The sequence below is a fragment of the Choristoneura fumiferana genome, chromosome 18 (assembly GCF_025370935.1).
Source record: "Choristoneura fumiferana chromosome 18, NRCan_CFum_1, whole genome shotgun sequence".
Taxonomy (NCBI): Eukaryota; Metazoa; Arthropoda; class Insecta; order Lepidoptera; family Tortricidae; genus Choristoneura; species Choristoneura fumiferana.
In genome coordinates, this window is record NC_133489.1 from 5,565,848 (window position 1) to 5,710,026 (window position 144,179).

The 144,179-nt window shown below is 36.8% G+C and overlaps 4 protein-coding genes across 6 annotated transcripts in view; 1 reads left to right on the plus strand and 3 right to left on the minus strand.

Annotated features, from left to right (window-relative positions):
- The window catches only part of LOC141437778 (uncharacterized), a 166,531-nt gene extending 165,744 nt beyond the window's left edge, over positions 1–787 (minus strand). For both annotated transcript variants that reach the window (XM_074101286.1, XM_074101285.1), the window contains exon 1: positions 1–787. This exon is cut by the window's left edge and continues 2,161 nt beyond it. In XM_074101286.1, coding sequence (XP_073957387.1) covers positions 1–553 — 553 coding nt within the window. In that variant the 5' untranslated portion in view covers positions 554–787.
- Positions 788–4,774: 3,987 nt separating this feature from the next.
- On the plus strand, positions 4,775–21,486 carry LOC141437779 (major facilitator superfamily domain-containing protein 6). Its single transcript, XM_074101287.1, has 13 exons — positions 4,775–5,198; positions 5,305–5,468; positions 7,085–7,278; positions 8,751–8,862; positions 10,920–11,119; positions 11,219–11,472; positions 11,547–11,801; positions 12,637–12,781; positions 13,943–14,094; positions 16,196–16,375; positions 17,294–17,436; positions 17,946–18,161; positions 20,326–21,486. Exons 1-13 carry the CDS (start codon positions 4,916–4,918, stop codon positions 20,557–20,559), a joined length of 2,532 nt encoding a protein of 843 aa, XP_073957388.1. The 5' UTR covers positions 4,775–4,915; the 3' UTR covers positions 20,560–21,486.
- Positions 21,487–21,520: 34 nt separating this feature from the next.
- Positions 21,521–48,355, minus strand: LOC141437781 (uncharacterized). Its single transcript, XM_074101290.1, has 8 exons — positions 48,135–48,355; positions 46,344–46,501; positions 45,039–45,223; positions 43,835–44,073; positions 27,727–27,855; positions 26,657–26,787; positions 24,491–24,675; positions 21,521–22,280 (listed from the first exon to the last, which is right to left on the minus strand). The coding sequence occupies exons 1-8, from the start codon at positions 48,213–48,215 to the stop codon at positions 22,141–22,143; spliced, it is 1,248 nt and encodes a 415-aa protein (XP_073957391.1). The 5' UTR covers positions 48,216–48,355; the 3' UTR covers positions 21,521–22,140.
- A 9,182-nt stretch (positions 48,356–57,537) lies between these two features.
- On the minus strand, positions 57,538–93,255 carry ken (zinc finger and BTB domain-containing ken and barbie protein). Of its 2 annotated transcripts, none has more exons than XM_074101031.1 (5): positions 92,964–93,255; positions 64,815–64,997; positions 62,587–62,707; positions 61,604–62,065; positions 57,538–61,396 (listed from the first exon to the last, which is right to left on the minus strand). In XM_074101031.1, exons 2-5 carry the CDS (start codon positions 64,988–64,990, stop codon positions 60,476–60,478), a joined length of 1,680 nt encoding a protein of 559 aa, XP_073957132.1. In that variant the 5' UTR covers positions 64,991–64,997; positions 92,964–93,255; the 3' UTR covers positions 57,538–60,475. The 2 variants fall into 2 exon arrangements, with proteins under 2 accessions (XP_073957132.1, XP_073957131.1); XM_074101030.1 differs by lacking the exon at positions 92,964–93,255 and adding an exon at positions 88,359–88,719.
- Positions 93,256–144,179: the final 50,924 nt, after the last annotated feature.

Genomic DNA, 144,179 nt, shown 5'->3' on the forward strand with positions numbered 1-144,179 from the left:
TCATACCTTCCTGGGGTTTGGCATTCCCTATTAGATTGATGATGCTACCGGAGCCTGCGTTGGTAACGCTGACGTGCATGTCATTGGTTTCAGTGCTATTGCTATTTGGCACGGCTCCTGTCTGGAGGGCGGAGTCCTGGCCGACGATGGCCAGCCCGTACTGCGAGCTGGTCGGGATGACGGGCGCACAGCCTAGCGACGTGCTGGAGGCGTTGTAGAACACGTCGTCTTTAGAGAAGGTGTCTTCGGAGTAGCTGGGCGTCTCATTCTCTATGTCGGTCACCCGCGAGATGTCGTCGGTGTGAGATTCGTCTAGATCGTCGGCGGAGTCCTCGCCCGCGTCAGTGCTCACCCGAGACCCAACTGTTACACTGGTGATCTGAAACGAAGATATTTTCCTTGGGTTATGGGCGGCTTGGAGACTCGTCGGGTGAGTCACTCCCTTCTCCGACTCGTTCAGTCGAAGAGATTCACTCGTAGTGCGATGGACGACGTTGTTATACTTGTTTTTTTCACTACTTTTATGTGACTTTTGAATCAGATTGTCAGCCATTATGCCGTCCGAATCGAATGACTATCTAAAGAAAATTTCACTGTTTATTGGCTTCAGAGACATTTGACAGACTTTTCGAACATATACATGTAATATAAAACCATTGTACACTCACAATTTCACAAACACAGTAATTTTACTATTTAAAGTTCTTAAAATTCATTGGTAAACACACACAGTTGCGAACATCTTTCAGACGGCAGCAACATGGCGGCCATTTATGCGCAATGCATTATGGTTGACAATTTGCAGTAGACTATAGACATTCTAGACCTTCTTTCAATGTTACTATCTATGGTCGCTAGGTGTCGTTGTATTAGAATAAATTGGGTCAAAATAAATTGTTAACCATAGTAAAGCAACTTAAATAATTATCGGTTTTAATAATACAGAACGATATTTATTTAATATATACAAAAAATTACTTCGAAATGACGAAATTCGGATACAAGTTCAAAGTACATCGAATGGTGGTATACCCGAGTAATAATTTGGGCTTTTCGGATCATATTTCATAATCACATTATTTATTTATATTATTAATTAATCATATAATAAATATAATTATAATCTCACGTTTTCAGTATGCGCCATCGTGTTGCTGAATCATGGTTGTTTTGCAAAAGTAACGATAACTTTCTTTTATTGCATAGGACTTGTAAAATTAATTAATACTAGACAAATACCATTTACTTTCCGCTCGGTTAATTGATATTGCATATTGGTTGCTGGTGCATTTAGCCATGAGAATCTTCTTAAACAAATTATAAATAAACGAGTGACGAGTGATATAACTCTTATGTTTTGATTCACAATCCTAGCTAGCTACTGCACGTAGTTCAGCCACTCCTCAACAGATGACACTTTTGCTATGCCGACATTCTGATCTTGATAGTTAACGAAATGTGTTACAGATGGCGCTAAATATAGCACTGCACTGACACTGCTAAAACTCAGATTATTTTTTTGTTTCAAATAACTAAAAACAAACGGTCATCGTTCATCCACCATTACCTCTCATATTTCGTTTTCTAGAATTTTTTTACCGTACAACGGCAAAAACTACTAGACACTGGCAAAATTGTCCTTCGATGGACAGAGCCATATTTTTTTAAAGAAACAACAACTAAAAACAATGCCAAAATGAGATTTTTGACACTTTTACTGGACAATTACAATAATAGGCTCCCGTTGAAAAGTACATAAAGTACAATTCAATAGAATCTGTCAATTTTCTACATATTTAAGACACCCTATTGTGGGCACACTTGATTATATATGTCCCTGTTGTTGCAATTATCATCTAAAAGGAATCAAAAAAGAATAATAGTCACATCACAAAGCCTTAGGCAACCCGGTGTTTATATTAGTAGGCTGGAAGCGTCTACAGGATTGTCAGATTCTATTGAATTGGAGTTTAGGTATTTCCGTGACAAGAAAAAAAAACCGGGCAAGTGCGAGTCAGACTCGCGCACCGAGGGTTCCGTACACATTTACGTTATTTATCTCGCTGTTTCCGAGTGATTTAATACATCCAGTGTATGCAGAGCCCTACTCTTAAGCAAAACGTACACAGTGTGGGGTCTGATTATATTAGTCGTGGATATTTCTAGTCTAGTTGGTTGTGTTATAATAGCTACCTTCATACCAAATTTCAAGATCCTGAGTTCACGGGAAGTACCCTGTAGCTTTTGATTCCCTTGCGAGTTTCGAAAATTTGCGGAAATTTGCAGCATAAGTAAATGGCTGCATCCTTTGATTGCGTTGGCTTAGAAGTTTGATTTTTTCACAGCTCCAAGGGACAGTAGACCTCAGTATTTGATATAAATTTCAGCTTGATACCTCCACGCGTTCCCGAGAAAAAGGGTCTTGAAAGACAGACAGACAGACAGACAGACGGACAAAAAGTGATTCTATAAGGGTTCCGTTTTTTCCTTTTGAATCTTTAGTTCCAGTTGCTGCCGTTTCTGTTAAGATAGCGCTATGTTACTACTCGGGTGACACTATTTACCGGACTTTTTTTTTATGGAAATACCGACATGATATTTTGTGAAACGCCCCATAGAAACTCTTGACAGTTTGACACCAGTTTTTATTTGGTTTGTATGGGCGTGTACACGAAACAGTGGGTCGGTATTTCCATGTCGGCATTAAGTATCCGTGCCGGTAAATAGTGTCACCCTTACTAAACTAGCTAAAGGATTAGGTAGGGTAGTGAAATATTACTGCAATTTTCTGCCGTCAGAGTGCAGTACTAGCACAAACCGTAAACAGTTTTTTTTTAATATCTAGGTATGTCCGCAGGATCACATAATAGATAATACCTACATAGTACAGCAGGATGCCATAATATCATTTATTTAATTTAAATTTTTTTTTTTTTTAACTAATAAATATGCCATGATTTATATAGGACTATAGGATACATGCTAATAATAATAATAATACTCTTTGATCTGCGCTAGTGTCGCCCCCTGCGCAGCTTCGCGTAATATTCCCTATTATCTATTATATTAAAAGGCATTTTATTATGTTATGTGACTCAACTCAATCTAATGTATTATCTATTCTGTGCTAATGTAAGATGGTTTAATGCAAAAATTTAGTTATATCTGCATATTGCATATTGCTAAATAAAATACAAATCGATTTAAAAACAAATCAACTGAATGAGGGCTATCGCGTATGAATTCGCCAATAGAGGCGCTAGTGTAGCGTGTGGTCTCCGAAATGTCAAATCTCATAGTTTTTGGGTAAGCTACGCGGGTTTGTTTATAATGAGAATAATATTGTGAATATTTTGAAATATCTGAAATTAATTATGGCAAATATGCGTTCCGGGGCAATGAATGTCTGTGTTTTGAGACAGTTTTGTCTTTCGGAAACCTTTGTCCTCCCTTTTTTTCCGAACAAAACGGGGACTATGCAACACTGTGGCATGCTCGATATTTTTATGGTACGGTTTTAAGGTGTATTAAATATGAATCTAAACTTTGTTTTCACTCCCGTAATAACAGACTTTGAAAGCCATACTAAAAACCTCACGCAACAGTGCGCCATCTAGTGAGACAAAAAACGATAGCCCTCATTGAGAACCTTCATCCTTTTTAAGTCGGTTAAAAAATACAGCTCGAATAAACCTTTATTTTTAAAAGTTACCTAGTTAATAAAATAAATAAGAGGAGGGGGCCGATTTTTAAAATCTCATCACTTGAAAATACCGATTAAAAGTTTTAAACTTAAATTAAAGTAAGTACATGACTTCTCATATCCACCAATTAAAATAAAAAGGGGAATTTTCAAAAACTTGGGGGTGACTGGATAAATTTCTCATTTCAATATTAAATTCAAGCGAACTAAAAAAGGGAATATACAAATTACAGCTCGTAGACAAGATAACGAGTAATATATCAAAGTTCATCAAAACTTGATTTCACTAATATTTCACATGCGAAAGCTTGTAACAAACAGAAGTTGGTTTGTTTGTTATCTTTTCACTTTTAAACTACTGAACTTTGAAATTTGAAATTGGGTATAGGTACATACGGATAGTTTGAATGCCAAGTAAGGACGTAGGATAGTTTTATCCCGGAAAATTGCATAGTTCCCGCGGGATAGCGATAAACGAATTCTACCAGGCGGAGTCGCAGGCAACAGGTAGTATTGAATATTTGACGCATAGTACAAAATTCCACATGGTTTATTATATTATACATATCACTACATTATCACACGATGTATGGTATCGTGAATTTTTGAATACTTATTTGGTACCCCTGCAATTTTTTTTTGTTTAATAATATAATCGCTTGAGCCCTACTTAGTTTATTTCAACTTTATCCCTGAAATTGGATATTCAAATTGTAACTTTTGGGTACTGAATACCTGCAATTATCTGCGACATAATTCATGATGTGCGAAGTCAGGAAGTCCTTAATCCATAGTAGTCTTAACTATACCTATCCACAGTCCCTTTTACAGCGAGAAGATATGCTAGAAGTGGGAACTAAGTAGGTAGGATTAGTATGAAAAATAAATTAATAGTTTAACTCACGTTGGGCGTTTCGTACAGAATCCGCAAGCCGTGCCACCTCGGGGTTTAATGACGCAGCGCCCCGGCTCGTCCATTACCTACAAGGTCTCTTCGCCAGCCGATTTAACATCCCCACCAGTCCACTCCTCGAACGGAGGTAATTTGTAAATTGTAAATTGTACCGCCGTGATCCGCTCAGTCCGACGGGACCCTGGCTTGCTGGCATATCCTTAAGTAAATAATCGGAGCGCAGCTTCTGCCGCCGACGAGTTAGTCGATAAGATACTACACAAACACATGCTCGCTCCGCTGTGCGGCCGTGCGTAGCTATGGCGAAGTCTTTAGAGGATCTCTCTAAAAAGAACAGCGAAGAAAGCATGGACGACGAGAGCGAAGCCCCCACCGGCCGCATCCAGCGCCTCATGGCCTGGCTTCGCATTAATCCGAACCTCATAATGTTGAAAGTGACTCTTTTTGTGATGTACGGGGCCACAGCCTCGCTGCTCCCTTACCTGACGATACACATGCAGAGTATAGGACTCACTGTGCCTGAGATATCGTTTGTGTATTTAGCCTTGCCGTTTACTACTTTCTTAAGTCCACCGATAACTGGTAAGTGTCAAGCCTGAAGTCATAAACAAATAATTAGAAAAATTAATTAACCAAAAGGATTCGTAGTGCCTTAACACTTTTTTAACGTGGGACGTTATGCTTGTAGGATTTCTGGTGGACCGTTTTGGAGAGTACAAGCCAGTGGTTATTACGGCGTTGATACTTAACGCAGCATTCCACCATTCATTGCTTCTGATCCCGCATCAGGAAACACCAGGAGTGATGCCTTCAGCTTACGTGATGCGGCATCCAGACACGAGGAGTGTTGAGGTAATAAAACATCCATAGGTGTACCTAACTTTTTAAACAAGTTAGTATCTAAAAGTGATAATATTATATTGCCAGTAGGTGTAGCTAAATAAATTAGTAAACTAGGTGTCGTTAGTTCCACATCTGCCACTACTGCTGGTCCTAAAAATAGAGACAGAGGAACTTAGTTAAGTACTAACGTTTCGTCACAGTCTTTAGGTGAATTGGTCCTTGTCTCATATATTACGGTAAAGAGCTATACTAATGTCACACTTGGAAGAATTTGAGCAAATCGCTGGCATCCGGCTGCAGGACGAATTAACCGCTAACAAAGTCTTACAAAGGCAGGATCGGGTTATATTCTGCAGTCTTGCTATATATTACTGGTTTCTAGGTATAATTATTGTAACCTTTATTTTTCCTCATACTTACTGTTTTGATTTATATTTCTCTTAAAAATACATATATTATCATTTCATATACATTACCACATTACAAGCATTCGTATTATGTATTTGGTACCTACTACAATTTGGTATAATTATGTAGATAAGTACTTAATTATGAATACTCATATTATCGAAGCTTACTTTCAAGTTTATTTTGTTTCGTTTGAAAGCATTTTTTATATCTGGATCAAACTAATAAGACTATAAGATTAATAACATTGCGACTACTATATTAGTTATGCGTACTTTGTCCGTTCAAATTGATCTCATTTCATGAAATAATCGTGTCTCCAAAATAATTTGTAAAACACTTTTTGTATAAAGTATATTCACTTTACGAACTACATGTCGGCTTCGCTACTCAGAACGGACGCAGGACTAACCCATTACCTACTCAAGAACATTTAAAGGGGCACTACCTTTATTATTCTAGACAAGCACTCACGTGCTCGGTGCTCATGATAATTTATTGCCGAATTACGATGCCCCTTCACCTGATTTGACTCGTGACAAGTAATGTCTGAATCAATTTAAATTTTGGATAAACCGTTGCATAGACTAGGCGTGTTAACTCAATGCTATTAATCAGAACTTTACCAAAGAGGCAATTAATGGAATAAAGACTGTGGAAATGAGAGTTAAAGCAAAGTGTTGACTTTGAAATACTGTAGAGTAGCATAAACTAGTTAGTGCCGTGCTCGGTTTTAGAATAGGGCCCTATTCTAATCTCTTCCTGTGTGTGTCGTAAGATGCGACTAAGGAATCTAATATGGGAGTGGACAGCAGCGCTCTCTATAGCCAACTACGAACTGTGGTGTGGAAGGCAAGGGGTAGCCAATTGCAGTATTTGCCCAAGAAAGTCGTCAGGAAGGTTCACTGCTGATAATCAATCGACGACCACCACCACATCGTCAAGAGTGTAGCGACAGAAGAAGAAGAATATTAATAGAGATCAAATTTTGCAATAGTGTTTTTGGTTACAGTCAAGGACTTTAATTCATGAGCCACCATGGAATCATTTCACAGTAAACGTCATACTGATATCGCATTAAATTAAGAAGGAAAATCGGAATGACTTTTCCTTTGAAAAGGTTCTATATATTTTTTCTTAGTTCACACGAGATTATAGTGGCAAAATACCTCGAATAGGTACCTAAAGGCGAGTTAGATATTGAATCTGTCTTTCAGATTTGGTGGAGCCCCTGCCCCAGCAGAGAGTGCCCTGATGAGGACGAACAGGTTGACTTTGTCCTTGACCGCTGCATAGACCACTGCATGCTGTCAAGGCCGGCCGGGAGCCCTGTGGACCCTTCTGACGATGAAGACGACTTGGACTTTCATATCAGTCAGAAAATTAAACCACCACATTTGTCTAATACCAGGTATTATTAAAGGCCGGCCAAGTGCGATGCGGACTCGCGCACTAAGGGTTCCCATACGACACTTATAAAAAACACGTTTTTTGTATGGGAGCCCCCTTAAATATTTATTTTACTTTAATTTAATTATTTGTTTTGAAAGTGAATATACTTAAATATTCTATGAATATTTCAAGCGCCTAACTGTTGCCGTTATTAATATCGAGCAAAAAACGGCAAAAAAATCACGTTTCTTGTATGGGAATATTTATTTTAAATATTTATTATATTCTGTTTTTGGTATTTATTGTTATAGCGGCAACAAAAATACATAAGTAATCTGTGTAAATTTCAATTGTCTAGCTATCACGGTTCATGAGATACAGCCTGGTGACAGACCGGAGTGGTCTTAGTAATTCTAGGGTCCCGTTTTTACCCTTCGGGTACGGAACCGTCAAAAAGATAAGGCATTTATTCTGCTAATGTTATACATGCTGGAGTTTGTGTGTATACTGATATGCGTGCTTGCGTGTGTGTGTATGTTACGCCTTCCAGCAAAAACGGCTGCACGGAGTTAGATGAAAGGTATGTAGATGACTGGATGTCTGGAATAACATATAGGCGAATACCTTAGCTTAGTTTAGTTTTAGTTTATTTATCCATTCAATATCTTAGTTAACTTAGATTTTTATCATTGTCATAGTTAAGAATTAGGTACAAAAAAAAACCAAGTCATCACCCTAGTCTAAGTAAATATTTACGTTCGTCAATGAACGGTTTTTATGACTGTAGCCTACTGGGAAGTATTTCGAGCAAACAGAGATAAAACAGGTTTAAGAGAAGTTTCCCTGCCGGCCGCGCGGCCGCGTTCGGTATTCGTTTAGGATATTGCTGTCTTTATCGCTCGTGACATAAGCGCTCGCAGCCGTCCCCCAATGCTCCCCCATGTCTTCCACAACGACGTCCGTAATTTACGAGTATATCGAGATAGCTGTATCCAAGATTTAGGCGGTTGAATTTTGGGTTTCGTTGTACGAAAAGTATAGCACAGAAATCAATGATATTTTACAATCAAGATATTCATTATATTTTCTATGCCTGTGTTTTTTTCGAATTTTGTAAAAATGCTTTATTAGTCTGCAATTCTCGTGCAAAGTTGACATCTTTTTTTGTCGACTTTTGAGCTCCTGTAATTCTGATATTACACATTTATATGAAAATCTGAAAAACAACAGACATAGATAATGACGTCTAGTCCATACTTACGAAATTTCATCTATTTCTGTTGCCTAGTTTTCAAATGAGACCGGGACTACGTTTGTATGGAGAATGGAACGAAGAGACTTCTATTAACTACACAGTCGTATGAAAATTGAAATCAATAAAACCTTGCCTAGTAGACTCACTAGTGCTTATAAACCTATTTTAAGTAGCATTCGAAACCAAGCGTAGTTATTAAAAACTGTATTATATTATAAGTTAAATTTTCTTTCCAGCTTCTTCAACATGACTAATGATGAGGAATATAATGATGCGGCGTTTTTCCTCATTGAAGTTCATGATGACTTAGGAGAACCTAAGGAGCAGCTCGGAATAGAAATGGAAAGGGTAATAACTTTTTTCTTCTTCTTTTTGTTGAGGCTTTGAACACTCCAGGTGATCATGTCAGCCTCATGGGTGCTCGCTGATTTTCCCTACGCAAGGGACATATTGAAAAAGTGGTAAATGCAAATGGCTTTGTCAGATGCTGGCTCTGAGAGCCAACAATTGACCTGGCCATTGTGCATGGGGCTCAAACCCCCAAGAACCCTTCTCCTCAAGTCTGAGTCTCAACAACAAATAGGAAAGTCTTCTACTTTCTGGCAAATCTCACACAGAGGTGATGGTTTAAGTCTCATCATGTGTAAGAATTTAGTTGGGATGTGTCCACAACGTACCCTGAAAGCACTAACACTACTACTAACACTTTTCTTGTAAGGTTGGTAGAGTTAAACCAAGGTGCCCATAAGGGACTAGCTTGGATGGTTCTGTACCAGATCCCTACACCCCTGGATACACACTGCTCACCAAAATGGTATTCCCACTTCTGTAAACTTTTTCTTATGATTTTGGGAATAAGTTCACTGGAAAAAGGAACAGTGTCTGTTACAGAGCCATCCATTACAGCGGCTTTGGCAAGCTTATCCACTGCTTCATTTCCTGCCAACCCTACATGAGAAGGAATCCACTGTATTTTAACAGACTTGCCTCTAGAGATCATCTCATGAATCATCTTGAGCGCTTCATAGGCAATAGGCATTCCTCTCTGTCCGGACATGCATCGACTAAGATGCTGTAGTGCGCTCCTTGAGCCAGATAATACTACAACAAGGGAATTATTACCTAAGTTATTAGCATAATTCAAAGCCTCTTTGATGGCTACAAGTTCAGCTCTCATCATGTAGCTTCCATATGAGTGAGATATTATTTAAACATAGCTGCTCTAGTTCCCTGAACACACTTTGAACCATCTGTGTATATTTTATATGCTTGGTTATATCGCACACATAGCATGTTCAGAGTACTAGGTTTTCTTAATGACTGGCTCTGCAGGCTTAGGGACAACAATGTCGTCTAATTTATCAATTATGCATGCCCTGGCGTCAACATATGATATCCAAGTGCTCAGAGAGTAGGTACATTTCCAGTTTGTCACTGCGATACACAGTCAAATCCTTCCACTCATTATAAATGCTTGCTAATAGAGGGAAATTTCCATCGTCTGAAAAAAAGCTCTGTATCGCAGCCACAACGGAGCTGTTTATTAATTTCATATAATAAAATACAATATATCCATAGGATTAAAACTATTAAGTACTAAATTAAAACAACTAAAACTAAAACTTTACTTAATTAAAAAAGAGAGGTGGGCCTCTTGGCATGGTGCCCATCACGCAGGCAGCATTCCCGCGTTGAACTGCGATTGAGATTCTTTGCGCGAGAAAGCTGCCGGCGCGGGGGTTGCCTGTTGCCTCCCTTAACCTATTGCTGAGCTCCCTGTGTAGCTCCAGCGCACCCTTACCCCAAGGACCTAGAGTCTCGACGCCGAAAGCAAAGAAATGATATTGGGCGCCGAGACAGCTATATTTTGTGACCTTGAGGCGTTCCCGGGCGTCTGCCGCCGCCCCCGCACATTTGGTAGTTGCTGGTAGGTAGGACGCCGCCAGGGTATCTGTACAGGTAGCGTCCCACACCAGCGCACGGCCAGTCTTCCAGGGTATCAACGTCATTCCGTCAGGGCGCTTGCCATCGCTCCGTACAATCTGGGGCTCCAGAGCAACGGGAACGTTGGCACTAACGAGCGCCCTTCTGAGAATATCGTTGAAAGCGGCGTGGCGGGACAGGCGGCCGGCGCCCGAGTAGCAGGAGAGGCCATGGTGGACGAGACGGTCCACTGGAGTCCCACAAGAAACACAATTGTGATTTGCGCAGATCCCAACTCCCAGCCGGAGACCAACAGCTATGCGTAGAGTGTCTGGGTCGATAAAAGTTCCAGTGTTCCACGGAGCTGTTTGTTCTTGAAATCACTTTTAACAAAAATCTACAACCCAACCAGGATAATAATCAAGAATAATCTGTGAATTTGAAATATTTTTAACTACATTAAAAACATAAATCTGTTTTAGGATGAAAACGATACGGTCACAGATTTCGTAACAAGATTCGGTGAAAAGCTTTTGATAGACCAAGGAGTGAACATAACAGCGTTAGATAAAGAGGATCTAAGGTGTGGAGGGCTTGTAATGTTTCATAATATGACCAAGTTGTCGCTACAAAGACTTGAGTTAATATCCAAGGACTGCATGGTACAGAAGTGCGATTTCAGGTAAGTAACTTGTTTTCTATTTATGAAGTAAATTACTTATCTAAGATACACAAAGCTATCAAGGGATTAATAACTTTGTTTATCATCGGAATATTACAGAAAAGGTGGTCCCGATATTTGCCCTCCAGATTACAAAGAAAGTGACGACAAAACGTTCTACATCTATTTTTTTATGAGATTCATGGGAACTATCATGTTGTCCGCTGGCGTTACCATCATGGATCCCATAGCTTTAACCATGATACAGAAATACGGTGGAGATTTCGGGCGTGAGAGATTGTTTTCAAGTATTGGGATGGCTATATTTTCTCCTATAACTGGCATGTTGATAGATATGAGGAGCAAACAAGTTGGTAAGTAACGGCATCTCGTAATTGTTATCTTGTGTTAACAGTTTATTGCATTTACATCCGTTTGTTGATTGCAGGTTACACAGACTATTCTGCTGCATTTTATACATATGACGTCTTACTCCTTATATCGGCTATAACCGTTGCAGTGATGCCTCTTGGAGCTAAACTACCGGCGGATAACCTACTTCATGATTTGGTCAACATCATTAAGATGCCTCACATTATTATTTTCATATTTTTCTTATTTGCGCTGGGCAACTTCTGGGGTTTTATCGAGTCTTATCTCTTCCTGTATCTGAAAGAATTAGGGGCACCAAATTTCCTTCTAGGTAAGTCGTTCTTATTTTTAAGTGTTTCTGTTTTTCAAAAACAGAATATTATATACCGGGTGGGCCCTGTAACAGGAGCAAAAAATTAAAACACAGGTTTTGCTTCTCAAATAGAGCTACTTTAGTTCTGTAACTTTCAAAAATTAAGTAATTTTGTCATTATGTTTATTCCAAACAAATTAAATGGTATTTTCAATGTATGGCACTTAATAGCCTAAATGACATCGCCTGTCACAATACATACTGTATACTGTATACAATAATACTGTTTCGCAATACATTGCGTGTCTAATTAAACTTTAAACTATTATAAAAATCATAATACAAGTTATTTTCAAATGTTGTAGAACTAAATTAGCTCAAGATTAAGAATAGAAAATGTGGTTTAATTTTTTGCTCCTGTTACAGATGCAATAACTCCTACGTCATTGTACGTTATTTCATAATTTACATTTTGATGCCACTACAGAATGTTAAATATTTCTGGACAAAGTATTTAAATTTCTAAGTCTCATAAACAAAACTTCAACTGATTATAGATAAAAAAAGAAGCTATGATTATGGATACACTCACTTAATTGACTTTCAATAAATGATGTGAACGACGTGATTGTAACGACGAATTTACTGGATTTTCCCCTAGCGACCAAAATTGTACTCATAAAACAAACACATCAAACCGCGTGAAGTGACCAAAATATAAATGCTTTACAATAAGATTATCTTCACGCACTTATTCAAAGCACTTCGTGATCCGATATGTCTACTCCGCTTCTATTGAAACTTTATAGGTACGAGAATGTCAAGTCAGATAACAAGTGCGTAACCTTTCCAGGAATAACCGTGACCGTGGGTACTCTAAGCAGCATCCCGTTCCTGTACGGAGCGGACGCCATCACCGCCCGCATTGGCCACGTGAACGTCATCATCGTCGCCTTCTTCTCCCACGCGGCCAGGCTCGTCGGGTATTCCTTCATTGAGTGAGTTGTCTCTACTGATAAGTAATAACGGGTGTGGTACATTGGCACAAGCATTAACCCACTGCTTCACTTGCATGATAGAGGTACATTAGATCTGGCCATGAATTAAAATTCCGAGATTTTGCTGCATTTGACTGGCTAAAAAGTCAGCGTTGGAAAGCAAAGAAAAAAAACATAATTTTTCACTCCAATATAGGTGAATAAGAAAAAGTGTAGGTACCTATTTATTGTTGTGTTCAGTCCCAGCTTATGCGGCGAAGACTACACTGTAAGTAGAACAAAATTTGAATATGAAAATCCAAATTTCATCCGAATTCAGCTTTAGCGTGAACTTCAGCCGCACACAAGCTTTCGCATGATGATGATTGTATAATAATGTTAACGAAGACGATGATGATGATGTCGACTACGGTGACTGCCTCTGCGTCCTTATGTGGTTCCAGTCTTTTGCATTAGCTCTATTTACAGAGTGAATGCGTCCACCGGTAATGTCAAGTTTATGAGCGCAATGACAGAACGTGGGCGGACTTCGCTTGCGTATAAGTACATTCATACAATGGAAGATGGTAGGTATATGCCGACTTAAGCGCTCGGTTATTTTATGCGATAAACGGTGCGTTAAGCGCAATGCGTTTGACGCACATCAATTTGCATCAGATAATCTAATTACCAAACATTGTCTTACGCGGTGAGCGCAGCGGCAAGCGTATGTATTATCTTAGTTCTCTGAGTAGTCTGTGTGTTATCTGATACGAAATTGATGTGCATCAAACGCATTGCGTTTAACGCAGCGTTTATCGCATAAAACAGCCGCGCGCTTTGTGCACAACACCGGCTTTAGCCCTTGATCAAGGTAGAGCGAGATTGTTTACACCGCTTCGCGCTTCCCAAAAGGCACCATAATAAATAATAATAATAATAATAAATATCATGAGACACTTGACACCAATTGACCTAGTCCCAAACTAAGCAAAGCTTGTACTATGGATATAAATACGTACTTAAATATATATTAAACATCCAAGACCCGAGAACAAAATATTCATATTATTCATACAAATATCTGTCACTGAAGGGAATCGAACCCGGCACCTTAAGCTTTGTAGTCAGGTTATTTAACCACTTGGCCATCCTCAACTGTTATTTATGTATTTTCTACAGAAACTCATGGTGGTGCTTCCCGTTTGAAGCCATGGAGTCCCTGTCGGTTCATTTGATGTGGGTGGCAGCTGCTACATACTGCGCTATGCTGGCGCCGAAGAATCTATTAGCCACCCTAATCGGAGTGCTCGGGATGGCCCACTTTAGCTTGGGTAAGTTCCTTTATGATGCTTGACTAATCTGGAAATGTGATGAGCAATGTGTTGCAAATTCTTTGCAACAGTGCCACAGAACTCATCGACCGACGATGGGTTTCCGTTTCAGACATCACGTGGCTTCTCATTTATGTGTGTGTGTCTGTTTAATTGTTATTTTATTTGTTATCGTAAGTACCTTGCTTCAGGCATAATTTTAAGTGCTGAATTGTTAGTTTTATTTACTCTTTACTATTTGGGACCCGACGCCGCGACACGCTTGCACACGCCCTCCAACGCGTGTCAGTACTAATCAGTCCCAGAAACATGTGTCGGACGACGTGGCGTGGCGTCGCGTTTTATTGGTGTGTTCCCGCCTTTACAATGGTTTCGCCGGAAGACCAGCGCTGACTCCATCCGAGGAGTCTGCATTTATGCTGAGGCGGGACCATTTCTGGCACATATAATTAGTTATTGTAACTTACCCTTTTTTATTTTTCATTTTTTTTGTTATTTTTGTATGTCGATTTTTTATTTCATTTCTTTAGTTACTAAGCCTTCTCTTTGTTTTGAAGAATAAAGATTGTATCTATCTAGGCAAAAATAATTTCATATCTCGTCTGGCAGTCTACACTCTAGTATATGGTTGTAATTAAATGAATAAATAAATAAATATTATGGTCGTAATTTTGTGAGCGGGTTCAATAATTATAGTGTGTTTTTTTCGATAATATTTTTAAAATGGCGGAGCCATGGGGGTTGAAACCACTCCACAAGGTCGGCTGATGACCTCGCGAGAGTTGCAGGCAATCAGTGGATGCAAGCGGGGAGTTGACGTTCATTGCGGCGTTAAGGGGCAGCCTTTGCTAAACAGTGGAAAACGTCGTGCTAAAGATGATGAAGATGATTATATTCTACATTCAATGTCGCCTCGTTTTTGGCGGTTACCACTGTCAGTGACCAAGGCCACAGCCAACGGTCTCTCACCTGGGAACCTTTCCATCCCAGCCTATATACGTCCCACTGCTGGGCACAGGCCTCCTCTCATAACAAGAGGGCTGGGAACCTTTAAAAACAGTTAAATAGAAAAAAGTCTTGTTGTTAAAAAAAAAAGTGACAAGTTATATCTATAATAGTCATTCAGTACACTGACTCTGCCTATGTTAATGTAACAGTACCTATTAGACATCTTGTGGTACAAAAACTCGTGTACCTATTGATGCTTCGTATCTTATCGATTAATCTCATGATTTACAATATCTTAAGTGAGACAAATGAATTGTGTAAATTTAATCGCTCTACCAACGTCGAAATCTAAAATACACATCTGATTACGATTCTGGCGGTAGTTTTAGTAACGTTGACGTCATGCGAAAACATTGGGTTGTAAATTTTGAAAATCCACCTAAGCTCTTTGTTATTATAACAAAGGCCTCTTTTCAAAGAATTACGCGAACATCGAACAATATTAAAATCTGGTCTAAAGTGATCACTGAATCCAGGCTTGCTAAATCAAACGGTAGGTACCATCAGCATCAGCAGTTGATAATCGTTTGCACGTCACAAAACAATAATGCCAATAGACGTACTGTCAACTTGAAAGTTCGACTTTAGCGACATATTCATTCGATAGAAACTTGTTTGGCCGATGGTACATTAACTTTGTCGATTATATATCGAAAATCAGGTACCTGTCAAAATACTTTTAATGGTGATCATGGATCGCAAAGATTAGATTCATGAAGGGTTTTTCGATACGCCGTACTTAGGCCAAGGTCTCAACATTGTTAGCAGTAAATGCGTTATTTAAAAAATCGGTCTATTTTTGTTCAAGTTACCAGTTGCACTTCAATTAATTTCAGCATTATGGTACCATGCTCTCATTTCTATCATTTCACAAACAAACGTTCAGTTTCCAACTTTTTTAAAATGCACCGTTTGTCTTACGATACACATCATTGCCAAACATTTGTTTGTCAAATGGCTGAACAGTTAGCTGATTTTGTAGCTGAGAAGACAAACGTTAGCCTTCCCTTTAGCTTACATATAAGAATCGAGAGGAATCGTTATATGAATATACTCGTAAGGAACGTTTTTCTCATTTTTGAACTTTTCTCAGGCAGAGGCAGCGGCAGTTTCGGCGGCGGTCTCCTCATCGCCTCGCTTGGTACCAGGGAAGCTTTCCGCTACATGGGTCTGATAGCTTTCCTTGGCGGCATCGTCTATGGGCTGCTTCACTACTTCTGGCTTAGAAAGATCAAAGTGACGGCTCTGGGAAGACCTTGCGAACAAGATAATGGTGAGTTCGTGTTAGTGGCATCGAAGAACCTTTTAATTGCACAAAAGGTTTCGTGGCTTGAAAATATCCATAGTACAATAACTAATACGCTAACGCTAATCCACAGTGCAAACTTTGCTTAGTTTGGGACTAGATCAATTGGTGTCAAGTGTCCCATTATATTTATTTTTTTATTTTAAAAGCGATGATTAAGAATTTGGTTAATACCTACTTGTGATATATTTTCTTGGTAGTTCTCTGAGATTTGTTCCAATGGTTTCTCTACAAGTGTTATGTTTGAGATATTTATTAATTTCCAGAATTACGAGTACACCACAGCCAATGGTTTGCTTGTATAATGTCTACATAATGAAAATTTGCGAATAACAGTATCTTGCATTACCTAGAGATATTTTTGTCTCGGGATATTGACCGCAATTACCTTTGATGAGTTCCCCATATTATATTTCGACCGACGCAATTCTTTGAATGGTATGAGTACGGCCGCCATCATATAGATACGTCGGAGCATCATTTCATTATACATGACCGCATTGTAAATCGCTTAAGAACGTGTTTCAGAGCTCCAATGTTTATGGTGGTGGCTATGTACGGTCAAAAGCATAAATATATGTACTTACGTTACCAAGACATCAAAAATATGTTTTAAACTTTATGCTACTAAACATAAGGCCGATACATATTTTGACGCTATGGCTTTATATAAACAAAAATAAATAAAAACAACCAATAAATATATATTTTTGCATTCGACTGTACCAAAGTTACGAGTAATCGCGGAAAATGTCCTGTAGGAAATTTATCTAATGTGATAAGTGATAACGGTGAACCATCCGTTCTATGTTGACAACATTTTTAAACAAATACGTACAATTTTTAAAATTTTATATACTAATAGTACACAATTGCCTTCATTAGAAAGTGGCGAAGGCGATAAGCTGAACGGGGAGCCATTACGAAAAGACGCAGAGACAATGATATCGTTGGAGAGACTGCACATGATCACGAGATTCAACCCGTTGGGGTCACTGCACTCGCTACCTAGAGGATCCAGAGCCAGGGTAAGGAAAGAATGAAGGCAAAGAATAAGAAAATAACAGGCACTGAAGGAAATAAACAATGTTATGGATAATGATTCAATAGTATAATACTAGAATGCTCAGAAATTTTATGTAGGTACGAGTACATTACAAAAAGATGAGAAATAATCCATTGGATGGATTTCAAAGTAGTTTTTGACATATTTGTAAAATTTGTAAAATGCTCGAGAATGCTTTCCTTTAGTTAAGTTTAGTTTTCATCCTTTAGTTTTTCATCATCTCCGGATCACTATAGGTACTGATGACCACAAAACTGTCATTTTTGGGACATTTTTTTAAACTATCTGAATCGATTGTGCTCTTGATTCTGAGTAAGAAAAACAATATTTTTCCAAAAAAGAAAATAGAAAGAAAAGGTATCTTCACTTTTTTGTGAAAATGGCCATATATTGCACAGGTCCGATGTAGATTAGGAATTTCACATACATCGTGAAACTAATACCTACTAAATTTCCTTTTATCTCCTTCAGCTATCTCAAGGTGATATCAACGAGCTGTACCGAAGCCGCAGCGGCAGCAACAGTCAACGCCGCTGCAGCAACATTGAGATCTCGCCGAAAACTCCTCAAGGATCCGGCTCGAAGGCCCACCTGCTTAGATCTACGCTGGAAATCAGTCATCAACACGGCAAGGGTCATATATCCAACCCTATGCTGTCGAATAGACCGCCCCCTTTGGTATACAAGGTAGGTTGAACAACTACTTGCACTCGTAAGAAAAGAGCATCAACTTCCATTGCTTGAAGAATAATGTAGGTTATTTTATTAGTTCGTTTACTACTTCTTGAAACAGTGACTTAAAATTTGATATTGAGATAGGTAGGTAGGAAGGTACTGAAGGTAAATACTTATAAGAGCTCAGCACAACCAACAAAAAAAATCTGAAAAACTTATTTTTTGTGTCTGTATGTCTGTCTATGTTAGTAGGTAACCATCTAATATGACTTCAGACTATGTACATTTTGCTTAGAAGAGGGGTTTCACTTACACTGGACGTCATAGATACCTACTTATTTGAACAGAACCCTCAGTGCACGAGTTCGACTCGCATGTGCCCGGTTTTTATCGGTTATTATTTATTATAGACAAGGCTTAAAGCGTTAAAAAACTAAGCAGCAACTTAGGCTTAGAGTATTAAAAAACTTAGCAGCAACTCTGGGCAAGGAGCACCATACGAAATAATGCGTTTTCATTATTTATCATCTGCTTTGTTGTTGATCATAAAATCCTTATCGTTCGTTTGAATTGTTATTTGTAATGCATAAAATATTTTCAATCCGTAAATGAAACAAACGAAACGTGATGTTGTATTTGTACAACAAAAACTAATATAAATACAACCTTGCTTTTGAATACTGTGAGTATTTGCTTTCTATCTTAAGATGTGACGCATTGATGCAAATTTATATCACTGATACCAAAGCCGTTTAATCTATAAGTACAGTCTGGAATATTATTTTACGAAGACCAGAAGATGACTGAAATCTCCGGGCTTGTTACGGACGTGCCTAACGATTTTGTGCCATCAAGTTTCTCCGAAACCAAATTTTTTTCTCACAATATTTTCTTATGGTTTTATAGAGCACGCACAGTAGGTTAGGTTAAGTTTGTTTTAGGAAACTTCCAAAAATAATACTTGGGAAATGAAACATTTACGAGAAATATTTTGCCCAAATGGCAGAGAACCAGATTTTATTCATCTGTTTTTTCTAGGTATTTTATAAGAGTTCCGTATTCGAAGGGTAACAAACGGACAAATCCTTTCAAATTTGGCTTTTTTTAGTTTCCTTTCTAATTAAGCTTTAATCCATATTTTTTCTTCTTAATTTCATTTCAGCTCTAGCTAGTCATATTCTAAAAATAAATGTTAGGTTTATAAAACATGATTACCTAATCTTCTTTGATATTTTCACTCAGTCTTCAGGTTTAATTATTACTTTTACATGTCTAACTTATCTAAATATTATATGCATCATCATTGATACAATTCCTTTAAATAGTCACCTGTACCTGTTTAAGTATTTACCAGTATTTATTATTATTATTTCTCTTTTTAGTCTCTTATCAACTAAGTATTATTAACCGAAAGGTTTATTTACTTTATTTGTCTTACTGAGGTCCTAGGCCGGACTAGCATCTGAAAGACGAATAAGCTCAGTAAGTCTTGAAATAATATGTTTGTTAGCAGGTACATACGAATGCAAATATTGTCCTACCTATTATAATTTTTGCTGTAACTTTTAGAAACTCAAATCATACCAGCAGGGCTACTATGAAACTCGAAACTCGAAGTTCGTATCGTACCGTCCCTCTCGCTCTCGTATTAAATAGTATAAGTGTCAGAGCGATCACGATTTCGTATTAGCCCTGCAGGGCTGGCTAGGTTTTATTATTCGTCAAGTACGAGTGATACCAGAAGAGCGCCCAAATGATTATTGCCAATCTAAATTATAATCTTCTTGATTTTCATAAAGTAAATTACGAATATTTTGACTAAGTTCAACTGAAAATCCTATAAGTTTTTGACATGTTTTTTAGAAAATGACAAATATTTTCATACATTTCTTTAGCCAATTTTTATGTTCAACGTTACTTTATGATGATTCCATTGTTACCGGTCGTAAGGCCGACATCATATGTTTTGTAAACTATTTTCTTTGTTTTTTGTCAATGTAACAATGACTTAACATCATTATTTCATTTGGAGTTGCTTTACCCACTACCTACTCGTAGACGAAATATTTAGTATTTTCTGATATAAAATAATAATGTGATAAAAATAAAAATTCATGCTATCAAAAGGATGGATAGAACCGAAACATATTGTGTCAACTGGTTTTTTATTTTTCAGTTTGCAAACAGCGCTCCAAAACTGACCCAGCGAATCAACATCTCCCAGCCTATCCTCAGTGAATTTGACACGAGGCGTCGCGACTCCATTCCTGAAGAGGCCGAAGAAGACAAACTCATGAGCCACAAAGCAGTGAAGACCAGAAGTGACCATCTGCCACCGCCACCGAGCTATGATGAAGTCATCCATGAACAGAGAAAAAGTTGGCACTCGGATGACAGCACGCCAACTTAGAAATTAGACATATCTTTGAATCTATGCTAATAAGGAAAACCACTTATTAGCACAGATGCAAAGATTATTGACTTAAGAAGTCATAAAGGAAGTTTTTATGATAATAAAGTGTTTTATAAGCTCGAGTTTGAAAAGTGTGGGTTTCGGGCAAAATAATTTGCGTGCACCGTTCGAGGTTTTTGCTAAGGCATGCTTGTAAGTTTTGTAATATGGTATTTAGTAGTATTTAGGTACTCTCGAAGTCGTACTGTCTAATGCAAAGGTGCTCGCGGTCGCATTCGTCGCCTCTTTCTACTCTCATTGTAATCCGCTTGACTGAAAGAAATGGTGAATGCGATAGTGATTCTGATTGCGTTAGACAATACGGTCTCAGGTAGGTAATATGGACATAGACTGTTCATGTTTACGGAAACGTTTTCTAAGTATTAGCTAGTCATCTTCAGTTAAATACCACTAATCATCCTCACAGCCAAAACGAATAATTTCAGTTCCATTCATACAAAGCGGCTAAGAAAATATTACGATGATATGCGTAAGTTCTTAAATGCAATTCAAATTTGATATTTTAGTATACAGAATGAAATTTTGAATATGATACAAAATTACTGTTTCAAGCTCAGTTGATGCAGTTGAACATTAAGTATGTTTATACTTTGTTGGAATTAAATCACGAACTATAACTCTAACTAAATCATTAACTAAATGTATGGAAACCACCAATTTAATCTGATGATGATGCTGATGTATTAAATGAGTTAATCCATTATATTATATTGTCCGTCCAGCATGAACTGAACTGGAAACACTAATTTTGTATCACGTTTATGATCTTGTATATTTTATACTATAAAATAGGCAACGTTTTGTAAAAGGCTTTAATTTATTTTAAGATGTAGATAGAAAGTGCTAATATACTATGATTTCGTTTATATGATTTTTATTAGAACCATTTAAACAAGTGTTTAACTATTCTTATTTAGTTTCTTTTTATTCTTAGTCTTGTACACAATCGTGTCCAATTTCATAAGCTTGCAATATTTTTATAGGCGGGATAAAGTCTTTACCTAAATTTTACTTTATGTAAGTCATACAAATGATCATGAAATCAGACACGATAGCAGTAAAAATCATCACAAATACATAGTAGGTATAAATATAAACACCTAAACTTAATACTAGTAAATGCATTCTGATGAAAGATTAAGTACAAAATGATAAGTGGATAACTTTTAAGTTTTTACACAAATTATAATACTATATCGTTATTTGTAAATAAAGTATCTACCACGGTGGTAATCTTAATAATACAATCCAGTATCAACTTGATTGAAGACTGAAATATTATCATGTCTTATATCTGTCGTAAATATGCTCTTTTGCTTTGCTGGTTTGAGTTTGGTTTGATGGTAAAAGAACCGTAGGTGCTTTTGATCCATAAGGCGGCGAGATTTCCGATGTCATCGAGATGCATCTCGATTGCAAGATACCATGATTATTAATTACACTGTTATCCCATGATTTTAAACCTGTTTTCAGTTTTTGTTGTTTTGTTTTGTCTTTTGTTTGTGTCATGTTGTTTCTTTATTCGTGGTCAGGACAACTCTTCTGATCGGTTCTCATAAGGTAGGCGCGACTGATGTTGTTCTTATCCAGAACAGCGTAGGCCTTCTCTAAGACTGGCAGGTCTGGATTTCTTGCTCTGGTCAAGATCCAAGCATTTCCTGAAATTATAAAAAAAAAGATTATTTATCTAATTTGTATCTATAAAAATCTCCTGCGCACCAACCAATTATTGATGTTTTTTATTTATTTGATTCCTATGAGAATAGGACGTACCTAAAGTATTTTTCATCCTCCTACACCTACTCCTTATTTTGTATGTATACGGTAGAACAATGTTGCCGGGTCAACTAGTAATTTGATAAAAAAAGGTTTTAAAGGTCCTGTTTTAAGCAATTTTTTTTTATATAAATATCATGGGACACTTCACACCAATTGACCTAGTCCCAAACTAAGCAAAGCTTGTACTATGGATACTAGGCAACGGATAAACATACTTATATGTATAGATAAATACATACTTCAATACATATTGAACATCAAAGACCCGAGAACAAACATTCGTATTATTTATACAAATATCTGCCCCGGCCGGGAATCGAACCCGGAACCTCAAGCTTCGTGTCAGGTGTGGTGAGGTTCTCTAACCACTTGGCCATCCGGTCGTCAAATTGTATGTAGCTTAACATACTTATATTACCTATTATTCGAACTTCATCACTCTCTGTTTATTATTTGTTTTATTTTATTCGACTGGATGGCAAACGAGCAAGTGGGTCTCCTGATGGTAAGAGATCACCACCGCCCATAAACATTTCATCTCATCTCTGTTAAGTGCATGTTAAATACTTGTTATTTTATTTGCCAGATCATCATCATCATCTCAGCCGTAGGACGTCCACTGTTAGACATACGCCTCCCCATAGACCTCCAGTTGCTGCTCGCAGTCCAGATACAGTATGACAAAGATCTTAATGAACGTGGCAAAAAACTGAACTAAGGCGGCGTTTCCACCAGAGATGTGCGAGGATGTGTTGCGAGGAATGTGTTTTTCGTGAACCAATAGAAACGCTTTATTACCTTTCCTCGCACGGCACCGCTCTAGTGGAAACAGCGTTGCCTAGTAATCCATAGGTAGTACAAGATTTCCTTAGTTCGGGACAAATTGGTGTCAATTGGTGTCAGGTGTCCCATGATATTTATTATTCATCATCATCATCATATCAGGATGTGGCAAATACGAATGAATCTATCTATCAGTACCCATAACACAAGCTTTGCTATTAGGGACTAGGTCAATTGGTGTGAATTGTCCAGCCATAGGATGTCCACTTTTGCACAGAGGCCTCCCCCATAGACCTCGGTTGGAAGCGGCTTGCATCCACCGTGAACCCGCGACTTTAACCAGGTCATCGGTCCATCTCGTTGGTGGACGTCCTACGCTGCACTTGCCGATCCGCGGTCTCCACTCGAGAAGCTTTCGGCCCCAACGACCATCTGTTCTCCGTACTATATGGCCTGCCCATTGCCACTATTAATATTTATTAGTATTTAGTATTAATCGAGCAAAATAAATTAAGACATCATCACTACACTACGGTCACATATTTGAATATCGAAAATTAAAATACCTACGGTTAAAATGTCGATGTTCAAAATGTCGAAAATTAAAATATCGATTGTATCACAATATCGAATGTTGTTATACCTATGGTCAAAATGTCTAAGATTGAAATGTCGATTGATTAAAATATCGAATGAGTAAAAATATCGATAGCCAATATATCTAAGTTGTAAATGTCGACATATTTAAACGTCAAAAATTAAAATATCGTACGTACAAATCTACTTTATTTATTGCTCCTTTCTCTTAATAGCATTTATTTTACATAATATAGTTATTTTTAGCGTTGTTGTGGTCACAGTTCTAACCTAACCGAACCAAATATTTTTGGTAATTCATGTTCAATAGGTTAGGTTAGGTTAGTATTACGTCAAGGCGCAAAGCGCCTCATCTGAGCGGAGCTCCGTCGACCCTGTCACGTGATAGTTCATACATAGTTCATTCATACTCTGTACTTCGATATTTTGGACTTCGATATTTATATCTTTCGATGTCACTTCTGTAGATAAATATATTTTCGATATATTGGACGTAGGTTATCAAACCATTCGACAATATAAACTTTCGTTATTTTAATTTTCGATATTTTGATACAGTCGATTTTTTTATTTTCGATATTTTGAACATCGACATTTTAACTTTCGATATTCAAATATGTTACCCTTTACTACTGGTCTATAGCCCAAGCTCTCAAGCTCCCAAGCTCGCAAGCAAGTGCCCAGCAGTGGTGCATACATTTGTACTTACGTGTATGAAACACCCCAAAATCATTACAACCCCAGACGACTGCGTAGTTATCGTAGTCAGTATCGATCACCCAATAGGGGGCAGAGAAGTGGAAGGGCAGCGACGGGAACTGAACAGCCAACTTGCCCTCATCAGAGCGACTAACTTGATGAGCTTCCCCTTGGATCTCTGACATGATCCCGGTCCTGAAAGTACGTTCATTATAGGTAAGATTGAGTAATCTGGAACAATGTAGTGGCTGAATTAATTTATGAAACAAATGAAGTCGGTCATTAGGACATTATTTAGATTCAATTAGGTAATAGATATATCACAATTGGCTAATCTTTAACGCGAAGAATGGGTTCGTTGCAGTTTTTTATGACAAATTATCTCAGCTCTTGTCGTTGGGGTCATCAAATTTCGTCACACATTTAGAAGTCTGGCGATTTGTAACACACGATCAAAATAATTGCAATTTTTAAAGTAATAGGTGCGATCAAAAATGCTGCATTGCATAACTTATGAATGACCCTTTGCCGCAAAAGACTACCTACCTATTCGGAGATAGTATATCCCAAATTCATTCAAAATATTCTCTGCGCGCAACCGTATTCACCATTTCTTTCTGAGATTAATGATTGTTACTTTGTTTTACCTAAATTTGAAGTCAATATTTATATTTATATATAATACCTTTAAACGAGCAATTTTTGAATATAATTAGAATCTCGGAAACGGGTCCAACGATTTCGATGAAATTCGGTATGTACCTATATAGGGGTTTTCAGGGATGACAAAGCTCGGTCGCCCAGGTACTACTTTCATACATGATTTATTGAATCAGGGGTTACTTTGCCGTGATCCATATCAATGAACTAAAACAATTACGTGCTCACCCGCGACCTTACGATAGCTAAGTTTATCAAACAAAACAAAACAACAAAAGCAAGGATTAACGAAGTAATCGTTTTAGTTCTTTCATAAATGACTAATCCTCGCAGATCATCGCAATTCACAATCACGAAAACTGCGTTGGTAAAAGTTTTATAAGTACTTACTTTTTCCGGTGTTTCTAGTTAGAGGGATGTAATTAACACATGCAAGTGTGACGCAAACCTTTATTTTGACTCAGTATTTAAATACCGATTTGTCACAGATCTTATTATTACCAGATCTAGTCTATCTATATACAGTAGCGGTGAGAGAGAAGTTGAGGTAGACAGAGGTACACGAAGACGTCTTCAGAGGGTGGAAGGGGTAGACAGAAGGGCCAGTAGGACGCAGAACCGGATGGGGGTGCTGTAATATATACAAAGCTGTGTACATGAAGAGGAAATAAAAGATGGTTGATTTTTCGAGCCTATGGAAGATTATCTTTCTTTTTTACATGAAATATTTATTTACACACAATATATAAAATAAACAACAAATACGTTATTATAAAAAGCGAGAAAAATATAACTAAAACTAACTTATTCGAAGTCTAAAAACCTATATTTACAAATATCACCCTGATCGCTACTATTGGGCAGGTTGCCAATAAGGCTGGCTGCGTTTCCTCGGTGTATGGCAGTGCCAGTACGTTGGATGAGGAAAGAGCTAGCCCTATGGTAACCTGTGGAATTGACAAGCTTCAAAATTTAGTCTTCCATGTTAAAGGGTCCCCACGGCCCAAGAGATTCAACAGCAAAGATTAGATTTCTTGCAGTCGAGTAGATCCCAAATGGCCAAGCTATTTGCAATCGGCTCGTTGCGTTTTGATTCTTTTGACGTTCACTCTTGTGACGGTAATGCGTCTATGGGTCAATCAACTTTTTTACCCACACTAATCTGTCCGCGACATTTTTCAAACAATTGCAGATTTTTATAAGTAAACATGTTTTTCTGTAATTTAATAGATGGTGTACATGAATACATGCCATCCTACGTAAGTTCAACCTATCAAACCGTGTAATATCTTGTTGGAAGTACGATTGTTTGGTAACGCCAGAGACAATTTTGGTAACGCAGGAGACGCCCAAAGTATGGATAAAATAGTTGATTGGCCCACATAAGTGGTAGAGTAACAAACGAGGACGGTTAATTTTGACATTGACTAATGCATACATATATTGTAATCATAAATAATAAGAATGTATATGAATATAATTATGTTATATTTATAAGCTTATGACGAAGACTTACAGGCTGCTTAGCTGTTTGTTGACGACTCCTATGACGCCGTTGTCCTTCTCGCTGTAGTCGGCGGTAACACATTTCCCTCCCAGCTGGAATACCGCGAAGTACTTCTCCGCTTCGTACCACTTGCCTAAGTACTGGAAAGCATTTAAACAATTTATTGAATCAGGCATTATTTGGCGGTTCATATTGCGGATGAGCTCTTGTTGAGTTCGAAATGCGTCAGTGTAGTGTGGTAGTGGTGATAGTTGGGTTTGTGTGATTTGTAGTGTGTATTTGGTACCACAGACAGTAAAAACATATTCACCGTAGTACCATCAATGGTATGTACTATCTCTATCTGACCACGGTAGAGAAGGGAGTCATTCAATGTGAAGTGGAGCTGCATGAACACAGATATGTGGCATAGCCATGCATAAGGTCGCCGGTGAGCAAAGTAATTGTTCAGTTAAAGAACAGGATATTTTTTGATATTGATAAGTAAATAGTATTACATTTTTATATTGTTTGAGAAACAGAATTATAGAAGTTAATATCTTAGGCCTCTCGCACGTTCCCTTGGGTTACGAATGACAATTCCATTGATACATTTTGACGTTGACCCTGGGTTAGTTCTAAACTCGTTCGAGGTATATTGATCAGTGTGAAGCCAATTTTAATAATACGAACACGTGAGTCGTGATTTATGACAGTTTTGATAGATGGCGCCACACGCCATTATTGGCGCAAGCAAGCGATCAATCTCACCGGTTGGTAAGGTAGGGTCAGCGTAGTGCAATTCGTAGCACGTTCAGTACGAATAGACAAGAGATGCTGGTTCATGTATCTTCCGGCGCATTTGAATTTTTTTTGGTTTGTATATTTCCTTAACTTTAATTGCGAGAGAACTATATGCAGCACATAAAGCACATAATTTCTCAGCAATAATGACCAGAGGCCGTATTGTCTAACGCGCTGACGTTCGCGATCGCATTCACCATCTCTTTCTACCCTCGTCTTATGCCGTGAGACAGGAAGAAGTGGCGAATACGATTGTGATTCCAAGTGTGTTACAATAAGGCTTGAGGATAATTTACTCGGTTTGGGTTGAAGTCAGCCATAACTCCAACGTCAGGACATGTGCCCAGGAAAGGCACCTGTGCCTCACACATCCGCAGCATCACGAGTCCGCACAGGAACACTGCTATTTGTCTGATCACTGACATCTGCAACAAGGTTTGAGAGATTGAATTGTGTGTGACATATTTAACTTCGATGGTACTGCAATGCCGCGTAACCTACAAATTAATGGCACTTTTTTTCAGGAGAGCGTTGAAACTAAAATATCTTTGTGTTTACCCATGTTTATGTTATGGTTACGTGGAATTGCAGTAGGTATCATCGACGAAAGCGAGTCCTAAATAGTAAGGACAGTCAAGGTCATAAATATAGAGACGTTAGAAGAGAAAAATACCTATTATACACATATTCGATATACATATAATTGACATGATTGTCACATAATAGTTACAAATATATGTACCTAACGTTACCAAGAAGTCAAAAATACCTACACCTTTATGCCACAAACCATAAGGTCGATGTGTATACATATAATTGACGCTATGATTGTGAGCAAAAATAGTTACATGTAATGCAAGGTAAGGTCTGTTACAAAGTAGATAAGTATTATAAAGGAGAGAGGATGGCGTCCTTCGATATCTTGTCAGTTCACATAATCCTGTGAATGAATAAGCAGCTTTACATTACATTTATTTTGTCAGAATTCAATTTTGCTTTACATTGCTTGCGCCAGACTGCGTGTTCATGTAGGGATTTGATATCGATTAAAAATATGTCGATATAATAAATTATAACACCATGAAAAAAGTAAACAGTCTTGTAAAAGGTGAGGAATAACCAATAACCAACATGAATGACAAATTCGCTTTGAGTCCTTATAAATATTTTAAGAATGCCCCGTAGACCACCGTGGACGTTGAGAAATCGTAGCAGTTTAAAGTGGATATTTTCATCTAGACGACAATCATTAATAGCGACAAATATGGGAAAAATATTGATTATATATTATGAAAACTATTTAAAAATAAAAATATAAATACACGTTTTAATTTGTTTATTTTTTTATTTAAAATGAGGAGAAAATAAGTAATATTTATTTACTTATGTCGAATAACATTTAGATGTTGGCAGTAACATCGATATATTTTTTTATCGATAAAAATTTTGCTACATCACTTTCTCATAGATGCCCCGCGTGATCCCATGTATGTTCATGTTTCATGTATCTGTGGCAAGGGCTATAAAATTTACTAACTATACTTGTCGTGGCCGCTCATATACCTTCTTTTATTCGTTATTTGCCCGCGACTTAGTCCCACAGAAATAAATAATTTAACCTTTTATTCTTATCCTCTGAAACTACTGCGCTAGCGTCATTCAATGTCATGTTTTTTTATTAAGCTAAAATAACATCTTTAACATTTGTGCTCAAAAAGTCATTTATTTAATTAAACAAAAGCATTATTGTAAAGGTACTATTGAAGTACTTATACTAAACTATCCTAAAAATAACTTAACTATGTAAGTATATATTATATCGTCACTACTTTAAAAAACTCGTATCTCAAAGCAGATAATTTTACTAAGTGGACCTTATGAACATTACGTCAAGGTTCAATTTTGTTGACATATTGATTTTAGATACGAGATTTTTTTGAAAGTAGTGACGATATACCATTCCCCAAGTCTTGTCCCTGCGGAAGAGTGCCCATAAGGCTGGCTGCATTACCGCGCTAGATCATGATCTCAATACTATTTTTCGATCTCAGCCCTATTTTTTTTTTATTGGACCAAAAAGTTTGTGAGCGTCCGAACTCCACAGACCCAAAGTTTCAACAGCAAGAGAGCCGCAAATAAGGACGGCGCGAAAAAAGTGGCATCCCAAATAAGTGGCCGACCCATTTGCCAGGGAATAAGGGTTAATCCGTCGGGTCTCTTTCCATCATCGCGGGAAAGCCCTGGAGGTTCCAGAATACATGGAACGTTTATGCTGGAAAGAGCTCGGCGGATTAAATCATTAAGGCGTGGCGAGACAGACGACCGGCACTCCTTCTGCATGATAGTCCGTGATGGCCCAGACGATCGACAGTTGCTCCGCAAAGACAGACATGGGGTACTAAAATATCTGCTGCTAAAAGGAGGCCGACAGCCAAATCTAAATGAATTACTGTCAAAAAAAAACATTTTGTGTCTTCAGCGGTTTTGATTTTCCATACAATTGATTCTCATTATAACCTAACCAACAAAAAGTTAGAAAACCAACTTTATCACTTCAAAGTTCAATATCTCAAAAACGGCTGTACCGATTTTGCTAAAAAATGTCTAAGACCCATCGCTAGAAAACCTGCTATCAAATAAAAAAACCGCATTCGAATCGGTCCACCCGTTTAAGAGCTATGGTGCATACACAGATACACATAGCGGTCAAACTTATAACACCCCTCTTTTTGCGTCGGGGGTTAAAAAGAAAAAAAAAAAAAATCCGTTCTAGGCGTTTCAATCAGAGATGTGTTGTTAATGAACCAATAGGAACGCTTCCTGAATCTGTTGTTGAATTTGTAGAAATGGGAATAAACCACTAGCCACTAATCAAGGTAGGTAATTTAATTTAAATCATCTTATAGCACAAATGAATGAATCTGCCACTTTACCACCTTTTTGTGTAAAGCCTCGTGTTTATAAAATTATATTTTTGCCACACCTCACGTAACAAATGACTAATATCCTTGTCATTGTATCATTTGTTTAGGAAATGACTTGGCAGTTAACTGATATTATGGTCAGCTAAACCACACCCGTGGTTAATACTCATAATATTGTTATGACATGACAATGTTTTTGTTATGTAATAAGGTGACCATAACTACGACCACTGAAATTTGGTTACCGCACATGGCATTTAATACCGTATTAACTCAAAATGCTTCTGTATTACATGATGAGTTCTATGTAGAGGTTAGATTAAAAAAAAAACATTCGGTATTGAATGTCATGTGTGACATAGTTTTTGGTTCATATAAGTAAGATCTTAAAACATCTTTTTTGAGAGCGTATAGATAAATCACTTAATTTGAAGTCGGCGCCTCAGTCAGTACAAGCTAGCACAAATCGTCATAGAAGCCAATGGTAAGATAATATGTAGATAAAGTAAGACGACTATTGGTAATGTGATGGTAATAAATTTAGTTACAATGCAAATAAATTTAGTTATATGAAATGAAGCAATGATTTTAGCGTCCCCTAGCGGAGAGGATAAATACCTACCATAACACCTATCTAAAACCACCGCCGATAAACTGCAAACCCATTACAGGAAACCACATTTAAATCGGTCAAACCATTCTGGAGATAAATAGAAAAAAAAATAGAAATAGAAACGTTTATTCGCTAATTCGCAAATGAAATAGAAACATTGCGCACAAACAAACAACCCTAATATGTATCTCCGTTCCGTCGTTGGTAAAAAATTTGCGCATTAATAAGAGGAGCAGAAATAGGCCTAAAAGAAGGTGGCGGGACGATTTGGAGCGTTTCCAGCCGGACTGGCAACATTTTTCCGAAGCCAGAGACGAGTGGAAGGAGAAAGGGGAGGCCTTTGCCCAGCAGTGGGACACTATGTAGGCTATTTAAAAAAAATAAGAGGAGAAGCAACAATTGTTTAGATAGGATACAATACAACACAAAGCTCCTGTTGCAGTCCCTAACGCTATACAATACCTACTATTTTGCTTTGATCCCCACATATTTAAACCAAGCATTTGGGTCTAGTAAAGTTCGCTACTTAAAACTCAAAACATACTTATTCTGTCTAATATTTTAATTTTCTGTGTAGGTACTGACATTCCTCACAATTTGAACATTTATTCTAGAAGGAAACACACTCGATACCATTTATTTATAGGTATCATTCTTCTTATTACCTCCTGCGTGATTCATATAGATTTCTTCAGTCACGAGCATGGCCCTATATTCTAATTTACCAAGCCAATGACCCCACAATTTCACAGCGGCCGCCACAGAAATGCTAATGATGTTATTGTCAGTTCATTGGCAAAAAGGGAACGCAGCCTTTTGTATTCCGTACTGGAGAAAGGAACGTTCAAACAAAAGAAGTAAGTTGAAGTAAGCTGTTGTTGTCTATGTCTATGTCTAAGAGCATTTGTCTTATGGCGGCGTGACATGCACTGCGTTAAACAAGTGACTATCACAAAGGTAAGGCGAAGCATAAATAGACGAGCTGTGAATGGCGTAACAGATCAAAGAACGGGAGTTGAAGTCAATGAGATCTAGAAAATAAGTCACGACCATAGGGGTGCAATAGAATATTTTTTTTGACAGTTCAGAAAGAACTAGAAGTGGGTGAAATCTGACACACAGGACTTGATTACACACACAGACACCGGGATTATAAAAGCTTGTGTAACGGTACGCTATTTCACGATGGTGAATACGTCCTTTTAGTGTTATGTCTAAGTACCTACTTTTAATTCAATACTTATTGAGTTTTTAAGTTTTTAGGTATGCAGTTTATAGTTAAGTTTTATTTACGGATATTATTTCTTAATATGTCTAGGTACCTAAGCATGCTTAGTTTAGATTAATATTTTTTTATCTTTTAAGATTGGTTAAAAAATTGGTATTTTAATTGGTTAATGGTCTGAAATAAATCATTTTTACGTATTTTTGCGTCATCTAAAATTTTAAAAGAGTTTTTCCACCAACTACAAATTTTCTGTATTTCGATGTCAACGAAATAAACATCACTGGTTTCGACATTAGCTTACTATTTTATACTATACAGTTCAAATGCGTTTACAAATAACGGAAATGCACTTATTTTAAACTGCCATAAGTAGCCTACGAGTGGGTTAAAAGTATCCTTCCCATGTAGGTTAGGTCCGGCTGCTGTTACTCTTACGGTATCGGCTAACGGTGTGCTCCACTCGAGGGAGGCCAGGCCACGAGGGACAGCGGAGAGCGAAAAGGTATACCTTAAGGAGTGCGAAACGGTATACCTTAAAGCAGAGAGAAAAGGTATACCTTACGAGAGGAAAAAGGTATGGAGATAAGGTTTCTTTTATAGAAAAACTCTCTAATCAAAGACACTTTTCGTTTTTAAGTTGCTTTTCCCCTAAAACTATACCCGTGCAAAGCTGGGTAGCCTCACTAACATAAGTGTCATAATAAAACCTTTCGTGAAAAATTATCTAACTGATAGTGAAAACCGTAGTTTAAAAGTTATAAGCGTATAGACAGCGGTAAGTGACTTTATTAACCCTCGACGCAAAAAGAGTGTTATAAATTTAACTCTAATGTCTGTCTTTCTATATGTCTGTGGCATCGTAGGTGCTCCAAATTAGATGGACCGGTTTCAATGCGTCTTTTTTGGTGAAAACGAGTTTCCTTGTGCTAGTTAGCAATGGCGTTTTTAACCCCCGACCCAAAAAGAGGGGTGTTATAAGTTTAACCGCTATATGTAACTGTGTGTCTGTCTGTGTGCCTGTATGTTGCTCTTAAACGGGTGAACCGATTTGAATGGGTTTTTATTTATTTGAAAGCAGGTTTTCTAGCGATGGTTTTTAGAGATGTTTTTACCCGTTCGGTTCAGCCGTTTTTGGGATATTAAACTTTGAAGTGAAAATTTCGAGGTGTCAACTTTCCTCAGTTATTATTATTCAATAGGATTTTGACAAACATAATGCCTTACATTTAATTCATCGTTATGATTGTGTTAAATAAATAAATAAAGTAAATATCATGCGACACTTGACACCAATGGGACTAGTCTCAAACTAAGCAAGGCTTGTACCTACTATGCACACTAGGCAACGGATAAACATACTTATAAAGATAAAAACATATTTAAATACATATTACGTCCAAGTCCCGAGAGAAAATATTCGTATTATTCATACAAATATCTGCCCCGGCCGGGAATCGAACCCGGGACCTCAAGCTTCGTAGTCAGGTTCTCTAACCACTTGGCCACCCGGTGGTGTTGCTGTGAATGTATTAAAAATACACCAATGCCGAATCCCACAAGCCTGTTGCCGAATCCCAAATGCATGATAATATTTTATCCGCTGCCACTTCTTACTTGTACTGCATTCTATGCAGCATTCACCTACTTCCTGCATTTGACATTGGTCGTGCAAACTGCAGCTGCATTTACATTGCTGTGTTAAAATAATGACCTTATTAGGAAAAAATTACAAGTAAAGCAACACTTGTACAGTATTTAGAAGTACATTGTTAACTGAGTTTTATTTATTTCTAGATTAGAATTTAAATTTGATTTAAAGAAAAGGAGGAGGTTATCAATTCGGTTGTTTTTTTATGTTGGTGGACTTAGAACTCTGTCATTAACCGATTTCCAATCTTGCTGACTCCTGCTGAGACCGAATATATCGTTCTATTTTTTTTTAATTGTCGCTAAATAATTTGTAATTGTTTCTGTTGCCTAATAAATATTTAAGGGGGCTCCCATACAACACATGTGTTTTTTTTTGCCGTTTTTTATTCGATATTAATAACGGCAACAGCTAGACGTATATGCTAGGTGACAAACGAGCAGGCGGGTCACCTGATGGAAAGCAATCACCGCCGCCTATTGGACATTCATATAACATTAAGCTGTGGTAGCAATTGCAATTAAGGACTTGTACGTGGTCGGATTATCTTAGCAAAACACTAATTTTATCTAACCACTTTTATAAGTTTTTAAGTTTTTATTTATATTCACCGTAAGGCTGGATTTCTCCGATCAAAAAAAACAGAAGATAATCGCTATCTTTTATTGTTACTTTCAGAACACACGATCAAGAATTAAGCAGATAAATGGAACAATCGATCCAAACCTTTTTACAAGCTTTTTTATAGCTTGCACTGCATGTTTATTTATTTATTTATTTGTTTGGGGTCTTGGAAGCTAAATTTGTCCCACTTCCAGTTGTCCGATTGACTTGAAATTTGGCATACCAATCCTAATCCTAATCCTGGTGACAATACAATAATTTGGTAGTGGCATTCTCGTAGTCTGGCCAGGATCGTCTCCGCAGAACGGAACTCCTCAACGGTTAATGGCATTTACTCGGAATTTGGTTCGGAAATAAATAATAAATAAATAAATATCATGGGACATTTTGACACCAATTGACCTAGTCCCAAACTAAGCAAAGCTTGTACTATGGATACTAGGCAACGGATAAACATACTTAAATAGATAAATACATACTTAAATACATATTAAACATCCAAGACCCGTGACAAACATTCGTGTTATTCACACAAATATCTGCCCCGGCCGGGATTCGAACCCAGGACCTCAAACTTCGTAGTCAGGTTCTCTAACCACTTAGCCATCCGGTCGTCTGTAAATGTAGTTTAGATGACAATACAATACAGTCAACAAAAAGTACAGTCAGCAAAAAACCTTGTATTAAAAATGTAATTTTTCACAAAAACTTATTTAGAGATGAACTTTCCGCTTAACCAAGCGGGACCAAGGTAACATAATGTTGATCTTGGACATTTATTTAGGCAACTACAAAATTTGCACTTCATTCATCTCATTATTTACCATATTTAAACCAGTTCCTGAGGCCTAATTTTGTCATTCTCTGAATAACTTAATTTGTTAAGTTTTCCTTATTACAAGATTTTATTTAAGTACTTTCGGAATGCCTTGTGATTGTGTTCATATCGGAAGAAACAAAACCAGAACAGTTGTCGTATTTTATGTTCTCTCTAAACTGTGACGTGTTTTATTCGCGCAAGCGTTATTTCAAGGTCTATTTAAATTAACTTATAATAGTCGGTTCGGTACCTATATAAAATTTTGCTTCCTGTATTTTATTTTGGCACCGCTTACTTCTTATTTCAAGTTGCGAGATTTATTAGCATTAAAAAAAAAACTATTATAATAAATTATAATGATTTGAAAAAACAAGTTTTATCATTTATGCCGCGGAATATTCTGCATTTGTTCATGTTGTTTATTGTGATAAAAAAAAAAAATTATCAGACTTTTAAGTTTTGCGAGATCAATTTAAATTTTTTAAGCTTGCTTTTTCGTAACCTCATGCCTTTATATTCAATACAAACATCTGTTATATTTGATCTTAGTTGCTAATTTATTTAGTAGTTATCAATTAATATTTAGCTAGTTAGTCTATAACTATTTCAAAATAAGCACTTACCTTGAAATCCTCTATATTTCTAAAACTATTAAATTGAAAATGTAAAATCACTTATGTAGTTATCTACAACTTAAACAAGGAAGTGACCACTCGGACGCTCGTCCTTCTCACCAACCTAGTAAAGACTGCGCGCGCAAGATACTAGTAAACACTAACGCTGCGCTGGCGCACCCGGCTTTCATGGTTTGAATGTCAATGCCGTTTCTCATTGTCTGATTTCGTTCAACGTGATGATGATCGATGGAGATTGTTTTTGAGAAGAAATCTATCCAATTCACAATTGTCTTCCTATCAAGGTAACCTTGATTTATGAATTATGGGGTGTGGGCTAGATCTTCAGCTTTCTCTTTAGTAGGTATCCACGGTTGATTTCATTTTATCGATTATCCAGTGAATTCGATGGCTATACAGGTTGTCTTCAATATTTTCTGGATATTCCTGCAGATTATCGGTTTAATTTAATCGAAGACGTCTATGAACGTTTATCATTTGAATTTTTGATTCAAATTACAATCACGCCTTTGACGCGGTACACTATGAATACCTATCAATGCTATATTCAGTAAATCTCTATTATGTTCATTTTTCTCGGCCATTACATTTCTAGCTTTAGTCAAGACTTAGTCGTGGTTATTTACTGTCTTCTTTCTTTGTCTTATTCTTTCAAGTCTTTGGAGCTGTTTCACCATCCATTGATTAGGTGTTAACAGACGGTTAAAAGTGATGCCGTCTCCGTCTATTCGAACAAAACAAATAACGGCATCACATTTAACCGTCAGTTAACACTAATCAATGGATGGTGAAACAGCCCCTTAAAGTTGACTACTGATTATTAGTTTATATTATACATTGGGCCTTTTTTAACCTCCGACGCAAAAAGAGGGGTGTTATAAGTTTGACCGGTAAGTGTGTCTGTGTGTCTGTCTGTGGCATCCAGTAATGTTTTTTTATATAAGCGTAGTCTTAGTCGGGGGACCATAGGTACTTTAAAAATACAACATATGTACTTTAGTTTCCTGTTTCCTTATGCTAAATTAACTTAGTATTTAGTCCCCGCAGATGAAGTCGCAGGCGACAGCTAGGTAGTGCATAATTATTTTTTACTTTTTAGATGGCTTTTTTGGCGGCGTTTTTTTTGCATAGGTGATTTGAAGGTAAACTCTTACTTAATGTCAGTAAATTATAAAATCTTTACATTGACATGTTTTACTATTTTATTTTGTTTACCATTGAAAGTGCTAACTTCAATAAAGAGTTTAGGTGCACCAAAATCTTGTTTGTAAATGTCATTTACACCGAATGGCCAAGTGGTTAGAGAACCTGACTACGAAGCTTGTGGCCTTGGGTTCGTTTCCCGGCCGGGGCAGATTATTTATGTGAATAATACGAATGTTTGTTTTCGGGCCTTGGACGTTTAATATGTATTTAAATACAGATTATAGGTTTAGGTTGATTTTATTTTGTTTAGTTTAATTTTTAGTGGGCTTAATGTAATACAAATCTCTATTTTAAATTATTGATCTAGTTATTAAGTAGGTATGTTTTGTAAAGATAAAATATTATAGTTATAAACATTTATTAAAATTTAATTCCTCGCAATCGAAATGTTTAAATACATATTTATCTATATAAGTATGTTTATCTGTTGCCTAGTATCCATATTACAGTCGAGTTCATAAACTTGTCAGCAAAAATTTGATCGACTGTACAAGCTTTGCTTAGTTTTTTGGGACTAGGTCAATTGATGTCAGTCAAGTTTAGTGTCTCATGATGTGTCCCATGATATTGAATTCCCATACAGCTTTAGAATTGTTTTGGATATTTATTTTTTTCCTCATGTTGGTGTAGCCTCTACCTAGTGGCAGATAAATGTGCTTATTGACTTGGTTTCATCAGTAGTCATGCGTTACGTGAAGGTCAGGCAACAGTCATGCTTGACGTGAATTAGGAAGTGACAATGATCGTGAATCATGTTTCGAATGGTATCATTTATGGACACTACGTTATGGATTTTCAGCGTGTTTAATATAAGAGTAAGTATATGAATATGATGTTTACATAAATAACCGTCCTTTGGACAGTCGGGTAAAAAAGGAATTGTCTCATTATCAAAATTCTTCTGTGGAAGCAATGCTTTGATTTGATTAGATATAAATGGCTTTGTTACATTCTTGTGGAAGAATAAGAATTATACTAATCTCTACGAAGTGGTAGAGCTAAAAAAATGTTTTTTTTCTTACTTTTTTCGAAAAGCACTGTTGTTTTGTGCCTGGCTAGATGGAAAACAATAATAGAAAAGAGCGCCATCTACGCTTGACTTTGTGAATGTTCTATACTAAAACGTGTCGCGCAGTTGTTACAAGGTTGGTCTTATCTGATACTTCAATAATAATCTGGCAGAGGGCGCTATCGCAGGCGAGTTGAAATAATTAAGTTTGTTAATCTTTTATTTTTAATTGCTTGAATTACTGAATAAACACATAGGCGTGCGTATAAAAAAAATAAAATTATGACTATAGCATCATTGAAAAAAAAAAGTTTCTAGTGTTTTGATTCTACAACCAACAAAATTCATATGTATGTAAAATTCGCTAATTCCTTCGACTGGGAGCGTGGCGTCTCCTGTAATCCGGCTTCTCGGAGGTCGGGGCCAGAGGATGGTTTGAGGTCGGGAGTTCTGGTGCTGAGTGGCCCATGTTGACTGGACGTCCACACTAAGCCTGGTATTAATATGGACCTCCCGGAGGAGTCTGGGAGGTGCAGGTTAACTAAGGAGGGGCGAACCGGGCCAGGGGGGAAACCCAGCAGCCAAAAGTCCCCGTATCGGGCAGTAGTGGGATAGCGGCCGGGAGTGGGTGCTCAGTAACAGCCTGACCAATACAACCAGACCTGTTCCTTTTGCTACAAATTTCCTTTTTCCATTGATTATGGGCATTCTTATTTTCATTCCAGTAAGGTCGATATTTATAACCATCACTCGTTCCACGGAGAATCCCAGTGTGTGCAAGTACTAGATGTCCAACAAGAGCACTTAATTTTTCTATGTTAAGGTTCATATTAGTTTAATTATACGAATAATATCCATTCCTTTCTGACACGTAGCGATTCAGTAAGTGAGTGAGTGAGTGAGAGAGATCGTGGATGTGTGACCTCACAATCCTCATATCTATGTCACGTTTAGCTTTGCTTAAATAGCAAATCAAACCCTGCATAACAGTTTTTAAGGTCTATTTCACTTTGGCTTATAAGTAGGATTGTATTTTATTGTTACTTTAACATTTTGCTATCATGTGGGTGTAACTTTAACGTAGACGTTTTAAGGTTGATTTTGGTTTACGTGTAGCAAGCCTATGACTGGACGGCGGGTGTATGCTAATTTTGTAACGTGCATCCGGTAAACGTGGATTTACTTGCCCGAATTTCACTAGCCAGCCATACCAACGTTAGCCATAAAATATATAGAACCGTGCTGTTTTCAGGATTTTTTTAAATGTCTTCATATGGAATGCAGTAGCACAGTAGGTTAGGTTAGGTTACTTTAATATCAACTCTGAAGAAATTATTATTTTAGAAATAAATTACTTTATGGCAAATGAAAATTCTAGAAAACGATACATTTGGGCATATGAAATTCGGGCAAACGATAGAGTACTACAACTACCGTTCAGCCATCATTTCATTAGGTACCGCTCATATTTCAGTTTTTTATTTTTTATTTAATTGTACAACGGCAAAATCCACGCGATATTGGAAATATTTTCCTCCGACAGACAAAGCCAAATGTAAAAAATGTGCTACGCTACCAAAGCTTTTATTTTCTACTTCTAACTTTTTCTTGCTACAAGGTTCTATGGCAACTTTGGCAACCGACACGATGGTCATGATGAGCAAACGTTAAGAAGAAGATTTCAATTCTCGTCTCACCTCGCCGATGGAAAATCACCCAGAAAGAATTTGAACCCTAAATGCCTTAGTCCAGATTGGAAATATTATGTCTTTTAGTTCGCTCCAGTGTTGGCTCCGATTTCACGAAAAAGTGCAATCCCCTTATATCTCGGAGAGTTGTGAAGATATGGTATTCAAAAATAATACCTCTCCTTGCAGTCGGGTAAAAAGGCTCTAAAGACGCGTATTCACGAGTATCTTCTTTTGCAGCTTTGATACTTAAAACCCACTTTTTGCCCGCGGCTTCGCTCGCGTTAAATTCGTGGTAACTATGTGGGATAGATATGACTCTTTAGATCGATTTAAAAAAAAACTTTACTAATAGAAAGTACAGTTCTTGACTAACATTGGCTACCTACTTTTCCTCCGGAGAATTCAAAATTTCCTCCAGAGAGCAATTTTTCACTAATAGAAAGTACAGTTCTTGACTAACATTGGCTACCTACTTTTCCTCCGGAGAATTCAAAATTTCCTCCAGAGAGCAATTTTTCACTAATAGAAAGCTACACAGTTTTTGATTAACATAATAATCTACTTTTATCCCGAGAAATTGTAAAGTTCCCGCGGGACATGAATTACTGTCCGTTGATCTATTTTAACATTGTTAATTGTCAATAAAAGACATTGTAATTGTCTTTCCTTAGTGCACCCCCATAATACTTTAGGTACATGTATGCCAAATTTCAAGTAGGTATCTAGCACCAGTAGTTTAGGCTACGCGTTGTCTGTCAGTCAGTCAGTCATGGTGCGGTTTAGGTTAGGTTAGTTATCTATAAATAAATTATTATGTTACGGAATGAGTTGATAGGTTTGACGTAGGTATTTAATGTTTATTTTCGTTTTTTAGAGGAGGAGTTCCGTCATGAGCAGTTAAGACTTTGGCTGCATCATCAGGTGGTGTCTACATATTATATAATCGCATCGTCATTGAAACTGAACAAAGTTTTTTAGTTTGTGCCATTAACTTTTGAGGAGTTCCCTTCTACGGAGACGATCCTGGCCAGAATGAGCAGGATGTCACTGCATCCTAATAGTTCTCTATACTTAAAGTATTTTTTGTCATTATTTATAAATGTACTTTAAAAATAAATAATTAAATTAAAATAAAATAAATATTTAAGGCGGGCTCCCATACAACAAACGTGGTTTTTTTGCCGTTTCATGCTAATGTCTAATGTTGTATAGGTACGGAAACCTTCGTACGAGAGTCCGACTCGCACTTGGCCGTTTTTTTTTTACTTTGCCCGTGCGAAACCGGGGCGGGTCGCTAGTATTATATATAATTAAGCATAGTCGAGCAGTGCCCTTAGTGTAAGTTTTCGGTTACAAAATACGTCTCGATCGCGTTCGCGTTAAAATCTCAATTTGTACTCGTATGCAAACACAAATAGCGCCTCTAGCGGAACGTTTGCGATGTTCGTGTTTCCATACAAATTACCCTTACCCTTACCCGTACCCTTAGGTACAGGTGGTCTGAAATTTTTCATATCTTGCAGCAAATGGGTCGCTGCCGATCGAGACTCGAGTGACGTTGACGGCGACGGCGATGTGGCTAAGGCTAAGTAGGTACCATTTCTCGAGTTGAATAAGGATTTGTCGTGTAACAATTTTCTTGTACTTTGAAGACTGAACATTATTATATTCTGCTGTATAATGCTACTAAAATATGTACTCGTATACTTATGCGCCACGGTGAAAATTAGGGACTGTTTCACCATCCATTGATTAGTGTTAACTGGCGGTTAGGTGTGATGCCGTCTCTATTTGTTTTGTTCGAATATACGGAGACGGCATCACATTTAATTTTACCGCCAGTTAACACTAATCAATGGATGGTGAAACAGCCCCTTATTCAAACTTCGATACGCGTGTGGATATTTTGCAATTTGTTTGTTCACAGGCGTTATGTCGAGGATACTTGTGCATTCAACATTGTAGTTTTATTTTGTAACTTTTTCCTTATCCCGACTTTCTCGTCGCTCAGTGACAGTATTTTTTCGAATTCCGTAAATTAATTTCCAATCGAGCACATTAGAGTTATAAGAGTCGTGTGAGGCACGAAATCTGTGATTATTTTTTAACATTTGTTTCTTAGATTAGATAAATCTTAATCGTGATAAAAAAACTCAAAATAATTGTAGCAAATTCAGAAACATAACTGGGTGGGGGTGGGTATATATTTTGTACAGTGTTAAAATTGGCTCTTTGTAAATAACAATAAAATATAGTAGTCATGATTACTTCCTGAAATATATTAGTTATGATATGTATGAGTGAGATTGGCGAAAGTTAAAACTTTATAAATTCAGAAATATATGTTAGAGCGTTCTTTAATATATCATTACAATTTCCATAGTTTCATCACAGAATAGATAATAGTATAAGTTGTTTCATCTCCATCTTATTAATGGGAATATACGGTGTAAGGAACCCTTGGTGTACGAGTCCGGCTTGATCTTGACCTTTTTTATATAAATAAACAGGGGATTTAAATCTTCAATTTGTGGAAGGTGTACACAAATAAAACATAAGGGATTTAATTAAATTTTTATTTATCGTTTCAAAAATCATTGCGATTACGACACTTTTAATGACTATCTTGTTAACTAACTGATTTACAGTTAATGATCAAACCATGATCTAAGGCCAAAGTCCCTGTACTCGAAAAAACATCGCCGAAAAAAAAACTTCGCTATAGAGCATTAGAAAATCATTTTTTAAAAAGTTCTAATGTCTATGATGCCTGAGTTTAAGACTGGCCAGTCAGAATTACACTCTCCGTGGTTTATGACTTATTTGGTACATACTGTAGCCCATTATTCTGTTACTAAAGCCTCTCACAAATCTATCACTACGCTTGGAACTACTCTTAATATCAAGAGTGACTTATAGAGACGGCTTCTCTTCCTTCTCTTTCTCTGCTTCGGGCAGCTCTATTTTCATATCCTTGATCGGTTCTCCAAGTTTCTCCATCTTATCCTTTTCTGCGGACTCGGTCATGATCAGTTCAGGGACTTGCATTGGTTTCTTTTCTTCAGCCATCGCCTCAGGAACAGCTACTTTCTCCTGTGGCATGCCCGATTTCAAAACGGGGTCGATCTTTTTCTGCGTGAAGTAAGCATAAATTTTAACATTAACCTTGCCCAATGAACCGTAGTTCTATGATATAAAACATAGAGCAGATTTTAAAATCTCGGATCTTGACATAGTGGAAATATCAAAAATGTTGGTCAAATGTGGTGGTCATATGAGTGGACGTTACGGGTACTCATTTATAAATTAGTATATATAAATATATTTTGACCAAAAAGTTTGGTTAGTAAGTTATTAATACATGCTAAACCTATAACTTCTCAAATATAGTCAATTATATAGTTATATAAAATCTAATCATGAAACTTAACGTTAGCTTAGATAAGTTTAATATGGTATTAGCAAGATTTAATAAGATACTAACTGTTGCCCGCGACTCAGTTCGCGTAATATTCGTTTACCGCTATCCCGCGGTAACTATGCAATATTCCGGGATAAAAACTATCGTCCTTCCCCGAGACTTAAAACTATCTGTATACCGAATTGCATCTAAATCGGTTCAGCGGTTTAGACGTGATTGAGTAACAAACATTCAAACCTCCAAACATCCAAATATCTTCACAAACTTTCACATTTATAATGCTGTAAAATACTAGTGACCTAGTCATAGAGCTAAAACAATGAACTGTTCATCATATTTGTTCACAAATTCATCATCAACAAGGAATATTTTCCTTGAGTAAGGTCCATAATGGTGTTTTTGAGCGGCGACCTCACTCAAATAGAAGAGTCGGCAGACCCCCCAGGAGATGATATCACCCACCTAATCTGGGGGGAGGATTTACTGTAAATCCAGCTGAATAGAAAATAAAAATATTGGAGAGGCGGCCCAGCGGCGGGCGCAGATACGTTTAAGAAGAAGAAGTCCTCATAAAACTTCCTTTACCTCAACAGCATGCTCCACTTTCTCGACCACGACATCAGGAACAGCGTTCTTAGCGACTACGTCGATATCGGCAGACTTGGCGATGGGGTCCGCGGCAGGCGTGGGCAGGACATTGCAGTCAGCCTGGTTAGTCTTCACGAAGAAGGCTCGGGAAATCTTGAAGCGGTCGAGGACGCCGTATGCGGCTTGCATGATTTGCATGTTGGCTAGACGGTCGCGGGTAAGGACCCATGCATTCTCTGTTGAGAAAAAGGTTTAGATGATAAGCATGATACAAAAATATATATATCACACGCAACCGAAATCAAATAAACTCGAAAGCACATCAACTGGAAATTAATATTTCTGGAAGGTTTAAATATATAGCTGTAAATATCTTTTCCGGTTTTTTTCAATGTAGGTTTTCTAGGTTTATCTCACAAAAATATGAAATAATTGAAATGAAACGTTTATTCGGGACACAGACAATTAATAGGTATATAAAAAAAAACAAAATACGTACCTACTGAACAAAAAATTATAAATATCTGTGTGTGCCCAAAATTGCCCGGCCTCAGCATAAAATTATTCTTCCGGCGAGATGTTGATGGGCGGTGGTGATCTCTTACCATCAGGAGACCCACTTGCTTGTTTGCCACCCAGTCGAATAAAAAAAATAATCAAAATCCAATTTTTCCGTCTAGGGTAGGCGTTTTCAACCTTGTGGTTTTAACGGTACACTTTTCGTTCATAAAAGTTTCACGGCACACCAGTGAAAAATAGCCAAGTGCGAGTCGGGCTGGCGCGTAGAGGGTTCCACCCGCTGCGCCATTCCTTCGGCTCCGTTACCATAACAACGCGAATCGCACACGCCACTCGTTAGTTGTTTTCGTGCTGTTTTCTCATTAAAATAGCTATCATGATTTCAATACAGCATACACTTCGCGGCAATCGCGGCACACCGGTTGAAAACGTCTACTCTGGGGGTTACCCCAAGGTTCGGAACCACAGTCGTCAAACCCCATAAACAGCTTCTGTACTTCCTCTTGACCCCAAACTAAGTAAGTATTGTTAAACCGAGTTTAGACTTGCAAGAAAAATCTTGCAAGTTGCATTACATTGCGGCGCTCAATTGACTGCTACAAACTCGTTGGCTTTACGGTCTCGCAATGTAATGCAACTTGCACGTTTTTTCTTGCAAGTCTAAACTCGGCTTTAGACTTACGTGTGTGAACCGGCCCAATCCCACTGCAGGACCACATGACAGCATAGTTGTCGTAGTCAGTGTCGAGGATGGCGAACTCGTTGTCGTAAGGAACTGGCAGCGAGGAGTACTTGACGATGATACGTCCTTCTCCCTCTCGCCCAATCACTTGGAGATGACCATCCATGACACGTTTCATTCCCGTTCTGATAAATTATAATTTCATTAAAAATGCCATGAAAACATTATTGTAAAATTTTAAAAATTTGCGGAGAAGTTAAAAAAAAACATTATTTTGCAATGAAAAATAATTAACGCCGATTGAATTCGTGGCCATTAAAAATCGACCTTTTGCGCATACATAAGGCATGACCGCATCCTAACCCTAACCGCAAAAATATAACTACCTATTATAAGTAGTAATTATAATGACTCCGCAATACTAATGTGTAGTCAATTGAATAGTTTCATCTACACTGACGAGCAAAAATAAGGGGTGAGGAGATTTTCTTGATTTAAAAAGTACATTGAAGCTAATTTAACTACGCATAAGATAACCTAACATAAAGAATAAAACTCTTTACTAAACTCATTTTACTCGAAGAAGCTATCACAGCGGGTTTTGTGGTTAACGTCATTTTTGTAACCGACCCTTTATTTTTGCTAGTCAGTGTAGTACTGTATTAGACCATACATAAGGGTCGAGACCATTACGAGCTTTTGACTAACTGTACTTTATAAATATAAGGTCAACGTCCGAATGTTCGACATGCTCTTTACATCTCTGCTGTGGATGTGACAGCAATATTGGGACTATTGGGGCAGTGACGAGCACTCGTACGTTTACATCGTACTATTACGTACGTATTACGTTTGTAAATCATTTATTTGTTTGTTTCAATCATTGTTAGTAAATTTTGACTCCTTTCCAGTGGTTAGCTTGACTTATTGGTAAAAAGCTTGTCACAAAAATGAGCATCATAGCAAATCTTATATCAGTAACAAAGATAATAACAGAAACAAAAATATTAAATGACAATATATCGGATAGCTCACGTATGAAATCGAGTTTAGCTCGACATGTTTCGGGCTAATCCGTAACCCTTCATCTGGGAGCAACGCGACTCGGCGGCTGCTGCAACACGCGCTCTGCGCGCCACCCGCTCTGCTCCCGTGAGTTATCCGATATATTATCATTTAATATCAGTGAGTCTCACGGTAGTTTCATGTTCAAAACAATAAAAAAATATCATTTTCTTTGTGATTTTTGACAATGTTGGACAAAATACAGTACCGGCTCAAACTGAAGTCTTCAACAGTACTTACAGCGAGTTAGTGATCTCATTGGACACGAGGATCCTGCCTTCAGGAGTGCTCTCGTATTTGGTGGTGACGCAGCGTGTGCCAAGCTCCGAGACGGTGAAGTAACGCTCTGCTTCGTACCAGGTGCCGAGGAAGCGGTTCATGTTGAAGTTGGCCATAGGCTACGAGAACATGACATTAGTTAATTCGGTAAATGCGTAATAAACCCCATATAAAATGCTTTTTGAAATACTCCACGTTCGCCCGTTCGTGTTAGGAAATAATTTTCATACGTTTATGCTGCCTAATAAACCGAGCATTGAAACACGTTCAGCTAGAACAATTAAGTAAGTTAAAGAATCGAAAACCCAAAATAAATTCGCGAATTAACGTTTAATAATTATTCAACAACCAGCCTAAGTGTGTATAAAATAGGATTGGTTTTTGGAATCTTTTCGTATTTTTTATTTGTTTTTGTTACTTGTTACAAATTTTGTTACTTTAACGATCATCCTGTAAGATCCATATCGAAAATACAAACTGAAACTTAGATGCATAGAAAACCCGAAAAAGAGACCAGCGCTGGGAATCAAACCCAGGTCCTCAGCATTCCGTGCTGCGTGCTATACCTCTACACCACCACTGGACCAGTATTTTCGATGTGTATAAAATATCCATCAGCAAACATATCCCTAACATCTGTTCTGAAATTAGACCATTTTGTAATTTAGAAAAAAATACTGGCCTAACGTGTACTCCAATACAAGCCCATCTTGCCAAAACTCGCCTATTCGCAGTGACGATCCATTGAAATCGAAAGTGCATAAAATTGAAACTGATTATGTCGGTCGCTGACCCTCGGACCGGTTGTCTGTGGTCAGTACTCCTGCGCACCTGTGTTATATAAGCTTTGTAATAAAGAGTCAAGGTTGAGATAAAGCTTTTGTTTGCTTGATTAGGGGGTCTAACATGTTTGTAATTATTAGACTAATGGATTTGACAACGGACATAATAGCTATTGCAGGAAAAGTGACATTATTACAATTATATATTGCTTATTTATCCCTATCCTAACAGATCAACCAAAACATTTTTTTCTGAATTTGAATGATTATTGATCTGTATTGAATATGTAATATAATCCATATCCACACTTTACTATACTATACTATATACTATACTATATAATATACTACGTGCTATACACTATACTAAAGTATGCTGTATACTATGCGAGTGTGTGTGTTTGTATGTTTGTCCGTCTTTCACGTCGAAACGGAGGGACGGATCGACGTGGTTGTTGGCATAGAGATAGTTTATGGGCCAGAGAGTGACATTAGGCTACTTTTTATCCCAGAAAAATGCACAGTTCCTGAGGTAAAGCGCGCGAAGCCGCGGGCAAAAGCTAGTATTATTAATATCACATTAACAACAGGACAAAATAAAATAATTGAAGTGATCAGAACTGCGTACTTACTTATTATACGAATGTTCGAATTAAGGTACCGAAAAATACTAATTATGTATAATGTTGTAATAGAAATAGAAATAGAAATAAACTTTATTGTTATAACTGTGTACATAATAGGGTGTTTGCAAAAGGTTATAAGTCTCAACAGTAATTTTACTAATTTATAAAGTGTCGCTGTCAAATGAGATAATAATTAAATATTCGATATTTTTCTCATCGTAAACTGAAAACAGCTTAGAATACCATAAAAGTAAACAAAAGTTGCTATAGTAAATATAAAAGAAGCAAATAAATAGTCAAAACTAGACTAATATAGATACAATATTTAGTAAATGAGAACTCACCTGATAATCTGGGCACCATCCTAACGACGGGATCTGCGCAGAGGCAGTAGCGATCAGAGCCAATAGAGACAGCAGCCACATCGTGAGTCTTCAGGGATCAACACGGGAATGATGGCGGGACCTCCTGTCTCCCGCTTTTATATCCTTGCCTTGCAGACTCTGGAACCGGTCCCCACCCTTCTAAATAGAACTGAGTCCTTATCTAGTAAGTTAGGTTGATTTATTATGCTGTTGGTGTACCTAATGAATTTTGCAGTTACGTGTGTGTGTTAATGGGTTTTGCTTTGTTTGCATTTTGTTTGTTTGCTGATGCAGTTAATGTGGCTGGACAGGCCGCGTCTCCCACGGCTGCTTTTAAGGCTGCGGGTGAATATACTTGTTGCGTTGCATCTTGTATTACTACGTATGACTTAAAGTTTTGTCATTTTTAATTCAGTCAGGCAGGAGACCTGTTCAGGACCAATCCTACCGGATTTAGTTAAGCCTACTATTATTGTACCAGTATTAATGAGATGAATGTTGAAACCAAAAAGTATTTAATTATTTACTGAGTCTTTGCAATTAAAGGTGTGGAGATTTTAGTTAAATATGAATGTGAACAATCCATTATCAAATACTGAGGGTGTAGTAAATATGTATATATAAGTATTATTTTACGGAATGTAATTCTGGATTTTTAGCTTAAAAAATACTAACCTTGTTTAAGATGCTTGATAAATCACTTATTTAGACATATGCCAGTAATTATTTAAGAGAAAATGAAGCGTTAAATTGACCGTTTTACGTTCATTAAATACTAGTCGTGATGTACAGTCAGCAACAAAGAAAGTGCCAAAAAGATATATACAGGACTTTATTGCCTGATCATTAAGGTCATATATATTTTTTTCACTTTGGCTGTAATAGGATTTACAATAAAGAAAATACTAAACAATAAATAAACAAAATAAATAAATATAATCGGACACTTGACACCAATTGACCTAGTCCTAAACTAAGCAAAGCTTGTACTCGTACAATGGGTAAAAACGTACTTATATAGATAAATACATATTAAACATCCAAAACCCGAGAACAAACATTTGTATTGTTCATATAAATATCTGCCCCGGCCGGGAATCGAACCCGGGACCTCAAGCATCGTAGTCAGGTTCTCTAACCACTTGGCCATCCGGTCGTCAAAACAATTTTGGTGGCTTAATGACATCATCATACATTTGGACGTACGCGAGTAAATTAGAGAAAATGAATCAATACATTGGCCCTTTTATATTCCGCCCAGTTTGACAATGGCCATTAAAACAAGTTTAGTAATTGCCCTAAGTTCAATAAAACCAAAAGTGCCACATTGAATTTATGAAGAACATTATTCTAACAATTCTATCTACAATTACAAGTTGGCAGTGTGAGGAATAACTTGATTAAGTGAACTGGGATGGGCAGGGATGCCTTTCGCTGTGATGGGCGATAACCGCACCTGCGCCGATGGTGCGGTAGCAAAGGACCATATTAGGCCCGCTTGTTAGAATACTGTGGAAAGACTAATCTGTAGGTTTATCTCAAGAAATGCATCTGCAGGTACGAGCTTGTACTACGTAGGGTTTGAAAAAGATGTTAACAAGATCTAGTATTAATACGTATCGCATATACCCGCTGAGCGGCAAATGGAATTATATTTTTGTCGCTACACTGTCCATCCGATGATCCGCCCGTCTATCCGTCTGTCCATCACAGGCATTGCCATGCATTGGGTCGATCCAGGGTAGGCAGATGATATTTTGTGCCGCAGCAGCCCGCCACCAGCACTAGCGCTGCCTACCCTGATGCCTACTCAATGCATGCCCGTGATCACAGAGCTATATAGCTATTGACATATCTCAAGAACCGTAGGCCCCGCTGTCCACGTCATACGCAACGACATCCTCATTTGACGCTTGTGTGCAGCTTGCTTCCATCCTACGTAGAAAAGAACGAAACTGTGTCCACGGTACTGAGAATTATTCGTAGGAGAGCTGCTTGCATCTCCATGGACACAGTATCGTTCTTTCCCACACAGGATGCAAGCAAGTTGCACACAAGCGTCAATTGACGATGTCGTGCGTATGACGTACGGTCTACGTGGACAGTAGGCCTAATAGATAGCCAAGTGAAATTTTAACGAAAAAATATTTTTTGACAAAACATTAATACTGAAATACAGGGTCGGACAAAAAGTGCCGATGACGTCAAACCACTTATAGGGTGATTTCAAATAGTATTTTCGATTTTCATAAACAATTATCACTCATCATTTATCAACCTCTTTATTAAACGATATGAAATTTATTGTATTCACTGAATTCCATTGATTTATTTACGATTATTTTGTTACTTCATTAATGCTACTTTGTTACTACATGTCACACGGAAGTTTAAATAAAACATCATCTTGTGTGAAGATTACGTCATTTTTACGTAATCCGCAATTTTTGTCCGACCCTTGCTGAAATACAACAGCAGTGTTTACTTTGAATAGGGGGTAATGTAATTTGACACTTTAAATAATAAAGATATGAAGAATAGTGAAAATTCACGAAAATTAAGTGCATCTTAAATGTCATGTAAACAAGAAGCACGACATCCCTTTTTATAGTGTTCTTATCGTACTAATATTATTAATGCGGAAGTTTGTAAATGTGTGTGTTTGTTACAAAACTGTTGGACCTTAAAAATAATAATGTTACTTATTTTATTCCGATATACTTATTTTATTGCGTCCGATAAAATACTAAAATTTCAACGAACTTTTGTACGAGTATTATTTACGCAACTTAAATGAAATCTACGTATAATTTTTGGGAATTTAATTACTTAATGCCCGCAATTTTCATTCACCAGACCTAATAATAGTTTCACGACCGAAGCCGCAATACAACCTTTCAAACAAAATGTTACCACTGTCGAGAATTTCACGTCAACAAGATGAAAATTGCCTTTATTCCTCGTACGTAGTAGTCGGTTCCCTGAATATGTATCCACTTTTTCATACTAGTTGCTAACAAAGGTGGATACTTATGTTAGGACACCGGCTGTACCTACCACCTGCATTGAGAGGGCAACAGCAACAGTGTGTGTCACTGTAAATGGACCATTACCCGCCCTATAAAAGACGGCACGGAAATTGAATCTAAAATCATAATTTCCCTCGTTTGAATCAAATGTGAGCAAATGAGTAAAACTTATGATTTAGGTTCTACTTTCGTGCCGTATATTCAATGGCGGACTAAGACATAAAGTAAAATTTCCATGCACTCTATTGCTAGTGCCAGTGGTAGTGCCTAAAGAACTAAATAATTAAACACACTTTGATATAAAATACACGAACTGTCGAAATACTTAATATTGATCAGAAAACTCAAGTAACGGATTCGGGAAAGTGACGAATAACCACTAGACCCTATTGCATGATAAAATACGGGTACCTACTTAAACTTTATATGAAAATTCATTATTAATACTATTTGCTTTTACTTAATTATACAATTGAGCCTCGTTCCGTTGGTGAAAACTGCAAATTATGGAACCGGGCGAGTACTGTTCTAATTCGTCTACAGTCGCACTTTATAGCATCTTCAGACGTGTTTTAAGATCCTTCTTTATTATTTCTCTTGCTAATGATCTTAACGTAAAGCCTGGAATGTGCCTCTAGTGTAAAAAGAAGCAAGGGCCATCTGCCTGCTTACCGGTTCCAGTGCCGTCTTAGTTGCTTTTTATTTTCTATCTTTCCCGTCTATTTTTAACTTGAGTACCCAGTAAGGGTAAATTGCACGCCTAGCTAGCTTTTTGCGATTCACTTTATAATGGTAGTTGTTTTCATAGATGAGTGTGTATACTGGTTGTTTTTAGCTCTTTGCCCGAAAGAGAGGTTTGTTAGTTGAATATTACAAGACTACTTATCGTTGATTTTTATACACCACGAATATTATTAAATTCCTTGTTTCGATTATCTAAAGCAGATGTTCCCAAGCTTTTTTTTGTAGAACACTTATTAATACTATATTATTTATTTAATAAATAAACAAATATTTCTTAAATCCCCATTGTTTTTCACGTCGACGTGGACCCCCGTCTGGTCTCCTGTGGAGCCCTGGGGGTCCACCTGGACCACTTTGGGAACCTCTGATCTAAAGCGACCTTTGAGTCTTAACTAGCCTTCTATAACCTTTTCGATATTGTATAGGTGTGTTCTTTCTTAAATTTGATATTAAAATTTAATTGAATGGAAGGTTATAAGTACCTACTCTGGATTAAAAACAATTATACGTACTTTAAGTAAACTCTGTAAACTCACAGTATCCCTTAAATATTTATTTTGATATTGTTGCAGAGCCCCTGCAAAACATTCATGGAGTCCCAGGGCTCCGCGGAACACACTTAGAGAATGGCAGATCTGAATATCATAATCATAATAGGTAATTGCAGACATCTGAAGGTTGGAGACTTGGTGATATGGCACGCAGGGCCTCTATATTATAGTTCGGGCACCATTCTCCTCCACGCAAGTCTTTTAGCTTTATGATTTTATTGGGACTGTTATTTGTAACGTGGTAATGCCTAGTTAGTTGTGGAGAAAAACAATAAACGATTATTATCATCATAAAAAACTATCTAAAACACAACTTACCTGACCCAAGGTTCCACTGAGACTTGGTCAGGTTCCGCTGGCCCGCAGGGGCTTCTAAGCCATTTGACATCACTGCTAATAAGATTTGTGACTTACTAACACAGTAATTTTCCAGCCAAGTAGGGTATTATGACGAAACAGATTGTATATGTATGTTAGTTATACAGGTTGTAATAACGATAGAGGAACTTCCGGAGCTAATACTGGAGTATTAGGAAGGAGCTGTGGTGGCCTAGCGATTTGACTTATGGCCTCTAAAGGAGATGATCGTCGGTTCAAATCCGGCCTTGCCCCTCTGAGTCTTACGGAATTCATGTGCAAAATAACATTTGAAATTTACCACGAGCTTTACGGTGAAGGAAAACATCGTGAGGAAACCTGCGCAAAATTGTGAAGCAATTAGATGGCGTGTGTGAAGTTCTCAATCCGGTCTGGGCCCGCGTGGGAACCCAACATTCTGAGTGGAGACCTGTGGCCAGCAGTGGGATGTGTATAGGCTACGATGATGATTATGAATAGTTTGAACTCTAAATATTTAAGTCGAATGAGTGCTTCTTTTAGAAATACATCGCACACTGAAAAGTGCCAGTAATAAAGGGTATGTAAAAAAAATTATAACAAAAAATTGAACCGACTACAAAAAAACATGAAACTAATTTTCTACGACTCTGAAGTTGGTCGGTGCCTCAGCATGAGCCAGCAGGAGTGGACCTATAGACCTACGCACTTTATATCGGGCTTCAATCACTCCTGCTGGCTCGTGCTGAGGCACCGACCGACTTCAGAGTGGTATAAAATTATTTTTATGTTTTTTGAAGTCTATTTAATTTTTTGTTATAATGTTTTTTTCACAAAAATAAGTAATCTAAGTAAATAATCTATGATACAATAGTTTGATATCAACTTCTCGTCACCTTTTACGAAAGTTTGCGTTTTCTGATGCAGAGACGTTCATTATTAAGGAGTCCTGGTGCTTCACCTCACCACCGTTTTACCATATGCATTACGAGGAGGATAAATTGCTTAGCAACTGTGTTAAAGTAATTGAATTCAACCCGTGAAATACTTGTTTTTGAGTAGTAACTCCGATGGTCAACTGTGGTCTTCATCATCAGCTCCACTTCACCAAATGATGATTTTCAAAAGCAAATGCACGAGTTACTACTAAATATATCCATTTTACTATAGGTGTCCCTACAACATTTGAAGAGTTCCCTCGATTTCCTTAAGATCCAATCATCAGATCCTGATTTGGTGCTTATGGGACCTAACTGAAGACATTCCTAGACGAACGCAAAAAAAAACACATCGGTTCATAAATGACGGATTTCTGAGGTAAGAAACATAAAAAAATGCAACCGAATTGATAACCTCCCCCTTTTTTGAAGTCGGTTAATAAAAGGAAATGACACATTTGACTATATAAGACAATTCGATTTCATACTCTTCCATAGACTTTTTCTTCTTCCTTAAATAGTACAGTGTACCACCTCCTTAAGTTCCCAAATCAGATTCCAGAAAGGTTGTAGGTACAGATCTATTGAATAATGGTTTTGCCATCGTATTTTGTTTGTTGTTGTGTACTTATGTATTTTGTCATGTTTTTTGTAAATAAGGATTTTTTTGACAAAATACTATGGTAAAAGATTATGTGTTTCTCACGATGTTTTCTTTCACCGTAATCCTCGTGGTAAACTTCAAATAAAACACCGCAATCTTTGATACATGTATCTTACTATCTATACTATCGTACTTAATAATATTGTTGTAATGTGTCTTGTGTTGTGAATAAATGTATTTCTTTCTTTCAAATTACTAAATGTCTGTAACTCTTTCTCTCAATGTTCGCTTATGAATGAGCAGCTTTTCAAAAATGTCTAATAATCAATAGCCTGACCAATCTGGAGATCAATATGAATCATTCAAGAGTAGGTATTAATTATTTTAGTACCCAGCGATAAATAATAATGTATTGCGTAGTAACTGTCAATAATAATAAAGGCTGACCATAATTTCTTGCACTGGTAACACTAAATTCAAATGTCATCTGTCTATTGCTGTCAAAGTTTGACGTTGTTTGCGCGTGGTATTTTAAAGTATTATTTTGTGTTTTTGTGCGTTAAAATGAAGAAAATTATCCGTAGCCTTGGAAGGAAAATAATTCACAACATATAAAAGTATTTGTCATAGAAAAAGTCTTTTTTTACTTAAAATATGGCTTCTGTCCTATTTTAGGACAATTTTGCCAGTGTCGAAGTAAGCTCTTTGGAAGCGACGTTGTACGATGATTATAGTTTTTGCAACTTGATAGTAAAATTCCAGACACCACGTGGAGACAACTTGCGCATTAAAAAATGTCAGACAGAGCAATGTATAATTTTGTGATCACGGTTGACTGTTAAGGTTAATCGCCGCATAAAACACTATCAAAATTATACTTCAACTAGCCAAAGGAACCAGAAATACCAAAATTAGATACTGTCTACATCCGCCATGTTCGAATGCTACAAATCGAATCCCATAGAAAAAGTCTGAGGGATTAGAAAATATTCCTTTAAATAAGATCACCGACACCGTTGTCAGTATGACTGGTAGGAGAAGGGTAGGAGGTATCGTAGAGGTAAGGGTAGGAAGTGCTGGCCTCGCGTCAGGTTTTTTTATATTCCTGGTCAGCCTTTAGGTACCTTAAGTTTTCTAGGATGGCCAATATTATAATTTTTATTGATAGTAGATTTATAATGTAGCTCACTCCTGTAGATAAATATTTTTTTCAGTTTCCATTTTCTTTTGTAAAAATAAATTGAAACTTTATTCCGGCAAACCACACGTTTGATATTAATAGGTTCTGTGCCTTGGTCTGTTTGATTAAAAAAAAAGAGATCGGAATGACAGCTGTCAGTTTTCAAATGTCGCACACTTAGGTCGCACACTAGAAGGCTGTTTCACCATCCATTGATTAGTGCTAACTGCCGGTTAAATGTGATGTCGTCTCTATTTGTTTGTTCGAATAGACGGAGACGGCATCATATTTAACCGTCAGTTAACACTAATCAATGGATGGTGAAACAGCCCCTAAGTCTCGTAACTGACATTGGCCCAAGCTTTAAGGCCGCCATCAAGGGGAATAAAAAATAAATACATTATACTCGTACGTTATGCCTATCCAATTTATTAAAAGCGAAAATAAACCGATTTAATCAAAATTCTTGTATAAACACCCACTGGATCGAATCAATAACACATTTATCTATAATTCGTGTCTTTTAACTAGATGTCTAATCACTTTTGTCACCAAAATTTATTTGATTTCAATATTTTATTAATATTTATTTGAAAAATCTTCGTCAAAATCTGACGTTATTTTTTGATTGAAACATGTGTATAATTTGTAGTAGCATAGACTAGCGTAGAGATGGTGGATAGTTTGACATTTTAAAAATCGATTAATGCGCGGATGAATAAGCGATTTTTATTTACTTTCCTTAAAATTAAAAAAAAAATAGTTACTGCTTTTATAATTGAATAAACAGTCTTTGGAATTAAATGAAGTAAATAATAAAATAGACAAAAAATACGTTGATCTATTCAATTAATAAATAACCGATTTACAGAACAGGTTAATTATTTAGCAATAGGTTCTAGGCTAAGACATCACTAAAGTGTCTATGGTCGGGTGAATGGCGTTTTTGTTTACGCTTTTCATAAATTGGATCGGAATACAAGACATAAGTCTACTATCGATGAAAAATATAATATGGACAATCCCAGAAAACTTAAGGTAGGTACTACGCAATTTTGAACATGAAACTAACGCGAGACCCACTCATATTAAATGATATTGCCCCGGATAACTCACGTCTTAAATCGAGTTTAGCTCTAACATTGAACATGTTCGAAACATTTCCAGCTAAGCTCGATTTAAGACGTAAGTTATCCGGGTCAATCAATATCATTTAATACTACCCAATTGGCCAAATGCTCGATCATTGAGGAGTAATTCCAATAGATTACACAGTCCAGTTGCTCAGTGTTGTGGTGATATGATAGCCTTCGAAAAGACACTGACCCTATTATTTTAATGTATGATAAACAGATGGTCCCAAAGGAAGAACAGCGCCGTTCGCAAGACCGGCAATTTTTGCTGATTTGGGACCATTTCGTGACATACAACTTTCTTCATTTTGAATACCTTTTTGTTATGCTACGTTACTTTGTAACGAATAAATGATTTCTATTTCTATTTCTATTGCACCGACTGCATCTTCTATTCGAATATTGTCACCACTGCATTCAAAGACTGGCTAGATTGAGGTACTGCTCAACTAATTATGTCTTCCACTTGAATATTATTGTTAGGATTGTAGTGTAAAAACTTACTAAGATTTTTTTCCCTGGACAATCCATACTTCCATACATACAAATATTATAAATGCGAAAGTGTGTGTGTTTGTATGTTTGCCCGTCTTTCACGTCGAAACGGAGCGACGGATAGACGTAATTTTTTGGCATAGGGATAGTTTATGGGCCAGAGAATGACGTAGGCTACTTTTTATCCCGGAAAATGCACACTTCCCGAGGGAACAGCGCGCGATAACCGAATTCCACTCGGGCGAAGCCGCGGGAAAAAGCTAGTTAGTTATAAATCCGGGCGCGCAATGTAACAGAACTAGCATCATATATAAAAGTAAATATTAAAGTAAATTATATGGTGACGGTGATGTTGAAATAAGCGACAACCTTGTGTGTAACTAAAATATTCTCGTTATTTAATTTACTACGGTAAGAACACATTTTTACAGATTGTTAATGTTCTAAACAGTAGGATATCTACAAAAAATTGTACACTATGTGAAAACTTACAAAATAACTTTTAATTTACAATTAACAGAGAAAAATAAATTTCAACAAATTTAAGTTAAGCTTTTTTCTTCTTGATTAAACTTAAACACTAATTAGTATTTACATTATCTACTTACGAGTATATTTACAACGTCATGTATTTTTAGAAGGTATTATTTCGAATGAATGTCGTATTCGTTAAGAACGAAACAGAGTTAATTTATTTGCATTGCTATTACTAAATTTAAGGCAATTCGACTGGTGTCGACATTATCACAACGTTCGTACGTATCCACTGAAGTTTTTTTTGAATGTTTGTTCAATTCAAACGCATAGGCGTTTTTGAAAACTGTGCCGCTTTTGTCATGCATTGTCGAATCTATACTAATCGTATTTAACACTACTCAAAATGGAAAACGCATCGGAAGACAGCGTTCCCTGTGTCCACTTACAATCAACTACAGGAAATTATCACAAGAATAATCTAACGATACCACAAAATCACAATGCTTAATATTAAATTGTTCCCCAATTATTTTAAGAAAATTATGTCATTCGACGTAAAACAAAAATAGATGGAAAACAAACAAGATCAGGTATAACAAAAGGTAACGTTCGAAAGAATATTAAAGCGATTTTTTAATAATTAAAATTATGTTATGAACAACACGTTGGTAACTTTAGTTTTCATTGAAGTACAATAAGTTTAAAAATAAGAAGGTATTATTGGAATTTATGCCTTGCACATTGGTTAACAGGGCACTTTGACAAAACATTTGCTTTGCATTTGCCGCAGTGATAACGAAAGTGGCAAAAATTTAATATTACCAATAACAGGTTACAAGACATTTAAAAAAAAGTGATTTGTTTCTGGACAAACTTAGCTCATCTTCTCTGTTAAATAACTTTTTGTGCCAGCATGAAAATTGCTCTATAATTTTTACAATTAAACACGATGACATATGAATTGCCATGAAAAATAACTACGTATTTCTTACGCAGAAAACATTTAAAGTACAAAAAATGAGTATTTTAGAATACAAAATGTATTAAAAATAATTCATAATAGATGTGTAAAAGGTGTTTGTGTTTGAAAACTACATATCCTGAGAAATACTTTAAAACATTCTCTGCGAAATATTTATGCCAACAGAGAGTGTTGGGATAGGAACTGCAAGTACATTATAATGGTTTCAAATAGCTTCAATCTTGATACAGAATAAAAAAATACGGTGAAAGCACTTACGATTTGTAGGCAGAGAATGCGTCAAAATATTGATAAAATCAAAATAACCAGTCAGATTAAAACACAATATCAGAATATTACTGTACAAGAGGGAACAGTTCTATAACGAAAAACATATTCCAGAATACACTATAACAATAGTTTTAATATCAACTGGCCACGGATGTGTTCGATAAAAAGCGTATTCGAAAATAAGTTTCGAATGAAATAACGCAATAAGATAAAGTACCTATTGTTAAATTAAATTATTCATTTGGAAATATTGCCTGATAAGCTTCAAAATTATGCCTAAAGAAGTAAAACATTAAAAAATAGAAAGATATTCAAGCTTAGCAAATAAAGCCGTAGTGGAATTACGGAAATGTCCATAGAAACAAAGTTAGTATTACAATACTTCTTGAGATTATTCAATTGGTACCTATATCTTAAGTATTACAAATCAAAATCATTTCAGGTCCCTTTAATTTCTCTTAATAGTGTATATTACGGGCAAAATATGCACAAATTATTAATCCGAAGTTGGCAAAGTTACCAATGGCACCTAGATTTGCTTTTTGCTTTTAAGTACTTTAAAAATTTGCGCGTATATCGAGATTAAGTTTGAGGATTTTTATAAAGTTTCACCCGTAACATATACACCAGAATATCTAATGCTTCACAAATCTTTGGTGCTCATCCACATAGCAAATATTCGGCACAAATGAATGGAAGGAAACGGCATAATATAACAACAATATAATTAATACGAACACATTTTTCTTCTACTTCAGAAATTATACATAATTGGTAATATCTAATGTTGAGATTGTAAGATGTCGAAAGCTGCGAAATGCCAATTCAGATTTCATTTATTTGAAAGGTTGGTGTGGATTTTAAACAGCTTCAATGAAGCAGAAATTGTACATAGGCCTTTAGATTCCCAAACAGTCCTCGTTATTAATCCTAAAATTTATGGAAGCACCAGATTATTTTTAATTCCATCTTCAGGTACAAATCACACCGATAAAAGTGAGTAGCTTTACCCCTGACTGACTAATTCTTAGTTCCACCTCTGACTAGAATCATTGACCGCTGGGGCGGCTGAGGAAGCCAGGGAGCTAAATAAAACACTTTTCGACTTCACCACGTAGTTCTTCAATAACTGGTTTAAATTAGGAGGTAGTTCACGTTACTTTAGGCCTGTCACACTTCGCAACTTTCCGTTGACATACGTGTCTATTTTCTATTCTTAAGAAATTAATGTGTCGGTGGCTTTTAAATAATATTTACCCTAATGAAATACATTTTTTTTTTCAAATAAATACTATCTCGGAAGGAATTGGTCCCGGTTTATAATTTTTAAACAAATTATAACAATTTGGACCCATGCGGCGAACATATCATATTTAAATCATTTACAATCAGCTTCACACCCGCAGCGACCTTCTTCTGCGAATGCCTTACTATGAGTATCGCTCTGCGACATCACATGCCTTACAAATACTTATAATTATATCCTTCTTAAACACATATCACAATTGAGCTCTCGGTATGAGAGAAATATAGTTTTTAAAGTCCATGGGTACGCGCAAGCACGCGTCAAGTAGGCGTGCGTCATTCGTGCAAGTTTTTACTGAGGAGCAGGCTGTTGTGAGGGCCTGACAGATGCCTGATGAGTTCTGGTAACGCTTCGAAGGTCAACTGGCAGAAGCAGCAGTTGAAGCGGCCGGGAGTGTTGGTCCGTCCGTCGTTGTCGCTTGATGATATCACGTTGCGATGGACCGAACATAAGTGCTTCAACAAATGAGCCTTCTGCTTAAACATGGCCACACAGAGCCGGCAAGCGAAAGGCTTTTCGCCAGTATGTACTCGGAGATGAGTTTTGAGATTCCACGACATGCCAAATTGTTTACCGCAATATTCGCAGCGGTATTCCCGAACTGGTGCTTGTTTGCTGGAACCTTGTTCGTGGTCCGTTGACGGGGGTTCATCACCACCCATTTGAGGCTGACACAGCCATGGACCCCACGATCCTGCGCTAGGGGGACGATATTTTAGAGCATCATCATGCGCTGTTGCTGGAGGAGTCACACTTCTTTCAGGAAGGTAGGGCGGTGCTGATGCGCTGAGCGGATGCAGAGCTCCGAGTCGGGCACTCGCCACCCCTGCTACACCGCCTGGTCCTTGCGTGTATCGCAAATGTGCTATCTCTTCTAAGTAACTTGGAGGAATTGCAACAAAAGGAGGGTTCTGTGAAGGTGAATTGTGGAAGCCGGGTCTTCTTTTACGATGTGGTGTCACAACATAATTTTCTGGCGATGTCTGAATAAAGTCTTGATCAGGTGGCTTAAGATGCGCGTAATCTTCTAATTTTACCGTCCGTAAGTCAAGTTCTGGCGGTTCAATATAATGTGATTTTCTCTTTGGTCTTTCGATTCCTCGACCTAACCGATCACATAGTAATTGTCGTCTGTACATGGGTTCGGGTGGTGGATCTTCTTGGCTGGATGAAGTGGATCTTCTTCTATTGACCGTCTGAAAAAGGCAAAAGAAAGATAAGTAGGAAATTATATTAAAACAATCTTACATATTACAATACATAATTTAAGTACTAAAATAGACTTCCACATGAACTAAGTTGTAACTCTTATTCCTAGAGTGTTGTAAGTGAAATAAATTCTTAGCGTCTCCGCTCCGTCTCATTATACAATTAATAACGTGAGTTAAAAATAGCATGTTTACCTTTGCTGCAACTGTTTCAACATCAACATCTTGTGAGTCCTCGTGTTCACTGCCTGCGTTTTCAGAATTTCTTGCTACAGACAAGTTTACAGGGTTGGATGAGCTTCGCCGCCGGCCCGCAAGTCGCCCGCATTCTTTGTCCCCTTCCTGTTCTTCATCCTCCCTTTCATCATTACTACTTGACATGTTCTCTTTCTTTATACTTAATGATTCTGATTCTTTGTCTTTACTGAAGCCTGCGCTTGGTGTAACTCTATCACTTTCTGAGTGGGATGAGCCCGATGGTGCATCGTGTTTGCTGCTTTCATTGCTGTTGATGTCCGTTTTGAGAGTTTTCGCGTTAAGTCTGTCACATGATCTGTTTCTTTCTTCTGCTTGCCTGCGTTCCTTTGTAGATTTCCACACGTCAGATTTAATTTCTAGTAGTTCAAACAGCTCTTGCATATCATCAATTTCTCCAGACTGAAAATGAAATATTTAGTTTTTAAATAATTATTGTGAATAATACTCGTATTATAATATGTATTCGTATACTTATCTAATACCCTTACACGAGCAATTCGTTTATATTATATATTTCGGGGATCTCGGAAACGGCTCCAACGATTTCGATGAAATCTGGTATGTGGGGGTTTTCGGGGATGAAAAATCGATCTAGCTTGGTCTTATATCTGGGAAAACGCTTATTGTCGAGTTTTAGCCCGAGCAAAGCTTGGTCGCCCAGGTACTCGTGAATAATATGAAAATGTTAAATACAGTAGGTAACCATTACACTGCAATGGTTAATGAGAGCAAGCCTGTAAGGACACTGATGTTTTTTTTTACTTGAAAAATCTCAAAACATAATTTTCGTAATTTTCGACATGAATACCTAATAATAATAATGGTACTAAAAATTACCCTAATTAAAATTAAGCTAAATCAAGATAAATGACGGTGACAAGTAAAATAAAGATGACTAAATAACAAGTCCGAATACTAACCTCGATATAAGCTTGGCCGCTATAAAGGAAGACTAGTAGGTGCCGCATGAGAGTGCTGCTGATGCCAGACATGTGGATGGTGACAGGGTTCTCCATTGAAGGAGTGTCATCGAGAATCTTCCTGGAAACACCGGAAATTTACTATTAGTAATGAGAGTTTACTATTATTAATCACCAAGTGAACTCAGTAAAAGTGTAAACACAGTTAGTCATCCAACTACTGAGACAGTTATGGAACAAGTTATTGTTGTGTAAACAATAACTCTTTAGTAGGACAAATTCTAATCCATATGAATAAATGATAACATTCTTAAAATTTGTCTAGCCGTCAAGGTCCTGTTGTAAAATTCTGTAGTCTACGTTGGTATATAACTTCTGGTTATTTAAATTAACAATACAGGTTTATGATTTCATTCTTACATAAGTACCTACTCATCGCGGTGACCCACAAGTGTCACAGTAATGAATAATAGATGTTTCTAAGAGAAAAACCACACACTTAAATCAACAATTTTCCCACTTAGAAATAGAAATTGCTTGTTGGTTTACTTGTGTCTGCATAAAAAGTAAACACAGATGTAATTATACATATTTACTAATGTTATGTAAAGCGTTTTATTCGGAAAAGAAAAGGCTTGAAGGATATCACGGAGTTTTTGTTCATACCTACAGTTTTTTAGCGTTCCGGAGCTAAAATGGCAAAAACGGAACCCTTGTAGTTTCGCCATGTCTGTCTGTCTGCCTGTCTGTCTGTCCGTCCGCGGCTTTGCTCAGGGACTATCAATGCTAGAAAGCTGTAATTTTGCACGAATATATATGTAAATTATGCCGACAAACTGGTACAATCAAAATTAAAAGAAAAATTTTTTTAGGGTTCCTCCCATAGACGTAAAGTGGGGGTGATTTTTTTTTCTCATCCAACCCTATAGTGTGGGGTATTGTTGGATAGGTCTTTTAAAATTTATTTTAGATTTTTCGATTCAGTGATGTGTTTGCGAAATATTCAACTTTAAAGTGCAAATTTTCATAAAAATCGAGCGTCCCCCCCTCTTAAATCTAAATCGGTGGGTGGAAAAATTTGAAAAAATTCAGGATGGTAGTAAATATATCAAACTTTCAAGGAAAACTATAACGGCTAAGTTTGCTTGATAATTATTAGTAGTTGAGAATTATGAGTAAATAGCAGCCTAAGGTATAAAATATACTTAAACTTGGAAGATTCCGTTTAAAATACGAAATCCTTAGAAAAATATTACTTAATTTTTTCGTAATGGCTACGGAACCCTATTTTGGGCGTGTCCGACACGCTCTTGGCCGGTTTTTTTAAATTAAAAATAGATCGATTATACTCGCAATATTTATGAGATCTTTAAACAAGGACACTTGAATAGCATAATTTTAGTATTTCACGCTTCTCACACGGTAAAACTAAGTACACGCAAATGCAATTTAAAAGTTTAATTTTCTTCTTTTCTTAACCGCATTGTAAGAAATATGGTCGTCATTGCGAGCGTCAGAATTCAAACGAATTAATTGCACCAAACCGCAAAACTGGAGTCCCTACTGAACTGAACTAATGGGCATCCTCTAAGGCAATTTTGAACTGATATGCAATTTTGATACCTCAGGCTCCTGCAAAGCGAGTAGCTTAGGCAGTACCTGTCCAAATTTACTCAAACTTACTCCATACAATACCACACATGTCGTCTGGTCGTTACTAATGTGTAACTTGTCAGATACGACAGAAGAAGGACGCCGTGTGAACTCCCCGCTCCTCACTAACTTGGCTCTCAATTGTACAACTATGGCTACTCAACTGACCACGAAGACATATCTGTATCGAAATTTGTGTGAAATTTTGTAAGCGATTGTTATTCAGTGGTTTAAGCAGCGTCCATGGTGGTGCGGCATTTACGCACGTGGCTTGTAGGGCCGATTCGGGAGCGACAGCTACGATCGTATAGCTGGCAAATAAGCCTAGTCGCGCCCAGTGACGCAGGAGTCAGATGTCTCAGAACTCGCTTAACAGTCAGATGGTCGTACCACTCGTTTTCATGGTGTTAACAGCGGCGTGCATTAGGTCATTTAGCAGCGCGCCGCCCAGCCCCTCTCAGCACGGTAGACAGCTCAAGGCACTGCTTACCCTGGATTGGCCCAATGCACGCCTATCACCATATCCTAAAACCATCTTTTTGTAGATGACATAGGCCCATGATGTTATTTAGTACCTGATGAGTGGACTAGCAGCAGCCATGACGATGCGGTGCGCTGCCAGAGGGACGGCGTCGTCGCAGACAAGCACCAGGTCGGAGTAGCGCGACCCTCGCCACGCCGCGCCCACCTCGTTTAAGATGCAGGCGTGGTGCTTCCCGTACGTAAGAGTCAGCAGGCCTTCGCCCATCATTCCAGCACTGAAACAAAGAGATACAGGTTTTCGTTAAAAAAATACAAGCTATTCGTGCTGATTGTACCACTGTGTTTAATGAATTAATAAAGCAGGGAAGATTTTTAACTGCAGAGTTTAATCTAAGCGCTTCATCATCATCATCATCATCTCAGCCGTAGGACGTCCACTATTGGACATAGGCCTCCCCCACAGACCTCCAGCTGCTTCGGTTGGCAGCGGCCTGCATCCACCGTGAGCCCGCAGCTTTAACCAGGTCATCCGTCCATCTTGTTGGTGGACGTCCTACGCTGCGCTTGCCGATCCGCGGTCTCCACTCGAGAACTTTTCGGCTTCAACGGCCATCCGCTCTCCGTGCTATATGGCCCGCCCATTGCCACTTCAACGAGCTAATTCGCTTGGCTATGTCGGTGACCCTTGTTCTTCTACGTATCTCCTCATTTCTGATTCGATCCCGTAGAGAAACCCCTAGCATAGCTCTCTCCATAGCTCGCTGGTGATCTAAGCGCTTATTATTTTTTAATTTAATTTTTAGTGGTGTCTCCACATTTTAGTGCATGTCTATGTCAAATATAGTACCTGCAGGAATATTTTAACATGCTGTACAGATGTAAGTAGTGTATAATGGTTTCCATCGTATTTTATCGATAAAATACGTATTTATCGTTCTATCTCAATTAGCTCCCGTACCCCCCGTCATACAGCCTTTCTAACATTTGACACTAAATAATAAAATTAAATTTTTATGGATATGAAAATGTCACGCATTGACTACAATAATTGACAAGATTTCCTATTTCTAAGATTATAATTTGATTCGTTCTCTGTATTCTGTTTGGAAAGAGAAAGACGCTGATATTTTTAAAATTACGCTACAATTATTAATTTATTTATTACAATTTTTTCAAGATGAGTATATTCTAAAAGGGCATAACTCCAAAACTACCAAACAATAGATCCATTGCTTTTGTCTAGCCTCTTAAAAAAAGATCAAGTTCTGACGTAGAAGTTGCATAGAGACGTTGTCAAAATTATGACAGCTCCTTTTTCTGGTGAAAAAGGCAAAGCAAACATATCTATTATGTTGTAGTGTTGGCAAATTCAGACATATTTTTTAATTTTTTTGTATTTTTTTAAATATGGAGAAATCCATTATAATAAATATTTTCCCATGTTCAGGAGGCAAAACTCTTTCGATTCCTGTAGTAATTTACAGGTGTTAAAAAAATGAAATCTTGTCAATTATTGGCACTTCGGGTGCCGTCGTATTCCGATTTTTCCGGATTAAAATACATATGATCTATATCTGTACTTGCGTTGTCATCCAAGCTACATATCCGTACCGTACCAAGCTTCGAGGTGATACGATTAAGCGACCAAGAGTTCCGTTCTGTGAAGACGATTCTAGCTGGATCACCAGTTACACTAACAGACTATTTGTATTGTCTCTGGATTTACAAAGGTTCGCTAAATATCAGCTCAATGGGATACCAGGAAGCAATAGAAAGAAATAGTTTGCAAGTTTTGAAACCACAACTCGTAAGTTTACATACGAACGTTGCTAGTTAAACAAAAGCTTGTAATAACAAAGTTACAGCGGGGCATACAAACTAAAGACAACACGCATTCGGCCTCGTCTTCGCTCATTCTAACACTGGCAATGGCAACTAAGAAAAATAAAGTTAAAATGCAGGAGTTAAAATAAAAATGATCGCAAGCATTTGCCGGAACGTAGGAAATTTTTTTTCTGGAAAATTTCGCAGTAGCATCCCCTTGCCTGGCACGGAAAACATTATGAAATTTACTGTGACAACATCCTACGGTGGATTAGGAAACAAAACTGTATCTAAGTAGGTGTTAGTAGGCATTATTATTATTTCAGAACAGACATCGGGTAAAGCGTGGGAGAAAAACAATTGAAGATCTAGAAAATGGAGTTCTAAGGAGTTCTTTTTTTTCATTTGTTTTCTTTAGTACCTAAATGCGGTCTTGCGGTACTTATACGATAAAGAGTGACTGTATTGTGAATACTAAGACTGAAAGTGTACCTACCTATTAACTTCACTGTTCATCAAATGCAGAATCGAGTGTACCTAATTCGCATTCCCTCTCTTTTGTTACCCTCAAGAAACCGCATATATGTATATATATGTTTAGCTAGTACAAATAATGACTTAAGAAATTTTAAATAGGTATGTATAATATTACATAAGACTAGCTGCTGTACGGACTTCGTTCCCTTCGTTGTCTTTTCTATTAGGAAGAATAAAAAAAACAAGTCAAGTAGATAAATATTAGTGGTATAACTCAAGTGAATAAGGCATGACTAATAGTAAATAGGTATAAGTGGCGTTTCACCAAATATTCACTTGCACTGGAAAGTATCGCAAGGTTAATATTCAAAAATAACGTTCCACTATTCAGTCTTTCTGATGTTAATCTAATCAGTGACCTTTTGTTAAAACAAAGATAGAATTTACAGTTTTAAATAAAGTTCACTAAATAGCGAATGTCGTCGAAACACTTTAACAATACTCGTACCTAACTCATTAACTCAGGTTTTGTTTGTCTGCCTGATCAGCTGAATTTTAATTTTATCTTTATACTTAGACCTCATGACGCGGTTAGTTGCGACTGGTTTTGAAACAAGTTATCATTAGAAAGATCAGAGATCAAAGCTCTACGCACAGATTATATTACCAACATGAGATAAGAAACATTTCGTCGCGCTGACACACTTATCAAATGGTGTGAAATCATTGCGACAGTAAAAACTATTGTAAATGCGTGAGAAACGTACGAAATATTTAAAAATATAATGGCTATTATCTCCTTTTATTAAATTGGTACGTTCATATTAAATTTAGCTTTATAAGTATGAATCTTCGTGATCCTTCAAATTGTGTAATTCGCAGCGCGAATAAGTGAAATCATGCCAACACCGATGCTCATAACGACTGCGGTTCATTGATCTCGTTCGATGCCAGACTGAAAATAGTGTAAAGGAAAACAAGGTTGCAACCAATCGACTGTTACAACGAACGTTTCAATATCGCCGATTCTAAATAGTTTTTCCATTTAAGACGCCTACAGTCGCAAGCGTCCAGACAATTGAAGTAGTTTCCTAACCAAATTACAAAGGTTAGAGGTGCCGAGAATTTTAATGAACGTGGACAGATTTCATGCGTTCTTGGATCGTCAAACAGAAGTCCCAGTTAGAAAGCCTGTCGCAACCGACCTTGGCTCAATAAAACGCAACGCGCTATTAGCAATAATAGCGCAAGATCGCTTAAAAGACGATCAACAGCGCTTCTAGCATTGTGTCGGCGTTTAGCGAGCGTGGGGTCACAAGAGCGACGCTCATTGTTAGCAACTGTTGCGTTATTCCGCCGTTTCTCTCAAAAGTCACATTTAATTGCGGGGATTGGAACATAAACACCGCAACTAGACGGCTCCTCGGAATGTTCTCGTGCATGGTAATGATCTCAAGTGCGTGCTGTGTCACGATTTTGTAATCATTTTACTGACAAGGTCGCAGAATATTGACCGATTAACAAAGCATTGAATAAATTCACACGTAAATCAAATGGGAGGATTTTAGTGGGCAATAAAGATGGTCTTCGCCGAGTATATCTGTTACCGAAGGTTATTCGCGGAGTTCTTTCGAGCGTGCTGTCATGGCAGCAATTTATTTTTTGCTTTGGCCTGAATGGAAAGGAGAATATAGTTTTTGAATGTTAAGTTGGTAGGTAAAAGCAAGCGAGGTCGTTCACAACGCGGACGACTCGAGACCTTTCACGCCTGTCGCACAAATCGCAGAATTACATGGAAAATCCCACAATCGTGCAAAATGGGTAATATTATGCAAACAACTAGGATATCGGACATAAAAACGTGTCTAGCTTTAAATAAACGCTGGTATTCTAATGAGCCTTTGTGAAAAAATGAAGGCAGAACAAAGAAGAGAAACAACTTAACATTTCCTTGAGCGCGGGAAACGTGAAGTCATTGAAATTACAAATAAACAGTAGGTACGGCGAGATAATCTCAGCAGGAGCGTGATGTTGAATTTTCCCGAGGCGATGAATGTGGGCCGAATTGGACTTAATAAGGCTCTAATTGAAGGCCGTGGTCTTATTAATAGCCGCCACACAAATTTAACGAGATGAATTATTGTTGTATTTTATAATTAATACGTTAATTCTTTAAGTTATGCCAGCGGCATGTTATTTAAGGCATAAAAATTATAATAAAGATTACGTGATAATCTTTAATGCCGGTTGGTGGGTTTAGCCTTGCTTTTAAACTTCACTGACTCGAGATGAACCGCCTACAAGGGTATGGAGCTTAAACGTTCGTTTTAATTATTATAGTCAAACATTCTAGTCTTTTATGAGCGCTGACTTCTTAACCTAGACACAAGAGCTATAGCTAAATTACGATTATTAAATTTTATAGTCATATTTTTCTGAGCGGATATCTTTGGAAGAGAATAATATGAGAGATAATAATAGCAATTTTATTTAAAAACATTGTATACGTACCTACCTACAATCTACCTGTTGCACAGACCTAGTCACAAAGCAGTGGTAATTGATTTTAGTCCAGTGATATTGATTCTCCTCAAAGTATCGCCAATATTTCATACTCATATGTATGTACATATATGTTAGACCGCTGTATTTCAGGGCGGCGCGTGCGCACCGAAGCGCGCAGGCTCGCCTGCCATTGTGCGTGTGAAACCATGCGATGCTGCACTTTGCATGCATCAGATCGAGCCAGGCCTGCACCCTGCATGACCTTAGCCACTATTGTGGCTTTTGATTGAACACAAAGGATTTTTGACGATAAAACTACCATTTTCAGGCTAAGAGACAAATTTTTGAAATCATATCCACGGAAATACCATTCGAAAATAGAGAAAAACTGTGTTTTAAAATTGTGAATGTACCTAGTTTGAGAAAATTACCGTCCTTGTTCATTTTTAACCGACTTCAAAAAAGGAGGTTATCAATTCGATTGTATTTTGCTAAATCCATAATATTGTTAAATCTTATTATTATTTAGTCTAGTATTCAATATCCTAAAATTAAAATACTAACAATAGTCCAATTAGACAAATAAGCTTTGATTCGCTGTTATTAAATAAGTATAACGAAAAAAACAACAACAATGTGTATCATTTTTAACTTCTAGGTACCTAAAAGTTTAAGCTTTGTTTAAGATTTTAACCGACTTCAAAACAAGGAGGTTATCAATTCGGTTGTATTTTTTTATGTTTGTTACCTCAGAACTCCGTCATTTATGAACTGAAATGAAATTTTTTTTTGCGTTCGTCTAGGAGTGCTTTCAATTAGGTCCCATAAGCACCAAATCAGGATCTGATGATTGGATCCTAAGGATATCGAGGGAATTCTTCACATGTTGTAGGGACACCTATGGTAATTTTGATATAGATTGGACATTTTTGAAGACTTGGACATTTTTCTCCTTTAACAATAGTCGTGCGAAGGAATATATCATTTGATGTAAATTTGATGTAATTGAAATTCAACCCATGAAATACTTGTTTTTGAGTAGTAACTCCGATGGTCAACTGTGGTCTTCATCATTAGTGCCACTTCACCAAATGATAATTTTCAAAAGCAAATGCACGAGTTACTACTAAATATCAAGGTCACAAAATATAGCTGTCTCGGCGCCCAATATCATTTCTGTGCTTTCGGCGTCGAGACTTTAGGTCCTTGGGGTAAGGGTGCGCTGGAGCTACACAGGGAGCTCAGCAATAGGTTATGGGAGGCAACAGGCAACCCTCGCGCCAGCAGCTTTCTCGCGCAAAGAATCTCAATCGCAGTTCAACGCGGGAATGCTGCCTGCGCGTGATGGGCACCATGCCAAGAGGCCCACCTCTCTTTTTTAATTAAAGTTTTAGTTTGTTATTTTAATTTAATAGTAGTTTTAGTCCTATGGATATTTTGTATTTTATTATATGTAATTAATCCTATAGATACATATTATATAGTTTTCAAAACTAAATATTATTTAAATGTTATATAAATTATCATTTGGTGAAGTGGAACTAATGATGAAGACCACAGTTGACCATCGGAGTTACTACTCAAAACAAGTATTTCATGGGTTGAATTTCAATTACTTTAACACATTTGCTAAGCAATTTATGCTCCTCGTAATGCATATGGTGAAATGGAATGGGTGGTGATGCACCAGGACTCCTCATTAATGAAAGTCTCTGCATCGGAAAAAGCGATCTTTTGTAAAAAAAAGTTGACGAAACAGTTGACATTAAACTGTTGTATCTTAGATTATTTACACTAAAAAGGGTGAAAAAAATAATTTTATAACAGAAAATTGAACCACTCCACTTTCAGACTGGCAGAAAATTATTTTCATGTTTTTTTATTAGTCGGTTATATTTTTTGCTATAATTTCTTTCACAACTACTTACAGTACGTAGTACCTATATACTGTCAATATCACAAGACTAGAGAGTCAAAGTGTCGAAACTTGAGTCGATAAAACTAATAATTTATAATAATTGATGTCATCATTAATTCGATTATTACGTTAATTTTGATGAGAATATTAGTGAAATTCTAGGTTGGAATTTTATTTGCACTGAAGTAAAGGCTCAACGGAGCTTGCAAGAATATTCGTTACTTACCAATTAATAAGTACCGATATAACCCAAGATCCATAAGGGCCCATCACTAAACGGTTACGTTACATGCATATTACGTTTTTTCACTTAACTGTGCTTTGAATTTAATTAATTGATTATAAAAATCTGATAGCTTAAATTTATTTCGTATAAATGACATAGTTCTTGATGTTCACATATTTTACGCCAGTCATATTCAGGCTACAACTGAAATATACTTCCATATATTATTTAGACCGCAGCAACTTTCTTTGAGTAAAACGAAACGTGCATCAAGTGTCACCCGCACCATGCTACAATGAAAGTACTGTAGTCGAATATTTTATTTAAACACGTACAAAACTGCGTACATAGGAACAAAACTACTGCTAAGATTAAGTTTACAATTTTCTGCTAAGATTAATTATAGCTGGATTTGTTCAATCTCTACTAGTGTCTCATAGAGAGAAAATAATTGATTCCCTGGTCTTACATCTGAGAATGACCCAAAGATATCTTAATAGTTTGTTTGGTATCATAATTATCTGACAAATATAATTGTTACGATTTAACATAGCCCAGTTTAGTTTAAAAACTCGTACTCAAGTAACCGTAGCTGATTCAGTTGAGCTCGAAGGTAACCTTACAGTTAATAAAGGTGACAAACTGATTAACCCTTCATAAATGAATTCATCCTTCGCACTACAAGATGAACGGGAGCAAAGTTAACACAAATAGAGCAGAGTAGAAAGAATAATTCATACGTAAGGTGTATAACAGCACCATCTAGCGATTACTCGTATAACTACTATCGACTTTCTCTCACACACCAGTATCTGAAATGGCCGTACCGCAAACCGCAACAGATGGCGATTATTTTCCACTTGCTTAATAATTCATAGGTGGCGCCACATGCTCCCAACTTCTGAACTATATTTTATTTGAAATCTGAATGAAAAGTAAAGGGAATGGTGTTGTTTGGCCTTTTCCTCAAGAATCATTGAGCGGCCTTCATTTTAATTTGAAATTACTTTCACCACAAGACAAACAAATTTCAGGAAACTTAAAAACAACGCAGACAATCTCTTTGGTCGCCTGTCACTTACCAATTTGGAGTCAGACGAAGGTAAGTCGGTTAAGTAACGTTTTGTTTTAATGTAACAGTGAAAAGCTTGCCTTTTTTAATAAAAAATAATGACATTATTAAAGTATAAGTGCTCAGTATAATGATCTGCTAAATGAACATGATATCGCCCGTTCTATTTAACATGAAAGTTATTATAAGGTGTCTGAGAAATAAAAACAGAATAATTTACCAGGAAGAAAACAAAGCCGCACTCTGCGAACCATAATTAAATTATATATCAATCATACCGATAGTCAAGTGTGTGCTCCAAGGCTGGTTCATAAAAGAAATACACCGGCCATAGGTAATGACTGCCCACACTAATTAAGCACGTAGCGACCTAGAAGGCAGCATTACAATCGTTTACTCGATTCGCTGCTATTCTAGATAGTCTGTCATTAACGTTTTTATGAGAATATGTCACCGTATTAGGAGCAAGGGAGAATATTGGCGTGCGGGGCGCGCCGTATTGACAACTCAGTAGTAATGTCGTAATTGCACGCGACAGCTGACCGTTCTTTTACTAGGAAATCAACATTTAAATCATTTATCTCAAATCGGATTGCTTTAATCTCAGAAATAGCGGATACATCATGTTTAAAGAAGCTATTGAGCGCAATTTATTTATAGACGTAAACAAACATCGATCAAAGCTCGAGTTTTTCACGAAACCGATATCGCTAACGCTGTAGCCTAATTTATTACAGATGACAATTAACTGTGTGAAGCTAAAGAAACAATAAAGGCAGTGTTTGAAGGCGAATAAGTCGTGTTTTACGAAATATTTCGCGATGCCGGTGTTGCAAGAGAAATTGTACAAGACAAGCTGCTCGCCGCTCGCCTACTGGAGCGTAGGATTGGGAAAAAAGTTCTCACTTTCCCTGAACGTTGCCTAATAATTGAAAGTGGCGAAATTGTCTAGACTGTAAATTTAGACTAGGAAGGTATTTGGAACGCTAATTATTTAACGATTTACGTAACAAAACAAATAGTATCAGATTTATTATAACCAGGACCTATGTACTTTTGGAAATGTAAAAAGTAAAGTTATTTATTTGGACGTAATACTACGTGCTTATTGAAAAAAGCGAAAGTGGATTGTCCAGCGGCTTTGGCAGGTGGAAATCTGTAATCCAGTGGAGAAAGCGCTTAACTACCCATGTGTATCCACTTCAATATTCATTACTGATATTATCAATGCATATATCTTATTAAGGAATACTATTTATTACATACCCATGTAAATAAAACATTATTGAGATTAAATACATAGACCCTCGTTACCAAATGTAACCACCAAGTTTGGTTTATCACAGGATATAAAATACAGATATCTCAACCGCTAAGTTTAGAAAAATAATTTATGCAACGGTGCTTTTCATACAACGCAAGTGAAGACAACAATGTAATTTTTGGAAATTTGCTTAAGAATTCAGTAAAATTCAATGGTATTCTCTAGCAACGTCTCAGCTTAGTATAACTAAGTAAATATTTCTTATCCAATTATATGACATCCGCGCTTTTGCCTACTAGTGAGTTGCCTATAATTACATTTACATCATGGGCCATTCCTGCATTACTATTTACTTCCTTCCTATAAAAATTAGGTACCTACGATCATCAACGGTATTACTATCCAAAATTTACCAGTATTTACCGATATGTTTTGATTATAACATCTTCGATCAAAAACTAGATTGAATAAAAACCATTAGGTACTACCAAATGTATGTAGTTACCTATGTTAGCCATGTAGAATGTCAGGCACGTGTGCGATATACATACATACAAACATACAATCCTTATTTGCACCGGCTCTTGTCGTGCGGTGAATGGAAAATATTCGACTTATAAAAGTATACAAATTTTATACTCGATACGTTTATATTTACATTACACATGTGGTAGTCAAGGACAGTAAGATTACAATCATCAGTTTCGAAATTTAATTTGTTTGCTCTTCGCTTGTGTTTTCTTTTTGACTCTCTTCAATACTTTACTTTAAAAGTCCGATTTGTAATTTAGATTGTTCCGAAAACATGACGTATTCTGACGACATTAAAATACCCTTTATGGATAGTGACAACTATTTAAATAGTCGTATTAAAATAAAGAATGAGGTCAAGTGTAAGTCCATCTAAAAATAGTTTGGCCGTTGTCCGTGTTAGATCGCATTAATTGAGTTAGTTATAAATAATTTGTATCGCCTGCTTGGTTGTTGTGAGCGTGACTAAGATATCCTCTTACTTCACCAGGTAAAGCCAAGAATATAAATCAACTCCAAGAAATCAGATTCTTCTTTTCTCATAATTTCATTTATAAAATAAACCACGCAGTTTTCAGGATGCCTTGAAATGTCATCTTATAGAATGCAATATGTTAGGTTAATTTATTAATGACAATTCTCAAAACAAAAACTATTGGTTCAGAACTAATACAGTTTATGATTAATAAAATTATAGGAAACGCTACATTATTGTGCAAGATATTCGGGCAAACTATAGAGAAACCAAGGCTTTTTTTCTATCTGAGGAGGCTGGTAGATTCAAAATGATAATGCTTAGGTATGTGACTTGTTTAGCATATCCAGTATTTATACGACAGCGTTAATAATGTGTACAGCGATTATTATTACCTCACTTATTATAATAATGTATTCAGGCTTGGAGCTATAAATCTTTGCGCTAAGAATGCTGCTAACAATTATATTGTCTACGAGTAGGTATCCAGGCTAAATCAGCATGCTCCGATGCGTCGACCCGACGCCGCGGCCTGGTTGGCCACAATCGCAGAAAATCCTATTTGAGAGCCGCATTGACATGCTCGCTAACAGTTTTCTGCTCTATTTACCCGACTGAAATGTTTGATTGATGGAATCGCTAGTAACGCTAACCTAACCTAACACAACCCGAACTCGCAATTTGTGACAAAATGGACAATATATTTCACGCTCATTATCAACGAAATTCTAATGCTGCAATTAACAACGCCGGATGATTTTATAATGATTAAATAGAAACGAAAGACGAATTAAATAACTAAGAGATTGTTCCGAGCTTGGGAAGTGTTAATAATACTAATGACCCAGCAGTGCTTCAATGAGGTAGTTAGCAACAGACCCCTATACAAGCTTCTAACAGGCGCGCAAAGTATGACAGAAAACGATAGTGATGTAAGTGGATAGTTGTCAAACAGGAAACGGCGGGGCGCGCGTGGCAGCGATACGCCACACGCTTTGTACTGCGGCCTTCGGACGAAATGTGGAGCCAGCTTCGGCTGCGCCTGCGCTGCGGCATCACACACAAACGATGTGTAACCAGCCCCACAAACACTACTTCATTCATAAGATACTTTGCCAACGCCAACCAACACAGCGATCCGTGGACCATCCTTGGCATTTTTATCTCGCTAGTCGCTATGTAAGCCTATCGAAATTCTTCGAACGTTTCCGGATTGTTTTGTGCGCATGAGATCTTGTTATGACTGCCTTGTTTACTATCGGGCCGACAGAAAATCGTCGGGTGTCGATAAGGTTATCGGCGATAATTTCTTTTGCGCTGTAATTGTAAAGTTGCGGAACTGTCCGAATTAATTACTTAAACAAATGCTAGTGCTCGAGATTATTATCGGTATGATAATATTTGTCAATCGACGATGTCGGATTTAGTTAGCGTAACATGTCTGTCATTGCCTCAGTAATAATTGAATATGTTGAACCATAATGACTTGTCATGTAACATATTAATAAGTATGTACTTATAGTTCAATATATTGTATTAATAACCAATATTATATTGTCGTTCAATTATTTCGTGTTTTTCCTGCGAAGACTTGAGGAAAACACTAAATTTAAGTTCTGTAACAATAAAGTCTTTGTTGTTTGTCCAGAATAGGTAGATCATGCATTAGTAACTAAAATCTGTGTTGAATTACACAAAACATTAACTAGAACTTCAGCTTCGCTGGCAAATGACAGATGTGTTTATTTATAAATCGCATTGTACCCTCGAGAGAGTCTTAGGTCGAAAGCGCAAATGAGTTTTACCTTCGATGATGCTAAAATAGCTCTGTAGTTATACTCTCACCTTGCATTTGATTGACGATCGATCCCTTGTGCCAGATACTTGCTAACTGTGACTGCAAACAACTGTACTGTAAACACACTTTACGTGACATCTAGAAAACGCAATCTAAATACGTCAGACCACTTTTAATTTAAAGTTAATAACGTAAGTCGTCGTCGTGTTAATTAACGATGATTTGACAGAAGCACCGTCACGGTCAAAGCAATCGATCGTGAAACCGTCACTTATTAACTCAGAAGATTCCTTTCCAATAGGAATAGTTGATCTGATTGGCACGAGAGCGCTCCCGGCATGTTTCCACATTTTCGTAACTGCCGGAGGAAACAAATCGAGTTCGTGTTCGACATTTTGCGATCACTGCAGCAGTTAGATGACATTTTATAAAGAACGTGTCTAAGGAAAGGTCGGATTTGATTGTAGGCAGTCATTTGAATATCTCCCGTGTTATTATTACAAATTATGATGAATTAAGTCGTCTACATAGAGGCGGTTCTCACGCCGCAAAATTGTTTGACCTTGGCACGCAGTCTGTGTTCTTATGTTTATACATATATGATGTGTTCTATGGACGTTACTATTAAGCTACAAATTCAATTCAAATCAGTCAAATTTTAAAATGTTTGGATTCCTATTGATTAGGCGTTCGCTTCCGTTAGTTGCTGCTCTGTCCGAGGTAAACGAGACGCGTCCAAGGTTCGTTTTGAAATAGGATGGTACTTGACCGTCAGGATGAAAGTCAACAGTATTGCGCAACGCGCGCGCGCACAGAACTATGCTAATAAAGCATCTACGAGAAACATATTGGGACTTGATCATGACCCACATACATACCCACGTTCAAGGATTTCACATATTTGGCAGGCGATGATTTCAAAACAGAATATTTAAGGCGTTTAGCGTGTGACGGCGAGATGGCGGAGGCCACAACGTACTCGCTATAATAGATGAGAATTTTCTTTATGTTTTCTACTGACTCACATAAGTACTAGACTAGAAGTAAGATCACAATGCCTTAGGTGAAACGTCATTGGCCATCGTCATAACCGCAATTACCTAGTGCCGCGTCTTTTTAAAATATCTGGCCGCTGGACCGTTCAATCATGCATTGAAAGTTAGTACAAGTACGAGAAAATTTTTCACCAGGCCTTTCTACGGTAGCATTAGCCGGCTGTGTGTGCGTGCACGCACACGGCGCGCGCGCTGGTGTGCGCTTGCGTAGATCCGCGCTGCATAGGAAGGGGGCCGGCGCGGCGAGCGGCGCGCTGTTTTGTAATAGCGTTTTATTTCAAGGTCACACGAGCAGTTTTTAGAAAGTTACCTTACATGCATAATCTTTGATAAAAATCTTTACCATTTCTTTTACTCAAATTGGGTTTCGTAATTCTTGGATAATAATATTTATGTTAATGTTTACGCGGCGTGTGATGAAATTGTTGACGTCACGTTAATTCTCGGTCGTACTTTTAATTGATGGCTTAGTTGCGACATTTCCTCTACGTTTTCTAGAATCATGATCATTTTGTATTGCAGACTTATTTTTTTTAAATGAATTTATTCAAACTTCGTGAATAGCGCGTTTTCCATTCTCCAAAATCTACATCTACGAAGTTCACGTGCTAAGAGCTTAAGAAACAAAAACACATCGACCATAGAAACGCGTAACCCTGGAGTTACCGTAGAACCTCTAGCAGCTCCAATAAAACAAGAAACCACGTGCATTACTTTCCTTACCGCACATCGTGAAAGTGTTATACATAATGCCATACGCCGCGTTTCATCATCCGCCTTATGCGTTGAGCCGTGATCTTCCCTCGTCCGAAATGATGAAATTTCGACGACTGCCATTTCGGAGGCTTGCGTAACCGCTACGCTAAATTTTGCTGACAGTGAAAGTATACGAAAGGTTTTACGTAATGGGCCACGTAACGCGGCTTCGTTTTGATTTCCTTGCTTTTACGTTACATCTACAAGACGTTTCAAATTTATTCGGAATATTTCAGCAGATCGTGGGGATAATTTGACTGAACACATCTAAGGTAAAGGTTTTTTAATTGGAATTTTCGATTTAAAATGTAGACATATTTTTGATGTGGAGCTCGAATCTCCTTACTTGTAGGTAATTGCAAGTTTTGGGGTATTTTCAACAGCACCTTGGTCTGGAGGATGCTTGAACTTAGGTACTCTTTTTAGGGCTTCTAGTGACCACATAAATCTGCGCAAAGATTCTGCTCTCTTTTCAATATGTATTTAAACAATTGGATTTGTTAAAAATAGGATTTTCTTTTAAATTAATCCTTCATTGGCGAACGAAATAAATTGTGATAAACTAAGGTAAGTAGGTAAAGGGATGTTGGTGTTTAATATGTAATACTAATTATTTAGCAAATAACGGAGCAAATAACCAATCTGCAACTAATCTACATAGAGTCCATAAATAGGTCAGTGAAATTGATACAGAAAATCATATTGAAGCATTTGTTATGGAATAACATTAAGGTCCAATAGTTCAATGTAACATAATACTTAACGCAAGACATTTTTCGTGTTAACTAACCACACTGCTAAAGATTTTTGACATTGCCGATGATTTAAAAAATAACTTGTTAAGGTTTTTAGAACTTTGAAAACTATAGTTAAAAAATGAGACGAAAATAAAGCAAACAATGAAGAGAAAATTAAATTTTAAAAAGTCTAATTATTTTTAAAAAGTTCATTATTTGCACATCAAAAAAGTTACAATTGAATGATGCAATACAAATCGGGGATTCCAATTTACTCCTTAATATGAAATCATCTCATCTTGTTCATTACATGAGCGATGCGTGTGAATCGAAATCTTACCGTAAAAACATTCGCATATCGATATGCGGCTGGTCCAAGTCATATAGAGGAAACATTTTTATTATCTCACACGAAAGGTTATCTAACTCTCGTGCTGTCGTGATGCTTGGGTTCTCGAGACGAGTGATTTCCGGAAAGCAACACCTGACTCAATGAACCAACCCAGAACAGTGACTCACAAAAGAGCAATGGATTTTTAGCTAGGATAATAAAAGTTTTGAAAAATATTTTTCTTTCAGATCTTGCAACTAAATGGAAAAATAAATGTACACACAAACTTTAAAGCGTATTATGGAAAACCTATTTAGCGCTATGACTCGAGAGAAAAAGCAACAATTTGTTTACTCTACAGAAATTTTCAAGGTATTTATTCGCCAGGAAAGATTCTGCGGTAAACGTGTGAAATGATATTTAGATGTGCACATATAATATGTTTCTGCGCATAGTAACTCAAAAGAATTACTGGATTTAAATATAATATTAAGTAAGTACTTCTAAATACTTCAGAGTTTAAAACTGGGAATATTCCAATATACATAAGTAAGATATTTAAATATTGTTTGATAACATTTAGGAATTAGTTTTAAATTACCTCCCTTAAATGAAAATGATATTCGGTTCTTTATAAACGAAATTTTAGTTTATTTGCCATTGTCATTATGTTGTTGGCATCTATACTATGTTACTAACCGACACTAGTATAACTGTTCATACCAACCGTTTTGCTTCGCATCGCAAAAAATTCTATCGAAGCAACGATTCAGCAAACTGTGGTGTCGGGTAGCGAGCGGTCACAATGCAATCTCTGTCCCAATTTCAGAGTTATCAGGCAAGTCAAATATAAGCTACGCTAAATGTGCGGGTGCCGTAGATAAGCCGTGTATCTTGTGGACTAGTTTCCCCTTCGGCTTTGCCTAACATCTGTCCCTTGAGTGTTAATGTAAAAATACACGCCGTACACAAAGGTGTGGCGGAAATAGGAATGTCTTGTAGCGGTCACGTTTTAAAGGTCACAATTCACATAATTAAATCAAAATTAATATACCATCAATGTAAGTACATTACCATAAAAGTGAGAACCAAGGAAACACAATTGAATAAAGAAGATTCACACAATAATGATTGCCGACGATACACTAATATATAAACATTGTTTGAAAATTAACAACGCAAATGCGACTGGGATAAATAACAATCGTAACTACGCAGAATGTGTCGTAGGCCGTAGCCAAACCGCGGACTAAATACGAAATGTTCCTCTAAAATGGTAATTCTGGATATTGAATCATGCGAACGATAGGTACGGCCATAAACTGAGTCATGTAGTAATATGTATTGTTTAGTGACTTTCTATGGTCACGTAGAGTATGACTCTAAGTACAATTTTTAGCTACGGAGCGTGAAGGCAGTGGAACGAGATAGGGTGTGTTTCTCTATACTAAGTTGTAGGTTTCGTAAGGCTTCATTGTGAGCCGAGGCATTTACAGTTTCGTTTTAGATAATAAATTTACTTTGGTGCTGTGCTGATCCGTCTTCATTTGGTCTGGTAGATTATCTAAACGTTATTTATGATCGAAAAAAAACAGCAATTTTACGTGGATGACATTTTTTATTTATAAATGCGCCTCAGGCTATTTAAAAACAGCTTATAAATAAAAAAACACATTTCGCAATTTTAACTTAAATTTGATAAGAAATAAAAAACTTGAAATTTTTGGAGTATGAAATCGTTTTAAGCAAAGTATTTCCTAATTGGGTTTAATTATGAAACTAACGAAGACGAGTCATAACACAAAGGAAGAAGCCCTTACCGGTATGAAATTAACGCAGACCATTTTCATTAAAAATTCAGTCATAATAGTAACTGACCTACCCGCTGAATGGAATTTAGCTAAAAATATATCAGTGAGTGTTGCGAGCGCTTTCGTTCACGATCTCTTGGCTTCGGTACTCTCTATGAGTTTGTGTAGCGCCTGCGTTTGTAAGCGTGGCGACTATCCACGTGCGCATGCCTCGAATACAGAGTGGGGTATTGTGGGCTCCGTAGTGTGCGTGCGCCACACTAGTGCAACCCGCGCCCTACTCCGGATGCGAGTTCAGATTTGTACGGTTGTGAATGTACTAGCTAGACCAAATTGATAGTCTACGCTATCTGTGAGTACAGGCTGTTATACAACGCGTGGCGGTGTGCCAGCGGCCGTGTGTGCGTTATTGTTCGAAAGCCTTGAGGCCTTTAAGTTATTTTACAACTTGCTGGCGATCGAATTGCCTATAGACCTGCGAACAATCAGAATTTATGCATAGATGGGATCTTTACGGCCTCTATGACAACTGACGATAATTAATTTATCGCCGTGGTCAAGGTTCCGGGGATTAATATAGATTTATTGATGCCTACTTGACTTAAATGCATGCTCGCGTAATCAGGCATTGTTTGGAAATTGGTGCTAACTATCTAAGCGTAACAAATTCGAATAACTCACAGAAACTGCCAGTAAATCAATACCTATTAATTACTTAATTTATGGCATGAGTAAACAGCGTGTTAATGTAATGATATAAAACTGAGTTTACGCTAAATATGCTCATGTTTGTTCAGCTTATGAAAACGAGTAGAATTTAAAAATCCTTGTGGCGCTGGCGGTAATGATAGGCAACGCAATAGGAAGGGCCTGTCGAAAGCATTAGATTGTAAATAATAAATATTCAACGCAAGGGTAACCGCGTAATAAAACTAATAGACCAAAACATGTGGCCTTTCGAACACGTAAGGACATTAAATTAATATTATGAAAATATTATATTCGACTTTTCAATTTTATTGACACGATGGCCTTAAGAAAGTTGGTTTTAGATTTATGATTTCAAACTAAAACCAAATCGTTCCGAAATCGTCGAGTAAATTAAACATAATGTTGAATGAACTTAAACGGTTGCGAGTTCTGACTGAAATGAGCCGGGGGCTCGTTTGTATGCGTGAGCGTTTGAAAATCGAACGTCGAGCGTGCGTGTGCGCCGACGCCGATAACAATAAACTATTTCCGAAGTGACCCAGTTCGAACGTCCTTCAGTAATTTGTACCAGAACGGGAACAAGAAAGGGCCGGGAGCAAATTTTGACAGCAGCCGTTCAAAAGTTTATTGAACGTCGCCGACACAATAGCTTTTTGTACTGATGAGCTAACTGCCGCTTTTTGTTGTACTTCTAGTTTTATAACCCTAAAATAGACAGCCTTGAATTAAGTTCACTGTTAGAGAGGCACTAAAGCAGTTGAAGGAGAATCAGTTTTTTAATGAAATTGGAAATAGAAGGTAGGTAACGATATTGACAAGGTATCGCAGAAACTAAAAAAATTAAGTACGTAGTAGGTACTAACCGAATCGGAACTTCTATGTGTGTTAATGTTAATAGACGGCGACGGTCGCGCAAGTGTGGTAAGAGACCATTAAAATGTGATTTATATATGATTAAAGTTGACGAAAATGATGTTACTGGACCTCCATATGGAGCACCCTGATAGTTTGATGTTACTCAATTAGGTACATAGTTTTAATCAGCACCCAGTTCCGCCTGATAACAAATTTTAATTCAGTCCATTTTCACATCAAAAGAGTTAAGCTATTGTTACACATGCTCGTTACTATCACGAAAACATGCTACTATTGAGCAAATGCTACCTACTAACATGTGTGTACAGGACATACTACTACTGAGCATGCTTTTTAGTGGCATGCTCTCTAATAGCAGGCTCATTAACATGCTAGTAACGAGTATATGTATACAGTAGCTTTATGAAGACATTTTTTAAATAACTAGTCTTCACTCCCTTCGCTCCCATGAGCCATTAAGGTGATTTTCCACCGGCGAGGCAAGACGAGACGAGGCTAGGCGAGAGTTGAAATTTATGTGGAAAATTTGCAATCCTCTCCTAGCGCATCTTCGGTTGCGGTTGTGGTTGCCATACAAATTTCAATTCTCGCCTCGCCGGTGGAAAATCATCTTTGAAAAAATAAGTAAATAAATTTTGTATGACAGTTAACTGAAATTCCGGGATTTTACAAAATTCCCATCGGAATCCTCTTAAATTACATCGTGGTCTTCATTTATGTCGTATGAAATACATCAATGCATTTGATGATTTATAAACTTGTCGATAAAAAAGAGCCTCTGTATTATTCCAGAGATCCAGCCATGTATATACCCAATCCCATCTAAATCCGTCAGCTTTAGCATGAAGGAGTGACAACGCAAACACACGCGCGCACACACTCAAAAGCTTTCGTATAAATTTGGGTCATTTGCAGAAAATGTGCACCTTTAGTTTTTTTTTTTTTTTTAGGCTTATCTTACTCAGAATCATTTGGAATAGTTTCTGCGTTTGAACCTCACACGAAAAAATATGACCCAAATTTTCCATCTCAGTTCGTTTCATTTTTGTATGAATTATTTTTTATTTTTCTATGAACGTAACACACCTGAATAATATTTTTCCATATAAAAGTTTAGGACACTTGAAGTATGCATATATTTTTTGCAAATAACCCATTTATAATAGTTAATGGGATTCATTGAATAATAAGCTATAGGACGTTCTGTTTGAAACATTGGTCGTTCCGACGACTAAATTCGTAGTTCTGAGAAATGTTTACGTCGCCCCAGCTAGGAGTAAGTGCCGATTGCGACATTGAGCCGTTGGTTTTGCATTCGGGATTTTAGAACTGTTTGTGTTTCCAAGTTGTAAACCTAGATTTTAACATTAGTGTTTGGAAATATATGTGGGATATTCAAGCTTGGCGTTTTATTCGTTTGAACTTTTAACTCTCATTTAACCATTTGATTTCTGACCCAGTGAAGAATGTTCTTACATCATGTATCATAGTGTACATTTTCTTTACAGCCAATATATAAGTAACCACTACTCAAGGGTATTTTGTTACGTTAGAATAAGAATGTCTACATTAATACATAGCACAATTTTTTTAAACGTGGCCCATCTACATTATTATTTTTACACTCGGCTGTACCATAACTACTTATTTTAAGTACCTACACTCAGTTATATAAGGACTCCACGAATTTAATTCTTACTTCTAAAGTTCCATAACTTTTCCGTCTGTCTATAAGGCTAATTATTCTATAGGAACAAATACTGGTTTGAAATATTTCTAGAAGCAAATTCGTATTATAAACAGGTTGTATTAGAAGTTAAAGTTGTTAATTTCCATTTTTTTTTGAGAAATATGACAAATACTCATATATGCACAGTACCTATTTACTGAACTGCGTTGTTAACACATAACGCGATAAACACAAATATGTTTATTACCTTTATTAAAGTTTTTTTTCCTTTACAAGGTTCGTTTTAATGAGTAAGATAAATTCATCGTAACAACACTTAGTTTCCTGGAAACAGGTTGTGTTGGAATCATTACATGATCTAATGACAATAGCCAGCAATATATACTTAAAGTACATAGGTTTGTTTGCTAATAGCACATCCAGGTCAGATAGAGGGCCCTAAGATTACTGTTAATTAGTTTGTGCAAACTTTAGGAAAAGAACTAGTTCCGATCCACGTGTAAGCGATAGTGACAAGTAACGAATTTGCTCACAAAACAGACTCAATATATAACAATATAAGAAGTAATAGACAGGACAATAATAATATGAAAACATTTGATGAATAGCTTCACAATGTCGTTGAAGAAGTCAATAAAAACCACGCGGAAATAAAGGTTGCTACGAATATAATATCAATAACGATCAATTATAAATAACAGGCAATGTATAATTTACAACAAAATAATACGCATGCCATAGACAAATAGATACAGATAATTACCTACAACGATAGCGAATAATAAGAAAGATAAAAATTAAGATTAATAATTCAAGTTAGTAACCAGAATAGTGATTATCTTGAAACTGATATCACATTTACCGGAACTCGAAAACAAAGGAAGGTTAAAGCAAAATCAAAGCAAAAGAAAGCAAAATAAAATGTATCAAATTATGGTGCAAGTGACAAGCCGATTGTTAATTAATTCTTATGACTTTTCCAATTAGATTACATTCTTCATTAAGGTTAATCTTTCAACTAGCGTTATTATTACAAGAAAGGAAAAGATCGACCCAATTATTGATAAATTCTATGACTTTCTTGTAAAAAGCACTCTTCTCCAAATTATACATAAATTAATCTGCATGCGATTAACGACTCTTTTTTGGCATTATCATATATTTTATTATGTTTTTGTTAGGTAGAAGGTGAACGAAACTAGTAAGAAATAAAAATAAAGTAATTAAAAAACAGTTATTCTTATAAGAATCACGTTGATAAGACAAGTCTTAATCAAGTTAATATTAAATATTTATCTACTGTAGCCTAGGCAAGTCCGGCTGCAAGGTTTATTACAAGTAAGGTATCAAATATAGTATTGATAGTGGTAAATCTTATCAAATTGTTACTCGTGGCCATTGTCAGATTAAGAATATAATAATCAATAATGAAGGTTATGAGACAAATTATAAAAATTGCTTTTCACGTACCATCAGCTAAATAAGTGGTCTATCAATTTTTAATCAAGTTCCTATCAAATGAATATGTCGCTGAAGTCGAACTTTGACACGTCTATTGCCATTATTGTTTTATGATATGCAACATGCAAACGATTAACAACTTTAGGGTGGTAGACCATATATTTGGCTGATGGTACATACGTCAAAAAAAAAAACAATTACTTAATTAAATCCTGGACTGATTTAAGAATTTACTTTAGATAAGTAGTACGTTTTTTAAATCAAACCAACTATTCAATTAAAAACCCATTGTTTGTTAGATTTAGTAGGTAGTGTAAATAATACAAATGATATAATTAGATATACGTCGCAAATATTTAAGCTGCATTAAAAACAGAACCAAGAGAGCAGCAAAAATGAAGAAGTTTTAGTTTGTGTTTTAAGATACGATGATTTCGTAACTACTAACGAAATGGGAAGAATATTTACAAGAATCCGCGCCACATGCACTTATATTCAGTTCCTTCGGGTTTTACTTTCAATCTTTTTGTAAATCAATCAACAAGTGTGATTTAGTTTAATTGTTGCTAAATATTGGACTTGGACATTTAAAAACCTACTCTATTAGCAGTATTTTTTAAGGAATGAAAATTATTTGCAACACGTTATAGGGTGTAGACCAAAGCTCTACATTCGAATGAATGAAGGATTTAAATTATTCGATTAATTTCTTGAGTTAATTTATTAACGTAGTTGCTTGTTTTATGGGTACTAAGGGGACTACTAAGAAATGTTAAATAATTATTAACACTACATGACATCCCTGCTTCGCATAGATAACATCATCATCATATCCGACTTATATTCGTCCCACTCCTGGGCACTGACTTCATGATGTTATCCTTCACTGAAAAGCCCATGCTAAGGGGCTGTTTCACCATCCATTGATTAGTGTTAACTGATGGTTAAATGCGATGCCGACTCACATTTAACCGTCAGTTAACACTAATCAATATATGTACTAACATTTCTTATCTAGTTGAATTTCTGCAATCTGTAACCCCTAAATTATCAACCCGGCTTATTACGTACGCAAAAAACAATTCACAACTTTGTTTTTATTTACTCGAGTTATGTGATCTAAATAAATCGTTCACTATCATCAAAAACAACTGACGCTTCGCGATCATAATCTAACGCAAAAATATGGTAGGCACCTAGTAGTTGTGTTGTTTAACGTTGTTAGTCGAGTCTGTGCCTTCATTGACACAGTTCTGGTTTATCTCAAAAACAGTATCATGCACGTTGTGTAATTCTACTACGATTACAACACTACTATCTACGGAGTCATTGTTTAGATATTAAATATAGATATGTCAATGTTTGCGGAACTTTCTTTGACAATAGCGAGACCTGTTTCATCAACGTGGCCTCACATCGGGATCAATAGATCATCTGGCGTTTAATTTAATATGACTATTTTATGCCCTAATATTAGTTACAACCTAATTAATATCATACACTCGCCAAATAGTTTAAAAAAAGTGTCATTGACATGCAAATAAATATTCTGAATAGGCACAGTATGTGTTTATCGAACAACATGCTACACCAGTTAAATAAATATCATATTACTTCACGAATTATGTAGAAGTTTCTTTAAAATACATAAGTATATAAATAAGTACATGCTTAATTAACTGTAGTGCTTAAATGAATTTCTACACCTTTGTTAATAATGTTTTCTTAGACTGTTTGAATTATTCTTTCTCTTCTTTTGAAATTTACACGTGTAGCCAAATTAAATTATGTTCTTTCAGCCATCGTAAACAATTACATTTTATAATATTGTTTTTTTCGTTTATGCTTTCATTAGCAACCGGTGCATTTGGAAATATGAAATGCGCGCGAAACTGAGCGTGGAAAAGCGGCGCGGGCGCAGCCTTACGCCGAGGCGGTTTCGCAAACCACCGTCTAATGTGAACCTATTAACCTATCCGCGAGGCTCAGAGGCGAAGGCGAGAGGCGGATGAGGCGGCGAGTAGTGCGTTCATTAGACGCAAGGTTGGACCGGCCATCCCACCCGACCCGACGCATACCCACACCAAAACCTCAAAATTAAAACCATGTTTACTTTACCTTGCCAACTGTAGTGCACTTCTATTCGCAATCTCATTGTAGAAATTCAGGAGTATGTTGCTGTCGAACATATTAGCACTGTATCACAGCCATATTTCTCACATAAAATAAGTAAATAAAATACGAACAATCCCCGAGCACCGTTTCACAGGATAACACAACGTCCGATCCTAGGCACGTCCGTGCGCGAGCGACGTCAAATCAAACTGGCCCGGTCAAAATGACGAAAGTGAAAACATCGCACGCACAAAAAAAAGTACGCGGCGCGGCTCAGTCCTTGCAGGCCACCTCTCGCGCCGGCTCTAGTGACACACTAACTGCGCGCGCGCGCATCGCCCGTCGCCTATATAATGAACCGCTCGCAGGCTCTAACTTCAAACGTTAGTCGACAGCACAAAAAGAAGATGCCTCACAACGGTAGCTAGGAAAGATTGAACACAAAGAATAACGACACGTGGGCGCGTGTGCGTGCGCGTGCGCGTGTCCGTGTGCGCAGAGATAGGCGGCCGCAGGAAACTCCGTTCTCTTCCACTAGGAAAGACCTTGGATTCAAACCGGCACGTTGCAAAGTGTACTGCCATCGCCTACGCCGCTGTTACCTACTTGACTCTGACGCTTCCACCTCAAACGATGCTTCCACATAAATTGCTCTCAATCTACATGATCCTGTAATTGATGCCATAAATATACTTTTCCTCGAGTCAATAAAGAGTGGTCTAAACTGTTGTTCTAGTTATTTGTTGACGAGCGATGCAGATTGCATTATTGTTTTACTAACCGGTGGTCGCTGAGCAAACACTATAATTACTACTGATGCTGTTGGTGATGCAATGAAAGTTGATAATGGCAATAGCAATGTGACACGTAGTTAACGTGGGTGGCCGGGAATTGGAGTTAGTGGCGCAATTTAAGCGAATAAAGCAGTTCCAGGCAATGCCGCTAAGACATTAGAAGGGCGTTGCAAATAAAAATAAATAACTTGTTACATAATTTAAAGGGTAAAAGTGGTTAAGCAGTTGTTACTTAAATTGGAATTAAGTTAGGTAAAAGTAAATGAAAGCGGATTATTGAAAAAGTTGCAACTTAATAGGTATCATGAAATCAATTAGTATCAAATTAGTATTTTCAGTGATGAAGTCTTCTAAATCTAAACTTATAATAGCGTAAACTTATTTAAAATGGATAAAGCAAAAAACTATTTAACCAATAATATTTAGCAAGTAAAACAGTCTAGATTTTATCCTGTCGAAGTATAAAGTTTCCACGGAATGCAGACAAAGATGCGGGCGATAGCGATGTTTAATTGACCGACTCATCAACGCCCAGCTCAAAACCCTGAAAGCTAAAATTTTGCATATAGGCTCCGTTTTATATGAGGACAAAGAATAAAGACGGACAATGGGAATTTCTCGTGGATTGTGGAATTCTGAAGCTGTGGTAGCTTAGTGGTTTGACCTATGGCTGACCAGTGGCCATCCTGGGGTTATGAATTCGTGCACGGACTCGCGCCACTAAGTTTTTAGGGGTTTATGTGCAAAATCACATTTAATTAACTAATTATTAATTTTAATTTTACCATGAGCTTTATGGCGGAGGAAAACATCGAGAAGAATTCTCACACATCTGCAAAGAAATTTAATGGTGTTTGTAAAGTTCCCAATCCGCACTGGGCTTGCTTAAGAACTAAGGGCCAAGCCTTGTCATTCTGAGACACAGTCTGCAGTGGGATGTAATAGGCCGACATGATGATATGAAATTCTGCGAAGGAGGCATGCAAACTAGTTAGTTGATCGTGAACTTAACATAATGATGATGAACGTGACAGTAGCAGTAGGCATTGACTAAATAATTATAAATACATTGACTACTTTTTTGATCATCTTTCCCATTTCATTATAAATCATCACAGACTTGATATTGCTAGCTATTAGTAAAAATTGTTTGAAGTTATTCAAATAATAGTAGTCATCGTTTTAACATAATTCTTGATACCAAATAATATTTAGTTTTTATTGTAATATTGCATATAAGAAATCAAAATTAAAATGTACCTATACAAGAAATTGCGATTAAGGAATTTGTTATTAGGCAGTGCTCAATGGTCGTGCAAAAAGCTCCGGTCTACTTCTCTTCTCCCAAAATAACTTTTTAAGTAGAACGCTCAATAAGTTACCCATTTAACTGCCGGTTTTTTAAATAACACAAACCAGTTACTTAATGTAAAGATGCGAGCTTGAGCCAGCTCTTAACGTAACAGCTTTCCACTTTCGTTTCCACAGTCATTGTCTATGGCAGATTGGATAATCGTGAATTTTATCCAACTTACATAAAGTCACTGTGAGAATCACCCGCTTTATTACCGCTTGTTGCACTCATTTATTTAATTCGCTTATGTTATTGAAACTTAGCTTTGTGGGAGGATCCCACATTAAGTTAACCCACTGATTGTCCGTTTGAGAGTCTGATGCTCAACCATTCCTCAATTTGTAACGCGGAAACATGATAGCCACAGATATTTCAATTTGATATTAATTGGAGACTGTCATAGCGGAGAACCATACATTTATCACTCTATTACTACAGGCCTTATGCGTTGCAGAACAATGGTCTATTCAGGGTTTTGCGAAGTATCTACGCAGTTACTAAATGCATGATTACCTGCAGTGAAATATTTCACAACAATCCGTCAGCCAAGTGAATGAATTAATCGGGTAAGGTCTGTTGCGACAAATTAGCATCCTGCGATGTTTCCTTTTTTGCTGCCTTTTCAACAATGTTCTCGAGACGAGCGTCAAGGTCTGTGAGACTTTGTTCTGTAGCATCTTCAGACAAATTGCCTATTGTAAATGTAAGAGTAGGTAGGTACTGCTTAGTGCTAATTTAGGTTAGTTAGGTAGGTGCGGCATAGAACATGCTTTACATCTAGAATGCAGCCGTATGCGTATCATATCCGAAATCGACGTAATTTTCACCGTTTCAATTTGAAATTCTTTGAGCCCGTGCCTTATTTCACGCTACACCTATCTTCATTGTTCTAAGTTCGTATGGTCTCTGAACCGAAAAACGGACCGTGAAATCGGGATGAAGTCATCCGCGAGGTTACGTTGCAAACTTTCGCGACCATTTCTCCGGGTGAAAGTTTACCGCTTTAAGTATATGCATTGTACTTTTTTGTCACTGCCAAATCACGATCTTTATCGTAAATCTTTATTCTGACATTTGCCACGCCTACGCTATTCGAAAGTTAACTGTTATTTCTGGTGTTGCGTAATTTTAAAGCGAACTAGATCATGTACCTAATGAATTTAAAATTTACTTTAAATGTATTTTTTTTTCAAGATACTAGGTATTGGTTTTACCCTTGGGTATTTATTTCTAAGTCTCATCATCTCATGGATGGAGATTGACTGCGGTAACCAAAACCGAATACATTTAACAGGTTTCAGAATTTTAAAAGATATATTTTCGATGGTCGTGCAATCGTGCTTTTATCACTTCCGTATTCGACCATAAATTAATAACGACTTTATCTAAATTTTAATTGGTTGGGTTTGAAGTATCGGCTCGGGTTATGTCATCGAGGTAGCATCGTGTACCATTTCGATTTGTTTCGGGCATCTCGACCACGCATGCGTGAAAGTGCCGCGGCCGGCGCATTGCATCCATACATCCGTCACGATCGGCCGTGGCTGCCATTTATTAATATTAAACGAAAATTCGTTATCCAAGTGGCCTTGAGCCGCGTTCCTTTCAGTTCTACTTAATGATGACAGTTGCTTGAAACGTGCTGCTTGTAAGCACCAACTCATTGACCGTATGGCGGTGGTCACGCCGCAAGGTTCCGCGGCAATGCGCGCTCGCTAATGGAGCCATGATCTACCGTCACGGCTCCCGAATCATTAACACCGAGCTGAACCCGTCGAAGAACTGATTACATTGCTCAACGCCATCGAAATAGTTATTTCATATCAAAGCACTCATAAATGAAAACTTTCGAAAGAAAATTCGTCATGGCAAGGGTTTTGTAATAGCGGTTATTGAAAGCGGCGCTCGTCGGCCGGCGGCGGACGTCGAAAGTGAGACCGAGAGGTTGCGCAGGCGCGTTACGAAGTTTTTATTGTCGGCTGCGCGCGAAATCACTTGAAAGTTGTATTGTCCTTGGATATTTCACTTCTTTATTTACTGCTTTACTGACACCCGAGCCGAAGTTCAGTCGCGGGTGACGCCAATTGTGCGCTTTGCCTATGTCGATAGGTACCTACTTGGTCCCCTTCACTGCAATCGCTATCTAGATTTCGTTGCGCGAGATGTGGCGAATGTTCCTTCACTAATAACGCTTTGAAACCACCGCTCTCAGGAGCAGGTAACGACAGCACCCACAACGCAACGCACATAAATACGCGTCTATAACCTTTACACTAATGCGTAATACAAAAACTATACCTACGTATATGCATCATTCTAGTATTTAAACGAAATATTGAGCAAGAAGATTCAAATCACATAATGAAAGGCCTTGCGACCTTTTAACAGAAAGAGAAAGAATTGAAAGTGATACCGTGAAAGTGGCGTGAAAGTCCCTGTAAATTTGTAATTCGCGCTTACCAAGGGACTTATTGGTTGGAACGGGTCACTCCCGGCGGGCCGGGGGGGTGCGCAGGCGCGGCGTTTCCTTGCTTGCGCCACTTCCCGCTTGCGACACGCTTCCTGCGGGAGAGCGCGAGGTCGCGTTGCACAACGTTATTGCCGCTTCTTTGTCACTGAATCCAGAACAATCCAGGGGTAGCACAGGGTGGCACTAAAGCACTGTAATCCGGATAAGCGCGAGCGCGGGTGCGCGGGTGTCGGCGCGACGGCACAGCGGGCCGCGGGCCGGGCGAGTGGCGCTCGCTCGGGCGCCGCTGTCGGTTGCGCCACACTCAGACTGGAAAGTAAAAGTGTCCGGTGCGGGGCGCGGCGCCACATTTCTCCCACTTTCGCTGGTGATTCACGCGACGTCAAGGTCGCTTCCCGTGCGCACCAGACGCTCCCGGTCCCGACGAAGCTGTGGTACGAGAAGTACTCGGAGCGTGGGCACGCGCTCCCACGGACAGCTGGTTTCAATCAAACTGCTATCTATTCCTGTGTGTAAATAAAAATCCGCGTCTCAAACTTTTCAACCGCATAAGAACATACTTATCATAATTGGAGCATTCTAAATTGCTGCAACTGTATTTAGGCACAGTGCGTCGATTATCGCCACATGTGGCGTGAGTACTATGAAGTACGCTGTGATTTGGGTCAACATAAAACATTTCGTCGATGTAATCATCAACGCAACATAGATATACACGCTATACGCGATGGACCGGAAAAGTCGTTAATTGATCAAGTTGAAATCATGATCCGAAACTGGTATTTATTTTAAGCAGATTGTATTTTAGTCAGCAACCTTGAATACTTACTTTTACAAAGAGTGAAAATACTCGTAGTGTATGTGAATACACTGCTATTGAAGTTCTCATCTCGTACCGCCTCCCTTGTAATATCAATACGATTAGTCAATTCCGCTAGTCTCCGCTCCGCTCCGCTCTACTCCTCTTCAATGGAAGCGTACCCTAAAAGAGAGATGTTTTTGTTTATGTACCTCTACTTCGTAACTTTTGGCTGACTACATTATACTCGTATTGTCGAATGCCCTCGAAGTCGTAATCGAATTCACTATCTCTTTATACCCATTCTCATTCCGTCTGACGGAAATAAATTATGGTTGTGGAATGGTCATCAATGGTCGCTTGGTAAACTAAAACTTTTAAAATACCTTGAGCAGCTATTTCTAGAACTGTTCTGACGAATACTAGGCTAGGGAAAGTAATTTTCAAAATCCTTTTGTCTATGCCTAAGTGGGAATCCCCATATCTATAGAAGGTGGGTTGGTACTTGGCACTATCGTGAGGAGTTGACTACGGGAGTTGACAAGTAAGATATGTACAGATCGATTCACGAGAGCTGGCACGAATGGATTTAATGAGTGAATGAAAGTATACTTAAATATAAAATTGTCATGCGTCTGTAATTTTCCTAGATATCTAAGTGACTACTTTCGTTCAATCCATTCGTGCCAGTTCTTGTGAATCGATCTGTACCTACGCTTACATTGATATGCAAATTGATGAACGTTTCATTACCTACTTAAATTAAAGGGGCTTGATTTAATTCCACTGTACCACTAATATATAAAATGCGAAAGTTTGTAAGTCTGTTTGTTTGTTTGTTACTTCATCGCGTCTAAGCCGCTGAACCAATTTAGATGAAATTCGGTATACAGATTGTTTGAGTCCCGGGTTACGACATAGGGTAGTTTTTATCCCGGAAAATTGCATAGATAGGGATAGTGAAAACCGAACTCTGCGCCGACGGAGTCGCGGGATACGGCTAGTAATATTTTTGTATGAGTTTTGTAGTTTTTATCCCGGAAAATTGCATAGTTCCCGCGGGATAGCAATAACCGAGTTATACGCGGACGGAGTCGCGGGAAGCGGCTAGTCTAGTCTATATTCTCTATATTTTAAAAGTCCACCATCTAGTTCATCTCAAAATGTTAGGTATCAAGATAAAATGTAAACTACTCTTTTCCGTTTACTTTAGGTACTCTCAGAAATGTAATTTTTTTTTAATATTATCATGCGATCAGTCGGGACTATGAGCAGATGAGTTGCGTGATATGGCGTGTAGAATTGACTCCCCAGCGAGAGACCGCTCTATCTGTGGCTGAATCTTCATATTAGTTGATCCAGTTCTAGGATTCTGCGCCTCTTAAGACGTCTTATCTGGTCAGGCTCAGTGAGTAACCTGAGAAATGTAAATAGCTCAACATTAAGTAACGACAAGTAATTATCCTTCTACTACTACTATTTTTTTTTTGTCTAGATCGAGTATTATTATCGTGCTACCTCTTAAATAGGTAGGTATGCAGTCTTAGCCAGTTTTTTTCTCAATATAATGACATCAGAGTCTTACCTGTAACATTCGAGTACAAAACATTAGTCTGTGGTCTGTCCAGGGATCCCTATAGTATCTTACCGTCCAGTCTAGTAAAATACATTTACTGAGTTCTTACAAACAAAAGATAGGTACAAGTTTTTTTTGCTTACTATACCTACTTTTTGTTAATTGCACTTTCATTGACGACCGGATGGCCAAATGGTGAGAGAATCTGACAACGAAGCTTGAGGTCCCGGGTTCGATTCCCGGCCGGGGCGGGGCAGATATTTGTATGAATAATACGAATGTTTCTTCTCGGGTCTTGGATGTTTAATATGGATTTAAGTATGTATTTATCTATTTAGGTATGTTTATTCGTTGTCTTGTATCCAAAGTACAAGCTTTGCTTAGTTTGAGACTAGGTCAATTGGTGTCAAGTGTCCCATGATATTTATTATTATTATTATTGCCATATAACCTACATACGTATTTATACCAAATTTCAAGACAGTCAAACCCCTGAAAGTAGGTCAAAATTAACTTCATAGTCATCGTCATCATCATCATTATCAGCTTCCACTGCAGTTGGACATGGGTGCGCCAAAGTTCGCATACTCTATGCTGTGTTAAAAATAAAGTTGTGTTAAATACTTGTGATGTATACATATCATCATCATCATCATCCCAGCCTATATACGTCCCACTGCAGGGCACAGGCTCCCCTCAGAGTGAGAGGGCTTGGCTATGTATACATATAATTTAATAATATTGTAAATCTGTTAAAAAAATATACCTCGTTGAGTTTCTTGCCTGATTCTTCTCAACAGAGGTTTTTCCGAACCGGTGGTAGATTTTTTTTGACATTGATAAGTGCTTGTTATAGCCTAAATTGAATAAAGATATTTTGACTTTGACTTTGACTTTGACTAGTCATACCGTAATTTTTGTCCGAATCATCGTTTGTCAGATTTTTTTCCCACTGAAACCTTAAATCTCCTATAGAAAACTATAGGTTGGGCTAGGTTTATTTTATAACAATTCTGAACAATCATTAGATTCAGAGAAAAAAGAGTTATGACAAATGATCATTCTGACAAACATTTCATTCGGACTTCCAATAAGTATATGAGCCGGTATGGACCCGTTGGGCATACATAGGCTTCCCTTATAGGCTTCCAGCTGTTTCGATTGGAAGCGACTTGCATTCATCATAAATAAGTATGACGACGACATATACGACGTATACGACGCGAGGTAGCTTGTGAAAAATGTGTTGTCACACAAAAAAAACTTGAGAATCAAAACCTATAGGGTAAACTTACTGTTGACATAAAATATGAAATTTGTTTTTTTTAAAGGAAAATTAAAAACAAATATAAAAAAGCAAATTTAAAGAGAAAATATGCCGATAATCTTTATTTTTTTTCTAGAAATAGGTACTGAAAAATACTTTTTTCTGCTTGCTTTTAATTTGTGTACACTTGGCTGGCCAGTTTTCTTAAAAGTAAGTACTTTGTGATGTTAATATCTGACAGAGTCCAGCCCATAGTGTTAATTTGTATATTGCACGTGATCGCAAGAGACAGCATTTTAATTGATACAAAGTGAAATTAATTGTATTTCGCTCAGAAACGACATACATATGTGAATTGGGATATGTTGTAAGCGTATTTTTAACCCCCGGCGCAAAAAGAGGGATGTTATAAGTTTGACCGCTATGTGTGTTTGTGTGTCTGTCTTGGACACCGTAGCTCTTAAACGGGTGGACCGATTTGAATGCGGTTTTTTTTTTAAAGCAGGTATTCTAGCGATGGTTCTTAGACATGTTTTACTAAACGATTCAGCCGTTTTTGAGATATTGATCTTTGAAATGACAAAGTCGGGGGTTTTCCAGCATTTTAAGTCTTTCTGCGTGACGTAGGAACTAACATACGTCTTGGTTTGAATGCAAACAACCATTAAACATCGAGCTAGTATGCAAAAGCAAAAACAAGTCCTTGTCGTGGAGGTAAAAGGTAAAAAAAAAACAGAAATAAGTATCGTCTCAGAAACTGCGGGGTTACTACGAAATTCGAAAATCGAAATTCGTATCGTACCGTCCCTCTCACTCTTGTGTTAAATAATATTAGAGTTAGCGGGACGGCAAGATACGAAGTTCGAATTTTGCACTTCGTAGTATAGGGCCTGAATCGCATACCACGTGATGTGTACACAGTAGGTATTTCTATCAACACTTATTTGCATTGAGTTCACAAACGCCAAACCAATAGCTTTACCAATAAGCGTTCGGTAAAAAGATTATCATATTACAGTAATTAAATAATACTAGCCATTACCCACGGCGTCACCCGCCTGAATCAACAGGTCTGGCAGTAGAATTAAAATTACAGGATTTAACTAAATTCCCATTATTATAACGGTTTAAACTTTCGTGATTCTCACTCATAGTCAATATACCACAAACGGGACTTATCACGCTATTATTACACAAGTAGTATTTACCTCGACGTTTCGGCAACGTTACAGTTGCCGTGGTCACGAGTAGACTGAAGTGTGGGGTGTCAAGTCTGTCTGTCTGATAGGGTGACTAATAAAAGTGACCAAGTGCGGGTAGTTCGTGATACGAGTGCCGGCACTATTAGTGATCAAGTGCGGGTAGTTCGAAGAACTCGCGTTGCTAGGCAGACTTGACACCCCACACTTCAGTCTACTCGTGACCACGGCAACTGTAACGTTGCCGAAACGTCGAGGTAAATACTACTTGTGTAATAATAGCGTGATAAGTTCCGTTTGTGGTATATTTTCCCACTTATTTTTTTTAAAGTTCTCTATGAAAGTAGTACTCGCAGTCGCACCTGTCAGCGTGGCGAAATAGGGCCCTGAAGGGTTCGAGTGGCTCAACCCTGCCACTGCTGCTGTGGCCTGAGTGGTTACAGCGCTACACTACTTGTAGTCCAGATAGACAGCGAGGTTCCCAATTTTTCTCATATGTAGACCACTTTCAAAGTTTTACTGTTTTCGGTAGACCCGCCTGCTGCTACTTTTGCACTGTATTACCGAATCCCCCGTTATTTTTAGGAGCTTCACCTGGACCACTTTGGGAACCTCTGAGATAGATCCTGCGCAAGGTGTCGGCAATCCTTATATAGATCCTTTATATTGTATGCGACGGCGGTGGAGCGGCATTGAAAGTTGGCATCACGTTACGTAACTGTAGGAGCGTATCAGGTGTCGACCGCCGCACGTGGCCTCTCGCTGTACAATACAATATGCACCACAGATCTGTGTGTAATTGTAAAACTTTATGTGCTACTAGCTGTTGCCCGCGACTCCGTCCGCGTAGAATTTGTTTATCGTTATCCCGCGAGAACAATGCAATTTTCCGCGATAAAAAATATGCTATGTAAGGCAATACAGACAGGGTATACAGCTAGTTTAATCCCGGGCCTTTCTTCGGCGCTTATATCGAATTTCATTAAATTGGTTCAGCGGTTTACACGTGAAGAGGTAACAGACAAACAAATAAACTTACAAACTTTCGCATTTATACTGTTAGTGAGAGCCTTTAAGGGTAGCTTTTAAATGCGGCTTTGCTGAATTTTATCAATAGACCAAGAAAGCATTGAATGGTTTTCTTTCAGGTTCTGATGATGAATCAGTCAGATTGGCATTGAAACTCTAGGACAGAACAACGTATCCTAGGCGTAAAAAAGGCTTGTTAAAATGAACTGAGGGTGTACATCATCATTAGGGCCCGGAATTTTGCGTGCGGCTATTAACAGACTGTAGGGAGAGAGCACCGCTTTTTATCGATGTTATCGATATATCGACATTTTTTAAAATTCAAGTTTTTACTGTATGAAACCTCAAACTTTCCGATGTTACGTATTATCAGCGGTCAATAATGAAAATGCTTAATTCGTTTAAATTGCTTTATTGAAATCACTATACTTAATTACGAATACCTTTATATTTAATAACTTGAGAAAAGATCCATCTGAGACCACTTAACGTTAGGTAGCTTGTTTGCCTACCCTTTGATAAAATAATAGAGAAAATATTAATTTGTATTTCTTCAGTTCTTACCATAGCCAATATAAAGTATTTTATAATAATATTTATTCAAGAAAAAATATATTTACAATTATGTATTAAAGTTACGACTGAGCTAACAGTTGTCGATTTCGTATTTCAAGTATATTTCATTGTTAAGCGGCAATTACACTGCGTCGTTCACCTAATGCGGTCGCCGAATTTGTTTCAAACTACTTCGGCGAACGACCGTCGCCTTTACATTAGTCTGTCCGTCTACTGCGGCGGCCATATTAAGGTGGCAGCTGTCGCTAGCCGAATGCGGCCGACTACGGTCGAACGCCTCAGTGTAATTGCCGCTTTAATTTCAGTATCGATAACATCGATAAAAAGCGGTGCTCTCTCCCTACAATCTGTCAATAGCCGCAAGCAAAATTTCGGGCGCTAATCATCATCATCATATCAGCCGTAGGACGTCCACTGTTGGAGATAGGAGGCCTCCCCAGTACACGTACTAGTGGACGCCCTACACTGCGCATACTAAGGATTAGGGTGTATTATACATTAATCAAACTTATGTCAAATGTATTAGGTTAAATTTATTTTTAAATATTGCACTTGACAGTGAAAAAATGATATAAATTAATAATATAACGTTTAATGTTTATCACAATATAATTGTTTATTGTTTGTTTGGGCTGAAAACGGGACAGTATAAACAATCCTACTTCCTACTTAATATTATAAATAAGAAAGTTTGTGAGTGAGTGAGTGAGTGAGTGAGTGAGTATGTTTGTTACTTCTTCACGCTGAAACGGCTGGACGGATTTGGATGAAATTTGGCGAAAAGTTAGTTTATAACCTGGATTAAAACATATGATACTTTTTATCCCGATATTCTCACGGGATAAGGATAAAATCTCGAAATAACATCCGCTGGGCTTAGAGTCATGAAATTTGGTATGTAGGTAGTTGGACGTCTGGAATAACACATAGGTGACTTTTTGACCCGATACTCCCACGGGATACCTAGGGATAAAATCTTGAAATAACAACCGCTGGGCTTAGAGCCATGAAATTTAGTATGTAGGTAGGTGGAATAACACATAGGCTACTTTTTATCCCGATATTCCCACGGGATAGGGATAAAATCTTGAAATAATAACCGCTGAGCTTAGAGTCATTAAATTTGGTATGTAGGTAGCTGGATGTCTAGAAAAACACATAGACACAAACGCTATTTTTTATCCCGATATTCCCACGGGATAGTTTTGTAACTAAGGGACCAAATACGTCCCTGTATTATTTTTATTATTATTTTGTATTTTTTTTAATTTTATACTGTAGTTTTTAAGTATTTTATTTGTAATTATTTTATTTTGAAAAAATGACTTTCTGCCAAGTTGATGGCCTTTCCGGAAGCGCTGGTAGTTTAAAAAATGACGTGTAAGAGTGCCCATTGCGGCCTATTTACTGAATAAATTATTTGAATTTGGATTTGGAAAGGGAAAAAAATTGAAATTTCAGCACTGGGTTTAGTCTTGAATTTTGTACAGTTATTCACAACAAAACCTCAATGAAGACCAGGATATAAATTTTGGAAATTTCCAGGGGAATTTTGTAAAATCCCAAAAATTTCAATTGCAACTACCAGACCGAATAGTTTACGCGTGCGAAGCCGCGGGTAAAAGCTAGTTATTGATAAATTATTTAAGTTCTAAATATCATAGTACTGAGAATATTTTAACTTAAATACCTACTACAAATAAAGCGGGATGAATATTTTTAAAGAAAGACAGTCGGTGTTGTAAAATTCCTATTCCAAAGAAATATTAGTTTTGTTTTAGGATGTTATCGGTAGTGGGTGTTTGTAACGCAATGATTCACAATGCGTCAGAAATATGGTTTAGGATATTACATACTATGGTGTAGGTACGTGCGGGATTCATTGTCCCGGAAAAATGATTTTGGACAGTAAAATAATAATAAACATAAACCACATTATTGTCGAACCTTCCATGAAAACATACGTGACGAATTAGATATTGTGGATGTTGAGTTATTTTATTTATTTTAGCTTGCCTTTGTTTATTTCCTACATTTAAAAACCTATTCTGGGGGATGATTTTTGGTACGAGAAATGTACTGTCAAGACGCACGGCAGTGTGTCAAGTCAACGTTAAAAAAAGTGTGTATATGTGTGTATGTATTAGGTCCGATGCGTGGTTGTATTGTATTGTACCATGGCAAGAGAGCTAGTAAGAGGTTTGCCCAAAAAGCCTATTTTTACCTTAGTGTTATTGAATTGGGAAAAACAAAATTAAAACGTCTCACGGCAGCAAAAGGTGGTAAGTACCAGGAAAACTGGCTATGATAAGTAGAGGTCTGTAAGAAAAGCCTGTTTTTGAATTTATAAAAACATAACAATATTTCTGGAAAGACTCATTTTATTAAATAGTACATTACTGCAGAGGCCGGGAAAGAAAGGCTTGCAGGCCAAGTATGTATATGTAGAGGGCCGAGCGAAGCGAGGCTGGATAGGTATACGAGGCTGACATGTTCTTTCACACCGAGGCTTGTATAGTGCTTTTATGAAACATGCACTAAAAAAAATAAAAACTCTTATAAATATTTTTTTTATTCATAAGACAACTAAAATTGTACCAGAATCAAATTATAACTATCATTTATATAAGTGTTTATTTCTTTCTAACATGAATTTTTAAAACGTTAAATATATAAATATAAAACATGTAGATATTACGGACTGCAAAAAGAAAAAATCACGTATCACGTTTCTAAAACTTTTGAAATGCCAATGGTACTTACTTGCAAAATGGCTAAAGCCCAAGTCTAGTAAATCAAAAAAAAAGACATTGACACGTAAATTTTTCTTGGCATAGCTTTTTTTATAGTATTTTCTGTTCGGCTTTTAGGGCCATATACACGAACTGCAGCCCTTTGTATTTTATAGAATATTCATAGTCATGTGAATTTATTCAGTAACTGATAAATGAACCATAGAAATTCAGATTATTAATTTTAAGCCTTTATTTGACGTTTTGCATTGAAACAAAAGACTGTTGTCTTGCAGGCCTAGGCCTGCAACAGTATATTTTGAAGCCTGTTTTATGGATCACAACATAAACATTACATAGCATGTTTGAGAAAAATGTATTGTATTAAAAATATAAGGTGGCCGGTTGAAGTAGAAACATTATTAATGTAACAATTTTATTTTTAGTTTAAGTTACCTTAATTAAAGCATAATTCGCATACCTACTTAAGAAAACTTGTTTATACTACTTAATACCTATTTTGGTATAAGCAAAATACAAGTTTTTTAAGTCAACCAGTGGGTCAGTAATTCGAGAAACACAGAAGTAAATTGATGATATCATTAGACTACAAAATAAATTAGAAAATTAATTTTGTATACAAATTATACGAATTTCACTCTTAAACGACTAATAATTCTCAAGCACGATTTTAAGGAAAATTTGCACTTTAAATTCAAATATTTAGCAAACAGATCACTGAATAGAAAAATCGTCTTAGCAAACCCCAATTGTTTTAAAATACCAATCCAATGATACCCCACACTATGGGGTTAGTCAAGAAAAAAAAATCACCCCCACTTTACGTCTATAGGAGGTGCAATTTTTTTTTTCTATTTCACTACTTTGTCGGCGTGACTGATATGTTATATTCATGCCAAATTACAGCTTTCTAGTACCTAAATACGAACGGTCTCTGAGCTTAGCCGCGGATACACAGATAGACAGACATGGCGAAACTATAAGGGTTCCTAGTTGACTACGGACCCCTAAAAAACTATCCTTGTGCTTTCCTGAGACTCACACTATCTGCCGTTTTCTCACTCACTCACTTTTTATATGAAGATTTTTTAACCAAATGTTTTCAGTTTTCCGCACTTTTATTATAACATTTTTTAAAACATATCAATAATTATTATAACTAAAAATTATAAATAGTTGCAAAGTTCAAATTAAAATGTATGTGTGCATGTATGTTTAGGTTTCATAATTTGCATTCTTACCTTTTTAGTCCATTTTTCAGTTTCAATTTAACTGAAAATATACTAAATAATGTTAATTCGGTTACTCGTTGATGTAATAATCTGGCAATGAATTTCTGGTGGTCGAACCAGCATCGTCTCCGCAAGACAGAATCTTCAATGGTTAATGGCATCGACGTGAAACTTGGTACAGATATATAGAGTTTGGATGACAATGCAAGTGTAATCAACCAAAAGTAGAGCCAGCAAAAGAAACTAGTAAAATAATTCTTAGTACTTACATAAATAGAAGTAGATAGATTGATTATAGTGTAGATCGGGTTATTGTAAGTCAGGAAAATTGAATGCGACGTGTGTTATGGTAATATTTAAATTATGCGGTGAATGCCTATGTTAGAATGCTGGCGTCTTGCCATCTTCGACCGTCGATCTACATAATACGGCTTTTGTTTAATACTTATTGCACAAATGAAGCACCAGGAAATGCCATAACCATAAAGAACGATCGAACTAGACAAACCATGGCATACTGTGAAATCTTTTCTCAATAAATGATATTGCTATCTTAAATGCCTGACAAGGCAAATCAGTACAGTACTCACTGTGACAACGTCTACTTTTCCAAAAAACAATCTTAATTTGATTGCTTAGAAACGATATCTCTTGTCCGGTGAGCGGTTAGTTCCAAAGGAATGCCGAAAAAGTTTGAGGCTTACGGCATAGATGTCGCTAGCGTCGCTGCTTAAGTGACTAAGTAAGAACACAAGCTGAGATATGAGGTGCATAGGGAAATTCGTGGTACCGTTGACCATCAGTCGGTATTAATTATGGGTTCGATAGTGATGGTCTTATTTTTCTGTTTTCTGTGCAGATATATTTCAGTTGTATTTCAACGTTCTATGGGTTCAAACGGTTTTATTGTATGTGTACCAAATATGTCCAGGGAGTGTTTAGCGATTTCTCATGCGCTATCACTGTACTACAGGCCTAATTACCGTACATACTGGCAAAAATAAAACAATTTCTTTTAATTAAAGGAGCTGGAATATTTGAACACATCCACATAGTTTTTAAACGCATATATAGCAAAGCTTCAGCATAAGCTGGAGCAGAGGCATTGCTTAACGCACTCGGAAATCGCAAACTTTTTTTTTTTCGACTGGATGGCAAACGAGCAAGTGGGTCTCCTGTTGGTAAGAGATCACCACCGCCCATAGACACCTGCAACACCAGGGGGATTGCAGATGCGTTGCCCCCTTAGAGGCCTAAGATGGGATACCTCAAGTGTCAGTAATTTCACCGGCTGTCTTACTCTCCACGCCGAAACACAACAGTGCAAGCACTGCTGCTTCACGCCAGGATTAGCGAATAAGATGGTGGTAGCAATCCGGGCGGACCTTGCACAAGGTCCTACCACCTGTAAAACTACTTGTTTTCACTACTTCTTTCTATCCCGTGGTTTAAGATGAGGATAGAAAGAGATGGTGAATGGGATCGCGCGCGAGCGCCGCTCATTAACTACTAAGTTTGCCTATTAAAGACAGTCAGATGGTAATACGAGTATTAACGAAGCAGAATCTCTGAAAAAAAAACTTTATATAAATTGGGAGCATCAAAGTTCGCATAGGTACTTTTCACAGTATGAACTGTACGAAAAAAAAAACATTTCTCCGAATCATCGCTTGTCATATTTTTTCCCCAGTGAAACCTTACATTTTTCTGATATTTTTAAATTGCTATTCTATTGAAAACAATAGGTTAGGTTAGTTTTGTTTAATAACAATTCTGAACAATTGTTGAATTCAGACAAAAAAGAGTTATGACAAACGATCATTCTGACAAACATTGCATTCGGACTTTCAACAAGATATGTGCGCCGATATGGACCCGTTTGAGGCCAATGTCTGCCTGTCTGTATGTCTGCGGCATTGTAGCTCTCTCTAGATTTTGCAGTGTTTTTTTACGTGAAAGCGAAATTCCTTGCGGTACTATCCCACTAATATTATAAATGCGAAAGTTTGTAAGTCTGTTTGTTTGTTTATCTTTTTGTTTGTTACTTTATCACGTCTAAACCACTGAACTGATTTAGATGAAATTCGGTATACAGATACTTTGAGTCCCGGAGAAGGACATGGATAGTTTTTATCCCGGAAAATTGCATAGTTCCCGCGGGATAGCGATAAACGAATTCTGCGCGGACGCAGCGCGGCGGTATACGGTTAGTGTTTGATAAAAATCGGTTCGCAGTTTGTAATGACGATTTTAAAATATGTTATCTTTCGTTTAGTTTTTAAAATAAAACCGATTACACGTCACCAGTAAACTAAATACATTTTAGAGCTACTGCATTGATAACCCTTCTTGGACTTATCATATAACTCTCTCCTTCTAATGTAGGTAACCTAATTCGGTAAGCATAGTGCGTAGTAAATACACGCTTACTGTATTAATGAAAGCCGGTTGTACCAAAGAATATCATCACCATCAGCTTACAGCAAGTCACTGCTAGACATGCCTCCCCCGATGAGCGCCATTATTGCGCCCTGTCCTCGACTCGACGCATCCAGCTTCCACCAGCAGCGTTTTGCAGATCGACACTACACCTACATCTGGATTTGCCGAGACGCGGTCTCCACTCCAGAACTTGTTTGCTCCGCCGGTTGTCGGTTCTTCAGCAGATGGAAAAAAGGGTAAAACCTGCCAAGAGCGTGTCGGACACGCCCAAAATAGAGTTCCGTAGCCATTAAGAAAAAATTAAGTAATATTTTTCTAAGGATTTCGTATTTTATACGGAATCTTTCAAGTTTATTTTATACCTTAGGCTGCTATTTACTTTAAACTACTAATAATTTTCAAGCAAATTTAACCGTTATAGTTTTCCTTGAAAGTTTGATATACTTACTACCATCCTGAATTTTTTCAAATTTTTCCACCCACCGGTTTAGATTTTAGAGGGGGGGGGACGCTCGATTTTCATGAAAATTTGCACTTTAAAGTTGAATATTTCACAAACAAATCACTGAATCGAAAAATCGTCTTTGCAAACCCCTAATGGTTATAAAAGACCTATCCAACAATACCCCACGCTATAGGGTTGGATGAGAAAAAAAAATCACCCACACTACGTCTATGGGAGCATGCGAGGTACCCCAAAAAAAAATTTTTTTTTTATTGTACCATTTTGTCGGCATAGTTTACATATATATCCATGCAAAATTACAGCTTTCTAGCATTGATAGTCCCTGAGCAAAGCCGCGGATGGACGGACAGACAAACAGACAGACATACAGACAGACATGGCGAAACTATAAGGGTTCCGTTTTTGCCATTTTGGCTCCGGAACCCTAAAAAGGGTAAAAACGGAAACCTTATTACTAAGACTTCGCTGTCCGTCCGTCCGTTAGTCCGTTAGTTCGTCCGTCCGTCTGTCACCAGGTATCTCATGAACAGTGATAGTTAGACAGTTGAAATTTTCTCAGATTATGTATAACTGTGGCCGCTATAACAACAATACTAAAAACAGAATAAAATAAATATTTAAGGGGGCATGCATACAACTAACGTGATTTTTTTGCCGTTTTTGCTAATATCTGTATTCTCTCTGTCTGTATAGATGGTACGGAACCCTTCGTGCGCGAGTCCGACTCGCACTTGGCCGGTTTTTACCAACGCTCTGACACTCATGATCGAACTCACTGTCTCTTTCTACCCTTTGAAAGGGAGAAGTGGTGAAAACGATCGTGATTGCAAGCGCGTTAGAATAAGGCCTTGCACAATAAACAATTAAATATCAAATACATTCAATAGGCCGACACCGATTTACGTTTATCACGAATACACTCCATAGATAGCGCGAAGAAAAGTGTGTCACATTCTTCAGCGTGGCGTTACAAAACCATGATAATCCCGGGAATCGAACGCCTATCATTCAGTCGAGATTTTGGGTATTGCGCAATCGGGAAACGGTTAAGTATTTTCTATTTGAAAAGTGGTTTTCTAGTGATGGTTCTCAGATATATTTCATTAAAATCGGTTTAGCCGTTTTTGAGATATTGAACTTTGAAGTGACAAAGTCGAGAGGTTTTACAACTCATTGTTGGTTAGGTTATCATTAAATTAAATGTATTCAGATAAAAACTCAAAACGTATTTTTGGGTTCAATTTATATACCAATGAAACTCTAGTGGCTCTTATTTTCTTTTGTCTACTATATTATATAAAAATGTATAGTAAGTGCTATCCCAGGGTTGATAAGTATCAAAATGTATGGAACTGTTATTCATAAATCATAACACAAGAACAACTATTTAGATTCTTAACCTTAGAACAAGCAAGCGGCCCTTAGAGGTTAGCAAAATTTATATGACAGCGTACCATAGTGGACAGTTTTATAGTAAACAAACGGCACGAAACCAAAAATTATCTTACTCTCATGCTCACATTTGTCTCAAACGAGCGAGAGAGATATAATTTTAGAAAATACAAACCGAAATTTAGATGCACAGAAAAAGCAGAAAAATAAGACCAAAACAAAAAACCAATCTTAATTTGATTGCTTAATAACGATATCTCTTGTCCGGATGAGCGGTTAGTTCCGATGGAGTGCCGAAAAGTTTCTCGATGAGGGCTACGGCATAGATGTCGCTAGTGTCGCTGCTTAAGTGGCTAAATAAGAAACAACACAGGCTGAGATATGAGGTGCATAGGAGGTTCGTGTCTGTATCGTTGTCCAGCGGTGGTGTAGCGGTATGGCACACGGCGCGGAATGCCGAGGACCTGGGTTCGATTCCCAGAGCTGCTCTTATTTTTCTGGTTTTTCTGTGCATCTAAATTTCGGTTTGTATTTTCGATATAGGTTTTACGGGATGACCGTAAAAGTACCTAACAAAAAATTTGGAATTGAAATAAAAAATACAAAAAGATTCCAAAAAACCAATCTTAATATAATTTTAGGTTCTACTACCGTAGTAGGTACTAATATCGGGAGCTGTGACATAAACTCATCATGTTCTTTCAACCAATGATACCGATTCCGGGTACCATTATTTCTAGATAATTTCCTCATACAACATTTAATGGACTTACTTATAATAAACGTTGTAAAGACACGTGATTTTATTGAACTTGGTCCTTTATTGCTCAGTTTTATTGTTCCACTAAGAAAAATGAAATAACCAAGATGTTTCTGAGGTGTAAAGATGCAATAAATGATGTATATAGTCAAAGGCTAGAGCCATGGGATACCCTTCAAAAATGTATGTACAATACAATAAAATACTCTCTAATGACTGTTTATTGTATTGTACACCAGAAATAGTAAGCAATACAGAAAACAGGTACACAGAAAGAAGATTAATGTATCTAAACGACTACGAGTATGTATGCAGGAAACTCAGACATGGGGAAATCATGAACATAGTGTTTACCCGCAACTTCGCATGCGTAAACTTTTAAAACCAACAGTTAAAAAAACGCTCGTTTTTCTAAAAATATAGCCCTGTTTCGAGGATGACGTTAAATCAGGGTGTAAACTAGATGAGTGTGAAATTTCATGCAAATCCGTCCGTCCGTTTCAGCGTGAAAAGTTACAAACCTATATACTTGGACACAGTAAACAGACTTAAATTAGATACACTAGATTATAGGTACATTAGATTTCTTTATCGTCAAAGCAATAATAATTCGTTCCAAAATGTGAATTTTATCAGTTGAATTATGAAAATTGAAAATGCCACTATGTGGTGAAATGTTAGAATAAGGAAATAAATAATTAAGGCAGGTTAATTTAAATACGCTCTACATACTGACTCAGTTTTAAGTTGAAAATAGTTGAACATAATATTACGTATATTATACAGTATTCATAAATATGTCGGGGTAAGTTGGTTGATTTGCAATTTAACTAGCTTAACCCATGCGTACCTACAATTTTATCTTTGAACGTTTTTGTACGAACCATTGTGATCAAACACATAAGCCTTACACTTACACAGTAAAAATGCCAGATTTAATGCTTTGTTGGAAATATTTTTTTTTACATCACAGCTGCTTTTGCTCTCTCTACTTTTGGCTGTTATCTCTCACATAGACCCAGTGCGGACTAAGAACTTTACACACATTATTAAATTGTTTCTCAGGATGTGTGTAGGATTCCTTAAAATGTTTTCTTTCACCGGATGGCTGGTGGTTATTTTTTTTAATAATTCCCAAAAACTCAGAGTTGCAAGTCCGGGTTTAAATTGAACCGACATAGCTCAAACCACTAGGGTACCGCGGCGTTCAAATCCCTTTTTAAATACTTTTGCTGGGTTTACAGAAGTTTTATCTAAGTATGGGAAACTTATGTGTATTTAATATAATATATATAACTTACATATTATGGTAGTGGCGTTATTCAAGTGACAAGTTACGTAGAAAATATTTGTCATACAATGAGTAAGACGCGACTATTAGTTGTCTTGACTCATTGTAAGTATAAAGTCTACGTGGTCGATATTCAGTAGTCACTATATATAATTCGACATCTTTTTCTAAACTATTTGTAATAAAAGAGATGCACGCAATGATCGTTGTGGTTCTCTACAATTCTAACTTGGACTAAGTCTTTATAAGAAAAATACTTTAAAAAATAAACTGTGATGCTATTTTAACTGTAATTTTACAGATTTGTGTCGTGCCAATTTAAAGAAATAACTAATGTTAGTTCATAAACTGCAGGAGAGGCGAGAAAGTGGTGACAGGACTCAGAGGACTATACACACGACAATATTTCTAATCCACTTATTATTAGCGGTGCTACAAACTGACTTGTTAAAAAAAACTAGAGTAAATATACGTGGAATAAACCTAACTTGCTTACAACTTCGTCTGAGTTCATATATAGAGTCGTTAGGCAAACATCATCCTATTTGTGTTAATTTAATTCAATACTTATATGATACTGTTAATTATAATCGGTTTTTTGTACCGCCACATGTTGTACTAGAAGAGCAGGAAGCGAGGCGATTCTCTGTCGTGAATTTCATTCTCGTCGTGTGCGCCGGTCGGGCCGACGAGAATTGGTACGTGTAACTCATGGTGGTAAACAAATCCTGTACTTATAATTTAACCCACATTAAGGCTACTGATTACTAATACTATACAAGTGGAAAAATAGTTAGGTCATTATGTGTTTCTATCCAATTTATATACAATCAATATTTTAAAAAGCAACACTTACTAAGCTAAGATTGGTTTTTTGGAATCTTTTTGAATTTTTTCTATTTCAATTCCGCCGAGGACCTGGGTTCGATTCCCAGTGCTGGTCTTATTTTTCTGGTTTTTCTGTGCATCTATTTTTCAGTTTGTATTTTTAACTTACAATGCTTGTTTTTTTTATTGATTGACAACATATCAAAATTTGGTCAAAATCGGCCAAAATATAGAGGTTGAGAACCGTTAACGCATTTTGTATGAAAAGGTCAGGTTTTGGTTCAACAAAATAACAAAATAAAAACAAGTATTCTGAATTAGAATAGTTCGATAAAAATCACATACCTATGTGAATGGAAAAATTCATCATGTGCCCGCACAATATACGCAGTTATTATTTATTTGATAACATAACGTACCTAATCACGAAAAACGTACGTAAAACTGACCGCAAATTTTTCCTAAAAAGATAATGCAGTCAAAATGTGTAACCGCAGGAACAATGGGTCAGACATACGAAAAATAATAGTGACCAATTCAATCCGCGCATTCGGGCGGCGTTAAGCCAAGGTCGTTGTGGTGATCTCACCGCTTTTTTCTGCGTATAACCCGACTATTTTGCGGCGTACGTGGATTCAAACAGGGTCTGTAGGAATTCGTGAATGTTTAATATAGTAGGGTTATATTATGGTCGCATGCCGTCTATTGTGACCAGCCATGTTTGAATTCATTTGTTTTTTGTGGTAAGTTTTTTAGCGTCGCGTTTTCGCGGGCGCCATTTTTCACGGGGCGCTCGCCGTGGGAGTTGCCGCTGTGAATGGTTCGAGATGTGACCAACGGTTTTCGTGAGATTGATGTTGACACTTGTTAAGTAGTGTCGGCGGAACTTACGTGTAAAGATCCGCCGTTTGTATTTTTTATTATATTTATATTTAGTGTGAGTAGCACCAAGTAGGTAATTATAAGATAACCAATGTCAAACATCACATCTCCGGTTAAGTGAATTTCTGCAAGCCGAAATTTACGAATTTAAGTACGTGTTACTAAGTTAGCTATTTTAGCTGGAGGTAAAGTACCTACTAAACTTCGTGCAATTTACATGTGAAACGTACATACCTACTTACATATATATGTAAAAGTAAAAGTATTTTTTCAGCTTTCTAGCAACCACGAAAGGGGCGGTGCTTGTTGCTTGTTGGTTGCTTGTCATCTCTTTATAAAAACAATTTATCTACGCGAAAGAACATTTATTGACTATAAATTCTATATTAATTATAGCCATTCTCAGTTCTTATTGATTTACGATTAATTACATTGGATATTTGTTATAGGCGTTGCTCACCCGTGATCATGATACATGTGACAATATCGCAAGCTCTAAAGGTAATCACGGAACATCCCGTAATAACAAATATGCTTTATCATCATCATCATCATCATCATGTCAGCCGAAAGATATATGCTTTATGCACACACACAAATATGTATGTACACACGTACATACTTAAAAACTGTCGTATTTATAGTACCTACCTATTAGTAAGATTGTGACAACTGTACATCATCATTAATAAACTTATCAGTGTTGTCAGGACGCAAAAAATTTTAGACAACCCGGCGAGAATCTAGTCAATACGGCACGATTAGTTACCCTGATCAAATTAAATTCCCATGTTTTAATACGTTCGAAGGCGGGACAGATCTAGTCAATAATGTTTTTCAATCGTATTTTGCCGGATAACTTAGTATTTCTTGCTTTCTCAGTAAACTTCAGTAAGCTAGTTGAGAAAGCAAGATAAATATTAGGAACTTTTATAACCAACTACGATGCTAAAACATTATTCACTAAATCTGTAACGGCTATGACCATTAAATGCATACCATGCTTGATGCTATTCGATAGTAGGTACAGTCAGCATCGAAAGTAACGGAATACTTTTTACTCTGTCGCATTGACACAGTGACAATTTTGCATGGCATGTAGTACGTGGCTGGAAAACGACAAAGTACGAAAGTGTAACGCTACTTTTGATGTCTATGAGCCACTACGTTTATGATCATTCTCGTATACTTCAAAATCTGGGTATCTATCGCAATACCGTAAAAACAATTATATTAGTCGCGTTCTTTTAGTGCTAAAAGACGATAGCTCTCGCCCACTACGCTAGTATTTATAGAAATTTATTTCGAGGCACTTACTACGGTGCTTACTACACGGTATCGTAGGCTGATAAGATAAGGGTTATTGTGAAAGTAAACGGTTCGGTTATTCATTCTTAAACGGTGTTTAATTTATAATTAGGCGTTATCACAATATTTATCTACGGATTATAAATAAATGTGAATCCGCGCCGCAGAAGTTACAGTTTTGTAATATGTATAACTTTTTTATTTAATAAAGTACTTATTGGGTAAGATAATGTTTATAATAATATGAATCACAAGCTTTTACTTTTCGTATTTTGGTGCCTGGTTACCACCTGATTAATGATTTTACTTTATGTGCTAGAGCATACAAAGTACCTACCTACGTTTAAAAATTTTGGAGAAATCCCTTTGTCCAGCATTGGGAAATTATTACAGGCCAATAAAAAAATCTCAAGACTTAACAGGTGTAATAAAGACGCGAATAAAAAATATAATAAGTAGTACAGTAGTTAGACAAAATTTATACTTGTTTCACCGGCCCGATTTCGTAGGTGTTTGATAAAATGTACTCTTATCAAATATTCCCTTAAGATGATAATAATTCTAAAAACAGTGATAGTCATTTCGTTTGTTTTTACGTATAAGGGTCATAATCGCAGTTAATTTTAATAACAGATTTTTTATTCAGTACCGATATGAATCATTTATTGTTTTTAATCTAAAGAAAGTCCCGTTATACCTAACAATAACAAGATGACGAATGAAAAAAACATCTTTGATTTTATCTAAGTATGCAGGTATTAAAAATGCATGATCATTACATACTAGTAAACAAAAACATGATAAATACTATTAAGCCGTGGTGGCCTAGTGGTTTATGTTATGGCCTCTCAAGCGCTCGTGGGTTCAAACTCGGGCTCGAGTTTTCCAGATTCATGTGCGAGATTAGGTACATTTAAAATATACCTGAGAAGCAATTCGATGGTGTGTGTGAAGCTCAGCTCATTCTGAGAGGAAGCCTGTGCCCAACAGTGGGACGTACAAAAAAAATGTCTCTCCCTTTTATTAAGACTGTTAAAAATCAGAATGTGTAAATGAATAGTTATTTATATAATAGGTAACAAAGCCTGTGACGACTCACACAGTGCAAGATATATTTCATGGACGCCTGTAGCGATAGCAAGCGTAATTATAATATTAATAAAAAAATACATTTCTAATGCTATCTTTTTTAGACTGTAAGAGTACTTTTTGCCGCGGCACTGTCTTTACTTGCATCGTCAGTCGAAATAACCTAACCATAAAAAAAAAACATTTATAATACAAAGTTTTTTGCTGACCATACTTTTTGTCGACTATACTTGCATTGTCACCCAAACTACATTTGCATACCAAATTTCAAGTCGATGCTATTAGCCGTTGAAGAGTACCGTCCTGCGGAGACGATCCTGGCTGGACCACCAGGATGTCACTATTAGATTATTGTATCGTCACGCGATTAACATAAGTATTCCAAATTTCAAGACAATCTGACTTCTGGAAGTTGGTCAAGTTTAACTTGCATGATTTGATTACAGACAGACAAGCGTCATCAAAAAAGTATCAGTAATACCGTTGTCAATATGTACTAACCAATAACAAATACACTTAATTAAATTAAATCAATGAGTGATGCTGTCACTGCTATAAATGTACCTAGGAGTACTGTAATTTTTGAACTAAGTAATTATAATTCAACAGGAAATTTCTGATGAAAAATAAGAAAATGGAAACCTTTCTGGAACAACAGGAAGCGACATTATCAGTGTTATTATGGAAACATATAATAATTACCATAACCACAAATTTCCTTATTTAGGCTAATTTGGTTGTTGCCAAATTATTCCTAATACGTTTGGCTATTGACAGCTATAACGAGTGTTAGTCTGATAGTGTATAATTCAGTAAAAAATTGCATAAATTTACTAAAAAAAAATTGCTTGCTTTTGTTGTTGTTGCTCAGCGGTAAGACATAAATACACGCTCTTACATGAATAAAATTCCAATTAAGTATTTTGGTAGCCGTATATACCTAGTGCCATTCACGAAGACGCGTGGTTTTCCAATATTAGACATTAATGTCATTGTAATAAGAACCACGGCACGCGTCATCGTGAATGACTCTACCTATACAGCGTGTATTTTTGATACTAACTCAAACTTTAAGGGTAGTTTATTATGTTTTAGTAAAAAAAAATGACTTATTATTTTCTTTATTCAAAACGGCAGGTTAGGTTAGCTTTGAATAGCTACCCCGAAAGACACGAGTGGTCACCAAAAAAGTAGGTTAGGATAGAACTTCGATCCGAACAAAAACAAGTGGCCCAATTTATGAATGTAAATTTTATCGTAAAGGTGTAAGAAACATACTCACACACACGCGCTTATAAACTTGTGCAATTGAAATTACTGGCATTTGAGGTATCCCATCTTAGGCCTCTAGGTTGGCAACGCATCTGCAATACCCCTGGTGTTACAATTTTATATGAGTCAATATGCCGTCATCCCGGCATGTACCTACATCTGCTGCATAATAATCATCATTACCATATCAGCCGTAGAGGTGGTTCACTGTTGGACATACTTAGGTCTCCCCCACATACTTACCTCCAGTTACTTCGGTTGGAAGCGGCCTGTGTCCACGATGAACCTGCGGCTTTAACGCTATCCTTCCACAATAATGTAGCAAAATAATAATAACAATGTAAGATGCTGTCGGTACCAGGAGCAGGAATAAGAGCGCGGTTTGTTTATCGTCACTAACTGTTGAATATTTATTTTGTTAACTCATTTTATCGCACGCTTGTGTGGGAACTGAGCCGCACGACCTATGTCGGATGTATACAGAATTATAAACAATATAGATTATAATAATGTTTGAAACAAACACGTTATTGTTATTGTTCGCAACAGGTGCGGCTGAAAGGGGTGGTCCACATTTGACCAAGTGCATTGCGGCACAATTACTGGCACTTGAGGTATCCCATCTTAAACGTCTAGCTTGGCAACGCATCTGCAATACCCCTGGTGTTGCAGATGTTTATGGGCGGTGGTGATCTCTTACCATCAGGAGACTTGCTCGTTTGCCATCCAGTCGAATATAAAAAAATTGTAGCTCAGACTACAATATATCATGTACGGTTGTTTTATTATCCCTAAAATAAATAAAATAAAATACATATTAAGTTTCTAAAATTACGAGTAGTATAAGCAACACGCTGCAGTGACACGAGTTCTCATAAGAGAAGATCTGAAGGTATTCTATCGTCTATCTATTAGTGGTAAGAACAATGTATGTGTATAACCTACCGCGTTTGGGTCATGGAATTCCCAAATGACTTCACGAAACTGCGTTCCAGAGGCTAATTTTACCTGGATTAATGAGCTAAATGTTATTCATTAATTATTTTATTTATAGGAAACTTGCCTTCGACTAACGCTTGATATTACCTATGTTTACCTACTAGTAAACACGTTGTGGTCTTACGGCTCAGGGAAAAACGATTAAATTACCTCTAGTACCTAACACAGTACAAAAAAACCCGTAAACTGCGATAAAAATAACCACGAACATTACCTAAAGTTTCAGACAAACCTAAACCATCGTAGCGTCATAGCATGATGTTCGCATAAGCACTCTATAATAATAAATTCTGGCCCAGCAATTAGGTAACCTTGTATGGTGGCCACATGCCCAAATTACTACATGTTTCATATGACATTGCTGATAATGTGGGAACTAGGCGGGTACGTAATACTTTTCTTGAGACAAGGGAAGTCATGCATCACGGCCGGAGGTCACAATATGCGGTTACTAGCTAGCTTACCTATTACTGCGTTGCTATGGTTTAATTTGCGTTTGAAGGCCGTGTTTGAGGTAATAACTAGTTTGTGGAACTGGCCACTTTTTTCTTATTTTTGCATGTGACTAAAAATGTAGTAAAAGGTTTGCTGTCATTGTTTCGGATATACAACAGAGTGCAAGATATAAATCCGACAGCGAATCTATGTATGAAATTTTCCATTTGCGTGCTTGCACAAGGCACACATAAAAACTCTGCGATATTTTTTACAAATGCAGTTTAGCGAAATTTCGATAAGGTATTTTCATGGTAAAAATATTATCTAAAAATTCGTCGGTTCGGGTATTTATTCTTTTGCTCTTTAAATCGCGACAAAGTTCAGAAGGGGCCCCATAAGGTGTTTCGTCACACGGCACTTTAACAGGTCATGTATCTTCCATATTTATTTCTGTCTAATATTTTTTGATAATCTAACTGAACTTAGCATATTCAAGTTCTAAACGAAACCTAAGGGCTCTCGCGAGCGACTCCGCTATGTACACTCAAGTAAACTGAATCACGTACCAGGGTGGAATTTTTTGATAATCATAATTGATGATTTCTTTGGTAAATGTTTGGGATGTCAACATGACGTAGCACCAAGATGCCACCCTGGTATGTGATTCAATTCCTCGTCTGTACAAGGGTTCATGGGTAAAAAATAGTGACGAAATGTAATGTCTAGGTATAAACTAATTTACGCTAATTTATTTTAACCTCGTAAGTCCTGACTTTTTTATCATACATACTCGTAGTTCTACAGACCGAGGCGAGAATTGTAAGTTTTGTGATTTTGAAAATTATTTACATAAATTTAATTTCATATTTCATTGAAAAATTTGTACTCCACCAAGTACATTCGGCAGTTATTCTTACAATTAATTTGTACTTTTTGTACGGGGACTTACGAGGTTAAGAAAATATGTACAAACTAAAAGATTCACTCCAACAACTACCTATACTATTTGGCCTTTGAACGCAGCGGTTATCTCGTTCTGAAAACGGATTTTCCGGGTGTGTGTGCTTGTCTGTTATTTATAAACTATGGCTATTTTTCACAAAACGCGGTAACTAAAATTTAAAACTGTTGGAATTATTACAGACTGGTGTATTTTTTGTAGATAATCCATACTTATATTATAAATGTGAAAGTGTGTTTGTATGTTTTTCCTTCTTTCACGCCGCAATGGAGCAACGGATCGATGACATACAGATAGTTTATGGGCCAGAGAGTGACATAGGCTACTTTTCGTCCCGGAAAAATGTACAGTTCCCGAGGCAACAGCGCGCGATAACCGAATTTCACGTGGTCAAAGCCGCTGGCAAAAGCTAGTATTAAATAAACGAAATTCTGTGTAAAGTCCCACAACAACAAGTATTTATGTTAGGTATTGCAATCTTGTTTGTTCGGGTCATATTTTTTATGACTTCTAGTAGTATGATAGACCTGTAGCATGGTACAGACAGTATGTTTGGATGGCAATGCTGTGCACAGCCAACAAAAGTAGGTAGATATAGCAAAAAAAAAATTTTTTTTCTGCAAAAATCAGTCTGCAATAAAATTTATCTATGGTAGAGCCATGTTTGTGATGCTCTCTGTGACAAATAATGCAAATTCTGATAGAAAAAAACATTTTTGACATTATCTATTGGAGCAGTTGCCATTGCCACAGGAAACATTGTAAAATAGATAACTTCAAAGCCCGCTTTCACCACACCAGTCGCGACGCCTTACAAAATCATATCACCGCATGAAATTCATCCCACAACTCAGAATCCACATTTTCCTAACGCATCGCTTCTACGTGGAGCGGTTGGGCAACGGCGCTTGCGCCACCGACAGTCTGGGTAGCTGGTTTTGACACTACTCTGTCGAGCAAATTAACGGTTCATTCCCCATACAGAGTTTGATGGAAATTGACCCGTTATTTTTGCTTGGCAGTGTAATTTCTGAATGGTGAATGAGTGAGGCAGGAGATATTTGAATAGATGTTTGGAAAAAGAACAGAAGTGCCTAACGTTTAAGTTTCCACTTTAATTAAGCTGTTTATAGTAAGAATTGAGACAGTATGTATTATGTTTGTCATTTGTGATTATTGTAATGCCTATCTAACGATGTCAGTGACTTTGCTGAGTTTATTTAATTTATTGGATTTCCTGTCTCTACTAGTAACTTCAACCATTTTCTCCGATTCATTGCTCGTTGAACAACTTGGCGCTATTCGACACAGCTTTTGTTTTTGCCAAAATACAAGTTGAGATTCCATGCCTTTAGATGGCGATGCTGATAGTCCAAAAAACTGACTATTGACGTGGAGCTATTTTGGATTGGAGACTATGATAATAGAAAAGGCCCGCTGGCAGACCACAGAAAAATCATGCAAAATGACATTTAAAAAATTGAATTGGCACTAAGAAATCGAGCTTTACTATTAGGTAGTTCAGTAACTGGAAACTAAATTAAATGTTATGTAAATGTGTTGTGCTCAGATTTAATGGAATTAATCTATTAATATGCCAAAGTCATTGTTAGATCTTATCCTTAAACTACCTTCTAGAATCTAGTTCATGTCTGATTTTGTGAAAATAATGCAAGGAGCAATTGGATGATTCAGTCGCAAGAAACTTGCTCCATTTCATTAAGAGTCGTGAGTCAAACTCAATTTGCTCAAATGGTATTAGAAATTTGCCTAATTCGAATAATTGAAGTCTACCGGCAAAGGAAATTCACGTTTTCGTGCCAAGAATTTAACGTGTCTGGTTAAATGTGGGTCGTTCGTAAAACTTGATATTACAAGAATTTTATCTCGATAATTCGCAAGCCGCTCTTTTTATATAGACTTATAAATCAGAGTGCTAGTTCACTTTAAGATATATGCTGCTACAAGACGATCTGATAAAGAATATCCAATGTAATATTTTTGATTTCCATTATTTTTGATGTTCAATAGATCAAATGAAAATAATTACTTTTACTGTTGAAAATATTATCATGATTTAAATTAAATTTATTATGCAGTAAACCAGAGTATAAAGGTTTTTGAGCAACGCCACTCTTCACACATGCAGTCGGTTTCCTGTAATTGAAAGAAATTCAACGATGCCACGGCAGTGCCATTTGTAGAGAAAATAAAGCCAATTTAGGTGTGGCCATTGTAGACGAATTTAGAAAATAGTGATATAATATAATATTAACTTGTTATTACATAAATTGTTTTTGATTCATACATATTTGGCAAAAGAAGAATAAAACATCATATCAGCGTTTTAGTGACCCGACAAGTGCTGAGTGGACTCCTTTTTCGCATTAGTATTTTACTTTTAATTTATCATTTTTCTTTTTTCATCTTAGCATGAACATGTCTGTACCTAATTCTTACTTATGCGAAATAAAGATTTATTATTATTATTATTATTAAAAGAATGTTTCTTCTTCTCTCAAATCTCTCTTATGTATCAAGTTTGTTAATTTTACAATGAATACGAACACAATATATGCAACGTTCTATTTTCGATTAATTTATACAATATTTTTTGTTTTAAATTTGACCAAAATGTAGCTAACAGGCAGTATTTGTCAAAGTTAACAGAAATAAAAAAGAGGATGAATAGCGCGTATTAAGTATGAAGTAGCCGTCCATGCGGTAAGGATTTCAGAAGTTTTTATCGGTTTTAAAGGCAGTTTTTGAATTATGAATCTTCCTGTTTTTGAAATCGGTTAATTAGTTTATGATATATTATGAACTAAATAAAACAAAAATAAATAAATATCATGAGACACTTGACACCAATTGACCTAGTCCCAAACTAAGCAAAGCTTGTACTATCGATACATTAGGCAACGCATAAACATACTTATTTAGATAACTTAAATACGTATTTATATGTATACATTGTCATATTAAACTTCCAAGACCCAAAATTGAAATGTACGTTTTCTACAGTTTCGTTCGGTGAAAAGGTAAGCGAGATAAACCAATGTTGCACAAAACAAATTAAAAACTAAATAAAACAGGTCCACAAATAAAAAGTCGGCAACAAAAAGTGAGTCTGACCATAAACCGCGTTTCACAGAAACCCTAAAGCCTTATTTGACACATCGCTTATTGCAAAATTTAAAACCAATAAATCGCCATTCGAATTTTAAAACTCTTCAATTGTTAGAAGAAAAAGAAAAAACCAACTGGCCAGCTACACACATGCGTAGGACTTTTGGGACGCGAGTTCAATGTAACCTATTTGCATTCAAAAAGGCAGAATGACGCCACGACTTTGTCGGTCTTTGCCTTCACTTTCGTTGTGAAATAATAAAAAAAAACAATAACGTTAACTTCGTAAACAATCCTACCCAGATCTGTTTTTGCCCTAATAAAGTTGTAATAAAATTTTGTTTAGTTGTCTTTTTTGTTGTATGATCCAATTTTTTCTTAAACTATTGTCGAAAGGCATTGACAATGCGAGATAATGTCGTAATGGCTTGACAATGGTTTGTTTGTGCTAAACTCGGTGGGACATTTAAAGGGTGCCGATTGCCGATGTCCCTTGGCAAAAAATAAAAGAGCCCAAATGACGCAATTTAAAAATGACACTTTTAGATGTCTTCAAACGAAACTAAAAGTTGTCGATGAAATCGTGTTTCGAATACAAATTGATAGTGTATTTGGTTAAAAAATAGGATTTTGTGCCTCTTTTAAACAAAATCATTCGTTTGCTGACTTGTATTGTAAGCTTACCTTCAATAGTTTTTATGCATTTAGGTAAGCCAGTTATTTGGCGTTGGTATTTAATGTACAAAATATGTACATTGGTCACGCAACCTGTTCAATAAAAGTAGGTATGCTCGACCAAAATTTTGGTTTTGGCAGGTTTCGTATAAAAACCATGTTTCAGCTGTGGTCTGATTTCGGTCAATACTGACAAACTTTTCGGATTAGGTACATCATTGTACTTTCTGATCGCTTTCGACTTGCTTCGTGTGCGCTCGGCGAAATGGCGTAGCTCGCTCGAGCTTGCCCGACTCCTTCGGCCGCTGGCTCAGTGAAGTGGCGTCGCATGACACGACTGTTTGCGGAAAAATAAAATAGCAGAATAATTATTTTATACCATCTAAACGAATTACAGGTGTTTTATTGTCAAGAAAAAATCGGCTTACCGACTTTTTCATCATCATCATTATCCCAGCCTATACACGTCCCACTGCTGGGCACAGGCCTCCTCTCAGAATGAGAGAGCTTGGGACATAGTTCCCACGCGGGCCCAGTGCGGATTGGGAACTTCACGCACACTTGAATTCCTTCGCAATTGTGAGCAGGTTTCCTCACGATGTTTTCCTTCACCGTGAAGCTCGTGGTAGATCTCAAATCTATTTTCGCACCTAAATTTATAAAAACTCAGAGATGCGAGCCCGGATTGAACGCACGATCCTGTGCTTGAGAGGCCGTAGGCCAAACCACTAGGTCACCACGCTGTTGACCGACCCACCGACATTTATCCAACGATTTTAACACGTCGATTAAAGTTTCGGTTTCAGCCGAATTGAAACTAGGGTTACTAAGAAATTCGAAAATCGAAGTTCGTATTGTACCGTCCCTCTCACGCTCGAAGTAAATTATCTAAGCGTCAGGGCCTGAACCTTTGGTTCCTATTTTGGCAAATAAACATGTCTCGGTCGGATTCTAAGAAACCTAATTTCTTTTAAGAAAATAATAAATAACCAAAACAGTTCAGTCACCCGACGCACACGAGATTTTACAGTCATTGCCTTTTGAAGATCAAAAAGTACGTCTATGTGCAGTGCCCTCGGTCACTCTTTTTGAAGGCAGAAATTGCTTACAAATCTAAGGTTAACTTAAATTCTGTAAGTCGGAATTTATTAAAAATACCTACAAAGTTCCAGAAACGTATAAATAATAATATAACGTAGGTATATTATAACACATTTCGTCTGGCAGAAACATGACGTGGAATATGATGTAGTAGAAAAAAGCAACAGGTCAGCTCAGGAGATATGTGTGCATAGGAGAGATTTGTGTCTAGACTCCTGTCCAGCGGTGGTGTAGGGGTTATAGCACGCAGCACGGATTGCTGAGGACCTGGGTTCGATTCCCACCGCTGGTCTCTTTTTCTGGTTTTTCTTTGCATCCATGTCTCAGTTTGTATTTTGGATACCCGTAAAAGTAACAAATTTGGAGTTGAAATAAAAATACAAAAAGACTCCAAAAAACCAATCATAAGAAGTTATGACGTCCTGAGAAGTTGACATTGCTTACTAACCGACTTCAAAAAAGGAGGAGGTTCTATGTTCCAATGTTTGTATTTATTATAGTAATCCGGTGCAACTTACTCTCTGTTTGTTTCATTCGAATAGACGGAGACGGCATCACATTTATCCGTCAAATAAAATTAATCAATGGGTGGTAAAACAGCCCCTAAATCTCATGTCTGTCATCCACTCTACCACCGTCTTATTAGCTGACCCTGTCGCCAAGCAGCAATGCTTGTACTGCTGTTCTGTAGTGAAGAGTAAGACAACCGGTAAAGTTATTAATACGAGAGAGAGAGGGACGGTACAATACGACTTCGATTTTCTAATTTTGTAGTAGCCCCTCCCTCCCCAGTTCATAGCTCATTTTTTGTGGCATGGGGTTACAGTGTTTTAGTGAAACAAACAAACAGGAAAAAAGCAGCTTTAATATTTCCTGCCTGATTACGGAAATTCTCAATCTAATTTAATTTAATATCGATGAAAAATATTGTTTTCCTGATTTAGAAAAAGGTACCGTGTTGCCTAAACGCGTATCTGTGGCTTGACAAAACCTTTGGCAAGTTAAATAAAATACAACTGGCAGAATATAGTATAAATAAGTTTTTGTTACAAATTTCTTTTTTAATGCAAGATTTTTTGCTAATTTTACTTTTGTGGTTGACTTTATTTGCAATGTTATTCAATCTATATATGTATAGCAAATTTCAAGTTAATCCGACTAAAAATGGATCAAAATTAAGGTGCAATATTTGAAGCAAATATAACTACGTAGTAAAGTAAAAAAGCTTGTTAACAAACTTTAATGCTGGCCGCTAATAATACGTATCATCAAATCATCATTAAGTTGCGATTCGCTTTCGATACAATTTAAATACCGAAGGCCATTTAAAAATACCTTAAACCGTTTTCCTATTATTTGTAAAGACAATGGTAGTTTCTTCAGAAGGGTCTTGCTTTGTTCATTCTATTGCATAATTGCCTCAATCCTCATTTCGTTTAAATAGTTCTATGCTTCTATGCTTCCGACATTTAACTATTTGTAAGAAATGTGAAAGTGAAATAAAAGTACCCCAATAAAATGTTCGCGCTACTCGCTTCTTTTGTTTCTGGTCCTTTTTAAAAAGAAAACTTTCGCTTTCGCTGGACATTTGTTGCATTAAAATACTACCTGTATTTGGGTTCCATATCGGTATTTCGTTTTTTTTTGTGGTTAAAAATTACGATTGTTTGGTTTTTATTGTAAAAGCGATATAGTTTATGTTTTGTGGATATAAAAGCCCCCACGATATTTAAATATGTCTGCATATTTTTAAAAGCGGTTCTTTGTAGTAAATTGTATTTATTTACGAGCTAAACTTAATTGAGTTGTTTTTATGAGACAGTTGCACTATCTAATATCTGCAGCTGAGCAACGATATGTTCGAAGTATCTATTACCTACGTTATTAAATTAAGTATCGTAGCTAACTCAATTCATTATAATTGATTTTAAAGTTCACAACTAAATGAATTCAATAACCGCACTAGATTCGCAATAAAAACTATGAATTTAGACTATAAAATATGTATTCGATTGCATTTATATCGATTTATGGTCTAGAGTGGACATGGCCGAGTGTTAATAATGAATTAATCGAATGGCAAAGTTAAATTGCTTGAAGTGTTTTGGTCATAAAATGGAATAAATGTTAACGGACATCTTTTATTAACTGGTTCTGAATAGAGTAGTAAATAAAGAAATAAATGATATAAAAGTTTGTTTCATTCACACGTCATCACTTCTTCTTTCATCTTCATATTTCGTTCAGTTGGGTCCATCATTACGATTAGGTACAAATTGTACTTATTAAAATGTCGTTCACTCTTTTAAATAGATAACAGCTTTTTATTACAAGTAGGAAGCTATTTATTTATTGAACCCCAAAACATTAGAAGCAGAAAAATAATTAGTTAAGATATCTTAGGTTAGTTCTTTTTGTTCTTTTTAGGGTTCCGGAGCCAAAATGGCAAAAACGGAACCATTATAGTTTCGCCATGTCTGTCTGTCTGTCTGTCTGTCCGTCCGCGGCTTTGCTCAGGAACTATCAATGATAGAAAGCTGTAATTTTGCAGGAATATGTATGTAAACTATGCCGGCAAAATGGTATGATAAAAATTGAAAAAAAAAAAATTTTTAGTGTACATCCCATAGACGTAAAGTGGGAGTGGTTTTTTTTTCTCGCCCAACCTTGTAGTGTGGGGTATCGTTGGATAAGTATTTTAAAATCATTAGGGAGTTGCTCAAACGATTTTTGGATTCAGTGATTTGTTTGTAAAATATTCAACTTTAAAGTGCAAATTTTCATTAAAATCGAGCGTCCCCCCCCCACTAAAATCTTAACCGGTGGGTGGAAAAAATTGAAAAAATTCAGAATGGTAGTAGGTACGTATATCAAACTTTCAAGGAAAACTATAACGGTTAAGTTTGCTTGAGAATTATTAGTAGTTTTAGAGTAAATAGCAGCCTAAGGTATAAAATATACATAAACTTGGAAGATTCCCTATAAAATACGAAATGCTTAGAAAAATATTACTTAATTGTTTCGTAATGGCTACGGAACCCTATTTTGGGCGTGTCCGACACGCTCTTGGCCGGTTTTTTGTTATTGCGAATAATAATTGTATCCATAGAATTAATGTATTGTATTGTAAATAGGTAGGTACTATGTAAAAAAAAGTTATAGATCAATTACGTCTAGTTATGTAAGGAGTAATCTCCGAAATAACTTTAACGATATTTAAACGTTACGATCCTGTCCAAGTGATTACTTTTCAGGCTCTCTTAATAGAAACCGTCTATAAGGGGCTGTTTCACCATCCATTGATTAGTGTTAAAACTGACGGTTAAATGTGATGCCGTCTCTATTTGTTTTGATCGAATAGACGGAGACGGCATCACATTTAACCGTCAGTTAACACTAATCAATGGATGGTGAAACAGCCCCTATGTCTGATAGATCTTAATTACATTTCAAAACTGTTAAACTTACAAAAAACCGCAGCTCAAATTGGATAAATGACCGCTCATTTTGTACAGACTCAAACATTTTTGATTTGTTTTTAATAACATTATCTATTAACGAGAAATTTTCGCAAAAAATAATCCCAAAAGAAGATCAGCGCCGTTCGCAAGATAGACAATTTACTGATTTGGGGCCATTTCATGACATGCGCATTTTTTATTTTATTCTTGTTTTTTTTTTAGTTTTTGTTTGCGTAAGGACTGATTATTGTTTATTCGGTCTTTCTTTAACATTTTCATAATACCTGATTAAAAACAAGCCTCACATTATCAACTTTCACACTTCACAGGCGCCATGAATTGCTCCAAATCCTTTAAAGTCTTTAAACCAACTTATCTAAAAGTAACAGATTAATTAGCGGCATGAATTTACATTGCCTACTTATGCCATGGTGCTTCCTTCTCACATGTCATGTTGGCTAAACATTTGTGCCAGTAATCCTCTCTTCCTGGTCACGGCTGCGATGTGGTCAGCGCTGCGTCATCGCCTTCACGATGACAAACGAAGCTATAACTATGGAATCATTCATAATATCAGCCGTATATAGGACGTCCAGAAAAGCGTGCTTTAAAATTGACATATGTACATAACATACACATAGGCCTATCACATAGGTATATTACATACTCGTAGGCCTACTCCATAGACGTACAGTTGCTTCGTTTGGAAGCGGTCTGCTTGCACCCCGCGTCTTTAATCAGGCCTAACATCCATCTCGTTAGATGGAATTATTAGCTAAGTAAGATCATTATTAAACTGCTGTTTTGACAACACAAGTAAGCGATTTGACGTTATTGCGTTTTGAACAAGAAAGGATATTCGTGGAAATTAAAAGCACATGAGGCATTTCAGATAACCTATCTCAAACACTAAAAATCATTGACCGAATTTCATTTGTCCGAAAACTATTCGAATTATTATCGTTGATCCATTTCCATGACATTTCTGAAAATTAATGGCAGACAAACACTATTCATACGTAAAGAAAAGAAAGAAAAAAGAACAAAAATCGATGCTAATTTCCCAAATTTACTGGGTTAGCGTAGGAACTATAGCCTAAACCCTCTTATTCTACGAGGAGGCCTGTGTCCATCAGTAGAGACCTTGACGCCGAGAGTTAAAAATAATAAGTATGAAAATTTTCCGTCGGCCTTATATGTACGAGTATACGAGATCAACTACAAGATTCTAACTATGGATAATTTTCATGTCAAAACGGAACTTTTTCCAGTCAGTCGGTAACATACCGATTGGCATTTGCAAATAAAACAACACTTATATAAATTTGAGAAATACTACTTTAGTATTACGTATAGTATATATCTAAGATGTACATATTTATCTGTATGACTCATAGATGATTCCAACTGAATCACTTTTCACGTGTAGGAGGTAGGTATAGACTACATCCGTGTTTTCATTTCTAAACCAACAGGCTAATTGATTACCCATACAAATACTTGCACGGACTTGTTAAAAAAAAACTAATACTGAAATATTATATATGAAAGCGTATACGTGGTGATGTTAATTGAAATGTAAGATTTTTTTAAAACGTGCAAAGATGTTGCGCTATGTAGTCAAATTGAAATTTTGATGTCCGGATAGCCCAGTGGTTAGAGAAACTGACTACGAAGCTTGAGGTCCCAGGTTTGATCCCCGGTCGGGGCGGATGTATGAAAAGTACGAATGTTTGTTCTCGAGTCTTGGCTGTTTTATACATGGTGTCCCAGAACTACCACGTCACAGTGACACCAGACGTAGGCCAGCTCAACAAGAACTCTAACATGACGTCTTTGCAACTTTTACTGAGGTCATGTTAGGCTGGTTATGTTCGTCTTGAGCTGGCCTACCTCTGGTGTTACTGTGACGTGGTAGTTTTGGGACACCCTGTATGTATTTAAGTACTTATCTATTTAAGTATCTTATCCGTAGCCTAGTAGCCTTAACACAACACAAGCTTCGATTACTTTGGGCACCAATCGGTTTCAAGTGCCCCCTGATAATATTTTATCATTTCTAACGCAAAAAAAACAACTGATGGAAACATCCCCGCTCAGGGATGTCAATTAACTTTAATGAACCCTAATCAAGCAGTTAATGTGGCAGCGCCAATAAGAAACACGTTAACATTAGTTACTTTACAATTATGTCTCCTCAGTTAACCTCTACATCCCAATTGGCCGTATGAAGGCCAATGGCATTGAAGTAGCATCATAAACTACCTCAGGCCACTTTCAAAATAAATCATTATCGTGCTTAGCAGTGTCACGACTCGTGTGGGTGGATATAATTTGCGTTCTGATAGGTCCTAATTGCTTTGAAATAGTCTTACCAATGTTACAATGGAGATAGATAATTTTGAACCAGTTATTGGCAATTTCCTGCGGGCTTAAACGGAGTGAATGAAAAGTAGAAATAGGGTTATTGTTTTATAATAGGTACTGTATTAAAAATGTAGTTGTGATAAATACTTGTGATGTAACTTGTAAGCCACTAAATAACATTGTGAATCTTCTCTGTTTAAATGAAGTCCTCGTTGAGTTTCATGTAGGGTTCTTTGCAACAGAGTGCTACTTTTGTAGACATTCTCATTTTACGAAGTTCCATTTAGTGTACAACAACTGTAAACGTTAGTTCCAACAGTTCAATATTTCATTCGCAAATGACTACAATTCTATATCACTTGCAATTTCCAATTGTAAAACTTATTAGCTTGAAAATTATGTGTCAATAAAATTGCCGGGTTTATGATTGCCAGACTAATCGATAAATAATGATGTGGGTTCTAATTTAGTATCTAGTTTAATCTAAAACATGTACGAGATATTTGCCTAATTGTCGGCAAAATTGTGATTTTATTGCTAGGCGCCTGATTCTAGATTAGTTTCAAGTTTAGGTTTTTTTTCTTAAGATAATTTTGGGAACGAAAAAATGTGTTTCCCCAGATATTGCAGAAGCTTTTGGACGGTTGTAGCAAAATTACTACCATGATGAACCAGAAATAGTACATTACTGTAGAGGCCGGGAAGTAGGGGGCCGGCAACCCCACGTCCCGACCGAGGCTTGTATAGTGCTTTTCTCAAACAAGACATGAAATAAAATTAAAAAAACCGGCCAAGAGCGTGTCGGACACACCCAAAATAGGGTTCCGTAGCCATTACGAAAAATTAAGTAATATTTTTCTAAAGATTTCATATTTTATACTGAATCTTCCAAGTTTAGGTATATTTTATACCTTGGGCTGCTATTTACTCATAAACTACTAATAATTCTCAAGCAAACTTAGCCGTTATAGTTTTCCTTGAAAGTTTGATATACTTACTATCATCCTGAAATTTTTCAAATTTTTCCACCCACCGGTTTAGATTTTAAAAAGGGGGGGGGGACGCTCGATTTTAATGAAAATTTGCACTTTAAAGTTGAATATTTCGCAATCAAATCACTGAATTGAACAATCGTCTTAGCAAACCACTAATGGTTTTAAAAGACCAATCCAATGATACCCCACACTATAGGTTTTTTCTTTTGTTTTTTATTGTAGCACTTTTTCGGCATAGTTTACATACATATGCGTGCAAAATTACAGCTTTCTAGCATTGATAGTACCTGAGCAAAGCCGCGGACGGACAGACAGACAGACAGACAGACATGGCGAAACTATAAGGGTTCCGCTTTTGCCATTTTGGCTTCGGAACCCTAAAAACAAGAAATGAAGCTGGCGGGACGCTAGTCTGGTCGCCCTGTTATGTGCGCGGGTGTCGCGCTGGCTGCTGGCAAGGGCCGCCGCAGAGCTCGCTATGCAACAAAAGACGGTCGCATTGCCGGCCAGCGGCCGGGAAAGTTGTACGAAATCTCTTTGCAGGCCGCTACAGTGACCGCGTGCCGGTAGCCGTGCAGCAGCGCCTGCAACGCGATACTTCCCGGCCTATTATTTGTAACACAACGTCAATACGAGTATTTCATGTCATGTTTGAGAAAAGAATATAGAACCTAATCAAAATCCCTAGTTAGTTGTTTTGTATGTGTTCTTATGTATTTTTTGTGTTAATATGAATTTTACAGTGCATTAGTTTTATAACTGTAACGCTGTAATTTTAATTTTAAATATAAATAAATATCTAATAAATAATGTTCAAGTTTTAGGCGATTATTCAAATAGTAGCTCTTAAAATCATACTTCTATAGCGCTTACGGAAACACTTATAGAAAAAATGCGACTTATGCTCGAAGAAAGACATTTTATCGGAACACAAATTATTTACAAAATATATGTATGTAACATAATAAGCAAACAAATTAAATCCATACCTGCGCAGGGGTGACTGGTGGTTGAGTTGACAACTGCGTAACGTATTGCGTCTAACTAAAGATACTCTGTGAAGAATTCAAATCTTTACTTTGTATGTAAATTTGCGTATGATTTGTTTGACGAACCGCAAATGTGCATTAAATTAACATAGTCAGTAGCAACAAGTGCAAGTTTTAACGTGCATCTCGTGAAATATATTGTGAAAAATAGAAAATAATGTTTAGTTTGTGTTGGATTGTTAATGATTAAGGTAAGTTTTACAATATAGATTACAAGGTAGTAAGTTTACAAGGTAGATTTTTTGTTTTAAAAATACCTCCTATCTCCGTATATAACGTAGAAAAGAGATGTTGGCATTGTTAATACTTTGAAGTTAGAAGATCTTACTAACGGCGAACCTGGACGACAGGCATTCATTTTACGTGTGCAATAGATACCTATGATGGTTTATCTTATACCTAATTACAATGTTCAGGCACTGCGTAATATTGGACGAGAAGATATTACAAAGTTTCCCGAACGCTGCCCATCCGAGTTGGATTCTTCGGGCGACCTCTTTGTCGAAGTTGGACCTACCCAATTGGTCAACTTGTACAAGGTAAACATAGTGGTCAACAACTTCGAGTGCATCGTTCCCAGCGATAACCGGCACGGGTGTGACATGGACATTTGACATGATTTTTAGTCTTGACCATATTCATCTTAAGACCCACCTGAGGTCACTGAGCATAGCATTTAGCTCCTCCACGACTTTGCCATTATGACTATATCATCGGCAAAACGAAGATGGGTGATGTACTCGCCGTTGATATTGATGCCGAACCTGTTCCAGTCCAAGAGCTTGAAAACGTCCTCCAACGCATTTGTGAACAGCTTCGGAGAAATAACGTCTCCCTGTCTCACACCTCGCTGTAGTTGGATTGGTTGTGTACTCTCGTTCTGCAACCGGATCGACATAGTGGCGCTGCTGTACAAACTCTTTAACACCTCGATATATCTATAGTCAATATGGCATCGCTGAAGGGACTGCAATACAGCCCAGGTCTCGATTGAATCGAAGGCTTTTTCATAGTCCACAAACGCTAAACATAGTGGCCGATTATTCTCCTCGGTCTTCTGTATAATCTGGCGGAGCGTGTGAATGTGGTCTATGGTGCTAAAGCCTTTACAGAATCCAGCTTATTCGGGAGGCTGGAAATCATCAAACCTTCGCTCGAGACGATTCGTAATGACCCTCGAAAATAACTTGTATACATGACTCAGGAGTGAGATGGTTCTATAGTTCTTCAATAAGGTATTGTCGCCTTTTTTGAAGAAGAGCACCACCACACTCCTGTGCCATGCATCCGGCGTGGTACCCTCGAGTATGACGGAATTAAATAACCTCTGGAGGACTACAAGTACCGGTTTACCACCCGCTCTCAGAAGTTCTGTCGTGATTCCGTCATCCCCCGGAGCCTTGTTGTTTTTAAGTTGTTTGAGAGCCACTCTAATCTCGTACTGGCTGATGGGATGTCTTCAGTGTAATGACGGATTAGTTTAGCTCTGGTATCTTGAGCTGCACCTACAACGGGCTTCTGTGTCGAGGCATATAACTGTTCGTAAAACCTTTCGAGCTCTCTCAACAACTCCGGTTTCGATGAGATGATACTGCCATCGTCGATCTTCAACTTAGTCATTTGGCTTTTCCCAATAGACGAATTCTTTGCGAACACTAGAGCCCTGGTTTCGCTCAATTGATTCCTTAATACGTGCAGTATTAAAGGCACGCATATTTGTTATTTGTTAATTTACCTACTAATAACTATAACTCTGGGTTTACTTAATTTTTGCTAGGAAAACCATCGGAAGCAGTAAAGAGAAGATTTTTTAATGATGATGACACAGGACCCAAGTATCCTAAACGTTAGTCTATCGACTATTAACAGAATAATAAAATCGTAATTTTGTTTAAAGTTTATATCTTCAATAAAGATATTATTACGGTGTTGGCGTCTTATTGATATATTTTTTATTTACAAAACGATATTTAATTATTATGTTGTATGCTCTGTAAATTTTCAGCTAAGATATTCACTTTCTAATTCTTCCCCTATTCCATTGAAATATCTTCTAACTTGAACTCAATTTGGGATTCGTAATAAGCAATACCTCCTATCTTACAAAATCATGCTTAATTTATGTTATAAAGTACTTATTGATATTATTCTAAATAAAGATAAGGTTTTTGATGCTGTAGAACATTGTTTACACAGAGAAATTATACTAATATTAGGAATTTGAAGGAATCTTTACTAGTGGAAAAATCGTCTAACTTCAAAATACTCGACACAACACAAGGAACAATACCTTCTAACTTGCACTTACTTTAAATCCTGTAGCACTACTAAATAATAATTAGTTTAAAAAACAACTACTTAGATAACAAACAAACCCTCAGAACATCAGATCAAGGTAAAATTATAAACAAAAAAGATATTCAGTTTTTCCTTCTCCTGTAAAGTTAGGCCTGTGTGAGATAGGAGAATTTACTTCTTCCCCGTCGATATAGAACCTAATCAAAATCCCTAGTTAGTTGTTTTGTATGTGTTCTTATGTATTTTTTGTGTTAATATGAATTTTACAGTGCATTAGTTTTATAACTGTAACGCTGTAATTTTTCATTGATAAATAAATAAACAATAAATAAAATCAGCATAAAATAATATTTCGTGAGTAGGCCTCTAAGGACTCTAATAGTCGCTTTATTTCATACTTCTCTAGCGCTTACGGAAAGACCATCATAGCCAAGAAGAATGCGACTTATGGAACTCGATTGAAAGACATTTTAACGGAACACAAATTATATTACAATATATATATGTAACATAATAAGCAAAACAAATTAAATCCATACCTCGCAGTACATTAGGGGTATATCAATGAGGGTGACGCTGAAATACAACGCTGCATGGCGTCTCTTTTCTAAAGTAAAGATAGTAACTCTGAGAAGAATTAAAATCTTTACTTTGTATGTAAATTTCAATGCGAATGATTTGTTTGACAAAACACAAATGTGTACATTAAATTAACATAATCAGTAAGCAAAAAATCAATATTGAAATTTTTTCTACTAATATTGGCTCAAACCGTCCAGGCAGTGTCGAAATCTGCGTTAAGTTGACTGTAACAGTTAGATTTACTGCTATTGCTAACTTACTAATTATAGATGTCCGCTCCATGCCCGGTTTTTGAATAAGACGGCCATCTTTTTTCCCGTGGGTGTCGTAAGAGGCGACTAAGGAACCTGATGTGAGAGTGGGAAGTAGCACTCTCTAGAGTTAAACCTACTACGAACTCCGTACTCCAGAGGGCCTACTCCGAAATTCGAAGTTCGTATCGTACCGTCCCTCTCACTATGGTATTAAATAGTATAAGTGTCAGAAGAACGGAACGACATGCACGAACTTCGATTTCCGATTTTCGAGTAGCCCCGTAGCAGCGGTGTGAAAGGAAAAGAAAACACCGCACAGGAAAGTCGTGATTAAGTAGCGTACATTTGATGCCGATGACAGACAAATGACGTCAAGCTACGTACAGCATGATTCAGAGTAGGTTTTTTACTGACTTATTTATTGTTTAAAATATTTATGAATTTATATATTTCACACGACGATGAAGATGCGAAGTTATGGGTATCGTTTAAATCTGCTGGATTGGTGTGCTTTGATTGACAACAAAATTACGTTATTGTTTTATACTAGGGGAAGCTGTTGTAGCTCGGACAGTTTTTCCTTTTTTGATTTTTAGAAAAATAAATAATTATGGAATAAACATCAGATATTAAAATATCTAAAGATACATCATTAGGCTATGTTATTCGATAAAAAACTAAGCGATTCGTTTATTAATTTTGAAACGGTAGGCTCACGAAAAAAAAGTGTTGTACCTTGGACATTCGAGGTTGTACCTTGGGCACGTGATTATTGTCAAGAAAATATTTACTGTTTATATCATTGACTTATTTACTGGTCATTGGCACACAGCAGTTTTCCCGCCAAGTTCGTACATATTATTTTATAGAAAACGCACATCGACTTAGGTTTAGGCTGAAACAGCCCTACTGTTCCATAGCTAATGAACGTAACTTCAACATAGTTTATTTTATGTCATTAGCAATAGAGGTGACAATATGATGTCATCTATTGGCCATTAACGGGTCGGGCACTCGGACACTTACCTTACATGCTAGTAACTTAAATATAATTAATTAGAATATGTATCTATGCTTTTAGTGAATTACAATATTTTTTCGTTGCTTTTCCGCAACAAAGAAGCAGGCTAAAAATATTGTAATTCTATCTGAATCTCCATGAAGTAGCACCAAAAATCAATCAATTAGGTACCTTTACTGGTAAAGCTATGGTATTCCGTCAAATCGCTAGTTGTTGTTAATATTTCATCAAACTTCCAACCTAACAAAGAACATTTCTACCTCGACGGTGTACTCTTCGGTAACAATTTAGGCCCATAAGGTTTAATGAAGCATGTTTTCAAAGTACACCGACGATTTAATTTCCCGATAAGTTCCCATTAAGATTACGTAATTCAGCCTTAACCTTTTGTGTCGTGATAATGGAGTAATGATGTAGCACTGCGCTGACTTGCTCGCTCGAGTTGATAGTCAATACGCTATAGTAACGCTTGACAGATGATTGAGGAAGGAAAAATTGCTTAGATTATAAAATATGATAGGCAAATATTGGTGATATTTGCTGCCTATATCTAATGAGTATGAGTTTATATTGACGTTGTTTCATTTCAGACCAAATATTTAACGTTTACATATGCAATTGTTGTTAATACAACGAAAATGTTTCTAAAAATTGTAATAGCTCAAGTGTTAATTTATAAAATATTTTGACAACTATATATATATATATATATATATATATATATTTTAATATTTTGACAACTTCTATATAGTTCACCTAACTTATAACTATCATATTTATTTATTTGACAATAAAAGTAGGTATAAGTATAAAATTAACATAACTAAAACTAACTTAAAATAACTAAACTAACACAATATCAATTTAAAATTGAACACATTACAAACACATATATAAAAAGTAGGAATATAAATCAAATTTAAAAATAAAAGTTATCATAGTTGACCTGCGACCAAATCCCCCCACCTGCGCGTCGTGCCCGGTTAAAATATTTCCATGTTTCTCCGAGTCTTTCCCGGAAAATAAAATGTGTATGTAGTTTCAACGAATAATCGTTACTAACGTTAGGTTACGTTTTAATGAGTTATGTACCTGTATTAAAATATTAATTAAGTCGATTTCAAAACTTTCCATTTGCACTCTGTTACACTTCTGAGAAAAAAACAACACATAAGTAGGTAGTTAATACAACTGATTTCATATTAACATAATTTGATACATCATACTTTCGAGTTCTTACATTATCATTGTACCTAAAAATCTTCATAGATATGAGAATCTGAGATCTTTGAACCTTACAGATCAATTAAATAATATTTTTCCATCATATTTTGTAGGAAAAGTTAGCATTTATCTTTCTTTCTCAACTAGCTTACTGAAGCTTACTGAAGCTTTGAGAAAGCAAGATAAATAGGAACTTTTCCGACAAAATACGATAGAAAAACATTATTCAATAGATCTGTACTCAACTTTACTTGACTCCATACTTCACACATCTCAATGCCGTTAATCAAGTAAGACGGGGAAGATAAAATTACTAGTATTACTGTATGATTACACTTAGTCCTTAGCCGTAAAGACCAAAGTTCAATGTGATGTAGTGATCGACACCTGTAATTTACTTACTCATTGCGCAAATCTATCCCTGAGTCTATTGTTTTTGATGAAGACGGACAGTGCAATTTTAGCAAAGTCATGACACTTGAAACTAAAAATTGTAGGCCACGCGCAGTGTAAGGTTACGTACTTGAGTTTTGATCCATTATAAGTAGATAACTTGTGATGCTTATACTAGGTACCATCATATGTTTTTTATTGTTCGAGCCAATAGTGTTAAGCTTGTTGAATTTTAAATTTATATTTTTAAAATTTGTTGTGTCTTTTTTACAAGCATTGCTGGCTCGTGCTGTCGAGGCATCGACTTCAAACAGGTAGAAGATTTAGCTTTTTTTTGTTACCTATACTATCTGGGATAGACGAGAAAAAAATCCATACTGGGGAGATAATCTAAAGTTGTATTATTATTTTACCACTTAGTGTTTTGCACTGCCTGGACCTGGAAGCGGTTGTGCTGTCACCGTCAAGGCGAAGCTGTCACTGTGGAAAAACAAACAGGAAAAATCATTGTCAAAAGAAAGGTAACTAATAATTAGCTAACTATTAACTTATTTCTTCTTTATTTTTTTAGGAAGTCATTCTCTCATATTCTTTGTGGACCTTGTTTTCTCTTTGCCCCTCTTGTGTACCATTCTGTTATACCGCTCCCCCTCATGCATTATAATTTTCGTTCTTATGTACTTACCCATGCCAAATTGCAGTTTTCTGTCACTAAAAATCACAAAACTAAACTAAAGATGGTCATTTTCTATTACGACAGTGGGCCTCTAAAAACATTAGGTACTATGTCAATTTAAGAAACTTTATGATGTCGAACCTTTAGGTGACATCACCTTTGGCTTCTCTATTATAGTGAATGGCATTGATTACAAAGAGTTTGATTAAACGAAGGGACTGTCCATGTAATAATAACGTCGAGGTAATATTGATGGAGGTTATTAATCATACATCGTAAACTTTATTTACCGAATAAACTTGCAAGTGGTCATTAACTGCTGGATTGATGCTGTTATTAAATCCGCTTGGCTTTTATTTTATCAAAAACGATAATTTGAAAACCGTGTTCGCTGCTGCGCAATATGTCACAAGAGCTAGTAGATATGCATATTAAGAGCTATATCCGTTATTTGCTGTACTCTAGAGCTGTGTCCGCGTATCGGCCTCCAAAACTGACTGAAAACATTAATCATTGTTCGACTAACAATGTGCTGTCACTTTCTACGTCAATCATTGAGTGAACGCGCAAATTGTTTTTGCAAATAAATTTAAAGGTGTCTTATTGATTGATCTTTATTGAGGTTATCAGTTCGTATTGTTTATTTAGCCATATTTATTCAACTGTTTTCTACTTTCCACAAAATGCTTAAGTAAATAATTTTTAGGGTTTTGTAAATTAAAAGGAGAAATGGAACTTTTTTATTTGCTTTCTGTCTCTCAAGACCTTAATTCTCACGAAAGCGCATCAATTTGAATATTTAAGTAAATATCATAGAATTAAGTCTGGAATGTAAGAACTTCTTAGTTAATGAAATCAAGAGATATAATACTTTGAAAGTAGATTTACTAATGTCTTAAAGTACAGGTAAAAGCAAAAGTCCGAAAGAAATATATGAGATATTTTTATTTGTTAGGAACTCTCGGTGCGAACTTGGCTGGTTTGATCGAGTGGAGACAATTCTGTGATGATTTCTTTCATCATGTTACGGGCTATAAAAAACCCATTTTATAACCAGGTATTAAATAGGCAGAAAATAAATGATCTGCTTACAACATTTGTGTGATACTTCAGAGTCAAGCAAGGTGTTAAATGTCAAAATCTTATTTGAGAAGGTTATTATTGACTCTTACTAAAAATGTATTGTAGGCAGTATAGTGCATAGTTATTAGAAGTTTTGTCAAAGGGGGGCGTTTGCGTTCTCATTCTCCATCGAGTGAGTGAGTGAGTGTTATGGCCTTAGTGTGGCAGAACTAAGTTATAATATGGCTGGTTGTTAATACCAAAATAATATCAATAAATAATAAAAAAACAACAAAATACTGTTTTTTTCCAATAACGGACACTTACAAAAAATAATAAAAAGCGTTGCTATTTTAACACTCAAACTGTCTTTTGTAGTAGAGCTGGGAAAAATAGGTCACTATTTTATGTTCTTGATTGTAATTTACTTCTAGATCTGACGAAGCGGACAATTATAGGCATGAGACAGCTTTAGCAGATTCCTAACATCGAAGGTAATCGATCTCAGTGTATGCAAATCAAGTGCGATTAAATAATTGAATAGGAAACGATTAGTGTATAACTAAGCGCTGATAATGCTAATACTGGTTACTTTCCGTGGGGCGGTCACGTCGACACAACACGATCTGGTCTTGTGTTGTAAAACTATCGATACTTTGACAATCGATTGTTGACCTTGAAAAATAGTCATAATATCGATAGTGTAAATCCCACTTCCCACTAATATTATAAGTACGAAAGTTTGCTAGTCTGCTTGTTTGTTTGTTACTCCTTCACGACGCCTAAACCTCTCAAGTCTCAACCGATTTAGATGAAATTCGGTACCTACTTATACAGATAGCTCGAGTCCCGGGGAAGGACATAGGATAACTTTATCCCGGAAAGTTGCATAGTTCTCGCAAAGAATTCTACGCGGACGGAGTCGTGAGCAACAGCTAGTAATCTAAAAGTATGATTTTTTACCATGCCATTCCTGGTTGTAGAATATGGCGTTATGGCGGACCCAACTCTCTCCATAGATGTAGTAAAAGGAGACTAAGGCCTCTCATGCACTAGACAGCCACGACCATGACCAATGGCCGAAACGACCAAAGAAACGGCCAATGGGCTGTTGTGGCCAAGTGTGCGACTTTCATATGGTTTCTTTAGTTAATCTGGTCGTTGCGGCCACTGGTGGTTGGTAGTGGTCGTGGCTGTCTAGTATGCGAGGTACCTAAGGGACGCATGGAAGGCAAGGGGATACCATCTCACAATTTCCCCAAGTTTGCAACCAATATTTAATCGACCACCACATCCATTCCGTCAAGAGCGTAAAGACTTAGAAGAAGAGCAAAAATTAAAAAAGAACGAAGATTTTCATCTGCGCTGGACGGGATTCGAAACCACAACTCGGAAAAAAAGCACGCATTTTTTTTTAACAAAAACTTATTCAAAGTCGCGACACTATCGATAATTCAATCTATCGGTGCAACACTAATCTGTTCTTGATATTGAAAATTATACAGCTTATGACATTAATGTAGGGATGGGATTGACTATTGAGGGAATACTACTTAATAAGTAAATTTAAACAGTCTTAGATGTTTACATACAAACATAACACTTGTTTAAAGCCACTTATTTCATTGTTTACGGATTACCATTCACGGGCAGGGGCCCATCAAATAATCGTGAAGGAATCTGGATTATATTTAGAATACGCCTGCCTAGACCACAATAGAGCCACGGTTACGACCACGAGGGACCTGGAGAATGAAAGGCATTCGTGGGGTCTAAAGTATAGAAATCTATATTAAATAGTTTGACCCGGATAACTCACGTCTTAAATCGGCGGTGCGCAGTGCGCTTGTTGCAGCATCCGCCAAGTCGCTTTTTTCCGAAGAGGAAATCCTACGTATTAGCCCGAAACATGTCTGGCTCAACTCGATTTAAGACGTGAGTTATCCAGGGTTATTTAATATGAGTGAGTCTCACGGTAGTTTTATGTTAAAAATTATAGAAATCTATGTCTATATCTATCTATTTATCTATATTGGGGTGAACAAGAAATTAGGGTATGGAGTGAGATATCAGCTACTGTTCTTCAATATGTCATAAATGATACGAATGAGCTAAAAGACCTGCTAATGGTGGGGAGATGAACACTGGACTTTAAACTTTCGTATGCCATGTCGCAACTATTGGAAACATATATACCTACCTAACATATATTATATACATCCACCCATTCATCCTTGGAACTTGAATTACTTATTATTTATGAACTTGGTTTAGGTCTGGTACTCTGGTCTAGGCAGTCAGCTCAGGCAAAGTATACGCGGAGTATATGTGTGTGTATAAGCGCAATGAAGCGCATGTATGTATATGTGATGTAGTATGCACCAACAGTTCGTTACAAGCCTCCCTGTGATGACTAATTTTATAATCTGCTTTTTTATACACGCGATTTGCATAATCCCAGCATGTCTAGATCTTAAAAAAAGTACCTGTCTTAATTATTCTGTCATCAGTTTTTTTTAAAGTAATATACTCCTTCAATCTTCCTTCAAGGTAATATCTAAATTATAATACGCTATGATTGATGTATTGAAAGTTTTTGCCATAGAAAAATTAGAGTTGCATTCAATCATTAATTATAAGGATATTTCCGGTAGTGTGTAGTAGGTACTTAAATACAATACTTACCTAATTAATGCTTTAGCTTAGAATTACTGTTGTTGAAACATACGGGAAAAAATAATTATAAACTATATTATGGTAATATTTAAAATAGATTTTGAACACCTATTAAATTAAAATACTTTTTAATCTTTTTAATTTATAGGTATTTAATAGGTATATTTTGGGATTCCGTAAAAAAAAAGAGAAACTCAGGAGGGGCTGTTCCGAATTTCTAAGTTTGTGTTTTACAGTTCCTTTCACTCTCCTATTAAAATACTAGTAACATGAGCGGTACAGCAAGAAAAAAGTTCTAATTTCGTAGTACTTATAAGGCCAGAACGTTGTTGTCCGTCAGTGCGTTTTTTTTGTCAAGACTATTTTTCAGGATAGGATATGATATAAATAATAAAGACATCAGTGATCTTTAGAATAAATATTTTTATTACAATTATATTTCATAAGGTGTAACCTTTTTTTCTAACAAAAGCGACAGATATCAGATAATCCGGCTCACGGATGCGACCGAGGACGTTACGGGTCGAAAAAAGCCGTGCACAAGTGAACGGCGAAACGGGCCTATTGTCCAATTACACGGCACCGAAAGGTCGCGCTGATGAGTTCCGCCATAGCTCTGATGACGACTAGACATGTTGCTCTTATAGAGAACGGGATCTAATAACTTTATCTACAAGAATGCTCCCCCCATCTCATCTCGCTGGGTATCGAAGGCGACTAAGGGTAAAAGCCAGAAGACGGACAGTAGGCAGCGTCGTTTTCGTGAAACATCAGCGTAATTTCTGCATGACAAATGGCAATTCACTCTAAAAACTTATTGCATATTTCTATAGGCCATTTGGAAGGAAGGAACTAGATTTTTTTCTAGTTATTATCTTCTCTTTATTTCATGTAAGTAGGTAATTATTTTGTGTAATTTCCTATTTCTCAGTAATAAATTGCGAATTAATTTCTCATGTTCATTTCATAAATCACATAAGGAAAGAGTGGAAAGCCGGCATCGAATTACTGCACAAATCAATGACTGACTTATCAATTACATTTAGGTATCAAAGCCAAAAAAGGCGAAACAGGATACATATTAAAAACGATAATTCGTTAAATAACTATTTGTAATTTACACCGAGGAAAAAGTATAAGAAAGTCCACCAATCATTGTGGAGTAGTTAGTTGAAAGAAGGTTGGAAGTGATATGAAATAATTGCACTTTCGCCGGCATTTCTAAAGTAATTTAGTACTTAATGTCCAGTACGACATTCGAATTAAGTAGATGGCAAGCTGTACTCGCCCTCCGGCTGTCAAGGTGTTAATTAATATAGTGAAAACCTCAGACACCCCAATAGTCTTTGCTATTTTAAGTTGGTTTATTGCATTAATTTTATTTTGATATTTGTTGGTATTAGTGGCCATACACTTTGTGAGAATTGCAAAATAGTTCTGTGATTGCAAGTTTCTACCAGTTACAGTTTAAGAGATACAGCCCTGTGAGAGGCGGTAATAGGCAATGAATAATCATCTATACCTATAAAGACTGGCAGACTGACGGACAACGCCTAGGCTATGGAGCTAAAGACATTTTTATTGAGCATTGTAGAGTTGCACTTTGATCAAAATTCCCTCAGGACAAAGAGCTAGTCGATTTTTTTACAACCCTATTTCGGGCGTGTCCGACGCGCTATTGGCTGATTTTATAGCATTAGAAAGACGGTAAGCGATCTTGTCATGTCTTTTTATTGAAAAACACTTTTGGAAAATAAGTCACAGCAAATATGTAACAAAAATGCAAGGAAATATTATCATTTACATGCTTTTAATAGTAATTGTTTTTTTTCAAACGTTTTTCAATAAAAAGTCTCGTCATGATTGTTTATCCTCTGTTTTATGCAAAAAAAAGTTTTGTAAAAAAGTTGAAAAACCCCCGACTTTGTCACTTCAAAGTTCAATATCTCAAAATCGGCTAAACCGATTTTGATGAAACATGTTTAAAAACTATCGCTAGAAAACCTGATTTCAAATAAAAAACCGCATTCAAATCGGTCCACCCGTTTAAGAGCTACGGTGCCACAGACTGACACACATACCGGTCAAATTTATAACACCCTTCTTTTTGCGTTGAGGTTTAAAAAAACGAATTATAAGTCTAATAGGGTTTCTTAACAGACGAAATATCGCTAAATGGCGTTTGTACCGAGAGGTCCGCTTGACGTTGCAGTCTTGCTTGTGATTGGCTCATTTAGTTATTTAACCAATCACAAGCATGGCGCAAATGTCATTTGTCAAACGGACCTCTCAACGCTAACGCCAACTAGCCTGTCACAGAAACACTGATTAAATGTTATAGCGAGGTTGCATACTATTTTGGTAATTTAATACTGGCCGTTTTTCTGACAGCAAGTACAAATGTGTTTAGAATAAATTAGAGAACAAACAAAAGTTCCGTAGCAAAATTTCGAAAATCAAAATTTCCTAAACATACATGCCCGACATTCAGTGCCCCACGTTTAAAATATCTAATGTACAAAACTTTTAGTACATGGAAATATTAACGACGTTTATCCTACGTTCATTTAAAATGTCTAATGTACAAAATTGCTGTTCACGATAACTCTAACGACATTTGTTTTTTCGTTCAGTTGAGTTTAGCATAATGCGTAGATATAACGCGATAAAGTCGACAGAGCTCCGGCGCCGGGCGGAGCTCCTGTATCTGTGTAGTTTGGGCCTTCGGCCCCGATGCAGTAGGTACTAACATAACCTAACCTATTTACCTAAACATAAAAATCTACATTATATCTAGTCAAGGCCAACAATTTTTAAAGTGTTTGATTTTGTATTTGTAATGATTTTCGAAGAATTGTCATGAAGCGTTTTGTACGTAGGTATTTTGTGTTTTAGGTGTATCGAATTTCAAAGTATTGACATTTATATATTTTGAACAAAGGCATATTGATTTTTGAAAAGAAAGCTATTCGATTTATTGTGCATTAAGAACAGTATTTTTAGGAATTTCGTATGTTAATTTTCGGAGTTTTGTCTTTAGGAATATTGATTTACGAAATTGTGATATCCCTAGCACACTCCCTAATATATAGGTATATTCGTTCAATTTCAAAATATAAAGTAGAATATTGGTTTTTAATTTCATTATCCTTTATTATTTTTCACTTTTCATGCTCTTAAAATGTTACTTCATAGTCTCTTATTTCGTGAAACACAATTAATGATTACGAATATGAATCTATTAAATTATATCTATTCAATTAAGGATTAATTTATTTTGTTATGCATAGGTAGTCCAATTAGTTTTTAAATAGTTTTAAAATTTGAAAATGTTGGCTAAATATGCAAGCATTGAAAGCGTCACTTAATAAACAATAAAAGAAAAGAAAAAACCGCGGAACAAATTTTTTTTTGCTACGTGTTTGAATTTGGAACAGATGTCCTGTCCATTCGTCGGGCGTACGTTTTTAAAAAGTAATATTGTAATTTTGAACATAAAGTTGGTTTTTTCCTCGCATTCAAAGTGAAAAGTAGAGTTTTTAACGCGAGACTAAACAACCATAATGACACACCTCGTGACATTATGGCTTGTTTTAGTCTCTTGTGAACAATCTACTATTATTGTTAAACTTAAGCATTGAAGGAAAATATACTTACACTAAACCACAGGAAAGTATAATCCAC

Bases quoted from the DNA above. Each gene is read 5' to 3' on its own strand.
- LOC141437779 (XM_074101287.1), top strand. From the start codon at position 4,916: ATGGCGAAGTCTTTAGAGGATCTCTCTAAAAAGAACAGCGAAGAAAGC. The intron at 12,782-13,942 runs GTGAGTTGTCTC...TATTTTCTACAG, and splicing joins GTCGGGTATTCCTTCATTGA to AAACTCATGGTGGTGCTTCC. The intron at 14,095-16,195 runs GTAAGTTCCTTT...AACTTTTCTCAG, and splicing joins GATGGCCCACTTTAGCTTGG to GCAGAGGCAGCGGCAGTTTC.
- ken (XM_074101030.1), bottom strand. From the start codon at position 88,429: ATGTTCGACAGCAACATACTCCTGAATTTCTACAATGAGATTGCGAAT. The intron at 64,998-88,358 runs GTAAAGTAAACA...TCTTTGTTTCAG, and splicing joins AGTGCACTACAGTTGGCAAG to TGCTGGAATGATGGGCGAAG. The intron at 62,708-64,814 runs GTACTAAATAAC...CGGTGTTTCCAG, and splicing joins GCTGCTAGTCCACTCATCAG to GAAGATTCTCGATGACACTC.
- LOC141437781 (XM_074101290.1), bottom strand. From the start codon at position 48,215: ATGTGGCTGCTGTCTCTATTGGCTCTGATCGCTACTGCCTCTGCGCAG. The intron at 26,788-27,726 runs GTAAATTATCCT...AATGCTTTCCAG, and splicing joins CTGACTTCAACCCAAACCGA to TACTTAGGCAAGTGGTACGA. The intron at 24,676-26,656 runs GTAAGTCTTCGT...ACGTACTTTCAG, and splicing joins AACAAACAGCTAAGCAGCCT to GACCGGGATCATGTCAGAGA.